The sequence below is a fragment of the Eleutherodactylus coqui genome, chromosome 3 (genome assembly GCF_035609145.1).
Source record: "Eleutherodactylus coqui strain aEleCoq1 chromosome 3, aEleCoq1.hap1, whole genome shotgun sequence".
Lineage (NCBI taxonomy): Eukaryota > Metazoa > Chordata > Amphibia > Anura > Eleutherodactylidae > Eleutherodactylus > Eleutherodactylus coqui.
This window is the reverse complement of record NC_089839.1, coordinates 287,326,075-287,470,253: the sequence shown is the minus strand read 5'-3', so window position 1 is coordinate 287,470,253 and position 144,179 is coordinate 287,326,075. Positions and strand designations below refer to the sequence as shown.

Here is a 144,179-nt window from a genome sequence, read left to right as displayed (position 1 = left end):
AACTTAAAACAGCAGCATATAAGGCTAACACATGTTGCTTATATTAACATTTCAAGCACTTCATTTAATGTTAAGTTTAACAAAGCCAGTATTCTTTACCCACAGATAAAGAAAGGTCCTTAATTACCCAAAAGGGCATTAAACTGCATTTTCTATAAAGATTCTTTATATTATCTCAGCAGCTTTCATTTTTGTCTTGTAAAGGAATACCTGAACCCAGACATGAAGCAAATGAGACAATTAGCACTTTCTTTCATAGGCGGTAAAAGCATCCTGCATTAATTTCAACTGCTATGCCGAACAGTTAAATAAATAAGGGAGAGGGAATGAAACCTCCACAGTGCCACGTATTGGAAGGCAGCATTCCTTCAAGCCAAAGTCAGACTTTTTATACAAGCCTTGTAACAATGACTGGGAATTAAAAAAAGCAAAGCCAGACTCCATGTACAGACAGCTGTTTCAGGGTGTTTGCCCTTCATCAGTGTACAGTAGGAGTTTGGCTTTGCTAGTGAGAAGCCTGGGACGGGTGCTATCTTTTCCCCTTACGGAGAGCACCTAGACGTTGAGTGAGGAGACTCAAAAGGCCATTCATGCTCCTCTGGGTAATATGCAAATAAGGGAGATGAAATAATACCTCCACAGTGCCACCTAATCGAAGGCAACATTCCTTCAATCCTTTTCATTCCCGTTCATTGTTGCACAGCTTGTATAAAAAGTCTGACTTTGACTTGAAGGAATGCTGCCTTCCAATAGGTGGCACTGTGGAGATTTCATTCCATCTCCCATATTTACATATTACCCAGAAGAGCGTGCATGGCCATTTGAGTCTCAGGTACTCACCGTCTAGGTGCTCTTCCTAAAAAGAAAAGATAGCGTTTCTGAACAATTAAATTTTGCATTAGCAGGATGGGGAAATATGACAAAAACACAGAGTGAGTAATGAATGAGAATAGTAAATTTACAGAATAGCTTGTCTTTGTAATTCATGAATGGGTGAGTGCTGCCTCTGATTGGCTGAGCGCAGGGATCAATCAGAGGCAGCTCTCAACTGTCATTCAATAACTGAGAGCTGCCTCTGATTGGTCACAGTGCTCAGCCAATCAGAGGCAGCGCATTCAGCAGGCGGGGATTTAAAATCCCCGCCTGCTGAATACTCCTCAGAATGGTGCAGGAGAAGAGCCGGCTGGATGCGGCTGAGCCCTGGCAGCTGAAGAAAGGTGAGTATTTATTATTTTTTTTATCACCATTTTTTCTTGTTTTTCAGGGAAGGGCTTATATTTAAAGACCTTCCCTGAAAAACAATTACAGGATGCTGGCAGCTGGATCCCCTACCACAGCTGTCATCTATGACAGCTGTGGTAGGGAATTCTTTATTCCCCGCAGGGATGAAGAATTTATTTGCTACATCTCTCACAGATGTGGCAGGTGCAGTAGGGAATTCTTTTTCCTTGTGGGGATGAAGGAAACATCTGCTGCATTACTCAAAAAATGTAGACTGCTTGTTATATAAGTCCCAATTATAGAAAAAAAACATATCAATCTTAAATAAATCTTGTAATTTGTATAACGTCAAATTATTCCGCAGCACTTTCAGGTAATTTTTTATTTATTACCCCCCACCAAGCTGGGTACTCATTTTACTGACCTTGAAAGGATGCAAGGCTGAGTCAACCTTGAGCTGGCTACCTGAACCCTGTGGGGATTGAACTTGCAAACTTCAGGCCATGAGCTTCAGGACTGCATTTCTGCTGCCTTAAAGGGGTTGTCTCGCGAAAGCAAGTGGGGTTATGCACTTCTGTATGGCCATATTAATGCACTTTGTAATATACATCGTGCATTAAATATGAGCCATACAGAAGTTATTCACTTACCTGCTCCGTTGCTAGCGTCCACGTCTCCATTGCTCCGTCTAATTCCGCTGTCTGCTTGCTTTTTTAGACACGCTTGCACAGAAGGGTCTTCTTCTTCTGGTTCGTCCGGGCACGAGCAGCGTTCTGGCTCCGCCCCCTTCTACGCGTCATCGCGCAGCTCCGCCCCATCACGTGTGCCGATTCCAGCCAATCAGGAGGCTGGAATCGGCAATGGAACGCACAGAGCCCATGGTGCACCATGGGAGAAGACCCGCGGTGCACCATGGGAGAAAACCGCAGTGCATCCTTGGGAAAAGAACCGGCGGTCATCTTTGGGAAACGTTTTATAAGTTGATGGAACACAAGAACTGTGAGTAGAAACCTGCTTTAAAAGCCATTTACACTGGTGCATAGTAATGTATGCTTAAGAAGGGGGACTGGGCAAAAAAAAAAAAACACTGTTGCCTCGAGACAACCCCTTTAACACTCTGCGCACTATTTAACTAAACTAATAACACAGAGATAGTTGTGCTGTTTATCACATTGATTAAACATCCACAGGGAGAAAAATAACTTCTATGTTAATGACTTCTTCAAGAACTAATTGGCAAAAGGAGTTGCAAGTAAGGAGATGAGATAGAATGTGTGGGTTTCACAGTTGCTTTGCCCATTAAATCAAGGCACACAAAACCCGGTTACTGTCAAACTATTTTTCCCAAGAGAGATTAGTTAGTGTGAATCATATCTCAATGCAAGCAACTTTCAGAAGGCCTCAAAAGAGATGCGTAAAGTGGGCAAAGTCTACAAAAGCATTGCTAAAGACCTGGTTGTACCTCAATTTAGAAATGATCTACCGATAGATAAAATTCAGTTGGTACTACCGGTATCATTACTACAAGCTATGGAAAGAATGGCTTCTAAGACGTGCGGCAAGGATACAAGTACATGCTAGTCAATATGGTTATGGTGAGCAAAAAAAAAACAAAAAAAACTCAAAGCTAGGATTTATTTATCCTCTTTTTATTTCTGTTCATTAAATGATAAAACGGAAGAACAAAATTTCCAAGTAGCCAACTTGTCTTTTCTCAGCCTTACACCATGTTACTATGACTGAAAATAACTAGATAAATAGAAAGAAAACATTTCTTATTTTTCATTCTTTTCTGTACGTCCAATGGAAGGTTTAACAACAAGACAGAAAAGATGTCTTGCTCACAAACAACGTCCTCTAGTCTGACAATAAAGAGACAGAACTACCAACCGTTGTAGCCTAATTATTAAATGAAGTCATCCATTCCAAGGGTATTCCGGTACAACCTGAGCTTTCTCTAATAGCTTCCATTCCAACGCTTTAATTTGCGATCAAGGTTACACGGCGGCGACGTTTCCATTAAGCGAACATATTCTGATGACCGCTCAATCAAGAAAATAATGTGACATGGTTCTTTATATTATGTGCTCCTCAGAGTATTAGGGGTGATGCATTAGAAATTTCTTCAACTAATGCATGAGCCCCAATTCAATTAAAATTCCACAACTGTGTGCCATTGTTGACAGAGATAGAATTCACTCAATGGTGACCTGAAAAATTCACATTAAGGTTTTCAAAGTCGTGCAGCCTATGATGTCTAAGGTAAGTTACATTTTTGGAACCATTGCTTAAGGGTCTTTAAGTACAATTGTGTTAGGTCCCGGTAAATATTTTCACATTTATTAAGCTTTTATAAGGAATAGCGAATCACAAATAAAAATAATGCTTTTTTCATTGACATTGATCCCTTTTTTAATGGGTGACATGTAAAAATACGTATAAAAAAATATTATTCCATCATATTAGCAAGCAGTGGCCAAAATGTATTAGATAATAAACAATAGGTGCATGTGTTTGAAATAAATTAAGTATTTTGTTCCAGCTTGAAACCAAAAGTTTCCAATTTAATATAAAGAAAAATCCTAAAACATACAAAAAAGTTGACAAATTAGGTGATTTTTTTTCCCATTGTATTCATTTTAACCTAATAGTATGATTACACAGAGATCAGTTAAGAATGGATTCACAGCACAGATCAGAGGCAAACTGACAAAATTACAAATCAGAAGTCAGAATATTCTTGCATTATACAACCAAGTCCATTTCCTATTCACTTCCGTGCAAATGGAAGAAAGCCCCGTGTCTACAACCCAATTTTCCTGTGGATGCTAGAGTTTTGGTGAAATATCTCGGGGGAATTTGTTATGGAATTTCAATGTCAGACCCCTAGGCTGTGTACTGAGGTGCTTCCACTTCAGCCCTATGTGTTGGAGGGGGTAGCGCTAGTGGAGGGAGCGTTATTGCCCATGTTCCCCTGCTCCTGTGTGGGCATTTATTGATAAACGATGCTGTGTGCCTGATTACACTACTATATATTGACACAGCCAATGGTTCTCGGTTTTAATATATATATATATATATATATATATATATATATATAAAGGTGAAAGCCATCACTGACAGACTGACTCACTGACTCACTGATTGACTGACTCACCACTAATTCTCTAACTTCCCGGTGTCGTACAAACATGAAGTTTTGCCTGACCATTCTTTAGGTGCTAAATAGGAAAAGTGAAGGGGTCACAACTTGATTATTCAATGCTAATTGCAAAAGTATTGGTACCCCTATTTAATTTACCTAATCTAATTCTCTAACTTCCCAGTGTCACAGAACCATGAAATTTGGCACGGCCATTCTTTAGGTCCTAAATATGAAAGGTAAAGGGGTCACGACTTGATTATTCAATGGTAAGTGCAAAAGTATTGGCGCCCCTATGTAATATACCTAATCTAATTCTCTAACTTCCCGGTGTCGTACCAACATGAAATTTGGCACAACCATTCTTTAGGTCCTGAATAAGAAGAGTAAAGGGGTCACAACTGGATAATTTAATGCTAAGTGCAAAAGTATTGGCATTCCTATGTAATGTAACTAATATAATTCTCGAACTTTCCGGTGTCGTACAAGCATGAAATTTGGCACGACCATTCTTTAGGTCCTAAATAGGAAAAGTAAACCTAGTCAGCTAGTCATTTAAATAGGCACTGTGAATTTTTATCAGCATCTAATAAAAGTTATATGTATGTTTTTCTTTTTTTTTTTGCTATATTGTCTCTATTACTACTTTCCCTAGCATACACAGTAGGCTGAATTAATTAGTATGTTTATTTTAGTTATACGTTGATATACGATATCCTAATATGCTGACTATAAAGTTGTGGTTAACTATGTTGAGCAAATTGCTTGTATTGATCACAAAGCTATTACCTTAACATCATAGTGCAATATAAGCATATGTATATTGTGTGCTATGTTAATTTTGTTATGTTTGGAAAAACTTTTCAATAAAAAGAAATATGATTTTAAAAAAAGTTATATTCTAGGTGACTCAATATCGGGTTGTTATTGGCTTACAACATAGTTTTTTTGTTTTTGATTACAAATTGAAAAGAAGACACAGCTCCACTGCTTGCCATTATCAAGAGAGGTTCAAAAAATGTAACATTAAAACTATGGCAACAAGGACAAAATATACTGCAAATTGCACTATTTTGTAGCAGACTATGTATTGTGTACATAACAACTATAAAAGAAAGCCAAGGGCTACAAAAATATGCAATACAATACAGTAGAACATTTTTTTTATTTTGAGTTAAGTATATGCTTAATGTGCAGAAAAAATTTAAAAGTTTAAAGTTTAAAAAGAGTTTTTTTTTAAAATATTTCTAATAAGAAAAAATTAAAAAGAAAACATAATAAAATCTTCTTGTAAATTACTTTTATAATTACTTTTCATGCAGCAAAAACACGCGTGAACACAGCCGTGTGCTTGTTGTCAATGGAGCCGCGGCTGCTGCCGGCGGCTCCATTGAAAACAATGCTCTGCCGCCCCCCTGCATTCTTTTTCAGGTAAGGATTTTACATATAAGCCCTTCCCTGAAAAAGAAACATTTTAGTAAAAAGCAAAACTTACCTCTCCGCCGCTGCCGTGACCCCCGCAGGCATGAAGAACACATCTGCCACATGCGGCAGATGTTTCCTTCACCCCTGCAAGTTAAAAGAATTCCCTGCTGCTACATTTGCCACATCTGTGGCAGACGCAGCAGAGGAATTCTTCAATTCTCTACCGCAGCTGTCACACATGACAGATGCAGTAGAGAATCCTACTGCCGGTATCCCCCTCAGGCCTTAGTCAGACGGGCGTTTTTTCGCGCGATTTGCGGATCGCATGACGGATGCGCATCCGCAAATCGCGTGACTGGTGCGCGCAAGTCGCCCGCAAATCGCCCGAAAACCTGCTCCTAGCCGCGTTTCATTAGAAACGGGCCGGAGCTGTCCAGCGCATTGCATTCAATGGAGGCGGCAATACAGCCGTCTCCATTGAAAGCAATGCGCTGCGGGCGAGCCCGGGATGAATTGTCGGTAAGGGCTTAAATATATAAGCCCTTACCTGCAATTCATCCTAAAATGTGTAAAAATTAAAAAAATTGTATACCCACCTTCTGCCGGCAGCCGGAGCTCCGCGCGGCCGTCCTGCAGTGGGTGTGAAGGGGGTGTGAGTCAGACCTGCCCCCTGATTGGCTCAGCGCTGAGCCAATCAGAGGCATGCCTCACTCACACCCATTCATGAATTCATGAATGGATGTGAGTCAGACCTGCCCCTGATTGGCTCAGCGCTGAGAGGCAGCAGTCACTCACCCATTCATGAATTCATGAATGGGTGTGTGAGTGTTTTCAGCCTCTGATTGGTCAGGGCTGTGACCAATCAGAGGCAGATCATTCAGCAGGCGGGGATTTTAAAGCCCCGCCGGCTGAATAGTGCCAAGAAGCAGTTCAGGAGAACTGACAGCGGCCGCGGCTGGACTCCGGCTGCAGCTGAAAGGTGAGTATACAATTTTTGTTTTATTTTAACACATTTTAGGATGAATTGCAGGGAAGGGCTTATATATTTATCCCCTTCCCGACAATTCACCCCGCGCACGCCGGCAGCCCATTGCTTTCAATGGAGCGGCTGTATTGCCGACTCCATTGAATTCAATGGGCAAACATCGTTCTTCTCTGTCACAGCTGTTACAGCTGTGGCAGAGAAGAATGATTTGTCTTCTATATGTTCTCAATGGGGTCGGCGCTGCTGCCGCCGGCCCCATTGAGCACATATACAGAAGAGAACAGGAATCGCAGATCGCAGATAGGTGCGATCTGCGATTTTTTGTTCTATAATTTATCGGACGAGCGCATAAAAAGCGCTCATGTGTCCGATACCATTGCAAAGCAATGGTTTTAAAAAATCGCCGGACGCATGCGCATGCGCAAATCGCGGCTAAAAACGCCCGTCTGACTAAGGCCTCAATGGCTTTTCAGGGAAGGGCTTCATAAGCCCTTCCATGAAAAGCCATTTAAAAAAGTGTATTTAAAAAAAAAGATCAATACTCACCTCCCTTCAGCTGCGACTTCTGCCACTGTCCCCGACTCTGTAGTACTGAGCTACCAGCAGGCGGGGATTTTAAATCCCCGGCTGCTGATAGCTCAGCAGCGCTACAGAGCCAGGGACAGCGGCAGAAGTCACCGCTGAGCCCCGGCAGCTGTCAATGGCTTTTCAGGGAAGGGCTTCATAAGCCCTTCCCTGAAAAGCAATTTAAAAGTAGTTTAAAAACAAAATTGAATACTCACCTGCAGCGGCTCAGCCGCGACTCCTGCCTCTGTCCTCAGATCTGTAGTACTAAGCTATCAGCAGCCAGGGATTTTAAATCCCCGGCTGCTGATAGCTCAGCAGCGCTACAGAGCCAGGGACAGTGGCAGAAGTCGCCGCTGAGCCCCGGCAACTGTCAATGGCTTTTCAGGGAAGGGCTTCATAAGCCCTTCCCTGAAAAGCCATTTAAAAGTAGTTTAAAAAAAAAATTGAATACTCACCTGCAGGGGCTCAGCCGCGACTCCTGTCACTGTCCTCGGCTCTGTAGTACTGAGCTATCAGCAGCCAGGGAATTAAAATCCCCGCCTGCTGGTAGCTCTGATTGTGATTGGCTGAAGCACTTCAGTCAATCACAATCAGAGCTACCAGCAGGCGGGGTTTTTAAAACCATGGCTGCTGATAGTTCAGAACTACAGAACCGGGGACAGCTGCAGAAGCTGCGGCTGAGCCCGGGCAGGTGAGTATTTTTTTTTGGACACTATTTTAAATGGCTTTTCAGGGAAGGGCTTATGAAGAATTGAAGAATTCCTCTGCATCTGCAGATGTAGCAACAGGAAATTCTTTTAACTAGCGGGGGTGAAGGAAACATCTGCCGCATGCGGCAGATGTGTTCTTCATGCCCACGGGGGTCACGGCAGCGACGAAGGGTCCTTTTTTTTTTTTTAATACTAAAATGTTTCTTTTTCTGGGAAGGGCTTATCTGTAAAGCTCTTCCCTGAAAAGAATGCAGGGGGCCGGCAGAGCATTGTCTTCAATGGAGCTGCCGGCAGCAGCCGCGGCTCCATTGAAAACAATGCATGCATTCCCAATGGTGCACGAATGTTCTATCTTTGCAGGCACGCACCTGCAAAGTACGGACATGTGAACGCACCATAGGGAATGCATTATTGTAAATGCAAGCGTGTCTTTGTGCATGCGTATGCACGCAGAAAAGCACACTCGTGTTAGCCCACCCTTATAGTGAGATTAGTGTCTGTAAGTTTATAGCCGGGTGCACACGATCAGGTCAAATTCCACATACAGGAGTCTACAGCGGAATCCAACCCTTTTCCCAGCTGGCATTGACTTCAATGAAAGCCGCTCATGCAGAATCTGCACAGAAATAGAGCGTGCTGCGAATTTTCCTCCATGAGTGGAAATTACAATTGAGTTCCGCTCATATAGAGGAAAAAGCGTTTTTACATAGCATGCTATGGGCGGTATGTGCTGCAGAATCCAGAGATGGACGCCCGCTATGGATTCCTCAATACAATTCTGCCCGTGTGCAGCCAGCCTATCTCATAGAATATTAGTATGTAGAGATGAGCGAGCACCAAAATGCTCGGGTGCTCGTTACTCGGGACGAAATTTTCGCGATGCTCGAGGGTTCGTTTCGAGTAACGAACCCCATTGAAGTCAATGGGCGACCCGAACATTTTTGTATATCGCCGATGCTGGCTAAGGTTTCCATTTGTGAAAATCGGGGCAATTCAAGAAAGTGATGGGAACGACACAGCAACGGATAGGGCAGGCGAGGGGCTACATGTTGGGCTGCATCTCAAGTTCCCAGGTCCCACTATTAAGCCACAATAGCGGCAAGAGTGCCCCCCCCCCTCCCAACAACTTTTACTTCTGAAAAGCCCTCATTAGCAATGCATACCTTAGCTAAGCACCACACTACCTCCAACAAAGCACAATCACTGCCTGCATGACACTCCGCTGCCACTTCTCCTGGGTTACATGCTGCCAACCCCCCCCTTCCCATACGACGCAGTGTCCACAGCGCACACCTAAGTGTCCCTGCGCAGCCTTCAGCTGCCCTCATGCCACACCACCCTCATGTCTATTTATAAGTGCGTCTGCCATGAGGAGGAACCGCAGGCACACACTGCAGAGGGTTGGCACGGCTAGGCAGCGACCCTCTTTAAAAGGGGCGGGGCGATAGCCCACAATGCTGTACAGAAGCAATAAGAAATATAATCCTGTGCCACCGCCATCAGGAGCTGCACACGTGGGCATAGCAATGGGGAACCTACGTGCCACACACTATTCATTCTGTCAAGGTGTCTGCATGCCCCAGTCAGACCGCGGTTTTTTATAAATAGTCACAGGCAGGTACAACTCCGCAATGGGAATTCCGTGTGCACCCACAGCATGGGTGGCTCCCTGGAACCCACCGGCTGTACATAAATGTATCCCATTGCAGTGCCCTGGACAGCAGAGCTAACGTCAGATTAAATGCAGGTGGGCTTTGGCCCACACTGCATGCCCCAACCTGACCGGGGATTTTAATTCATAGACACAGGCAGGTACAACTCCCTATTGTGAAGTCCCTGTGGACCGACAGCATGGGTGGGTGCCAGGAAGCCACCGGCGGTACATAAATATATTCCATTGCATTGCCCATCACAGCTGAGGTAATGTCATGTTTAATGCAGGTGGGCTTCGGCCCACACTGCATGCCCCAGTCAGACTGGGGTTCTTTAGAAGTGGACACATGCAGTTACAACTCCGTGTGGACCCACAGCATGGGTGACTCCCTGGAACCCACCGACGGTACATAAATATATCCCATTGCAGTGCCCAGCACAGCTGAGGTAATGTCATGTTTAATGCAGGTGGGCTTCGGCCCACACTGCATGCCCCAGTCAGACTGGGGTTCTTTAGAAGTGGACACATGCAGTTACAACTCCGTGTGGACCGACAGCATGGGTGGGTGCCAGGAAGCCACCGGCAGTACATAAATATATCCCATTGCAGTGCCCAGCACAGCTGATGTAACGTCAGCTTTAATGCAGGTGGACAAAAAATTAATTGGATTACACTGTAGGCGAGGGCCCCCAAAAATTGGTGTACCAACAGTACTAATGTACCTCAGAAAAATTGCCCATGCCCAACCAAGAGGGCAGGTGAAACCCATTAATCGCTTTGGTTAATGTGGCTTAATTTGTAACTAGGCCTGGAGGCAGCCCAGTTAAAATAAAAATTGGTTCAGGTGCAAGTTTCAACGCTTTAATGAGCATTGAAATGTATAAAAATTGTTTACAAAAATTATATGACTGAGCCTTGTGGGCCTAAGAAGAATTGCCCGTTCGGCGTGATTACGTCAGGTTTCAGGAGGAGGAGCAGGAGGAGGAGGATGAATATTATACACAGATTGATGAAGCTAAAAGGTCCACGTTTTTGATGGTGATAGAGAACAATGCTTCCATCCGCGGGTGCAGCCTACGTATTGTTTAGGTATCGCTGCTGTCCGCTGGTGGAGAAGAGAAGTCTGGGGAAATCCAGGCTTTGTTCATCTTGATGAGTGTAAGCCTGTCGGCACTGTCGGTTGACAGGCGGGTACGCTTATCCGTGATGATTCCCCCAGCCGCACTAAACACCCTCTCTGACAAGACGCTAGCCGCAGGACAAGCAAGCACCTCCAGGGCATACAGCACGAGTTCAGGCCACGTGTCCAGCTTCGACACCCAGTAGTTGTAGGGGGCAGAGGCGTCACGGAGGACGGTCGTGCGATCGGCTACGTACTCCCTCACCATCCTTTTACAGTGCTCCCGCCGACTCAGCCTTGACTGGGGAGCGGTGACACAGTCTTGCTGGGGAGCCAGAAAGCTGTCAAAGGCCTTAGAGAGTGTTCCCCTGCCTGTGCTGTACATGCTGCCTGATCTCTGCGCCTCCCCTGCTACCTGGCCCTCAGAACTGCGCCTTCGGCCACTAGCGCTGTCGGATGGGAATTTTACCATCAGTTTGTCCGCCAGGGTCCTGTGGTATAGCATCACTCTCGAACCCCTTTCCTCTTCAGGTATGAGATTGGAAAGGTTCTCCTTATACCGTGGGTCGAGCAGTGTGTACACCCAGTAATCCATAGTGGCCAGAATGCGTGTAACGCGAGGGTCACGAGAAAGGCATCCTAACATGAAGTCAGCCATGTGTGCCAGGGTACCTGTACGCAACACATGGCTGTCCTCACTAGGAAGATCACTTTCAGGATCCTCCTCCTCCTCCTCCTCCTCAGGCCATACACGCTGAAAGGATGACAGGCAAGCAGCATGGGTACCCTCTGCAGTGGGCCAAGCTGTCTCTTCCCCCTCCTCCTCATGCTCCTCCTCCTCCTCCTCCTCAACGCGCTGAGATATAGACAGGAGGGTGCTCTGACTATCCAGCGACATACTGTCTTCCCTCGCCTCTGTTTCCGAGCGCAAAGCGTCTGCCTTTATGCTTTGCAGGGAACTTCTCAAGAGGCATAGCAGAGGAATGGTGATGCTAATGATTGCAGCATTGCCGCTCACCATCTGGGTAGACTCCTCAAAGTTTCCAAGGACCTGGCAGATGTCTGCCAACCAGGCCCACTCTTCTGTAAAGAATTGAGGAGGCTGACTCCCACTGCGCCGCCCATGTTGGAGTTGGTATTCCACTATAGCTCTACGCTGCTCATAGAGCCTGGCCAACATGTGGAGCGTAGAGTTCAACCATGTGGGCACGTCGCCCAGCAGTCGGTGCACTGGCAGATGAAACCGATGTTGCAGGGTGCGCAGCGTGGCAACGTCCGTGTGGGACTTGCGGAAATGTGCGCAGAGCCGGCGCACCTTTCCGAGCAGGTCTGACAAGCGTGGGTAGCTTTTCAGAAAGCGCTGAACCACCAAATTAAAGACGTGGGCCAGGCATGGCACGTGCGTGAGGCTGCCGAGCTGCAGAGCCGCCACCAGGTTACGGCCGTTGTCACACACGACCATGCCCGGTTGGAGGCTCAGCGGCGCAAGCCAGCGGTCGGTCTGCTCTGTCAGACCCTGCAGCAGTTCGTGGGCCGTGTGCCTCTTCTCTCCTAAGCTGAGCAGTTTCAGCACGGCCTGCTGACGCTTGCCCACCGCTGTGCTGCCACGACGCGCGACACCGACTGCTGGCGACGTGCTGCTGCTGACACATCTTGATTGCGAGACAGAGGTTGCGTAGGAGGAGGAGGAGGAGGAGGAGGAGGGTGGTTTAGTGGAGGAAGCATACACTGCTGCAGATACCACCACCGAGCTGGGGCCCGCAATTCTGGGGGTGGGTAGGACGTGAGCGGTCCTAGGCTCTGACTCTGTCCCAGCCTCCACTAAATTCACCCAATGTGCCGTCAGGGAGATATAGTGGCCCTGCCCGCCTGTGCTAGTCCACGTGTCCGTTGTTAAGTGGACCTTGCCAGTAACCGCGTTGGTGAGGGCGCGTACAATGTTGCGGGAGACGTGGTCGTGCAGGGCTGGGACGGCACATCGGGAAAAGTAGTGGCGACTGGGAACTGAGTAGCGCGGGGTCGCCGCCGCCATCATACCTTTGAAAGCCTCCGTTTCCACAACCCTATACGGCAGCATCTCCAGGCTGATCAATTTGGCTATGTGCACATTTAACGCTTGAGCGTGCGGGTGCGTGGCGGCGTACTTGCGCTTGCGCTCCAACACTTGTGCTAGCGACGGCTGGACGGTGCGCTGAGAGACATTGGTGGATGGGGCCCGAGCACAGCGGAGGTGAGGGTGTGGGTGCAGGCCAGGAGACGGTAGTGCCTGTGTCCTGAGAGGGGGGTTGGATCTCAGTGGCAGGTTGGGGCACAGGGGGAGAGGCAGCGGTGCAAACCGGAGGCGGTGAACGGCCTTCGTCCCACCTTGTGGGGTGCTTGGCCATCATATGTCTGCGCATGCTGGTGGTGGTGAGGCTGGTGGTGGTGGCTCCCTGGCTGATCTTGGCGCGACAAAGGTTGCACACCACTGTTCGTCGGTCGTCTGCACTCTCAGTGAAAAACTGCCAGACCTTTGAGCACCTCGGCCTCTGCAGGGTGGCATGGCGCGAGGGTGCGCTTTGGGAAACAGTTGGTGGATTATTCGGTCTGGCCCTGCCTCTACCCCTGGCCACCGCACTGCCTCTTCCAACCTGCCCTGCTGCTCCACTTGCCTCCCCCTCTGAAGACCTGTCCTCAGTAGGCGTAGCAAGCCAGGTGAGGTCAGTCACCTCATCGTCCAGCTGCTCTTCCTCCGAATACTCTGTGCGCTCCTCCCTCGTACTTACTCCAATTACTACTACCTGAGTGATATACAACTGTGTCTCATCGTCATCGTCCTCCTCACCCACTGAAAGCTCTTGAGACAGTTGCCGGAAGTCCCCAGCCTCATCCCCCGGACCCGGGAACTTTCCAAAGGTTGGGCATCGGTCGCGACAAACTCCTCCAGTGGGAGAGGATTCGGAACCATTGCTGCCCATTCTGGGCAGGGGCCCGAGAACAGTTCCTGGGAGTCTGCCTGCTCCTCAGAATGTGTCATTGTAAGGGAGTGAGGAGGCTGGGAGGAAGGAGGAGCAGCAGCCAGAGGATTCAGAGTTTCAGCAGTGAACGGCGTAGAACTCTGGGTGGTCGATAGATTGCTGGATGCACTTTCTGCCATCCACGACAGGACCTGCTCACACTGCTCATTTTCTAATAAAGGTCTACCGCGTGGACCCATTAATTGTGAGATGAATGTGGGGACGCCAGAAACGTGCCTCTCTCCTAATCCCGCAGCAGTCGGCTGCGATACACCTGGATCAGGAGCTCGGCCTGTGCCCACACCCTGACGTGGGCCTCCGCGTCCTCGCCCGCGTCCACGTCCTCTAGGCCTACCCCTACCCCTCAGCATACTGTATTACCAGTAGTGCAGAAACAGAACGCTGTAATTAAATGTGCCGCTTATTGGCCTGTGGTTGGAGGCTGACTTCCCTTACGGAACGCACAACAGAGCCAGGAAACAATTTTGCGCACGCCTGTAGTGAGACGTAGGTGCGTATGACTGAGCTAGTGGAATTCACAGCGCAGAAGCAGTCAAGTGGCCAAAGGCCAGTAGTAGGCCTTAAGTATTTTGCTTCTATTTTTTTAAAATGCTGAGCTGATACAGCAGACAGATACTGTAGGCAGCGTATAATATTATGTATACTCTTTGGCGGGATGACGGCGATCATGTAACAGAGACAGCAGATCCAGGAAACAATTTTGCGGAAGCCTGCTGTAACGCTTAGCTGCGTATTAATTAGGACTACTACCCCCAGCAGATAGATACTGTAGGCAGCGTATAATATTATGTATACTGTTTCCCTCTGGCGGGATGACGGCGATCATGTAACAGAGACAGCAGATCCGGGAAACAATTTTACGCAAGCCTGCTGTAACGCTTAGCTGCGTATTAACTAGGACTACTACCCCCAGCAGATAGATACTGTAGGCAGCGTATAATATTATGTATACTCTTTCCCTTTGGCGGGATGACGGCGATCATGTAACAGAGACAGCAGATCCAGGAAACAATTTTGTGCAAGCCTGCTGTAACGCTTAGCTGCGTATTAATTAGGACTACTACCCCCAGCAGATAGATACTGTAGGCAGCGTATAATATTATGTATACTGTTTCCCTCTGCCGGGATGACGGCGATCATGTAACAGAGACAGCAGATCCAGGAAACAATTTTGCGCAAGCCTGCTGTAACGCTTAGCTGCGTATTAATTAGGACTACTACCCCCAGCAGATAGATACTGTAGGCAGCGTATAATATTATGTATACTGTTTCCCTCTGGCGGGATGACGGCGATCATGTAACAGAGACAGCAGATCCGGGAAACAATTTTGCGCAAGCCTGCTGTAACGCTTAGCTGCGTATTAATTAGGACTAGTACCCCCAGCAGATAGATACTGTAGGCAGCGTATAATATTATGTATACTGTTTCCCTCTGGCGGGATGACGGCGATCATGTAACAGAGACAGCAGATCCAGGAAACAATTTTGCGCAAGCCTGCTGTAACGCTTAGCTGCGTATTAATTACGACTACTATCCCCAGCAGATAGATACTGTAGGCAGCGTATAATATTATGTATACTCTTTCCCTCTGGCGGGATGATGGCGATCATGTAACAGAGACAGCAGATCCAGGAAACAATTTTGCGCAAGCCTGCTGTAACGCTTAGCTGCATATTAATTACGACTACTACCCCCAGCAGATAGATACTGTAGTCAGCGTATAATATTATGTATACTCTTTCCCTCTGGCGGGATGACGGCGATCATGTAACAGAGACAGCAGATCCAGGAAACAATTTTGCGCAAGCCTGCTGTAATGCTTAGCTGCGTATTAATTAGGACTACTACCCCCAGCAGATAGATACTGTAGGCAGCGTATAATATTATGTATACTTTTTCCCTCTGGCGGGATGACGGCGATCATGTAACAGAGACAGCAGATCCAGGAAACAATTTTGTGTAAGCCTGCTGTAACGCTTAGCTGCGTATTAATTAGGACTACTACCCCCAGCAGATAGATACTGTAGGCAGCGTATAATATTATGTATACTGTTTCCCTCTGGCGGGATGACAGCGATCATGTAACAGAGACAGCAGATCCAGGAAACAATTTTGCGCAAGCCTGCTGTAACGCTTAGCTGCGTATTAATTAGGACTAGTACCCCCAGCAGATAGATACTGTAGGCAGCGTATAATATTATGTATACTGTTTCCCTCTGGCGGGATGACGGCGATCATGTAACAGAGACAGCAGATCCAGGAAACAATTTTGCGCAAGCCTGCTGTAACGCTTAGCTGCGTATTAATTAGGACTACTACCCCCAGCAGATAGATACTATAGGCAGCGTATAATATTATGTATACTGTTTCCCTCTGGCGGGATGACGGCGATCATGTAACAGAGACAGCAGATCCAGGAAACAATTTTGCGCAAGCCTGCTGTAACGCTTAGCTGCGTATTAATTACGACTACTACCCCCAGCAGATAGATACTGTAGGCAGCGTATAATATTATGTATACTGTTTCCCTCTGGCGGGATGACGGCAATCATGTAACAGAGACAGCAGATCCAGGAAACAATTTTGCGCAAGCCTGCTGTAACGCTTAGCTGCGTATTAATTACGACTACTACCCCCAGCAGATAGATACTGTAGGCAGCGTATAATATTATGTATACTGTTTCCCTCTGGCGGGATGACGGCAATCATGTAACAGAGACAGCAGATCCAGGAAACAATTTTGCGCAAGCCTGCTGTAACGCTTAGCTGCGTATTAATTAGGACTACTACCCCCAGCAGATAGATACTGTAGGCAGCGTATAATATTATGTATACTGTTTCCCTCTGGCGGGATGACGGCGATCATGTAACAGAGACAGCAGATCCAGGAAACAATTTTGCGCAAGCCTGCTGTAACGCTTAGCTGCGTATTAATTAGGACTACTACCCCCAGCAGATAGATACTGTAGGCAGCGTATAATATTATGTATACTGTTTCCCTCTGGCGGGATGACGGCGATCATGTAACAGAGACAGCAGATCCAGGAAACAATTTTGCGCAAGCCTGCTCTAACGCTTAGCTGCGTATTAATTACGACTACTACCCCCAGCAGATAGATACTGTAGGCAGCGTATAATATTATGTATACTGTTTCCCTCTGGCGGGATGACAGCGATCATGTAACAGAGACAGCAGATCCAGGAAACAATTTTGCGCAAGCCTGCTGTAACGCTTAGCTGCGTATTAATTACGACTACTACCCCCAGCAGATAGATACTGTAGTCAGCGTATAATATTATGTATACTGTTTCCCTCTGGCGGGATGACGGCAATCATGTAACAGAGACAGCAGATCCGGGAAACAATTTTGCGCAAGCCTGCTGTAACGCTTAGCTGCGTATTAATTAGGACTACTACCCCCAGCAGATAGATACTGTAGGCAGCGTATAATATTATGTATACTCTTTCCCTCTGGCGGGATGACGGCGCTGATGTAACAGAGGCAGCAGATCCAGGAAACAATTTTGCACAAGCCTCCTGTAACGCTTAGCTGTGTATTAATTAGGACTACTACCCCCAGCAGACACGCAGTAAACTGAAGATGGTCACAGGCAGCCCAAATATAGTATTTTCCCCCAATTTTTTGGAAAAAGCCCACTGCCTATATAGCCTGAATATCTCTTTCCCTGCCTCACCAGTACTGGCCCTATACTCTGTACAATGACTGCAGACTGCGGACGCAATGCTCTGCACGACCGATATACAAAAAAAAAAAAAATGTGCAACACTGCTAAAAGCAGCCTCAACAGTACTGTACACGGTCAGATGTGGCCCTAAGAAGGACCGTTGGGGTTCTTGAAGCCTAAAATAACTCCTAACGCTCTCCCTATAGCAGCTCCGGCACCAGCAGCACTTTCCCTGATCTCTGTCAGAATGCATCTGTGGCGAGCCGCGGGAGGGGCCGATTTATATACTCGGGTGACACCTGATCTCGCCAGCCACTCACTGCAGGGGGGGTGGTATAGGGCTTGAACGTCGCAGGGGGAAGTTGTAATGCCTTCCCTGTCTTTCTATTGGCCAGAAAAGCGCGCTAACGTCTCAGAGATGAAAGTGAAAGTGACTCGAACATCGCGTAGTACTCGCCTCTAGTAACGAGCATCTTGAACACGCTAATACTCGAACGAGTATCAAGCTTACCTGTTTTGTAAGGTGCAACCCGTCTCTAGCAAGCAGTCCATCATATAGATAATTCACTCCATGGTCTAGGAATCCAAATCTTTGCTGATGGCACCATCAACGTAGCCAGTTGTTCACCTCTAGAATCCTGTTACATCTACTTATTCCATGGCCATCTACTGGGAGGATGAATGAGAAGACCACCGGTGCTTCTAGTTTCTTCATTTTCTTTCTGAGGTCTTCAAAGTCTCTGCAGATAGTTTTAAGGTCCTTTTTTGCAGTGTCATTTGTCCCTACATGTATTATTGGGAATGGCTAGTATCCTGTAGGACTGAAGAATCTTGACAGCCTATCAGACACATCTTTGATTTGTGCACCTGGGAGATAGCACACCTCTTGTGAGGTATCAGGTCTGCAGACAGCAGCCTCTCTTCCTCTCAGTAGTGAATCCCCCACAACCACCACTCTCCTTTTCTTCTTCCCAACAGCACTTTTTTTTCTCCATTCAAAAGGACTCTGTGCACTTACTGCACAGTTCTTTGTGGGTAGAGTTATTTAATGCTGTACCTCTTTCTCCTCTGCTCTATTCTTTGTGGGTAGAGTCATTTCTTGTTGTACCTCTTTCTCCTCTGTTCTGTTCTTTGTGGGTAGAGTCATTTCTTGTTGTACCTCTTTCTCCTCTGTTCTGTTCTTTGTGGGTACAGTCATTTCTTGCTGTACCTCTTTCTCCTTCTGCTTAGTAACCAGTTTCAGGTCCCCCTGCGTGAGAACCTGGTACCGGTTCCCGAGCAGTATGGGTGCTGTCTGACTCGTGATCCTCCTACTTCATTGGGTCACATGCTTCCATTCCTTTGCTTCTGCGGGTACACTGGACATTTCTTTTCCTTCAACATTTTGAAGACTTTCTTCTACTCTGTCAAGGAAATCCTCATCTTCCTTAATACGTTTCAATATAGCTATTCTCTCCTGGAGACTTCGCACCTTTTTCTCTAGTAGAGACACAAGTTTGCATTTCGGGCAGGTGAAGTTTAGCTTTTCCACTGGTAGGTCTGTAAACATATAGCATACGTTGCAGCTCACCAAATGGCTCCTCTCCTTTTCTATGTTGTTAGTTGATGTCTACTTCCAAACTTCTAAAAGTCAAGAATTTTAGTGAAAATATATAACCCGTAAAATACTACTTAGTGTACAACTTCATGCGCCGCTAGGCTGCTGCTCCAATCTCTGGTTTGGTGATGTCCTCCAAGCAGCTAGACCCGGCTAATCCCAGCAGTCTTCCCGCTTACACTGATTCTTTGCTCTTCCCAGAAAGCACAGGGAATATGCAAATGATCTTCCTGCAGAGTGACATATCTATCTATCTATCTATCTATCTATCTATCTATCTATCTATCTATCTATCTAATCTATCTATCTATCTATCTATTTTTCTTTGCTCTTCTCATATCTATCTATCTATCTATCTATCTATCTATCTATCTATCTATCTATCTATCTATCTATCTATCTATCTATCTATCTGAATGTTGAGTAGTGGATGGATTTACACCGATGAGAGTACGAGTATCCCGAGGAATTTGTGAGCAGGGCAACTTTCTGAATGCAGACCACTTTTATCTGTAGGGCTTCCAGGAGAAGGTTTTTGGTTCCAGAACTTTTCTCAGATCTTTGCCAATGTAAACCTTCCAAAGCCTTCTCCATCCCCAGGCAGAAAACAGATACAGTAGATGCCTCTGTGTTATTATCACCGCTCCTGCAGAGAAATGAATGAGTTCAAGCTGTCTGCTCCATTACTGGATCCGATTCCTCCGACACCTTTCAAAAAAAATACTGTAAATAAAGGTGTAGGGAAAGCATTAGTGGGACATTTACCTGGTGACTTACTATGCAGAAATACGGTAATTTGCAATCAGAGTTAGGTGCATTATCTGATATGTCATTTGACAACATATTCTATGATATTCTTTCCTTATGGAAAATATTCTGGTTTGGTTTATATCCCTAGTAATGTTACCAGGTCTTATTAAGGGTCAGATATTGATTCATAGGGCAGCTATCCAAAAGGTGGCACTAGAGAGACAGCGTCCTTCTGAATGAGAGCTTATTTACATACTCTTTTTCCCAAGGCGCATTGCCTGACCTATAAGACTCCCTATGTCAATGTAATTGGGAAATGAGGTAACCTGATAATTGTTGTAGTGTTTTTCTTATGATTATTATTGTCATATTTGTATTGTAGTACCTGCACTCATCTTTGTGTTTGTTTGAGTCCTCCTTTAAATTTAGAATCAGCAATAAGACTACCGGGATCTAAGTTCTCATGTGTGCCAATTTATTAACAATGATCATTGGAGAAAGAATAAGAGACATCAACTATGTGAGGTCACCACTGTGCTCTTTCTAATGAGCCCAGCCCAGTTTTAACTTTATTTTTAGTGTAAGAGCAGGACAAAATAAAGTATAATGTCCAGTCACAGTTAACCAATGCCCTAAGTTACACCTTATTGCTGCACTAACAAATCCTACAAAAGTCTAACACTGACGAATGAATAAATTATGTGACATGTTGCTTACATCACTTACACTGATAAGAGTGAAAGAATGCAGATACAATGACTAAATATGGTCTTCAAGAAACGCTGCTTCTACTACTTTCAAACTTTGCTATACATTAACCCTTAAATAACAAGGGTAACACAGAATACTTAATACTTTCATACATGTAAACTACTCTCTCTGTTATCTGCCACCTTTGGGCCAGGACTGATCAGCAGTTAGTCAGTCCCGCTGTCATTGTCAACAGAGCCTGAACCATACAGCATTGGTTGGTATTGCAGGTACAGCTCGTATTGAATTCAGTGCATTACCAACTCAGGCAGCTGCAATCTGGACAGAACTGTACGATTCCAAGTGGTTGACCACCGTTGATCAATAATTGATAACCTATTTAAAGGATAGAAGTCTCAGAAAATCCTTTTAAGTTACCACTAGTGTCACCTTAGTGACTACTGCGCAATCCTTGAGTAGTGCGCAGCAAGTTGATCAAAAGCTGCACATGAAACTAAACCTCTTATGGCCCATTTAGACACAACTAGAATCGCTCACAAATCGCTCAAAGACGTATTTTGAGTGATTCTTGTTGCGTCTAAATGCACTGACATTGTGCAGTTTTCATGCATGAGTCATTGATCGCTCACTTCAAGTTTTCTTGGATTGAGCGATCAGCTGTTATCAGTGCAGCCAGCTGTTGCTGCAGCCAGCTGTTGCTACAGCCAGCTGCGCTGATAAGATCCTCTGTGCCTGTGTCCTGCTATGAAATTACAGCAGGGCATGGGCTGTAAGAGTGCAGAACAATACAGCTGTTTGCTTATGCAAAACAGCTTTATTGTTCTATTAAAGTCCGCGGCTGTGTCCCACTCCTGGTGCATAACTGTATAGTAGCTACTTAGCTACTATAAGGTATGCAAAGATGATCGCTCAAAACTGTCGTTTGAGTGACTTTTGAGCAATCATCTGTCAGTGTAAATGGGGTCTTACATCCAGTCCAGACAAAGCTCTTTACTCCAGTATTTGAAAGGTTATCAACAGGTTTGCCATCCTGCCAAAACTAATTGGACACCTGGGCAAGAATCAAAAGTACTATTTATTTACATATGTTAATACTTAGCGGGACTCCTTTAACCATAATAACATCAGATAATCTCCATGGCATTGAAGGAGAAAAATTATGATTGAACGTCCCCTCTTCTGCTATATTATTATATTCTCAGTTTATAGACAAATGGTCAAATTCCAAGAGGGGAGGTAACTTACTTGCCGAGGGGTGTAGTAGGTATAGAAATGGCCAATAGAGGGCAGAAAGGTAGACTTACCCAAAGTGTCTGGCAAAGAAAGGGTGTGTTCTGCCCATTAATAATGAGACACCTGACTGGGTGTGTCTCCAGGAAAGAGAAAAGTTCCAAAGTTTCTGTGCTCTGGGTCCATTCTTTTGGTCCATGTGTTGGTCTACTGAGGTCTGGGAGAGATGCTCTGAGCCAAGAAGTTTGACAGGGAAGGGACGCCTCCTAGACTAACATCAGGTATGGTATGGACTATGGACATTGTTATGTTAGGGCACTAAGCTTGTAGCTAGTTAGGATTCAAGATCCTAGCAAAAAAAAATTAGGAAAAAACAATACATTAATTATTTTGTGGTCGGTGGAGGCCGAGGTCCAATGCCCTCCATGGGTCTGGGATGTCAACTCATCCCAGGCCCGGTCCTTCATAGGAAAATTACAGGAAAGTCCTGCATGAGAGCAATGAATCTGCCAATATCGAAAGCCATGGCTGATACCAGGGGCGTAACTAAAGGCTCAGGGGCCCTGATGCAAAACATGAGCTGGGGCCCCCCCTCTATCTGTATCTGTACCCGTACCCATACCTAAACCATGCTGCACAGAGACATAACTTGAAGCTTCTGGGCCCCAATGCAAAACCTGTAACAGGACCCCCAACTATAATGCTTTATTCATAGTACTGGGCTCCCTAAATGGAGAAGAGAGGCCTTATGGGCCCCCTAAGGCTCCTGGGCCTGGGTGCAACCGCATCCCCTGCACCCTCTATAGTTACGTCCCTGGCTGATACAATGGCCAATAGTGCAGACAGCAGTCCGGATGGGTGCGCTGCTCACTAGACTCTCTCCTGCATTGTATGCCCATAAATTCCTGCTTTCTTTTCTACCATTTGTTAACTGTTCTCCTAGCAACCTGCGTACGAATCCGCGTCCATCCGCAATGTAATTACGTACGCTCTGTGGATCGAACGCATCCATAGAGATTAGAGATGAGCGAACGTACTCGTTTAGGGCGATTTCGCAATCGAGCATCGCTTTTTTCGAGTAACTGACTACTTGGGCGAAAAGATTCGGGGGGCGCCGGGGGTGAGTGGGGGGTTGCAGAGGGGAGTGGGGGGGGGGAGAGAGCTCCCCCCTGTTCCCCACTGCTACCCCCCGCTCCACCACGCCGCCCCCCGGCACCCCCCGAATCTTTTCGCCCGAGTAGTCAGTTACTCGAAAAAAGTGGTGCTCGATTGCGAAATCGCCCTAAACGAGTACGTTCGCTCATCTCTAATAGAGATCAATGGAGCTCATACATGCGAAATCAGCGGTAAAATAGAGCGTGCTGCAATTTTTCATCCACTCGCAGAATCCGCAATGCCTGTTCGCAACCGTGAGCGAAACTTTGAAAGCCTATACCTTTCAATGCCCCTCGTATTACATTGTATCGTCCGCGCAGATGGCGATCGCGGAATCCACAATTCACGTTAAGTCAATTAGTCACATCGAAGGTGGAAATAAATCTGAAATGCTTCATCTTTGTCAGATTTTTTAACATGGCGTTTTAACAGGGGTGTGTAAACTTTTTATATCCCCCGTATATTCGTGAGTGATGCAATTCGCTTTTTAGCACCACTGGGAAGCAACATGGACCATCTGTGAATTTTAAAGCAATCATCTCCTTATGTACAATTTGTCCGGCCAAGTAGCGTCTTTAGTAACTTTCCTAGTTCTCATTTTCGAAAGGAAATCAGCGTGAAGTGTAAAAGGTTCCCTCTGGCTGCCGCTTCTCGTGACTCCCATACACCGCAGCAGAGGGATATACTGTATGATTGATGCAATCTCATGATCCCTATGAGGATGTGAGGACTTGTTGGCGCGGCTGCCTTCAAAAGGCCTTTTTCTTGCTTCTTCTCCACTAACTGCTATATGCGTGTAATATTTTCCATCAGGAAAGCATTAGGCGAATCCCAGAAAAATCAATCATTCTTTTTAAGTTTTAATGTGAAACAACTTTATTCTTGACGTTGAGTAAAAACTCCCGTCCTGTGCCCATACTCACAGCTTATACTTCAAAGTATTGAGCATTTGCTTAGAGAGAAGATTAACCCCTTTTGATATTACAATGAAGGAACCCCATTCCTTGGCTCTAAGCTTTGTCAATGGAGAGATGGGTTATTTATACAGGCGGAGTCAAAAAGACGCAAAAGCTCAATACTGGGGTCCTATATGGAAAACTCAATAGCCTACTTGAATAGAAAGGCATGGACGCACTATGCAATGGTATGGTGAACGGGCTCCTGGGGCTCCGGAATATGGATTTCAAATGTGTGTTGGAGCCCTGTTAGAGATAAAGAGTCAAACCCAATTGCAAAGCTGATGAGTAGCATGTGAGAAGCAGAAATCTGCGTTCCACATCTCTCTAAGTCCTGCTGGATGGCTACTAGGACTTAAGAAGGGAGGATTAAAGGGGTTCTCCAGTGAAATACTATTGATGACCTATCATCAGGACAGGTCATCAATAGTTGACTGCTGGGGTCCATTGCTCGGGACCCTGACCAATCAGCTGAGCAGCGCCGCAAATACACAGAGGTCAGAGCGGAAGCCTCCGCAACGACTTCCCATTTAGTGGCCGGCGCTTGTAACTGTAGGCATGACTCTTATTGAAATCAATGGGAGCCATGCCTGAAGTTACCAGCGCCAGCCACTACACAGAGGTTGACGCAGAGGCTTCCACTCCGACCTCTGTATTTATGGTGCGCCCGCTCAGCTGATCGGTCGGGGTCCCAAGCAATGGACCCCAGCCGTCAACTGTTGATGACCTGTCCTGATGATAGATCATCAACAGTATTTCACTGGAAAGCCCATTTAACATGAAGTATAGAGCCCATTGGTTTCAATTGGTTCATTCTCACTTTTTTTCATGCTTGGTTTTTCGCAGGCGCAAAAAAATAGGAGCTGACCTATTTTGTGCATGGAAGAGCCTATAGAGGTCTATGGTAGGTGCGTAAATACACACATCTGTCCTCACGTTCATGCATTAAACGAAGCGCATACTCATGATCACCAGCATCTGGTTATGCAAATTAGCCCTTTAAATCAGAGCGGAGTGATTACCCCGCTGGTGTGAATATGGTGCCTGAGCGAATACGGTTCCCTGAACAAAACAATTGCGCTGGAGTGAGCATATTACATTACATACTCGTATGTCGAAGCCCTGAGACTGATAACTTAGAAGAGAACCAATACACAGGCTATACATGGCTGAAAATATGTGCACCTCTGTTCTAATTAAAGTTAAAGCTCGGCTAATTGGTGATGAAAAAAAGACACCGTTTGTCGTTGACTTTGGCCAGAAAAACCACATTGCATCTTTCTCGCTGGGAGGTAAATATATTGCATTTTTGTGGCCGCGGTCTCTGACCATAAGTGGCCCTCACACTTCCACTGTATATTTTTAGTGACCGACAACCAGCTTGAGATGCAGCTTGTGGATTTGAAAGAAATTGAATGCGACGGCACAAAATAACCACTCGTTACGTACACAGCTTAACTGTTCTCGTAGCGAGGATTTGTTTATTTAGCCTTCACATACCGACTCCGAATATATCGGATATCTTCTGCAAAAGCTATTTTTGTTAAAACAGATTCAAGAAACGTTAAATAATTGTGTGCTCATACATTATCAAGGAAATATTGTCAACTTCCTAGAAGGGTTGTGCTGGCCAACAGAGTCCAAGGAGATCTTGTTGTGGGCGCTGACCCAATAATAAGCCAAAATGGTCAAGCAATAGACAAACCCAATTTGGAGCCAAGTTTGGTGCCAATTAGAGATGAGCGAGTATACTTGCTAAAGGCAATTGCTCGAGCGAGCATTGCCTTTAGCGAGTACCTGCCCGCTCGAGACAGTAGGTTCGGGTGCTGGTGCGGGGCAGCGGTGAGAAGCGGCAGTCAGCAGGAGGGAGCGGGGGGAAGAGAAGGAGAGAGAGATCTCCCCTCTGTTCTGCCCCGCTCTCCCCCGCAGCTCCCTGCCCGCCGCCGGCACCCGAACCTTTTGTCTAGAGCGGGCAGGTACTCGCTAAAGGCAATGCTCTCTCGAGCAATTGCCTTTAGCAAGTATACTCGCTCATCTCTAGTGCCAATATAACAATTGATGAAATGTTGAATATGCAATGATAACAGGGTTCACAATACAATTGAAGGTGGACATGTACATAGAATGGTGGAGTTGGAAGGGACCTCCAGGGTCCTCGGGTCCAACCCCCTGCTCACTGCAGGATTCACTAAATCCTCCCAGACAGATGTCTGTCCAGCCTTTGTTTGAAGACTTACATGAAGTAGAACTTACCACCTCCAGTGGCAACCTGTGCTATATAGATAGGGGGTTGGTCCTCAGAATTATTTTCTCCTGCATTTACTTTAAAGGATTTCTCTGCTTTTTGGATAGTTTTCAGAAATAACATATACTGTTATATATTGGCCTAGGATACTGATACATTACATCAGGACTTACCTTAGCCTTGTCATAAGCACCTGTGCAAGAGCAGCCTTGCAGTTACAATTGGCCGTTTGACGGTAACCATAAGGCTGATGTGACCCTTGGTAAAAATGAGTTTGACACCCCTGAACTATTTACTTTGGCTGCAGCGGTAACAGGGGTTATTTACCCACATGACTGCTACAGTCAGTACCAGGTCAGACAGTGATGCCATCAATGACATCTTGTAAAGCTGTCTAAGGACTTCTACATCACAAGTCCACATGGCAGGTTTATGAGATGTTACCAGACCTTCTGGCTGGTTGACATCACCCTTCAGATGCTGCGGTGCCGGAGTACAAAAGTGGTGGTCCATCAGCATGGTAAGTATATTATTTTTATATAGTTTTGGGCACTGGGGGGCACAACACTATAAAAAAAAACTTTAAAAAACCCTTTAAAGGGGTGAGAAACTGTAGCTGCGCTGAATATCTGTCAGGCAGGTGGATATGGATCTGCCTTGTAACATATGGGTTTGTCTGTGGGCTGTCTAAGGAGGCAGTAATTAGTCCTCACTTCAGGAATCCCAAGCCATTACTTGCAAAGATAGTCCCAATAGTGTGGCTGCTGATGCTGCACGGGACTGAGGCGTGGTACCTGTCGGTGTAAAGAGCTGTACACCAAGAGAAGTTTCAATGGTCAGGACTGGTGGCACAGTAGCCGTATTAAGGTCCAGGTAGAAGGCCAGGGTAGGCAGCAGGCAATAACAAAGTCTTGTATGCAGAACCAACGTCAAGGAGCACAGAAGTCAGAATGGTCAGGAACATAGACAAAGGTCATAACCGGAATACACAAACTAATAGGGGCTTTGTCACAATGGCTATGGAAGACGGATTAATTAGGCATCTTCCAGATGAGGAGGATGCCTAATATAGTGATACCTGGATGGGTATTGGTGGGGAACATGGGGGCAGGAATGTATGCACGCCCTATGGACAGACACCAAGGTGGCAGAGGAAGACAGAGCATGATGTGCTTTGCATGGACTGTAACAACACCCAACCATGGCCACAGCAACAGGGGAACAGGGAGAATGGTGGCGGTGTCCCATGACAAAAGACATAACAGAACATCATTGCAGTTAGTCAATCAAATGGCATTTGCAGTCTATCCTCAGACAACCTCTTGGAGTAGGTAGAGTTTGGAAAAGTTTTCGAATACAGTATATCTCCATGATAATACATTCTTTAGACCGTTCACATGCACCCTTTAAATCAACAACCTCCTTTGGCTCAATCCATTGTTACTATTAATAATACAGTATATGTAAGTCCATTACTCCAGTTTCATTCCAGAACTTCAAGGGCAGATCCTACTCAGTTTCATGTCTGTGATTTCCGAGACACAGACTGCAAGATTTGAGATGGAAAATGGCAGGTTTACTCGTTACCAGCTATAATCTATTGTTGAGCCTCCGGAGCAGATTCGAGGCACCTATCCAAGACAGATGGAAACCATCAATAAGAATACAATGATGACGGAGAGCGAGGAAAGTGAGAGTAGCATGTTTGATATACCCGATCCTTTCAAATCAAACATTTTAGTCATCTTGTTTGTTGTTTTAGCTGTTGGAGAGGAAGTAAAGTGACAAGTGAATCCAGAATGCTGAGGTACAATGGAAATGAATGACTCTTGAGGGCTCAAGTCCTTCTTATGCTTAATATGTGATTTCCTATAGGAGGACATGCTTAGGATTCCTGGTCTTGAAGTAAACAAATAACTATCAATTACATGTAGTCTACTCCAAGGTTTTTCCTCGGTAGAGTTGTGTTACAAAGGGCATTCTGCCCTTGATCAAGACCTTGACGGAGTCACAAAATGACTCTGTGCTTTATGCCATGGTGTCGGTGTGTTAATGAATTACAATAGATAATCTGCATCATAGCAAAAAAAACCCCAAGCAATTGCTCAAAGAGTAGATTTTACTGCAACCAGAATACAAAGTTACATAGGTATTAGAGATGAGCGAGCACCAAAATGCTCGGGTGCTCGTTACTCGAGTCGAACTTTCAGTGATGCTCGAGAGTTCGTTTCGAGTAACGAACCCCATTGAAGTCAATGGGCGACCCGAGCATTTTTGTATATGACTGGTGCTCCGCTAAGGTTTTCATTTGTGAAAATCTTAGCAAATCACCAAAGTCATGTAAAAAACACAGAAATGGATAGGGCAGGCGAGGAGCAACATGCAGGGCTGCATTTCGGGCTCCGAGGTCTCACTATTAAGCCACAATAGTGGCAAGAGTGAGACACCCCCCCCCCCCCCCGCACTGTCAGCATAAAGATCGTTCTCCTCTGCCACAGCTGTAACAGCTGTGGCAGAGAAGAACGATGTTAGCCCATTGAATTCAATGGAGCCGGCAATACAGCTGGCTCCATTGAAAGCAATAGGCTGCCGGCGAGCGCGGGATGAATTTTCGGAAAGGGCTTAAAAATATAAGCCCTTACCTGAAAATCATCCTAAAATGTGTAAAAGTAAAAAAAAAAAAAGTATACTCACCTTTCCGCTGCAGCCGGAGTTCAGCCGCGTCCGGCCGGCAGTTCTCCTGAACTGCTTTCTGTAGTATTCAGCAGGTGGGCATTTAAAATCCCCGCCTGCTGAATGAGCTGCCTCTGATTGGTCACAGCCTCACCAGTCAGAGGCAGCTCTCACTCACCCATTCATGAATTCATGAATGGGTGAGTGAGTGCTGCCTCTGATTGGCTCAGCGCAGGGACCAATCAGGGGCAGCTCTCAGCTGAATGACAGTATCAATAAAATACTGCACAAATACGCAGTGAATTCTCAGGTTTCCTATCCATTCACTGCATATTTGCGCTGGCCCATTCACTTCAATGGCCGTAATTTGCACCAAAATAGGTCATGCCACGTATTTTTGCATGCGATCGTACATCGGGCCAAAATATATGCTCATGTGAATAAACCCATTGAAATCAATGGGTTCTATTTATTGTGTACTCCTTGCGCAAAAATTGCGCACGTAATATCCTGCACAAATATGTGAATGAGCCCTTACTATACAATTACGTCCCTCTGAAGGCAACCATAACCTCGGTGAAAACGATTTTGATACCCCGGCCTTACGGTAAAGAAAGCGAAAACTAACTCCCAGTCATGTAGCGAAGCGTCTTATATAATATGAGATTTCCAGCGTTTATATCCTGCATTTTTGCTATTGATCGCTGTGTAACTTCAAGCTGATGTAGTCTGAAGGCATCCTGGGGAATTCGGATTGTGTTTATGTTACCTCCTTGATTTTCAGTATGAGATACACCATGCCAGCCCTCGTCACCGCGGCTGTCATCAGCACCTCCGTCTGTTCCTTCTTCTGCGCTTCGTCAGGCTCCGAACAGCAATCCAGCTTTCATGAACTCCCTGCTCCCCCCTCCTCTGCCTTTGTTAATGTGATATGTATTCATATGTCATTTGGATAATGGATATAGGATTCCAGGCTGCAAACCAGCCACTTAACTACCTGCGGTTATGAATAGACTGGAAAAAAAAGCAAAGTAAAACAATGTTTTTCTATAGTTAACGATTCATACGCTGTGTCATTGTAATTTCCCGAAATCAAACACATATGACATTACAATGATGCTTAATGTAAAAATAACATTTACGGGACCACCAGCCTGTTGTGGTGGAGGCGGCGATGATGTAGAGAGTGTGACTCACCCGCTGCAGGACTCTCCAGAGGAGACCCTGTTATTCTATAGTGGTTGCACCAACAATGGCCTCTTACTTCCAGCTCATTCTCACTTGTACATAAGGGTGGACGCTCACTGGCAATATATTCTCTCTTGCGCTGCGAGAGCACGAGAAAACTCTCACCTCGCAGCGCAAGAAAGACGCCGGTATAGGACCAGCATATCGCTAGTGTTTTCAATGGGGCCAGCGGCAGCAGCACTAGCCCCATTGAAAACATAGGGAGAATGCCGCGGACTTCTGCCACAGCTGTGACAGCTGTGGCAGGAGTTTCCTTCATCCCCTGCGGGGACCGCGGGGATGAAGGAATCCTCTGTGACAGCTGTGGCAGAAGTCCCCGGCATTCTAGCCCAATGGTTTCTGCCAAGCCCCGCGGAATGATTATCGGGGAAGGGCTTAAAATATAAGTCCTTCCCTGATAATATGCCAAAAGTGTGTAAAAATTTTTTAAAAAATTATAGTCACCTTTCCGCGCTCAGCCGCGTCCTCCTGGTGGCTCCTCGGAACTGCTATTAAGCTCTTTTAGCAGTCAGGGATTTAAAAATCCCTGACTCCTAAAAGGGCTGTGCAGATTGGCTGAGGGCTTATATTTCAAGCCCTTCCCCGATAATCATTCCGCGGGGCTTCGCAGAAACCATGGATGTTGGCCAAAAACGGCCATTTTCTGTGATTGTTTTTAATTCTTGATTTTCCCCTTCTGTGATGCATTTATATTAGTGTAGGGACCCACTACAATGCAAGGAACCGTGAAGTGGTTAGTGGGCTCATGTATCTTGGCCAACATCCAACCAATGCCTTGCATTTATTATCTATCATTCACATGCAGTGTGGCATTAAGACTCCAGGGGGAGCCCAGGGTGGCAGTACCAATGTGGTTCACTGATAGAAGTGCAGGGCATCTCGCCGAATTATCATGGCGTCATTAATAGGTTGCTGGTCTGCATGGTGAGCTACATATATCAGAATGGTCTGGCACCCTGTATCCACTATGTGTGGGAGTATACACCAAGCAGCCACCCCCCTCATTATCAGGAGGCAGTGTGAGTGGTTGTCTTATCGGTGCCTGCACATTGTTATTGGCTCCTCCATTTGGTAGTCAGCTGCCTGCCTACTTTGCAAGTGCGTGCCTGCAAAGATAAGACATGCGTGCACCATAGGGATTGCACCCATTGTTTTCAATGGAGCCGCGGCTGCTGCCGCATGCGGCAGATGTTTCCTTCATCCCCGCTAATGAAAAGAATTTCCTGCTGCTACATCTGCCACATCTGCGACAGATGCAGCAGAGGAATTCTTCTATTCCCTACCGCACACATGACAGCTGCGGTAGAGAATCCTGCTGCCGGCATCCCCGTCATTGGATTTCATGGAAGGGCTTTAAACATAAGCCCTTCCCTAAAAAATCCAAGAAAAGTAGTGTAAAAATTAAAAAAAAAAAACATACTCACCTGCCTTCACCTGCTGGGGCCCAGCCGCGACTTCTGCCGCTGTCCCCGGATCTGTAGTTCTGAGCTATCAGCAGCCAGGGATTTAAAATCCCCGCCTGCTGGTAGCTCTGATTGTGATTGGCTGAAGTGCTCACATTAAAAAATCACATTAAGGGCTGCTACGCTCTTGCATTTTTTCCAACACTGAGGTTTTTTTTAACGCAAATGTCAATGAGACTTTCTAATGTTAAAAACGCATCGCACAAAAATCGAAAAGCACCAACTTGTGATGCGTTTTTAACATTAGAAAGTCCTATTGACATTTGCGTTAAAAAAAAAAGCAGCGTTAAAAAAAACGCAAGTGGGTAGGAGTCCTAATTCTGCCATTGTTTTTTTTTTATATTATACAGCATTAATCATGCAGCATAAAAGACATGATGCATTTTTTCTGCGGGTCGGCACGATTATGATGATACCAATATTAGTACTTTTTTAAGTGTTTCCACTTTTGCAGAATGAAAGCCCCTTTTCATTTTGGAATCTCTTATTATTTTTTTTACATTGTTGCAATCAAAGTCCCGTAACGTTTTTATTTTTTCCATAGATGGAGCTCTGTGAGGGCTTGTTTTTTGTGTGACAAGTAGTAAATTTTATTGGTACCATTTTGGGGTAAATATGGTAGTTTTGATCACTTTTATTACATGTTTTTGGGAGGCTACATGAACAAAATAAGCATTTTGCCTCCATTTTTTTAGGGAGGGGGGCTTATGGTTTTTGCCGTGCAGCATAAATGGTGTGTTCAGTTATATTTTTTTTTGCATAGGTTGTTACAGATTCGATTATAGCAAATATGTGGGCTTTTTATTTTATTTATTTTTTTTACAAATGGGAACGCATGCAAAAAGGTTTGCTTTTTTATTAGTTTTTTTTTTTTTACACTACTACTTTTTTGTCCTTGTAGGGGACTTGAACTAAAAAGGCTATGATCGCTAAATGAAAGTGCACTGCAGTACTTCTGTACTGCAATGCAGTATTGCTCAAAATAGCAATCATAGACTATGGCAGGCCCAGAAACCAGTGTATTGTGTCTGGTTGCCATGGCAGAGAGACGATGACATCACAAAGGGAGCGTTCTCGCTATGCGAACGCTTTACATGCTGCGATGTACATTGATCGTGTCATGTGAGGGGCAGAAATCAATGTTCTCGCTAAATCTGATTCTTTTCATCTCATTTGCATGCCTTGCGAGAAAACGTTTAATGGAGATTATAGAGCATTTTCAGCACTGCTGCATTGTCTGGATGAGCACTGCTACCGCATTACAGGATTATAAAAACATGGTGACAGTTTCCCTTTAACCCTTTCCAATCCACTGTCTGACGTCTGAAGACATTATGATTTAAGGCTGTACAGCTCCGATGTTAGAAGACGCCCATCTGTGTTCTCTTACTGTATATTGCCAGCCTCTCTGCTGTCAGAGCTTATCCAACGTGTCACCTCATGCAGTACTGGCTTCAGCCAGCATATAGCGCCGTTGTATAACAGCTGAAAAAGAGTAAGCCCTCCTAGGAAAACCAGAGTACAAATTGGATAAGAAAGGGTTAAATGTATACCGCGCTATTGTAGATGATCTGTTGATGTCAGCATAGCTCTCTGCGAACATAGATACATTTTATAGGTAAAATGTATTTTTTCTAGCACCAGAGTACAGATGTAGCAAAGTTTAGCTTCATTGGGACATCTTTCTGCGACAAATCATCTTACCATAAGCCATTGAAAATCTATTGTTATTTTAATGCAGCAAATCCATGTTCTGTAAATAAAAAAGGAATACACATGATAACATATGTAGACACGGAGTATTCTGATCAATTTTACGGATGAGACTCACCCATTCAAGTCCATGGGGAGAGAAAAAACAGCACACATATACCATCCGTGGGCAGTCTGTGGGCTGTCCAGATGCAGCAAAAAAAATGGAGCTTGTGTTAGGGGGGGGGGGGGGGTTTAGCAGATGTGAAAAATACAAGGCATAGAGAGAAAAAATCTGACACAAGGACTGAATATGGAGGCCACATACATATAAAGTAATGTCCGTTTTTGCACCGATAGCACCAACTTTTTTTAATGCCAGTGTGTACTCAGCCCACGCAGACATTTATTTATGTAATGTCTCAGCGATTCCAGGACTGAGCCGTTCTTTCACTTCATTACTGCAGAATTTGGAAGAATATAAAAATTCACATGAGAAAAAAATGAGGACTATTTATGTCTTCGGAGTCCAGTATAAATCTACAACCTCTGTGCAAGCTATAGACAATAGAACGAAAAAGGTCTTCAACAATCCAAATAGACTTTAATGCTTTTGAACCGAAGTATGGTGAGTCAGGAAATGAAGAAGTCACCCAAACCGAGGTGAAATCCCTGTTATTAGAAGTATTAAGCGGGGAGCTGGATGCAGCGCAGTTTATCTGGCAGGGCATAAAAGTCAAGGATGTTCATCAGTGCCAGTAATGCAGACAGTAATTCTCCGGGTAAAAAGATCTTCATTCCACATCAGCTCCAGGAATGCAAACAGTGCGATGTAGACTCCGAAAGGTGCCACAAAATATTTACTCATCAGTAAAATAAGAAACCGCAAAGTGAAATAGAACTATAAAAAGTTTGCATTCCGGATTCTTCAGCTGTATAAAAAGTTATATTTGTCTGGGGTATTTATGTAGGTGGATGGTTGAGCAACAAGAATGTTAGGGGCTAAAAGGTCTTCCCCCAAATATTAGGGGGAACGGCAGTATCCAAGAGAGCTTTTCAGAGTTATTTATTAAAGAGGGATTGATGCTATAAGCCTGGTATATAAGAGGTGGTTATTCAGCAGCACTTTTGATACTAAAGTCAGCGAGGCAATCACTATGCAATGTCCATAGGTGAACGAGCCAAAAACCCAGATAGAAGGCAATATAAATGAGAGAGGGCAGCAGAGTTGGTGCAACAACGTTTCGACTCAATAGGAGTCTTTGTCAAGCTTGAAAAAGACTCCTATTGAGTCGAAACATTGTTGCTTTTTTTGCTGTGGGTATTTGCACCAACTCTGCTGCCCTCTCTCATTTATATTTGAAGCTATAACCCTGTGTTTAGAGACCTCAAGCTAGGAGAGTCTTTTATAGGGTGATTCTCGAGCTGCGGGTCATAGTGAAAATAGAAGTGGCCTTTAGGCCTTCTTCATGGGGGCGACAAAATAGCACGATTTTGTCACGTTGCATCAATGCTACAAATCGCATGTATGTGAAGCCCATGCTTTCCCATGGGTTAATTCACACATGCCATATTTTGTAGCATGTGACATCCCGACACAAAAACCTCGCAGGTCCTGCGATATGCACACGACTCGTGAGATTTTGTAGCCCATGTTTCGCTATGAAGCCTTCCTCTCTGTTGCACTGCACAAAAACGCAATTTTCGTGCAGCGAGAAGCAACTTTGACAGTAGGAAATCCTACTGTCAAAGCCATAATCTAAGCCCTGGCTGCAAGAAATAAGAAAAAAAAAAGTATACATCCCCTTAGAAGCGCAGTCCGGCTCCACTGCATCATCTCCCCAGGTCCTCGGCATGGGTCTTCTTTATCTCTTCTAGCCGGGGATTGAAAAATTCCTGCCCCCTAGAAGTGCTGCTTCTGATCGGCTGACGCTTAGCCATCACAGCCAGCGCTCGATGAACCAATGACAGCGATTCATCTAGCACTGGCTCTGATTGGCTGAGCGTCAGCCAATCACAGCCAGCGCTTCCAGGACGCGGGGATTTTTCAAACCCCGTCCGGAAGAGATGAAGGAGATCAGTGCCGGACAGTGTTTCTAAGTGATGTATACTTTTTAAAGAAAAAGTTATTGCAGCTAGGGCTTATTTTCGGGGTAGGGCTTATATTCGTGTGACTTTGTAGCACTACAAAATAGCAGTATCACCGCAAGAAACCACAGCGATATAGTAAGGAACAGCGATGCGATATCGCTGCAATTTTCTCGCGGCGGTGCTTACACAGCACGACTGCTAGGCACATAAGTGCCTGGCAGTCGTCCCACCAACTATTGCTCCTGTGTTTTTGTACAGGAGTGAGTTTCATTTAGAAAATGGCAGTGGAATTTATTAAAAATTACATATATAATAAAAACACTAAAAAAATGCCAATAATGCCAATAATGCTTTGGTGTACTTAGTATATCAAACCTTTTTCGGCAACCTATTGCATGCTATAGATGTTCTTTCTGTGTTAAACTGCGGCTCCCGATGTGACCTTAACATTACAAGGATATGTAAAGAGATATAGTTTCACAAATTACAATGCAGAGGCCCTTACACGTGAATTCAATACTGATGTGACACAGTCAAAGGCAGAAAACATAATGATACTGAGTGACTCACAGCTGATGTCCTTTGGACTCCTCCCTTTTCTTCTCCATTTGATCCAGACACTCATGACTTCTGCTAATTCTTATCTCTGTGTAGTTTGTGGCTTCATCAGCTTTGGCTCCTCTGGAAACAATAGCACCACATACTGTGTCACCTGAAAATGGCACTATTCATTGTGTCCATTGAAATAAATTAAAATACATTGAACCTCCAGAAGTAAATCACAATCTACTAGAGATGAGCGAACACCAAAATGCTCGGGTGCTCGTTATTCGAAACGAACTTCCCGCGATGTTCGAGGGTTCGTTTCGAATAACGAACCCCATTGAAGTCAATGGGCGACCGGAGCATTTTTGTATATCGCCAATGCTCGCTAAGGTTTTCATGTGTGAAAATCTGGGCAATTCAACAAAGTGATGGGAACGACACAGCAACGGATAGGGCAGGCGAGGGGCTACATGTTGGGCTGCATCTCAAGTTCACAGGTCCCACTATTAAGCCACAATACCGGCAAGAGTGCCCCCCCCCCCCTCCCAACAACTTTTACTTCTGAAAAGCCCTCATTAGCATGGCATACCTTTGCTAAGCACCACACTAGCTACAACAAAGCACAATCACTGCCTGGATGACACTCCGCTGCCACTTCTCCTGGGTTACATGCTGACCAACCGCCCCCCCTCCCCCCCACAGCGCACACCAAAGTGTCCCTGCGCAGCCTTTAGCTGCCCTCATGCCACACCACGCTCATGTCTATTTAGAAGTGCGTCTGCCATGAGGAGGAACCGCAGGCACACACTGCAGAGGGTTGGCACGGCTAGGCAGCGACCCTCTTTAAAAGGGGCTGGGCGATAGCCCACAATGCTGTACAGAAGCAATGAGAAATAGAATCCTGTGCCACCGCCATCAGGAGCTGCACACGTGGGCATAGCAATGGGGAACCTATGTGCCACACACTATTCATTCTGTCAAGGTGTCTGCATGCCCCAGTCAGACTGGTAATATGTACCTTAACAGTAACCGCATTGGTGGTAATGTGGTGGTGACTGCGGACCTAGTAGCGCGGTTTTATTTTGTTGGTTTTCGGAATGTGGCCAGGATTAAGTGGGCCGTGGCGGGGGGATGGTGGTGGTGCTCTCTTGTAGTGTCGGTAAAGGTGAAATTCTTGGACTGCCACCAGACGAACCAATGCAAAGGCATTTGCCAAGAATGTTTTCCCTGTTGGAGGAGGAGGGGGATGTTTTTGAGGCACTACGTGTCCTCTCCACGTGTCCGTGGTTATATGCACCTTAACAGTAACCGCGTTGGTGGGAAATGGCCTCGCCGCCATCATGTCTTTGGGAAGCCTCTGATTCCACACCCCAGAGACATACCATTAGCAGCGGTATAGGCAGAGCCCATAATTCGTAACATTTCAGCCGTAGCATTAGGACAGGCCCCACTAACATATCACTAGCAGCATTATAGGAGGAGCGCAGTCTTCGTTCCATGTCAGCAATAGTAGCACTCAAGACAGGCCCCAGTAACAATTCCGAAGCAGCAGTATAGCGGGAGCGCAGTCTTCGTTCCATGTCAGCAATAGTAGCACTCAAGACAGGCCCCAGTAACAATTCCGAAGCAGCAGTATAGCGGGAGCGCAGTCTTCGTTCCATGTCAGCAATAGTAGCACTCAAGACAGGCCCCAGTAACAATTCCGAAGCAGCAGTATAGCGGGAGCGCAGTCTTCGTTCCATGTCAGCAATAGTAGCACTCAAGACAGGCCCCAGTAACAATTCTGAAGCAGCAATATAGTGGGAGCGCAGTCTTAGTTCCATTTCAGTAGCCTTAGTATAGCCAAGGCCCAAGTTACATTTATGTAGCTAAAGTGTAGGCCAACCCCACACACACTTCTGTACCATGAGTGCAGGCGAAGAACATAGAAATTACTATGATTACACTGTAGGTGAGGGCCCCAAAAAATTGGTGTACCAACAGTACTAATGTACCTCAGTAAACATTGGCCATGCCCAACCAAGATGGCAGGTGAAACCCATTAATCGCTTTGGTTAATGTGGCTTAAGTGGTAACTAGGCCTGGAGGCAGCCCAGTTTAACGAAAAATTGGTTCAAGTTAAAGTTTCAACGCTTTTAAGAGCACTGAAACATATAAAAATTGTTTCGAAAAATTAGATGAGTGAGCCTTGTGGCCCTAAGAAAAATTGCCCGTTCAGCGTGATTACGTGAGGTTTCAGGAGGAGGAGCAGGAGGAGGAGGAGGAATATTAGACACAGATTGATGAAGCAGAAATGTCCCCGTTTTGGATGGTGAGAGAGAACGTAGCTTCCATCCGCGGGTGCAGCCTACGTAATGCTTACGTATCGCTGCTGTCCGCTGGTGGAGAAGAGAAGTCTGGGGAAATCCAGGCTTTGTTCATCTTGATGAGTGTTAGCCTGTCGGCACTGTCGGTTGACAGGCGGGTACGCTTATCTGTGATGATTCCCTAAGCCGCACTAAACACCCTCTCCGACAAGACGCTAGCCGCAGGACAAGCAAGCACCTCCAGGGCATACAGCGCTAGTTCAGGCCACGTGTCAAGCTTCGACACCCAGTAGTTGTAGGTGGCAGAGGCGTCACGGAGGACGGTCGTGCGATCGGCTACGTACTCCCTCACCATCCTTTTACAGTGCTCCCGCCGACTCAGCCTTGACTGGGGAGCGGTGACACAGTCTTGGTGGGGAGCCATAAAGCTGTCCAGGCCCTTAAAGACTGTTGCACTGCCTGGGAAGTACATGCTGCTCGATCTCCGCACCTCCCCTGCTACCTTGCCCTCGGTACTGCGCCTTCTGCCACTAGCGCTGTCGGCTGGGAATTTTACCATCAGCTTGTCCGCAAGGGTCCTGTGGTATAGCAACACTCTCGAACCCCTTTCCTCTTCGGGAATGAGAGTGGGCAGGTTCTCCTTATAGCGTGGGTCGAGCAGTGTGTACACCCAGTAATCCGTCGTGGCCAGAATGCGTGCAACGCGAGGGTCACGAGAAAGGCATCCTAACATGAAGTCAGCCATGTGTGCCAGGGTACCTGTACGCAACACATGGCTGTCTTCACTAGGAAGATCACTTTCAGGATCCTCCTCCTCCTCCTCAGGCCATACACGCTGAAAGGATGACAGGCAATCAGCCGGTGTACCGTCAGCAGCGGGCCAAGCTGTCTCTTCCCCCTCCTCCTCATCCTCCTCATGCTCCTCCTCCTCCTCCTGTACGTGCTGAGAAATAGACAGGAGGGTGCCCTGACTATCCAGCGGCATACTGTCTTCCACCGCCCCCGTTTCTGAGCGCAAAGCAGCTGCCTTTATGGTTTGCAGGGAATTTCTCAAGATGCATAGCAGAGGAATGGTGACGCTAATGATTGTAGCATCGCCGCTCACCACCTGGGTAGACTCCTCAAAATTACCAAGGACATGGCAGATGTCTGCCAACCAGGCCCACTCTTCTGAAAGGAATTGAGGAGGCTGACTCCCACTGCGCCGCCCATGTTGGAGTTGGTATTCGACTATAGCTCTACGCTGTTCATAGAGCCTGGCCAACATGTGGAGCGTAGAGTTCCACCGTGTGGGCACATCGCACAGCAGTCGGTGCACTGGCAGCTTAAAGTGATGTTGCAGGGTGCGCAGGGTGGCAGCGTCCGTGTGGGACTTCCGAAAATGTGCGCAGAGCCGGCGCGCCTTTACGAGCAGGTCTGACAAGCATGGGTAGCTTTTCAGAAAGCGCTGAACCACCAAATTAAAGACGTGGGCCAGGCATGGCACGTGCATGAGGCTGCCGAGCTGCAGAGCCGCCACCAGGTTACGGCCGTTGTCACACACGACCATGCCCGGTTGGAGGCTCAGCGGCGCAAGCCAGCGGTCGGTCTGCTGTGTCAGACCCTGCAGCAGTTCGTGGGCCGTGTGCCTCTTATCGCCTAAGCTGAGTAGTTTCAGCACGGCCTGCTGACGCTTGCCCACCGCTGTGCTGCCACACCGCGCGACACCGACTGCTGGCGACATGCTGCTGCTAACACATCTTGATTGCGAGACAGAGGAGGAGGAGGAGGGTGCTTTAGTGGAGGAAGCATACACCTCCGCAGATACCAGCACCGAGCTGGGGCCCGCAATTCTGGGGGTGGGTAGGACGTGAGCGGTCCCAGGCTCTGACTCTGTCCCAGCCTCCACTAAATTCACCCAACGTGCCGTCAGGGAGATGTAGTGGCCCTGCCCGCCTGTGCTTGTCCACGTGTCCGTTGTTAAGTGGACCGTGGCAGTAACCGCGTTGGTGAGGGCGCGTACAATGTTGCGGGAGACGTGGTCGTGCAGGGCTGGGACGGCACATCGGGAAAAGTAGTGGCGACTGGGAACTGAGTAGCGCGGGGCCGCCGCCTCCATGATACTTTTGAAGGACTCAGTTTCCACAACCCTATACGGCAGCATCTCAAGGCTGATGAATTTTGCTATGCGGACGGTTAACGTTTGAGCGTGCGGGTGCGTGGCGGCGTACTTGCGCTTGCGCTCCAACAGTTGCGCAAGCGACGGCTGGACGGTGCGCTGAACTACACTGCTGGATGGGGCCGAGGACAGCGGAGATGAGGGTGTGGGTGCAGGCCATGAGGCGGTAGTGCCTGTGTCCTGAGAGGGGGGTTGCATCTCAGTGGCAGGTTGGGGCACAGGGGGAGAGGCAGGGGTGCAAACCGGAGGCACTGAACGGCCTTCGTCCCACCTTGTGGGGTGCTTGGCCATCATATGTCTGCGCATGGTGGTGGTGGTCAGGCTGTTGGTGTTGGCTCCCCGGCTGAGCTTTGCGCGACAAAGGTTGCACACCACTGTTCGTCGGTCGTCAGGCGTCTCTGTGAAAAACTGCCAGACCTTAGAGCACCTCGGCCTCTGCAGGGTGGCATGGCGCGAGGGGGCGCTTTGGGAAACACTTGGTGGATTATTTGGTCTGGCCCTGCCTCTATCCCTGGCCACCGCACTGCCTCTTGCAACCTGCCCTGCTGATGCCCTTGACTCCCCCTCTGAAGACCTGTCCTCCTGAGTAAGCGTTGCACACCAGGTGGGGTCAGTCACCTCATCGTCCTGCTGCTCTTCCTCCGAATCCTCTGTGCGCTGCTCCCTCGGACTTACTGCCCTTACTACTACCTCACTGCAAGACAACTGTGTCTGTGTCTGTGTCATCGTCCTCCTCACCCACAGAAAGTTGTTGAGACAGTTGGCGGAAGTCCCCAGCCTCTTCCCCCGGACCCCGGGAACTTTCGAATGGTTGGGCATCAGTGACGATAAACTCCTCTGGTGGGAGAGGAACCGCTGCTGCCCAATCTAAGCAGGGGCCCGAGAACAGTTCCTGGGAGTGTTCCCGCTCCTGAGCAGGTGTCATTGTAGTGGAGTGAGGAGGCTGGGAGGAAGGAGGAGCAGCAGACAGAGGATTCGGATTTGCAGCAGTGGACGGCGCAGAACTGCGTGTTGACGATAGGTTGCTCGAAGCACTTTCTGCCATCCAGGACAGGACCTGCTCACACTGCTCATTTTCTAATAACCGTCTCCCGCGTGGACCCATTAATTGGGCGATGAATGTGGGGACGCCAGAAACGTGCCTCTCTCCTAATCGCGCAGCAGTCGGCTGCGACACACCTGGATCAGGAGCTCGGCCTGTGCCCACACCCTGACTTGGCCCTCCGCGTCCTCGGACGCGTCCACGTCCTCTAGGCCTACCCCTACCCCTCAGCATGCTGTATTACCAGTGATTTGATTTAAGCGGCAGGAAATAAATTGGCGCAAGACTGCAGGCCAAATATAATTTTTTCCCTTTTTTGAAAACAAAAGGCCCCACTGCCTCTAGTGAATGAATAATCTAAGTTTAATAACTGTGCTGTGTCCCTGCTAATGTGTCACAGAACGTGAGGGTAGCAGAGTTATTATAACTCTGGCAGAGCAGGTATTTTTTTCCCAATTAAGGAAAGCAAATGGCGAAGCCAGCAGTAAAACGTAGCTGGGTGCGTCTGATTTTTAAACGTTGCACACGCAGCCGACACGTACACACAGCCCTTAGGACGGACAGAGGCAGGACAAATAGTTTTTTTTTCAGTTTTTTTCCACCAAAAGGCAGCACTGCGTATATTCAATGAACATGAGAAGTTTAATAACTGTGCTGTGGCCCTGCTAATGTGTCACAGAACGTGAGGGTAGCAGAGTTATTATAACTCTGGCAGAGCAGGTATTTTTTTCCCAATTAAGGAAAGCAAATGGCGAAGCCAGCAGTAAAACGTAGCTGGGTGCGTCTGATTTTTAAACGTTGCACACGCAGCCGACACGTGTCCACAGCCCTTAGGATGGACAGAGGCAGGTCAAATAGAATTTTTTTCACTTGTTTTACAAGCAAAAGGCCGCACTGCGTATATTCAATGAATAATAACTGTGTTGTGGCCCTGCCTACACAATTCTTTCCCTGCAGTATCAATGGAGGGTGCAATGCTCTGCAGAGGCGATTTTGAGAAGAAAAAAAATATGCAGCACAGCTAACAGCAGCCTGGACAGTACTGCACACGGTTAAATATGGCCCTAGAAAGGACCGTTGAGGTTCTTGAAGGCTACACTCACTCCTAACACTCTCCCTGCCTATGCAACACTTCTGTCCCTAATGCCGGGTGCAACGCTCTGCAGAGGCGATTTTGAGAAAAAAAAAAAATTGCCACTGCTAACAGCAGCCAACACACAGCTATCAGTGGCCCTAATAAGGACCTTTGGGGGTCTTGAAGCCTACACTAACTACCAATTCTTTCCCTACAGCAGCTCCGGTACAAACAGCACTGTCCCTCATCTAACTCACAAGGCATCTGAGGCGAGCCGCGGGAGGGGCCGACTTTTATATTAGGCGGACACCTGATCTCCCCAGCCACTCACTGCAGGGGGGTGGTATAGGGCTTGAACGATGCAGGGGGAAGTTGTAATGCCTTCCCTGTCTTTCAATTGGCCAGAAAAGCGCGCTAACGTCTCAGAGAGGAAACTGAAAGTAACCAGAACACCGCATGGTGTTCGTTACGAATAACGAACATCCCGAACACCCTAATATCCGCACGGATATCAAGTTCGGACGAACACGTTCGCTCATCTCTACAATCTACATTTCAGTTTGTAGCCCAGTGCTTGGGACGATTATACTGAGGACAATCTGGACTACAGCCTAGATCTTCAGGGTCAGAAAGTTTTTGTCCCCATTATCTGGCTGCCAGCTGTATAACAGGGGCACAAAAGCCTGGCAGTAGTCAGCCCCATCGTGTTTTCCTCTATTTCCTAATGCCTTATGGATCAGATTTCCTAAACAAAAATTATATATGAAGAAAATGTTGGAGGATAATATCTGTTAAAGTAACCTATTTTCCTAGACTATATTGCATTCATTATCAATCCTCCATTGTCAAGTGATGATTTGTCTCCTTTGAAGTCAATCATCATAAAATCACAAGATCCAAAGCCCCCCCCCCCCCCCCCAAGCATTGCCAAGTCTTGAATATACAATACAAAAATAAAAAACAAAAGAAATAAACTCTCAACACTCTTCCCGACAACTTCTGGAAAAGGCTCCTTAGATGTGCCAAAATGACTGTCTTAAGTTACATCAAAGAGTCATATTGGCAGTAACCATTGCCACCCAGGTGAGCCCCGGTCCGAAGCTGGGATCAGTGTTGGCATAGAAGGGAATTAGAGATCACTAGGCTTCCTCAATATTGTTTCTGGCACCTACTTGAGAAACTTGCATTTCCACGGACTACGATTCTTCCTGGCAGATCATCCACCTTTGACTGGCAGATGGAAACATCACAGCCAAATAGTAGTTTACAAACTTCTCAATTCTCTAGACACAAGGATTAAAAATAGTTTGACAAATTGGAGTAAAACAGAATATTATGTATGGAAGGGGAAGGCTCCGCTGTTACACAAACACAGTAGCAACTACTGTACCCCCTGTCTTGTATAAAACCTAGCATACCATATGAGCTAAATCTATGCCAGTGCCATATGTAAATGGATGCATATGAGTAAAACCCATCAGAAGATCTACATGTATTCACGAAGCTGAGGTCAGAGATGTACTGACTACTCGAATCCCTACTGCATAGTCCATTTATTAAAGCAAACTGATCATTTTTAGGCTTTGCTTTCTCCTAGTGTTGCTTGTCATGTTTGGCCGAATGATAAAATTGGATCTATTTTCACAAAATCGGATTAGAAAAATCAGCTAGCCAGCAGTATTTCTAAGACCCCACCCCCAAAAGAATCTATATAATAATCTTCCGGCATGGTTAGCGCCGTTGCCTTGTAGCCCTCAGATCATAGGTTCAAATCATGCCAAGGACACAATCTATGTGGGTTTCTTCTTCTCATAACAATGATCATCGTTATTGGGGCTCACAGTCTACTTTCTCTCCATGCAGGTGTTTTTCTTGTCTAGATTTGAACCTAGGACCCCAGCACTGCAAGGCAACAGCACCAACCACTGGGATTCACCTTTCTCCAGTTCCTCCTCTTCCCTTCTCCTGTAGAAAATATATCTGCTAAAGGTCATTTTTATGAAGAAACCCACAAGCTCCATACAGAGATTGTTCTTGGCCAGATTTGAACCTGGGACCTGAGTGCTATAAGGCACAAGCGCTTACCGCTGAGCCACTGTGCTTTTCCAGCGGCTGTCTTTCCACTTCCTACTCTACTTTGGAAAATCTGCCCAAAATCTGCTACGTCTAAACACATCTTTATTGTTGCCTTGATCCCTTCTCAGCTTGACTACTGTAAAGCACTACTGATGGGTCTCCCCCTCACTAAACTCCCCCTCCCCAAACCATCCTGGATACAGAAGCCAGCCCAATCTTTCTGTCCAGTCACACACCAATGCCTCAACCCTATGCCAGTATTTGCACTGGTGCCTCTACCCTATGCCAGTCTCTACACTAATGCCTCCACCTTGTGCCAATGAAAGCATTGGTGCCTCTATCCTATGCCAGTCACTGCACTGATGCCTCTACCCTGTACTAGTCTCTACACTGATGCCTTCACCTTGTGCCAGTGAATGCATTAGTACCCTGTGCCAGTCACTACCCCAATGCCTCTATTCTGCGCCAGTCACTGCACTGGTTGCCCATCCACTATAGACTTCAATTTATACCCAACAATATCATCCATAACGTTCTCCACAGTGCTGCATCATCCTGTATCTTCTCACTCATGTCTACCACCCTACCTGTACTGCTAATCATCTTAGAGTAAATTCCTTCTTAATCGGAACCTACCACTACTGTTTTCAAGACTTTTCCCGAGCTGCACCAGTTCTCTGGAACGTGCTACCCCAGACAATCAGGTTAATCACCAATATCCGCAGTATATGGATGCAGCCTAAAACATCCATAAGTGCACCCTAAAACACATTTCTTTAGGGAGGCCTAGCGAACTCCTCGGTCTACCTTTACTCCATTTACCCCTCTTCTACATTCAGAACCTGATCCCTTCATTCCACAATACCCCACATCCCATACACCCTAATACACCTTATACCTGTACATACACGGATACCTTCTGGTGACGGCTCATACAGCTTCATGTATAGTACCAATTTATATAAGGCTGGATCATCGAACAGAAGAAGCACTTGTAGCTCTAGTGTCACCACTATTTCCTCATAAATTGGAAGCTCTTGTGTCTCTCATTTTTCCTCATAGAGTGTAAGCTCTTGTGTCACCCCTATTTCCACAGACTACAAGCTTTTATGTCACCCATACTTCCTCATAGACTGTAAGCTCTTGTGTCTACCGTTATTCCTTATAGACTGTAAGCTCTTCTGTCTCACCTATTTTCTCATAGATGTCAAGCTTTTATATCATCCCTATTTTCTCATAGACTGTAAGCTCTTGTGCCACTCCTATTTCCTATTAGATTGTAATGTAGATTTTTGTGCGATATCGCAGCATTAAAAAAACGCAAGTGTGTAGGAGCCCTAAGGGCAAAACTTGTCTGGAGTTTTTCAAAGTCCATGCAGATGTTGTCCTTGATGGGATTTAAAGCGATTCTCCAGATGGCTGAACTGCTTCTCTGACTACCTGATGCACGCTGTGTATAGTAAGCATCAATAGTCTAAGTCACTACGTGTTGCTGTGACCGTTCGGCACTGTCCATTTGGACAGCAATGGTTAATCAAAGCAGGTGTAATGTCTTAGACTTATGATGCAAACTAATATACAGTGTGTATCAGGTAGTCGGAGAAGCTAGCATGGCCATCTTAGTTTCTCCAGACCCTTAGGGCTGCATTATACCTAGGACCCCAGCACTGCAAGGCAGCAGTGCTAACCACTGAGCCACATTCATTGCAGAGAAGCCACCACCTCGCTTTAGGGACCTTCTGGAGGGCAAATTAGTAAACCTGATACTTACTCCCATATACTTTAACCTTCAACTGCGGATGTGGGGGTCTCACAGCCTCCTATATATTGTTGATTCGTTCCACCATAAAGAACTGAATGTTTACAATAACTTGTTTTTATTAATTTTCAGATTATAAATAATTTTAAAAAAACATGCAGAAATAATCAACTTTTATTTATATATTTTAGTAATGTTGCATAATAAAGAGCGGTGGAGTATGGGTTTCTTGGAAATCTAGAATCGGGAGGGCTATTTTGTGAAATATGGGTCCAGCACTCCCGACCTGACTATTCCACTAATCGCTCAACACTAAGTCTTCTCCAATCACTGGTGCTGAACCATTTTAGCGAACGCAATTCTAACTGTGCTAAGATATATTATAGCAGCCTGTATCTAAGACGCCATTGTCTCATGATACCCAATCTTTGACACTAGTTTGAGCACTAATGAAATGAATACGATCCATCAAATGAAGCGATCAGTAAAAATGCGTGAGCAATAAATAAGCAGCATGTTCAAATAACCCAAATAAATACACTAGAAGTAAAAGAAACAAAAAAAAGTCTGCAATGCATTGCACTAATAAAGCAAATTGTCAGAGTTTTTCTGCCATCTGCTGGTGACTTGGGTGTAAGACGTCACAGCACGGCTATAGTCAGTTCATACTGGAGCCTATTGTGTCTCGGGTGTTTTAGATGTTCAGCCTGATAGGTCAGAGTCGTGGGAGATGGACTCATTGCATATCAGAAACTAGCCCACTAAATGGCCTACTAATCTTCCAATAATAGGCCGATAGATCACCGCAACCGTCTCTAAATACTAGCCACGGTGGCTCACCTTTCAAAGTAACCGGAGTTCTGCAACTTGAAGGTTAACCGTATTGTTTCCTCAACTCCTTCTTATCTTGGGTAAATGCACAACAAATATATTTTGCAATGAACACTGCTTTATATACAGGTTATTACAAATGATCCTCCCGCTGGAGATCTCATGTGCTCCACCTTGCATGCGCCTGCGCTACACTGTGCATTAGGCGCAGGCGCTGTGTCTTGTTCCTGGTCTGACTGATGCCACGTGCATCCCAGGTTTCATCTTCCTTCAGGACGATGAACCCCCCCCCCCCCCCTTCCACCCCAATTCTTCCAATGAAGTCAGAAGTGAGCTCAATAGGCGACTACCAAACAAATGCATTGGTTGTGATGACCGTGAACTTCTTCCTTGGTCTTCACGTTCCCCGGACATTACGCATTGTAATTTTGTTCTTTGGGGGAGTGTTAGAGTCTACATGAACCCCCTTACCACCCACCATTCATGATCTACGGAATCCATTGCTCCATGAGGGTCCAGTGACAAAGGGGGCCACACTGATCATCTACGAGGTGAAAAACATTTTTGATGTTGTGCAACAAAACTTTTTGAGTTTCTTGTTTCCAATTATGTCAAATTTATGTATCTTAGTGTCAATAAGGCTGCCTGTACCTGGCCGGGTTGGATTCCGGATCCCGCACGGGGGCAGGGAAAAGCTATTTTACATAGCATGCTATAGCTGGATCCGGGGGCGGACGCTGGCCTCAGATTCCGCACTGCAAATACAGCCGTGTGCATTGGGCCTAAATATGAGTTATGAGTGTTTCAAATCAGGAAGATCATTAGTAATAACCCTGTATGTCCGCTTTGTATATCAATACAGACTAGTAACCACAAGCTCATGCAAGACAAAACCTCATCCAGGGTGTGGATATAGTCCAATAATGACTGATATCAAACCATACAGGATGATGAGAGTTCCCCACCTACGAGAGCGCACTGATAAGACCACTAAAAATTGGTACAGAACAGTGACATTTCACAGTTCCTCTACATCGTCCCCTTGGATATTATTGTACTTCTGACTGCAGTCTTCAACCCATCCAACTGGAATTCCTTTTAATTAGATGGAAAATTAGCCGAGGCAACTGTGTCAAAAATTAGGAAATTTGGTTCCCTTGAGGTGTTTCTTCAAATTAGTAAAAAGATGATAGTCCGAGGGGGCCAGGTGAATAAGAAGAGTGATCCAGTATCTCGAATCCCAGGTCAGACAGTTTCCTCTGGGCGACAGCCACTGTGTGAGACAAGACATTGACCTGCAAGAACACGGCACTTCGGTAAAGATTAAGCTTTCAAAAGATAGAACTTTCATTGATATGAAAACCAATGAAGATCATAAAGCCAAGGACTTATCACCAACTTGTATATGGACTTCGGCATGCTGAATGAACTCTCACCCGGGTCTGACAGCTATCATTATTGGGCTGTATGCACACCCCAGGGGAGGTTGGGCTTGTAGGCTCTTGCTGTTACTACAGTGATATATAAGGGCTCCTACCCACTGGCGATTTTTTTTCCTTTGCGTTTTGCGTTTTTTCTCAAGAGCAATTAGTTTTGAATGTGTTCCTGTCCACTGGCGGTTTTTTTTTCGGTCCGTTGCAATTTTTAACATAGGAACTGTCAGTTGCATATGTGTCCTTATTTTTCTCTTAATGCACCCATGAATGTCAATGGAAATTAACGGAAAAGGCGCGAAAAAGCCGCAAAAAACGCCGCGGAAAACGCGCCAAAAACGCGGAAAACGCTGCGTTTTTCACGCACGAAAATCGCAAACGCCAGTGGGTGGGCGCCCTAAAACAGCAATTTTCATTGCAAAATATGCTTGTCAAGCATTTATTGAAGAGGACGGCACACTTCAGAGCCAGTAAGAAGCAGATCAAGGACGTTTGTATGAAGGGGGTTGATGCACCCATTATTATTTTCTCGTTAGCAGGGAATTTTGCTCTAGGTATTAAATCAGCCACTTGGTTTTGCGTGTTTTTGGGATCCTCAGATTCCAGTATTTAGATCCCCACTAATCAAATGTATCAGGGATACTCAGCTAGTTTTATTAACCCCTTAACGCCACAGGACGTAAGGTTACGTCATGGCAGCGGGGTACTTAATGCCCCAGGATATAACCTTATGTCATGTGGATGGCGCAGGATCAAAAGCAGTGTAAAAAAAATAAGAATGTAAAAAAAATGATACAAAAAAGACTTTCCCTTATTAGGGCTCAGTCAGACGGGTGTTTCACCTTGTTGTCAATGGGGCCAGCCCCATTGATATTCAGAGAACATTGCGATCCTCTGCCATAGCTGTGACAATGCTGTCACAGTGTCCAGTGACAATGGGACTCCCCGTGGAGATGAATAAATCCTCTGCCACAGTTGTCACAGCTGTAGCAGAGGATCGCAATGTTCTCCCATTGAATTCAATGGAGCTGGCGCTACAGCCGGCTCCATTGAAAGTGAAGGGCTGCCAGCAAGCCTTACAGTGATTTTCGGGGAAGGGCTTTAAATATAAGCCCTTCCCTGAAAATCATTCCTAAAATGTGTGAAAAATAAAAAAATATATATATACTCACCTCTCTACAGCTGCCGCTGCTCAGGCGCATCCAGCTGGGTCTTCTCCTGAACTGGTATGAAGTACTTTCAGCAGGCAGGGATTTAAAATCCCCGCCTGCTAAAAGGGCTGCCTCTGATTGGCTGAGCACTGTGACCAATCAGAGGCAGATTCCTGCTAAAAAAAATAATAAAAGTTTTATAATATAGCATATTTATCCAAAAGTCGCACCAATAAAATCTACAGTTTGCCACTAGAGTGATTTTCGAGTACTTCAGTACTCGGGTGAAAAGATTCGCGGGTCGCCGGGGGGCGGGGGGAGGCGTGGTGGAGTGGGGGTAGCAGCGCGGAACAGGTGGGAGCTCTCTCTCTCTCCCTCTCCCCCCCACTCCCCTCTGAAACCCCCCGCTAACCCACAGCGCGCCCGAGTACTTTTCACCCGAGTAGTGAAGTACTCGAAAATCGCGGTGCTCGATTGCGAAATCGGCCTTACTGAGTACGTTCGCTCATCTCTATTTGCCACGCAAAAAAAGCCCTTATACGGCCGTATCAACGGAAAGTTATGGCTTTTGAAAAGTGAAGATGAAAATCCCCCAAAAATCATTGCATCCTTATACCCAAAATAGGCCGTGTCCTTAAGAGGTTAAAAGTCTGCTCACCTGGGTCTGCAGTCAGAACTGAACACTAGCAATACGGATATCATCTTGTGAGGCTGTTTTCACATCAAGTCTTCAGTGTACATTTACCGTATGCATCACGAAAGGCGCATTAGAGCACCCCAAATAAGCACATACACTGAGGGGCCACATTATTAGAATCATAGAATGGTAGAGTTGGAAGGGACCTCCAGGGTCATCGGGTCCAACCCCCTGCTCAGTGCAGGATCACTAAATCATCCCAGACAGATGTCTGTGCAGCCTTTGTTTGAACACTTCCATTGAGGGAGAACTCACCACCTCCTTTCGGAACCTGTTCCACTCATTGATCACCCTCACTGAGACTCACATCTAGCAGCACGTTGGACCACCGATATTAGAGGAGCCAGTATGTGCAAGGAAAATAGTCCCCACACCATTACTCCACCTCCACCATCCTGCTGAACCACTGACATCTAACAGGAAGGGTTCATCAATTCATGCTGCTTGCATGAAATTCTGACCCTCTCCCTATCAGCATGGAGCAACAGAAGTCTGGATTCATCTGACCAGGCGATGTTTTTCCGCTGCTCAGTGATACAATTGTTGCCTGCTGGAGTCTCGTCTTTCTATGACTCTTAGGGTAAATACCCACTTGTGTTTTTCTTGCGCTTTTTCATGCGATATCGCTGCGTTTTTTTAACGCGATTGTCAATGGGACTTTCTAATGTTAAAGACATATCCCAAGTTTGTGATGTGCTATTTTTGTGCAATGTGTTTTTAACATTAGAAAGTCCCATTGACAATCGTGTTAAAAAAAACGCAGCGATATCGCAGCATTAAACGCAAGTGGGTGTGAGCCCTTAGACACAACGATGCTGGAACTGTTTGCCTGCTCTTATAGCCCATCCATGTTAAGGAATGGCAAGTTGTGCTTTCAGACATATTAGTTGGAAACAACAATGTGATCGCACTGCCTGCATAGTTCGGCACAAACAAAGTGACCAAGGCAGAGGAAGACAGTACCATAGGAGCGTAATGGAGGTGAGTTTAATGTTTTATTTTATTGTCAGGGCATACTGGAGCCTTATTTATTGTTCAAGGGGCACAGTGAGGGCCAGTAAATAACTCAGTTGCCCCAGTGAGGCCTTATTCACTGCTCAAGAGACAAAATGGGGCCTATAAATAACTTTGTAAGCACAGTGGAGCCTTATTCATTGCTCAAGGGGCACAGTGGGTGCCTATAAATGAATTAGGGGCCTACAAGTGATGCAAGGGGTACAGTAGGACTTATAAATGATTTGGGCAGAGGGGGCCTATAAATCACTAAGAGAACACAGTGGGGTATGTCATGATCCGGTACTGGACTGGAGTCACTTTTTGTAACCGCCACTGGCAGAAAATATGGTCACAGGGGCAGCCAGAGCCTGGTACACAAGATGACAATGCAGCACAGAGGATTCAAGCAGGACATAGTCAGTAGGAATAGCTGAGGTCTGGTACACGAGATGACAATCTATTGAGGAAGGCAGGGTGGTAGAGAGATAGCTTGGTTCGAGGCACGAGGCATAATTAACATGCAAGGAGGGGAGGACCCAGGGCAGGTTTATATGGTATCCCTAATCAAGGCAGGGTGGAGCCAATTCAGGAGCTAGCTAAGCAGGAACAAGGATTTGGAACAGATTCAGCAGGGGAGCTGTTCAGCAGGCTGAATGGCTGAATAGGAAGGATTACTCCTTTGAGTGCAGGAGGTTCCAGGTTTGAGTCTTGATATGTATATATATATATATATAGAAGCACAGACAGACCTATAAATTACTAAGAGCACACAGAGGAGGCTAATATTTACTAAGGGGACCTATATATTGCCACATTATCGCTTAAAAGGGGTCTCACAGTCAAGTCACCCCCCCCCCCCAAGCCTAGGCACCCAGCTGGCATGCAATCTTGATACATTTCCACAACATTTGAAAAAGTTCTGCTTGAGAAAGATATCATAAAACTTAAACTAGGACAACTAGAAGTATTTTATAATGCTATTCCAAGATGCTGCTTGTAACCAACCTCTTGTACATTATGATTTCTTACACTTAAGTAGCGATTATCATTGTATTCATGCAGCCTTCACATGAAGGATTGAGTATTCATACAATGACACTGGAGACCCGCAGGTCCTGGAACTCTATGGGTAGAACACTTTATACACAATGGCGCACACAATGCAACAGGTAAACATATAAACTGTTCTGAGTGCTAATTATCATGTAGAATTACATTGAGTACGGGAGGGGGGGAATAGAGATGAATAAGCGGGTTTAGTGTCAACTTGCTAACAATGAGACTGAAGATGAGTTATCTGAATAGTCCGGGTTTCTAAGAGGTTTTCAGAGGGAGAAGAATCTTAAGTGGTTTTGATTTTCTCAGCTTCCCTGCATTCTATTCTGAACAGCTCTCTCACCCCGCTCAGCTACATAATATGGGGTCCATCGGGGGGCACTTCAGTGATATAAGAAGTTTAGCAGGTGTGCTCAATAGTCTGGGGAGAGTGTCCTTGGAAGGAAACACTAGACTTGTTTGAAGGAGCTGGTACAGTTGTGGTTCATAGTACCAAGAGTCTCTTAAAGGAAACTTGTCTCAATGAAAATTCAAACTGACCTGACCACCTCATATTATAAAGCTGGAGGAGCTGAGCAGATTGATATATAGTTTTGTAGGAAAAGATTAAATATATTTTGTATTTCATTGATCTAAATTCTGCTCATTTTGGGTTTAGGAGTCCAGTGGGCGGTCCTAATCAGAGACAACTATCTCTTACAGGAAAGACTGTCAATTACTGAATAAAACCGCCCACTAGAATAGGATTAGATTTAGGCCAATAAGTTGTGATGGCCCAGAGGTTCCTGTAGGATAGCCACACAGCCATAAGTCCGGGAGTATCTAGCTATGTGCTCCTCCAGAGACATGAAAGGTATTGTACTGCAGGGAGATCCTGTCTTTCCCACTTCTTCAGGGCTTAAGCTAAATCTGCCCGGTAACAGCTTGCTCCGGATTGGCTGCTGCCATAGAAAATTCTCATTGGTATAGGGGAAAGGAGAAGATTCAAGCATGGAAAAGTGAGCAGGGCAAAGCAGAATGGGAGAAGTTGAGGAAAAGTGTGGGAATGGAGAGAGGAAGTGAAGGAAGAGTTAGAGAGTGAGGCAGAGAGTTGTCATCGGAAAGTAGAAGGACACGAAGCTACAAGGATGAGTGCAGAGTGGAGGAAATAGAACTAGTAACTGTCTACACAGCACTGAGTTGTACGAGCCCCTGTAATTGTAAAGTCAGGGAAATACCAGAAGCCCCAGAGGCCCTATCACAGTACTCCATTATCTGCTAGAGACAATCCTTTGGAAAGCAACCCCCAGATAACTAGGACTAGTGGGATTCCTCTTTTGAGTAACCTTAAACAGCGAAACAGAGTGAGAGAGAATGTTGAAGAGAAACCTCTTGTGTTATTCATGTGTTCAATGCAAGGCAAGTCTGCACCACTGTGAACTGGACTAGTTACATTTGTTTCTACGAAGTGCTTATTAAACTGTGTGCCTTGGGTTTGCAACACAGCTACATGGACTCGTCTCATTTATTTCATCACCATCAATTGGAGTTCACCCCAAAAGGTACTGGCGTCACGCAACAACACAGCTAAATGAACTGTTAAAGTTATTGCACACGACCGAGCTAGGCCCCTTTGCTGCCATTGTCAGGAGAGATCGCAGAGCCACCTGTGACATCCATCTTGCTTACCCGTGGTCTCCCTCACATTGGCCTTTCCAAGTCTCAGACGCTGCAAAGTGAAAAGTTATACTGAATCTTTTCCCACAAATCAATCTGCTCTGCTCCTCCTGCTTTATACACAGTCCCTGTAGGATGGACTGCACTTTCAGTGTGGCAGGTTTCCCTTTAAGGGGGACTACTCACTAGCGTTTTTTTTTCGCTGCGATTTCGCTTCGTTTTTTTCCCAGATGCCTATGGAACCTCCTAATGTTAAAAACGCAACGCGACGCAACGCAACTTTGCGTTTTTAACATTAGAAAGTCCCATTGACAATTGGAAGAAAAAAATGAAGCAAATTCGCTGCGGAAAAAAAACGCTAGTGGGTACCCTAAAGTGGTTCTTTTTTGGAGAAAAATGCTTTTAGCATGCAGCCACCATGGCAATCTACATAATAAGGAGGAGGGAAGACACGGGACCCACGCTCTTGAGATCAGTGGGGGTCTCAGTGGTGAGACCCCCACCGATCTGCAAGTTATTTCCTATCCTATGAATGGGGAAAACCTAAAATTCTGATACAACCTCTTCAACCGTGAACAATGCTAGCTAAAACATGGTACAAGTGGAGGAGGAATCAGTATACAGCAACCTTAGGATTACTAAGTACTAAGGTTTAGAATTACTAATTACTAATCTGCCATTGCCTCTTCGGCCCCCAGTCATCAAGGCCCCTTTAATAACCTCCTCTTCCTTGGCGCTGCTTTCCCAGCATAGGTACAATGCTCTGGTCACCACCTGCAATTGGTGCCGCCACGTGTTCTGCTGCGTCTATTAAGCCTCTACTTTACACTGCAGCTACATATTTATTCACAGTGATCTGCAGGAACTGTGAGCTGGGGCAGGCTCAGTTCTGCATTACCTACTATGGAGGGGGCAAACCCACTAGTGACCTGCAGGACCTTGTACGTAAGAATTGCACAATAACTTACAGAATGAAAATGGTGAATTGGTTAAGAATGATGTTGAGAAGGCTGAACTATTTTGTATCTATTTTCTCTCTGAAAGTAGATGTAACATCAGCTGATCTTCCCTGTGCTATTGAATATGTCGAGGGTTAATTTGTTCAAACAGACTGGTCAGTTATGTTGTCGGTTCCAAATTGACCTAAGCAGGAGGAGCGCTCCTTGAGAGTCAAAGTACTGGCCATACACATGGTATATGGTGAAGTAATGAACTCTGAGTGTTTATTGGCATAGTCTCAGTTTATATAGAAGATCGCCCACGCAGGGATGCGACCTCTGGTAATACAAGGAATAACCTCATGATAAACTCATGACTTCTATATCTGACAATAAACCTATGACATAATCATTCAATAAACTTTGACATTCAGGCTTGATATATGACTTTTAAGAAATAGCTGATTTCACATGACTTTTAGACGAGTACATTAGTAAATATAGAGAAAGAGCTGACCACTTCTTTTGCGGTTAGGCTAGGTCTTACTACATCCCGAGACATCTGGCCTTAGAACTTCCTGATTCCACTTAGATCAGACGTACTTCCTTAAAGAGTCTTGACTTCTGTTACACATACAATATACTGCTAAAATATTCATTTTGCTAAAATAGATTGATAAGCATATATACGGTACTCATTTTTGATAAGCGACATATATTAATTTCTTTACAGCCCCTCTTGGCCCTTATCATTCCCCCATTTTGGACATCAGGAAGACACACACAGGAATGACAATTATGGGGAATTTTGAGGCTGAGTTGATCCAGAGGAAGGCGAAAACCCTTTTAGGAAAAAGCCAATTATCCTTGTATAAAAAAGGGAAAAATTCCTTCCTGACCCCAAATATGGCGATCGGAACAAGTCCCAAGATCACAGCCGACATTTGACTTTTTAAAATGTATTATTGTTTTCATGAATCTAAACAAATCTCTTATCATTTATGTGAAACATAAAGTGTATGTTTGACCGCATCACAATGGAACAATATTCATATACATTAAGAAAGGTATTTTCCTGAATAACATGGCTCTCTTCCACATCACTATCGTTATGCACTATTGAATATATATCGCGAAGTGTCTTTATTGGAGTGGGGATAGACAGTAAGCAAGTCCGTAAAATATCTTCCCCACTCCGAAGGTTGGGCATGCACATGTGGGAAATATTCAGTACGTCTTTTGCAAAGTATTCCCACATGTTGGGGTGTCCTTCCGCCCAAACAGTCCATCTTCTTCTTACATCGACAGTTGATGAGGAATTGTCCCGAAAAGAGAGTAGTCCAAGAAAACAAAGGGTAAATAATACACCTATCCAGACTATCAATGCTGGTGTCCAGGTTGCCATCCTCCTCCCCCACCCTGGGTTGGGCTTACTCTCCACCCCCCTCGTGGTGCTGAGGCGTTGGAACTTTCTTGCAGTGTGAGGCATGGATCCAAGTGGGTTTGCCTTCTAGCTTGACCGAGGTGGGAGTGGTTAACAGCACTTGGTATGGTCCGTCAAAGCGAGGTTCCAAAGTCTTTCTGACGTGTCTCTTTACCACCACCCAATCTCCGGGATTCAGAGAGTGGGATCCTTCCAAACTATCAGGGTCTGGAATAGAAGAGAAGACTAGGTCGTGTGTTATTTTTAGCTTTTGGCATAAGTCCTGCACAAAGGAAGTAACTTTATCATGACCCAGGGATAGAGCTTGGGGGTGATACAGTCCTAACCTGGGCACGGAGCCAAAGAGAATCTCATAAGGAGACAGTCCTGTTTTCCTATTTGGCGTGGTCCGTACTGAGTAGAGTGCCAGAGGTAGGCACTCGGGCCAAGGTTTTCCTGTTTCAACCATGGCTTTCTGTATCTTAAGTTTGAGGGTGCCATTGAGTCTTTCTACTTTTCCGGAGCTCTGCGGATGATAGGGGGTGTGAAAGGCCTGCTCTACTCCTAAGGCGGACATGACTTCCTTCATTACCTCACCAGTGAAGTGAGTACCACGGTCGCTCTCAATGGTCTCTGGTACCCCAAATCTGCACACTAACTCTGACACAAGTTTTTTTGCAGTGGCCTGGGCAGTGGCCTTCGTGACCGGGTAGGCCTCGGGCCACGCGGAAAAGAGGTCAACGCATACCAGGACATACTCATACCTTCCTGACCTGGGCAGCTGGATGTAATCTATCTGTAGTCTCTGGAAGGGGTACAAAGGTCGCGGAGTGCACTTCCGAGGGGTCTTTACTACTTGACCGGGGTTGTGTAGTGCACAGATTTCACAAGCCTTGACGTATGCCTTTGCCATCCTGTCAAATCCCGGAGCGTACCACATTTTCTCCACCAGGGCTACCATGGCATTACGAGAAGCGTGCACCTTTCCATGAGCCAAAAGGGCCATACTAGGATAGGCAGCCGCAGGTAAACACATACGGGAACCCATCATCCAACCTTCATTTCCTTTTACTGCCCCTGCACTTGCCCAGCGCTCCTGCTCTTGCCCTGAGGGGAGTAGGTCCACCTCCTTCTGTGGTGGGACAGAGAGGGTCTGGTCCTCGGCAGGGGGATCAGGATCCTCCTCCGCTGGGCAGGACCTGGTCTGAACTCTGCACACGGGTGCCCTCCAGTCCAGCAGGGCTGCAGCCTTTGCTGCTCCGTCTGCCTTCTCGTTGCCTCTGCTTTCCAAGGAGTCCCCTTGGGTGTGTGCCTTTACCTTTATTATGGCTACCTGCTTCGGGAGCATGATAGCTGACATTAAACTACTTACTGCCTCACCATTCTTTATCGGTCTGCCTTGAGCTGTTAGGAAGCTCCGCGCGCGCCAAATCGGCCCATAGTCATGCGCAACGCCAAACGCGTACCTGGAGTCCGTGTAGATATTAGCAGTGACTCCCCGGGCTAACTTGCAGGCCTCGGTCAGAGCGCACAGCTCCGCTTCCTGTGCTGACATATGTGGGGGCAAGGCGCGGCCTATCAGTACTTCATTCATTGATACTACAGCAAACCCTGTCACAAATCTGCCCATCTCATTCTGGTATCGTGATCCATCCACAAACATTTCAAGGTGGGGGTTCAGGAGAGGCTTATCTGTGACATGAGCAAATCCAGCTGTCTCCTGCTCCATCAGAGCAGCACAGTCATGCTGGTGCTCGGCGTCAAAAGCTTCCTCTTCGCCTAGGGAATTGACAAAAAGTTGATCCCCTGTGCTTACTCCCCCTTTTGAATCAGTGTCACCTAATGGCAGTAAGGTGGCCGGATTCAAAGTTGTGCAACGTTGAAATGAGACATTGGATGAAGAGTGTACTGCAAGTTCCATTTTGACCTGTCTAGCAAGAGAAAGATGTCTACGGCTCACCTGTGTCAGAATTCCATGTACGTCATGGGGCGTGAGGACCACAAGAGGGTAGTCTAGGACCACCTCAGAAGCTTTCTCAAGTAGTGCTTGTACAGCCAGAACTGCTCTTACACAGGAGGGTGAACCCCTGGCTACTGCATCAAGATGTGCACTGTAGTATGCTACAGGGCGCTTTTTGTCACCATGCTCTTGTGTGAGGACGGCAGTAGCATGTCCCGCCATCTCAGTCACGAACATCTGGAAGGGTTTATCATAGTCTGGCAGACCCAGTGCTGGAGCACTGGTAATCTGTATTTTCAGCTGATGGAAAGCTGACTCGGCTTCCGGAGACAAAGCAAATGGCTTAGAACTCAGGCAGTCGTACAGAGGCTGCATGGTCATGGAGGCAGAGCGAATCCACGGCCGACAATATGAAACTAACCCCAGAAATGTCCGCAACTGAGCATGGGAGGTAGGGAGTGGCATGTCCTCCACCACCTTGGTACGTTCTGGCGTGAGGTGTTTTGTACCAGGACCTAGGCAGTGACCAAGAAACACAACATGAGATTTGCAAAACTGTAATTTGTCTTTACTGGCTTTACACCCGCTGTCTGCAAGAAAACAAAGGAGGCTGAGTGAAGCCGCAACACAGGTGGGTCTGTCCGGTGCACAGAGTAGGAGATCATCAACATACTGAAGCAGGGCCACACCTGGTGGGACCGTCCATGCATCAAGTACAAGCCTCATACATCGGGTGAATTGATTTGGGCTGTTTTGTGCCCCTTGTGGTAGAACAGTCCAGCAGTACTGTTTTCCTCGGAACGTGAAGGCGAACAGGTACTGGCAATCGGGGTGGATCGGGACGGACATAAATGCATTGGCTAAATCGATCAGAGTGTACCAACAGGTTCCGGATGGTATGGTGGACAACAGAGTGTAAGGGTTGGGGACTAAAGGTGTTTCTAGGATGGTCACCTTATTGATTTCTCTTAGATCGTGAACCATCCGGTAGGTATCAGGTTCGCCTTTCTTCCCTTTCTTTTTAACTGGGAAGAGTGGCGTGTTAGCGGGTGAGACGCAAGGTTTTAAAGCATTCAAGGCACATAACTCTGTAATAGTGGAGGCTATTGCGTCTTCCTGTGCCATGGCTAGGGGATATTGGCGGATCATGGGGGCTTTTTCCCCATCTTTGAGATATACCATGACTGGGGGTACGTGGAGATGGCCCAAGTCTGTCTTCCCTTTTTGCCCAAAGGGTCTCTGGCACTGCTGAGAGAACCTGTGTATCTTCTGGGGTCAACACATATACAGTACAAGAAGGAGGCGGAGTGACCAAGTCTGCTGCCATGAGACAGAATACTTGGTGGTCGGCCGCAGAGGTACTGACATGAGCCTCACCGGAAGGATGGAGCTGAATACAGCACCCCAGGGGTCCCATCACATCGGTTCCCATGATGCAATCCCCAGCGGGTGACACCAGGAAGCGAGTGAGGACTCGTGACCCTTGAAAGGAGACTTCTATGGGCTCGGTCTCACGCATGGGTGTTGGTTCACCGGACACTCCAACAGCTATGGCTATGGAGTCTGAGAGGGGAATACTAAGGTCATTGACTTGTGAGGTACTGACACATGATTTAGTAGCCCCTGTGTCAATTAAAAAGGGCACCTCCTTCCCCTGGATCTTTAGAGGCTGAAAAATTTGTGGCCCACGTGCGTCAGTAACTATAAGGGACACGGGGGAAGGAGTGCCAGACCTTCATTGGTAATTGGTATACCCGTTGTTTCCCTGTGGGCGGGATGATGTGGTATTGGCCGTACTTCCCTGTTGCCCCCTTTCGTCTGACAAGTTCTGTCTAGGGCGTTTAGGGGCTCTACAATTACGGGCCAAGTGTCCAGTCTTCCCGCAGTTATAACACTTACGGGTCTCCCGCCTGGGGTCGTTAAGTCGGACTGTGTCCCCCTCCATGGTGTAATGTTTAACCATAACACTCTTTGCGTGGTTTTCTGTGTCCATGACAAATCCTACAGCTTTCTTATATAGATCACGCGGTCTGGCCTGTCGCCAATCGGGGGTACATGCTTTAACGCGTTCAGACAGGCGCTTATCTATTCCTTGCATAAAGGCTTCACAAAAAGCAGCATTACGTATTGCTTTTGGACAATCATATAAACCCAGATCTCTGCCAACTTCCTCTAAACGGCCAAAGTAACATTCAATAGACTCGCCCTTGTTCTGTCTACACTGGGTTAGGGCTGTACGTCTCTCTTGGGCTTTATCCTTAAACCAGGTTTTAACCTTGTCAACATATTGAGTACCACTAGGTAATGTCTGGGGGTCATCTGGGCGATCTTCAAGACCACAAAATTGAGCAATACTATTGTAAAGGCCCAGAGGACATTTTACATTCATAAGACATTCCATGTCTGTCCAAGTGGCAGAGTAGTTTTTCTGTATGACTTCCAACTTTCTATGGAAAGCTGCTGGCTCTGTCTGGGGATCGGGCAGTTGCTGACACAGTGCCATCTGGTCTGTGGCGCTCCAGGGTCGCCATGTAGTGACTGTAGACCCGGGAGTTGGTCTATGTGCGTCCGTAGGTCTGTCATTAGAAGACGATGGTCTGTCGGTGTCCTCTTGTCTGACCGTGCCCAATGGTGGACTCGGTCTGTTTGGTTCTCTATAATGGGTAGTGGAGGTTGTAACTGGGAACAAGGGAACCGGTTGTCTACACTGATCCCTGCGACGTGGAGTCCCACATACTGTACAGAGTTCTTTAAAACAGGCATTCTGTTGACCACAACGTGGACAATCCCAAGCCGGACCTCTATTTACTTCAGGGCCTGGGGATCCTGATTGAGGGCTGTAGGGAGGTGTATCCATCTGGGCAGTAGCCTGTGGATACGTAGGAGGCAAGGGTGGCAAATTGGGATACAGAGAATTAAAGGGATTATTTGGAGACATTGGTGGAACGGCCGGGACGACAGGAGAGACTAATGGAACCGTAGGGGTTTCCATGGGAACGTCTATTGGTGGCCGGGGCATAGGACAATAAACTAAAATGCCCTTGCCTCGGGATTCGGAGTCCCAGTGTTCGTCTTCTGCTGTTTTAGAGCAGTCCAGAATAGCCTTCATGCCTTTTTCCAAACCCTTATTTCTTATTTCCTTTCTATGCTTATCCTCATATTGTGACCAAAATTCATAATTGAATGTTCCCGCCTTCTTAAGGCCTATACGTTTGTAAACTTTATAGGCTTGTCTGCAAATGTCCTCCCCTTCTCTATCTTTAATTATCTCAATAGGAGTCTGATATATCTTAGATTGTTCAGACCCCATCTTGACCACTTCCGACTATTCTTCACTAAGTATACAGGACGTATATTTCACACAGTAAACTAAGATAATCACTGAGACTATCTGGGAACACACAGTTCCCTGTCCCGGAATAGATTTACAGAACTAAAACGTGGTCAACTTCAAACACTAGGATTCAGGGGAGACCAGACTTCGCCTCTTAGGGAACTTTTAGTAATATTATAACAGATCCAGAGTAAGAATATGACTGCCAGAAATGAGACTATAACAATAACAATTATTTCAATCTCCAATACAGACAACATGACTCTTTAAGTCCCAATGAGTGAGTTCTTCCGTCTAGGACAGTTAAATGAACTTATTCACTCTAAAATATGGACGGGGCAGAAAATATAGGAAACAGGCAACAACATACCTCTAGTCCGTTAGAGACACACAGATCAAAAGAATCCAGACTGTATAATAGTAAGATAAGCTCTTACCTCTACACCGGTGTTTTAGTCTGGAGTCTCCGGATCCAATATCCACGTCAACGGGCCAGGAGTTTGTTTCAGTCTACTGGTTGCGATGTCCCGTAAAGGTAAGCCCCGCCCCCTAGTTGGACGCCAAGAACTGTCGAGGGTTAATTTGTTCAAACAGACTGGTCAGTTATGTTGTCGGTTCCAAATTGACCTAAGCAGGAGGAGCGCTCCTTGAGAGTCAAAGTACTGGCCATACACATGGTATATGGTGAAGTAATGAACTCTGAGTGTTTATTGGCATAGTCTCAGTTTATATAGAAGATCGCCCACGCAGGGATGCGACCTCTGGTAATACAAGGAATAACCTCATGATAAACTCATGACTTCTATACCTGACAATAAACCTATGACATAATCATTCAATAAACTTTGACATTCAGGCTTGATATATGACTTTTAAGAAATAGCTGATTTCACATGACTTTTAGACGAGTACATTAGTAAATATAGAGAAAGAGCTGACCACTTCTTTTGCGGTTAGGCTAGGTCTTACTACATCCCGAGACATCTGGCCTTAGAACTTCCTGATTCCACTTAGATCAGACGTACTTCCTTAAAGAGTCTTGACTTCTGTTACACATACAATATACTGCTAAAATATTCATTTTGCTAAAATAGATTGATAAGCATATATACGGTACTCATTTTTGATAAGCGACATATATTAATTTCTTTACAGCCCCTCTTGGCCCTTATCAAATACAAGAATGCAGGCTATCTATAAACAGACAGATGGTGAGGGAAAACTTAGCTAACTTAAATGCATTCAAGACTCAAGGTCCAGATGAATTACATCGTAGAATATTAACAAAAGCAGCGGAGGTAATTGCTAAACCTCTCGTCGTAATCTTTAAAAATTCCTGGAGAACAAGAGAAGTCCCAGAAGATTGGAAAATGGCAAATGTTGTCCCTATCTTTAAAAAAGGGAAGACGGTGGATCCAGGAAACTACAGGCCTGTGAGCCTGACGTCTATACCAGGAAAGATCTTTGAACAAACTATTAAACAGCATGTATGCAAGTACTTGGATAAAAAAAGAGCAATTACCCAGAGCCAGCATGGATTTGTAACAAACAAGTCATGCCAGACAAATTTAATTTCCTTCTATGACAGTATCACCGACTTGGTTGATCAGGGAAATGCGGTGGATATAGTATATCTTGACTTTAGAAAAGCATTTGACAAAGTATCTCCCACCATTCTTATAGAAAAAATGACCAAATATGGGATTGACAAGGCAACTGTTAGGTGGATTCACAACTGCCTGAGTGATCATACTCAAAAAATGGTCATAAATGGCTGCACATCCAAGTGGAAGAATGCATCAAGTGGGGTACCACAAGGCTCTGTCCTAGGCCCAGTGGTGTTCAACATTTTTATAAATGATCTGGAGGAGGGAATTGATGGGAAACTGACCAATTTGCCAAGGACACAGAGCTAGGAGGGATAGCTAACACCAGGGAAGAGAGAGAGAGTATTTAAAAAGATCCAGACAACCTTGCACAGTGTGCAGCGACTAACAGAACAGTATTTAGCAAGGAGAAATGCAAAGTCCTACATCTGGGTAAGAAAACTGAAAAAAGCACACGCAGAATGGGAGGAATTGAGCTAAGCAGCAACACATGTGAAAAAGACTTGGGTATACTAATAGATCACAGACTGAACATGAGTCAACAGTGTGATGCAGCAGCCAAAAAGGCAAACACAATTCTGGGATGTATTAAGAGAAGCATAGAGTCTAGATCACGTGAGGTCATTATCCCCCTCTACTTTACTTTAGTCAGACCTCATCTGGAATTCTGTGTCCAGTTCTGGGCATCCCCACTTTAAAAAAGACATAGACAAACAGGAGCAAGTTCAGAGAAGAGTTACCAAGATGGCGAGCGGTCTGCAAATCATGTCCTACGAGAAACGGTTAAAGGATCTGGCATTGTTTAGCTTGCAAAAAAGAAGGCTGAGAGGAGACTTAATAGCTGTCTACAAATATCTGAAGGGCTGTCACAGTGCAGAGGGATCAGCCCTATTCTCATCTGTACAAGAAAAGACTAGAAGCAATGGGATGAAACTGAAAGGGAGGAGACACAGATTAGATATTAGAAAAAACTTTCTGACAGTGAGGGTAATCAATGAGTGGAACAGGTTACCACAGGAGGTGGTGATTTCTCCCTCAATGGAAGTGTTCAAACAAAGGTTGGACAACTATCTGTCTGGGATGAATTAGTGATCCTGCACTGAGCAGGGGTTTGGACCCGATGACCCTGGAGGTTTCTTCCAACTCTACCATTCTATGATTCTATAAACTCTTCTTAACGTGGCAGTACTCAAAATATCGATCGCAACCCCAAAGCATCATTTCTCGCCGGCAGATGCATCATCTTCATTTCCCTCTGACAGCAGCAAGGCACATGACCTTTCAGATAACTTTCCAGCATCTCTTGACTGCCGCCTAACCGTTACATGTATCATCCTCAGCTGTAGGTCCCGACCTCTTACACTCCGTAGGAGCAGCGTTCTTTCAAACAGAACACAGCACTTCATAGATGTAATTTCTACAGAGGTCGTCACACAATAATTGCATCGCAATCCCAGCATCATATCCGACTCGCAAATATTCTGTCCTCACCAAGTGCCTTGCTGCGCCATTACGCATCGCATTATGTGATCGTTCTCTGTAAGAGAAACCAAGTAATCTTGTAGATATGATACCTTTTATTGTCTAACAAAAATCCATGATGTTATAGTGAGCTTTCAAACCTCTTAGGGTTCTTCCTCAGGCTTAATGGAATAGATCCAAAGAGGCATGCATATCTATATAAAGTATATAAAGGTGAAAGCCCTAACTGCCTGACTTTAGGAACCCAAAGGCCTTCCCTCCCTAGTGCAGATCCATAAGTCATAAATACCTACATAAAGGGTTATGGCTGTCCTTAGCTACATGCGCATATGGGGTCACCTAGGGCAATAACATGCAGACATTGCCCTCCTTAGGTCCATACAGCCAGATGATTTCTCTCCATGTGGCAGCATCTTGTGGAGCTACATAAATCTTCCACCTCCTGGATCAGTCTCCTCCCCTCTCATGTTCCAAGGCACGGCTTTTAGCCTATCAGCACCTTTACAACACGATTGTTTAGTTCTGCTAATGTATTTACGCTATGAGCTTGGTTCTGGTGTTATATTTATGTTATGAGCTTGGTTCTAGTATTGTTTCTATGTATTGAGCTTGGTTCCTGAACTATTTATGTTGTGAGGTCAGTTTTGGTGCTGCATTTAGGTTCTGAGCTTGGTTCTGGCACCATATTTAGCCACTGAAATCTCCTGTCTGTGGGCATGTTGCTGTCTTGCTACTTTCTGCACAAGCAGAATACATATAGAGTGTTTACCAATACAAAAAAATCTATCGGTTTTATCTTATGACAAAAGGGGCAACATATCGATCTCCATTTGTAAATACCGTGTTTCCTCGAAAATAGGTCCTACCCCGATAATAAGACCTACCTCGGTTTTGGGGGGAGTCTTGAAATATAAGGCCTTCCCTGAAAATAAGACCTAGCTAACCTGCATTAAAAAAAATCAATACTCACCTGGTCTGCGGCGTCCCGATGGTCTCCGGCGGTGTTGCGGCAAAGTGCACTGTCCTCCACATCTGCCATCTCAGCTTCTGTCTAGTGACGGAGCTTTGAATACCCTGCCTCCAGCAAAGCGAGCGCTGTGATTGGCTAATCGAGCACCAGCAGCCAATCATAGCCAGCGCTTGATGAGCCAATCACAGCCACTCAGTGAATGACATCGGCATATCTGTCTTCATTTGATTATAGCGTAGTTCTTCTGGAGAGTGGAGTAGTGCACAGATTCTTATCACCCAATACCAAAGGTGATGGAACCAATTGAAGCTGACCCCCTCACAAGATATTTAACAGATCAGTAATAGTCATTATTTATTTTAGCCCTTTTTGCTGATTTCTTTTTAACGGGATTGTCCAATTGTAAACTATTGATTGGCAGCAGTCTGTTATCTGGGACCCCCGCTGATCAGCTCTGTCCCAGGCTGGCATGCTTGTGTGCTGAGCTGATTTCTGCAGGAAGCAGACAGCTCTGTTCTTACTGCAGTGGTCAGGCATGGTATTGCAGGCAGAGTTCCCATTCATTTCAATGAGAACTAAACCAGCAGTACAAAGCCAGGCCATTGCTATAGGAATGGAGCTGTCTGCCTTCTGCAGAAATTAGCTCAGTACACAAGCGAATATCTATTCAGTGGGGGTTCCTGGCTGCGGAATCCCACCAATCTACTATTGATGACCTATTCTGACAATAGACCATGAATAGTTTACAACTGGACAACCCCTCTAAATCATGGACAATCCCTATTCCACATCTGGTGTTCCATTTTCTGCTCTTGCACACATTGGAATATCTATTCACCAAAGTGATGATAACCTTGAAAATTGCAGAAAAATACAACATTTCTCTATTGATAACCTGCAAAGTATTTTGGATGTGAACAGGTAATTGCATTGCATGTATGACTGTGTTAGTAGGTGTTCGGGGGCTCGCAGCTGATTGCATTGGTGACCCCTCTGGCAGTAAAGGGACTATAGCATTTTACATCCAGTCTCTCAGTCTCAGCACAATCTGCACAAAGTTTTATATGACTTTCAAATACAGGATGTCTTAAAGAGGCGGCAGACTTGTTGGCTCTGAATGTAAGGTGTGCTAGGAAATACAGATTTTTGTGTAGCCTTATAATAAACCAGAAGAGAAGAATGATATACACTAAACAGCCACTTTATTAGAGACCCCCCATCTAGTAACACATTGGATCTCCTTTGACTTTCAGAACTGCAGCAATTCATCATGGCGTTGATTCTACTAGATGGTGAAATCATTCTACAGGAACATCGGCCCCAGCGGACCGGAAGCTGCTTGTAGTTGCTGCAGATTAGATGGAGGTACTGACAATGTTCTGAGCAGCTGACAGGAAGGGGTCATCGATTCATCTGGATTTATCTATCCAGGCAATGCTTTTCTGCTGCTCACGATGCAATTTTTGCAGTCTTAGCTCCGCCCCATCCCGCCACTTCCATTGCAAACAGTGATGAGGGGCGGAGAGGGGGCGGGAGCTTCCTCCTTCCCCTCAGAAAGGGACACTGTATATCGGCCGGGCATGATATACGGACGTGTGAATAAGCCATAAGGACCAGACACTTTTTAGGGTTTTTTACCCATGTGGAGGTTTTACTGCCCTATTTTTTTTTATTTAGCTATCAAAATTATTTTTGCTGTGTTTTTTTTACCCGTGACTTGTAGGGCGATTTTTTGGAATATCTTTTTCACTGACTTTTTTTGTGTTTTTTAGTTTTATTGGGGGTAAAAAACGAAAAAAAATGATTTTTTTTTAACATTTCTAGTTTTTTTTAAATTAGTATATTTACGCTAAAATAAAGCACGGGAATGAGTCCCTCATTTTGCTTTGGACATTTTGATATATAATATCTATGGTTTTGGATTACAGGGCGCATACGGCGATGGTTTTGGTTGGCGTCGGCTTCGGGTTATTTTCTTTCTTATGTATATATTATTTCATTCTGTAATTTGTTTTACTGATGAAGGTAATTATGTTTTTTACTATCTATGCCCCCCATGATGTCATGTAAGACCCCTGGGAGACATTCACGTTTTTTTTTTCATTTGGCATTTTTCCACTGTAGTTGGGGCATCTATAGGAGCCCCATTTACAGGGCAAAACATTCCCTGTAGGGACATTAGTCACTGGCAGAGCTGGTTAGGGTCTAGTACCACCCTGCAGCTTTGCTATAGCAGGAAATCCCCTGCAGCTTTGCTATAGCAGGAAATCCCCGCAGTCACATGACTTTGATGGTTCTTAGACAGTATTATGTATGCTACTAGTTTTAAAATTGTTTGTGAAGTTTCCTTTTGGTTTTGTACGAAATTAGACCAAACTGAACTTTTTGCCAAAATTCAGTAAACCAGCCATACTGAACTTTTGCAAAATTCGCTAATACACTAATACATTTGCAATTCTGCTTCCCACATAAAGATCTGGAGATTTTGCTACTTTAGAAAAGCTCTCTTCAGTTTAATTTGCAGTTTTGCAAGTTTCATCTGTGTTGACGGGGATATTCAAGTGTAACTACACAAGAGGGAACCATATGGTAATTGTATCAAATCACTGCTCGGTATTATGCCACACTGAATAGCCCAGATGCATTATGTTCATTTCCGAATGGCGCCAGTGTTTTACCAGCCGTCACAAAGCCTTAATAATCTCAATTCGCATTAATCCAGTTACACTATTTCAATTATTCCTTCTAACAAAGAAAATGAATTCTCTGTGAATATAAAATAAATGCAAGGAAGAGACAAGAGAATAAGTGGCTAATGCATCCCAGATTGATCTGCATTAGATTACGTATTGGCATCATGCAGTGACTGATGGGGAGTCGCTCGCCCGTCACTGACAATCGTCTTTCCAATTTTGGGAAAATAAAAATGTAATCATATAAAGCTAGATAAAAAGTAAAATAAACACCTATCCTGATATCAAAGAGATATTCCTATCTTAGTCATTTATGGTCATGTCATATCTATATGCAGAGACAGAGAGAGAGAGAGAGAGAGCAATAGAGAGACAGAGTGAGAGAGCGATAGAGACAGAGAGAGACAGTGAGATAAAGAGTGATAGAAACACAGAGAAAGCGATAGACAGAGAGAGAGAGTGATAGACAGAAAGAGAAAGATAGAAAGTGAAACAGAGAGCAATAGAGAGACAGACGGAGTAATAGAGAGACAGACAGAGTGATAGACAGACAGAGAGGGAGCAATAGAGAGATAGACAGGCAGTGATAGAGAAACAGACAGAGGGAGCAATAGAGAGGTAGACAGAAAGAGCAAAAGAGAAACAGAAAGAGAGAGAGAGCAATAGACAGACAGAGAGAGCGATAGAGAGACAGACAGAGTGATAGAGAGACAGATAGTGATAGAGAGACAGGCAGAGAGAGCAATAAAAAGACAGAGAGAGAGCAATAGAGAAACAGAAAGAGAGAGAGCAGTAGAGAAGGAGAGAGCAATAGACAGACAGAGAGAGCGATAGAGAGACAAATAGAGAGACAGAGCAATAGACAGACAGAGAAATAGAGAGAGAGACAGAGAGAGCGATAGACAGACAGAGAGAGAGAGCAATAGAAAGACCCAGAGAAATCAATAGAGAGAGAGGGAGAGCAATAGAGAGAGAGCTAGAGATGGACAGAGAGGGACAGACAGACAGAAAAAGACAGAAAGAGAACAAAAGAGACAGACAGTGAGATAAAGAGTGATAGAAACACAGAGAAAGCGATAGAGAGAGAGAGTGATAGACAGAAAGCTACAAAAATTAAGACAGACAGAGAGCAAAAGAGAGACAGACAGAGTAATAGAGAGACAGACAGAGTGATAGACAGACAGAGAGGGAGCAATAGAGAGATGGACAGACAGTGATAGAGAAACAGACAGAGGGAGCAATAGAGAGGTAGACAGAAAGAGCAAAAGAGAAACAGAAAGAGAGAGAGAGCAATAGACAGACAGAGAGAGCGATAGAGAGACAGAGTGATAAAGAGACAGACAGTGATAGAGAGACAGACAGAGAGAGCAATAAAGAGACAGACAGAGAGAGCAAAAGAGAAACAGAAAGAGAGAGAGCAATAGACAGACAGAGAGAGCGATAGAGAGACAGACAGAGTGATAGAGAGACAGACAGTGATAGAGAGACAGGCAGAGAGAGCAATAAAGAGATAGACAGAGAGCGCAATAGAGAAACAGAAAGAGAGAGAGCAGTAGAGAAGGAGAGAGCAATAGACAGACAGAGAGAGCGATAGAGAGACAAATAGAGAGACAGAGCAATAGACAGACAGAGAAATAGAGAGAGAGATACACAGAGAGAGCGATAGACAGACAGAGAGAGGGATCAATAGAAAGACCCAGAGAAATCAATAGAGAGAGAGGGAGAGCAATAGAGAGAGAACTAGAGATGGACAGAGAGGGACAGACAGATAGAAAAAGACAGAAAGAAAACAAAAGAGACAGACAGTGAGATAAAGAGTGATAGAAACACAGAGAAAGTGATAGACAGAGAGAGAGAGTGATAGACAGAAAGAGAAAGATAGAAAGTGGGACAGACAGAGAGCAATAGAGAGACAGACATAGTGATAGACAGACAGAGAGGGAGCAATAGAGAGATAGACAGACAGTGATAGAGAAACAGACAGAGGGAGCAATAGAGAGGTAGACAGAAAGAGCAAAAGAGAAACAGAAAGAGACAGAGAGCAATAGACAGACAGAGAGAGCGATAGAGAGACAGACAGAGTGATAGAGAGACAGAGAGAGCAATAGAGAAACAGAAAGAGAAAGAGCAGTAGAGAAGGAGAGAGCAATAGACAGACAGAGAGAGTGATAGAGAGACAAATAGAGAGACAGAGCAATAGACAGACAGAGAAATAGAGAGAGAGAGTGATAGACAGAGAGAGCGATAGACAGACAGAGAGAGGGAGCAATAGAAAGACCCAGAGAAATCAATAGCGAGAGAGGGAGAGCAATAGAGAGAGAGGTAGAGATGGACAGAGAGGGACAGACAGACAGAAAAAGACAGAAAGAGAACAAAAGAGATAGACAGAGAGACAGAAAGAGAGAGAGATAGACAGAGAAACAGACAGATAGAGAGACAGACGACGAAGGAGACAGAGAGAGAGGTACAGAGAGACAGACAATAAGAGAGGCAGACAAACAGAGAGAAAGAGACAGACAGAAAGACAGAAAGAAAGACAGAGAGAGAGAAAGACAGACAGAGAAAGGCAGACAATAGAGAGAGACCTGTAGGCTTTTTATATTAGATATCTGCTTCAAATACAAAGTGACACCAAATAATCACCTAACCGAGCAGATTTAGAGGTAAACAACCACTATTTTTGAACTATATTTTTTGTTCGCATAGCAGTCATCGGGTCAATCTAGTAATAATAATAACAATGTTTGCCGCAATCAATCTGTGTCATTAACGGCTGCCTTCAGTTAAATATTGACAGCATTTCTTCTTATCTGCCATTTTTATAAAGTATGCTTCAAGAATGCGCTGCTTATGTCACTAGATCATATAATGATGGATGACTTTTATAACTCCATGACTCCACTACAGATCAATCACCCTGGATAACCTAAAAAACAACCTAACCCGCTGTATTCCATAATGCCACTGATTGGCTGGAACTTTCAATTGCGTGGGTCTCTGGGAGTTGTAGTTTATATCAGTGTTCTGAAAAGACACTTGGCGTCTACTAAGACTGCAACTTCCAGAGACCGGCACAAGTGAAAGTTTGACGCGGTTCCAGCCAATCAGCGGCATTATGGAATACAGCGGGTTAGGTTGTGCTGTTGGTTATCCAGTGTTATGACGTGTGATTGATCTGTAGCGGAGTCATGGAGTAATAAAAGTCATACATTATATGATAGTGGCACGCAGGCTGCACACAACTCCCTTTACATGAAAGTGATTCATATGGAAATAATTGCCTTAGTTTTTGTCGGTTTTGAATTTCACTGATTGTTTTCAGACGGATTGTCAAAAACCGAGGTATCACTACAAATTTTTATTGTAGTTACTATGTAAAATGTAGTTACTAGATGAAAAAAAATCAACAAAGCAAACACAGAACGCCCCCCTACTGCCCCCTTTATATTCTAACGCCCACCTGTCACCTTTTCGTTCCACCGTCCACATGAGAAATAAAAACGCCCCCCCCCCCCCCCCAAGGGGCAATAACGCCCATGTTGAGAACCACTGATCGAGAGTGCAGAATTTCCTCCGCAACAAACTCATCCTGGCCCTGAACCTTCACAGGAGGGGGATGTGGCTGATGTCTTCCCACAAAGGTATTTTCATGAAAAGGCTTTAGCAGGGATGCATGAAAGATGGGGTGAATCCTCAGGCTGCCCGGGAGCTTCAGCCACAATGTCATCTGGCTGAACCTAAAGACACATGTACCCTCTTCCAAACTTGGGCAAAAATGAATGGGACTTGGGCTAGCGATTTTTTCGTAGAGGGTTAAATCCTCTCGCTCTGTACTGATTTTTAACTGGGAACCACAGGTCCTCCAGGAGAGTGTCACTGTGTGAGGCCATCGCCAGTTTTTGTAGTAGCAGGTGTGTCCGGTCCATCCAGTAGCTAAGTTGAATAGCTTGGTAGTAGTCCTGGACGTTTGGCAAGTCCATCCCCCCCTCTGACCTCCTTCTCGTCATCAAGCTATATGCAAGTCTGGGTCTTTTTTGTCTCCATACATAACCCGTAAATAGCGTTTTAAGCTATTTGAAAAAACAGAGTGGGAGGTGAATTGGAATCATACGCAGTCTGTATATAATTATAGAGAGTACGTACGATTTTAGAATATTTTTCCTCCCAAACCATGAGAGGCACAGAAGATCGTATGAGCGCAGGAGGGATTTTATTTGGGGAATTAAAGGTTGGAAGTTGTATAGGTGTAAATCCTCCGTTCTTTTGGTGAGCTTTATTCCCAAGTAATCTACCGCCGTCTCAGACCATGTGAAGGGCGAACTGGATTTCAACAGTGTACTTTGTGTTTTCGGGATTGAAATGTTGAGTATTGTAGATTTGGCGAAGTTTACCTTGAAGTTTGAAAGAGAACTAAAGTCTCTTAAGATTGAGGTGAGTCTGGGGAGACTCCTCTCTGGTTTGGTGATTACAAACATTATGTCGTCTGCAAATGCGGCAGTTGACCGTGTGTGAGTATACGCCCAGACCTCTAATGACCGGGTCTTGCCTTACCCATTGGAGGAGGGGTTCTATAGTGAGAATGAAGAGTGTGGGGGAGAGAGGACAGCCCTGGCGTGTCCCATTTCGAATGTCAAATGGTGGCGAGAGCGCTTCATTGATTTTAAGTCTTGCGTGTGGCTTCGAATAAAGAGAAAATATAGCTGAGATGAGGGCAGGAGGGAAATTAAACCTATGAAGTACTGTATCCATGAAGATCCAGTTCACCCTATCAAATGCCTCTTCAGCGTCGGTGCTAACAAAGGCTATTGGTATTTTACGAGTTTGGGCATATTTCGCGGCATAGAGTAATCTCAAACAGTTTCCCCTTCCCTCTCTGCCTCTGACGAAGCCTGCTCAATTTGGAAATAGCAAGATAGAGGACATTCAAAATCAAGCTCACAAGGTTCCAGAAGACATCCTGACAGTTCTAGCCCCCAGCAACTTCCTCTCTTTTTTACAAGTAGCACATGTCAAAAAGATACTAAAGGACTTTTTGACTAAATTTACATCTACCAGGCCTAAAACAAGTTTTGAGAATACCCCGAAAGCAAACACACCCAACTCCAAGAAAATCTCTATCATAAGAAAGAGCTTTATAGCCCCCCCCCCCCCCCCCACCCATATTCACTAAACCTTCTTAATTTCTTGGGAGAGGGAGCTGGGGACCTCTTTGTCGACGGCGGACACTAAACTAATTCTTGGTCTGGCCTACGGCCTGTCCCCTTGTGTTCTCATGCAAGAAAGCCACTATAAATTACTAGTCAGGTGGTATAAAACCCCCCAATGGCTACACAATTATAAACTTGCTCCTCACAACAGATGCTGGAGATGCGACGCCGAAATAGGGTCCTTCCTACACATTTGGTGGGAGTGCTCGAACATCACTGCGTACTGGAAGGAGGTGGAAAAAGATCTGAGGGTTCTCTCCCCTGGACTAACAATTACACCAGACATGGTATTCTTATGGAAACTATCTGCACACTTCCAGCCCTGTAAAAACAAGTTAATAGCTCATTTATTAGATGCTGCTAAAGCATTAATACCACTAAATTGGCTTCAGCAAACCCCACCATCCCCAAACCACTGGAGAGAAAAAGCTGATATGATTTGCAACCTAGAAGAGCTAACGAGTTGGGCAAGGGGCTCCCATGAGGAATTCATCCTGACTTGCTACCCCTGGAGAGATATGAGAAGAGAAATCAGTGATCGGCACCAGCCGACCCCTGGCTTGATCTGAGGAGGCCAGGAGAAGGCCGCCTCCTCTACCGCACCCCCCCTTTTTCCCCACCAGACGAGGGCAGATGCAGCCACCAGATGACTATAGACACTAGGGAGTGGACGGACCTCGGGTGTTGAACGTGGATGTATTACTAATTCCAAACGAGTAACATCGAAGAGTAGAAGGTAGGAGAAAGAGTGACCTTTATGGAGCTAACATGCAGCTCCGCTCCCCCAACCCACCCTCATCCTCCCCCTCCCCCCCTTCTTATCTCCCAGATCTGTCCTTAATACCCACCCCTTCATCTTATCATTTCATCTTTACTCACACTTAACCATTATTTTACTATGTTTCACAAGCTATGTTATACAGTAGCTCAGGCATTTATGTGATGTTATTGAGAGTTGGTTTTCTAAGGGCCCCACCCTCCGACACATTGACAAGAGCGGACTGACTAACAGTGGAGAGATTCTCCCTGAGACATTAATTGCACACCAACAAACCCCCTGGCCAGGGAGATGTCCACATCTGTTCCGGGCACCCGTTGCTGGGAACACATGGGAATTAGCGAGCTCTGATGATCAGCGTGAGGTGGATCGGGACATACTCCGCCAGATACTTGGTATATGTTGTTAAAAATTTTTTTATTTTTTCCATGCAATATAATATGCCAATTGGTGTGTGTTAAAAAATCTGAAAAATGTTAATAAAAATCTGATTTAAAAAAAAAAATTAATGGGACTGGAGAGTAGTCAGGAGGAAGCTGTAGGTCATCAGCAGGTAGTCACGTTTGTAGTACAATAGATGTGGCAGAAAGCATAGTCAGGTGGAAGCCAGTGGTAGTCTTTGCTGAAATAGCGAAGGAGCAGGTAACGTGGAGCTTAAATGTTGCTGTGAAGCAGAATTATCAGGTAAGAAGGGAGTGGCAAGGTCAGACTTTTATAGAGAGTCCCAATTGGCAGCAGGGTGGTGTCAGGGCAGAGAGGTAGGAACTAGATCAGGAGAAATACAGAACAAGGCTAGGCTTCAGCAAAGGAACTGTCCAAGTCTTGGATAGCCTACTGGAGAGAGCTGCTGACTGGAATGCAGGAGGTGCGGGTTTGAGTCCTGACAATAATACTGGGGTATACAACCCATATAAACCACCATGAAGGGATCAAATAATATGCAGTATCAAAATAATAGTCCCTTAAAGAGCCCACAAAATACTACACTTCAATTGACAAATATTGTGAGCTCCACCCTACACTCTTATTTAGTACTGGGTAGTTTCAGTTTCCTCCTGCCTTTTCTTTGTCCTTCTCCCCATTATTCCCTCTCCCTGTACTTCACCCCACTGTTTCCTCTCCATCCTGCTAGTTCTTTTCCTTTTATTCATTATTCACTTTCCATCTTGCCCTTTCTTGTCCCTCAACATATTATCCCTTCTTCCTCTTGCATGCTCCTTGCCCTTTACCATTGTCCATTCTCCATCCTGCTTCCTCCTTGTATTTCACCCCATTATCTTCTCTCCACCTTGTCCTCTCTTTGTCCTTCTCCCGATTATCTTTTCTCCAATCTATCTTCATGCCCACCTTTTGTCATTCTCCCCATTACGACTTGTATTTTCTCTACATCCTGCCTTCTCCTTGTCCTTCACCTTATCTCCTCTCCTTTCTAATCTGCTTTCTCATTGCCCTTCACCCCATTATCTGCTTTTACTGCCTTTTCCTTGTCCTTCTCTCCCTTATCTTTTTTCCAGCCTGTCTTCTCCTTGTCCTTCATGCTACTACCTTTTCTCTATTCTGGCTTCTCCTGGAACTTTATCCCACTGTCTTCTCTCTATTATGCCCGCTCCTATTTCTTCAACTTGTTATTTCCTCTCCATCTTCCTTTTCATTCTCCTTCTCTCCACTATCTTTTCTTCATTCTGCTTGCCCCTCACAGTTTTTCCACTGTATTTTCTCCTTCCTGTTTGCACCTAATCCTTCATCCTATTATCTCTTCTCCTTCCTGCCTTCTCATTGTCCTTCATCCAGCTATTTTCTCTGTATCCTACTAATTAACTATAATACATCCATCTAATCCTATAAAGTCTGCTTTTTATTCTTCCAACCGATCCTTTCACTTCTAGAAATCAATATTCTTCCCATTCACTTCTAGCTCATGTACAATAATTTCCCTTTCAGTTAGTTTATCTATTCTTTACACATATAGGGTAGCCCTAAAAGGGCCTTTGGGTCTATGAGAGAGGCTTTTAGAGGCCCTCAGATGGCAGAATGTGGATGGAACCAGGAAGATTTCCTTGATGTGAGCCTGGCACACATTGCCCACTTATGGTATAATGACATTATTATAGCAGTTTGGCCAGTTCTACAAATTCATGCATTGCCTGCTGTAGGTAATAGAGTTTAATGTGGAAACTGCTCGACTTCCTGGCTTTCAATCCAGCAACAAACATGCACTCTCTAGTCATAAATTCAATCACATCGCCCCGCAACACTGGAGCATTGTCGATAAGGTGTCGGCCATGATTCCCTCCCCTAAGAGAGTGGTGCATATCACCAACTGGAAACTTCAGACCAGCTCTAGATGTTCTGCTGATTCTAGTTTTGGCTTTGCTCTTCCCTCTCCGGTCTCCCCCAGCCTAGCAGTATGTGGTGCCCAAGGGTGTTTAAAAGAATCGGAACAGCTGAGCAGGCCATGCTACACTGTTCATGTGCCTTACATTCACTTCTGTGGAACTTACAGAAATGAAGTAGCACGACCCACTTGCCTGTTTTCGTACTTCCAGTCACCTTAGCCACTGGATATGGGTTTTGCCATCTCCACCATGATTGGTGAAATGGGAATATCCCTTTAACCAGGAGAGGGGGAGGCCATCATTTTAATACCTCTGGCCCCTTCAATCCTGGCTCATGTACAGTAATTTCCCTTTCAGTTAGTTTATCTACTCTTTACACATATGGGGTGGCCCTGAAAGGGTCTTTGAGTCTATGAGAGAGGCTTTTAAATGTCCTCAGATGGCAAAATCTGGACAAAACAGGAAAGACTTCCTTGATGAGAGCTTAGCACATAGCGCACCTCTGTTGTATGTTGACATGTTTTAGCAGTTCATCCAGTTCTACATATGCACGCCTTGCATGCTTTAGGTGATGGGGTTTAATGCAGAGCCTGTTCTATCGCTGGGCTTCCAACTCAGCGGTGAACATGATCTCTCTAGTCTTAAATTCCATCACATTACCCAAGGACACTAGAGCATTAGTGCTGAAGGGTTGGCCATGATTCCGTCTCTTAAGAAAGTGGCGTCTACGGCCAACTGAGAACTTCAGACCAGCTCTAAATGCTCAGCTACTTCTGATTTTGGCTTACTCTGTGCAAAAACAACCCAGAATGAACTGGACAACTGGTGGATGTCACTATATATACCCAGTGCTGCTCTCTAATTGGTGGAAATCCATGTCCAGCGTTGTGTATGACAATCAAAATGGCTATTATTACCTCATGGGTGTTTCTGTTTGGTTATGGGCAGGGCCCTTTTATGATTGTTGGAAATCCATGCCCTGCTTTATGACTTCAGTCAGAATAACTATTATTATCTCGTGGTACTTGGTTTTTTGGGGCGGGGCCCTTCTCTGATTGGTGGAAATTCAGCAACTTTATTACATCAACATTAGAATATTCCATCATTGGCTCCTCAGTTAATCCAAAGGGTCAGTAATGACTGGGTTGATCAGGGAAACGCGGTGGATATAGTATATCTTGACTTTAGTAAAGCATTTGACAAAGTATCTCATACCATACTTATTGAAAAAATGACTAAATATGGGATTGACAAGGCAACTGTTAGGTGGATTCACAACTGGCTGAGTGATTGTACTCAAAGAGTGGTCATAAATGGCTGCACATCCAAGTGGAAGAATGTATCAAATGGGGTACCACAAGGCTTTCTCCTAGGCCCAGTGTTGTTCAACATTTTTATAAATAATCTAGAGGAGGTAATTGATGGGAAACTGATCAAATTTGCAAACGACACAAAGCTAGGAGGGATAGTTAATACCAGGGAAGAGAGAGAGAGTATTCAAAAAGATCTAGAGAAGCTTGAAAAGTGGGCAGCGACTAAAAGAACGGTTTTAATAAGGAGAAATGCAAAGTCCTACAGCTGGGTAAGAAAAATGAAAAAAGCACATACAGAATGGGAGGAATTGGGGTAAGCAGCAGCACATGTGAAAAAGACTTGGGTATACTAATAGATCACAGACTGAACATGAGTCAACAATGTGATGCAGCAGTCAAAAAGGCAAACACAATTCTGGGAAGTATTAAGAGAAGCATACAGTCTAGATTATGTGAGGTAATTATTCCCCTCTACTCTTCCTTGAGGGTGATCGATGAGTGGAACAGGTTACCACAGGAGGTGGTGAGTTCTCCTTCAATGGAAATATTCAAAGAAAGGCTGGACAAATATCTAACTGAGATGATTTAGTGAATCCTGCACTGTGCAGGGGGTTGGACCAGAGTGACCTTGGAGGTCCCTTCTAACTCTACCATTCTAGGATTGTATCATTCTAGGTCTAACTGTAATGTGCGATCAAACACTCAGAGTAGAATACAGTGAACTCTGGGAGTCAGTCAGATTATATTTTCTAACTATCATGGATTCAGCAGGACAGTCCTAGGTTTTTGGGTCTGTCCAGCTGTCCTAGGAGGCAGTTGACATGTTCCGCAGAGGTGATTTGAATGGAGTAAAATATCAAAGAGCCTATACTCACCTCTTTCGCTTCCCGTGTCAATGTGGTCCTCCGCTCACTTCCTTTTAGTGCGCTAACATACCACCTGTGTTAGCCCATGCTAAGGCCTGAGATTGACTGCTGCAATCACCTGAAGTGATTGGGGGACGAAGAGGTTTCAGGCTGTATTATTTTTTTTCATTGTATAAAAGGGGGCATTATTACTGGGGGAGAGGGCAGTACTATGTAGGGGCAGTATTACTTGGGGGTATGCAGAAAATGTATTACTGAGGGAAGTCATTATTACTGAGCTCCAGCAGGTAGGGCCATTATTCCCTAAGGGGGCATTACTATGTAGGGGTAGCCCATTAGTACTCTGTGATTGCGTCACAATGGGTTAACAGAAGTTGTTTCCCCTCTGAATAATCACTTGAAAAAGCGATTTTTGGTGATGTTCCTTCCATGTACATGGAGTCACCGACAAGGCACTGAGTAAAAAATCGCTAAGTTTCCGATAGTCGCTTCCTTTAATCTCATCGAAACAAAGCAACTAGTGAGGGATTTCTTGCTCAGTGAAAACGTCAGTCGATCAATCTTTCAATTGAATGGAGGTGAGCGGCCAGAAGTGATCACCGTCACGCTCCACCTCCATTCACTGAACTACTTTCCCTACTGGGTGAAAGCACAGGTGCGATAGTCGTTGGGATGACTATTGGACACTTATGTGCCTGACAGTTGTCACATGTACAGGTACCTTTTAGATGTCATTCTCCGCATTGAACATGATATGTAAATAGTTATATGGCCACAATTGAAGCTCTCTTCATTCTCGGCCATTGTGTATGGGTATTGGCTGCTAATGGGCTCCAGTAGAGAGGGAGCCCAGCCCAGGATGCCTGATTCAATATGAAACTTTGCTGGATTCTTTGAAAACAGACGGAAAAAATAGTGCAACAAGCCAAGTTATTTTTTATGGTGAGAAGATGGGCACTTTGTTGCAATGTGGTTCATCATATAATGGATCTGGTACTGCCATTATTTTTAACGTTCGTATATTGGAACCGAAAAATTAAAATATGATTGCGGATGTAAATATAGCTTAAAGGGGTTGTCCCGCGAAAGCAAGTGGGGTTAAGAACTTCTGTATGTATATTACTTTGTAATATACATCGTGCATTAAATATTGGCCATACAGAAGTTATACACTTACCCCCTCCGGTGTTGGCGTCCCCGTCTTCATGGCACCGACCGAAGCCTTCTTCTGCCTGGATTAGACGCGCTTGCGCAGTCTGCCCTCTTCTATCCCACTCCGGCGTACTCGCGCCACACAGGTCTTCTGAGCACGCCAGAGCAGGACAGAAGAGGGCAGACCTTCGCAAGCGCGTCTAATCCAGGCAGAAGGAGGCTTCGGTCGGCGCCATGGAGACGGGGACGCCAACACTGGAGGGGGTAAGTATATAACTTCTGTATGGCCAATATTTAATGCACGATGTATATTACAAAGTGCATTAATATGGCCATACAGAAGTTCTTAACCCCACTTGCTTTCGCGGGACAACCCCTTTAAGCCAGTTTTGCACGAGTGTACAGGTGTCTTTATACATTTCTAATAAAGACAAGTATCCTAGCCCAACTACAGGTCTACAGTTATAAATCTCGGCTCATTCTGGTCTTAGGAGTCCAGTGGGCGGTGCAAATTAGTGATTGACAATAATCTCTATATATACACCACATTCAGCCAGGATGAACAGCTTGAGGCACCAAACTGTTAGCCAAGTTCTAGTGTGGAGTATCTTGATACATGTCCACACCCTATGCAAAAAATCTTCCTGAGGAAAATTACACATATGTCAGTTAGAAGAATTTTATTACATTATTGCAATACTCTGCTTGTAACCAACCACTTGTACGTTGTACTTTCTTACACTTGAGCAGCCGCTATTATCGCATTCATACTTATTGATAATGCTGTATGGCACATGTATTCTTCATGCAGCCTTCACATGAAGGATTGAGTATTCATACAATGACACTGGAGACCCGCAGGTCCTGGAACTCTATGGGTAGAACACTTTATACACAATGGCGCACACAATGCAACAGGTAAACATATAAACTGTTCTGAGTGCTAATTATCATGTAGAATTACACTGAGTACGGGAGGGGGGAGTAGAGATGAATAAGCGGGTTTAGTGTCAACTTGCTAACAATGAGACTGAAGATGAGTTATCTGAATAGTCCGGGTTTCTAAGAGGTTTTCAGAGGAAGAAGAATCTTAAGTGGTTTTGATTTTCTCAGCTTCCCTGCATTCTATTCTGAACAGCTCTCTCACCCCGCTCAGCTACATAATATGGGGTCTATCGGGGGGCACTTCAGTGGTATAAGACATTTAGCAGCTGTGCTCACTAGTCTGGGGAGATTGTCCTTGGAAGGAAACACTAGACCTGTTTGAAGAAGCTGGTACAGTTGTGGTTCATAGTACCAAGAGTCTACAGATTTAAATAGTACCAACCACAGGTCTACAGATTTAAATAGTACCAACCACAGGTCTACAGATTTAAATAGTACCAACCACAGGTCTACAGATTTAAATAGTACCAACCACAGGTCTACAGATTTAAATCTCAGCTCATTCTGGTCTTAGGAGTCCAGTGGGCGGTCCAAATCAGTGATTGACAACTCTCTCTCAGCATTCTCACCCCACTCAGCTACATAATATGGGGTCTATCGGTGGGGGACTTCAGTGGTATAAGAAGTTTGGTAGCTATGTTCAATAGTTCGGGGAGATAGTCCTTGGAAGGAAACACTAGACCTGTTTGAAGGAGCTGGTGCAGTTGTAGTTCATAGTACCAAAAGTCTCTTAAAGGAAACTTGTCTTACTGAAAATTCAAACTGACCTGCCGACGTGATGTTATAAAGCTGGAGGAGCTGAGCAGATTGATATTTTATATATATATATATATATATATATATATATATATATATATATTGCATTATCAGAGATAACCCCTTAAGATTTCAGCTAAAACAGGAATCAGCTGATTTCAGCTCTTGCCACCCCAAGGAGGTTTGATGCTGGAAACTTTGGCTTGTCATTGGCCGCTGATGTGAAAAGCTAATATTACTTGGCGGTCATTCACATAAGTGTCTATCCATGAGTTTGTCAGAGCAGGAGCCACTCATCTCAAGCCATATACTGCCAAGGTTAATGATTCGCTGCAGAAGTCATGTGTGTATATGGCTGCAGCCAATGTAAACAAGGGATCAATGGAGAGGTTGGAGTGGTAGCACTGGACTGGCTAGGGATTTGAGTGGTTATGATATAATTGGCTATGTTTAACTATTTTCTGCCCTCTGTGATTTTTTTTCTGTAAACCAGAAAAGCCCCTTCCTCTGGATAGGTCATCAGTAGTTGACGAATGGGGATCCGTCATTTTGGACCCTGTCGAACAGCTGATTGTCCGGCCCATTGACCTCCAAAAAAAATTAATGAAAGTTATGTAACATGTTGTATGTCACAATTGTAGCAATAAAAACTGTCTCACTACGCAAAAAACAAGCCCTTATGTGGCAATGTCGATGAAAAAAAGTATGCCTATTGACAAATGAGATGAAAATCCAGAAACAATTGTTACACAGCCGGAGTTTGATGAGCCAATCACAGCCATTCAGTGGTGCCATTTACTGAATGGCTGTAATTGGCTCATCCAGCAGCGGCTGTGATTGGCTGCCAGCACTGGGTTAGCCAATCACAGCGCTCGCTTTGCTGGAGGCGGGGTATTCAAAGCCTCGTCACCAGCAGAAGAGCAAAGCGGCAAAGAGCTTTTGTTTAGCATAAGTCGACTCAGATCTCTAGTACCATATAAGATTAAATCCCTGTCCAGGGTGTAGGTAAAATGGACTAATCGGACTGTGATATGCTTAGCATAATGGCGCCATAGTTTGGGGAAAAGCAAGGCTTTGCTTTAGGGTTAATGTGTTGTATGGATTATGGTGTTATGTAAAGTATTGTACATAAAGTGTAATGTACCTGATGTGATGTAATAGGGTGTAATGCATATGAAGTGTATGAAGTGTTTATGACGAAGAATCAGCCTTGGCTGTAGTGCAATGCTTGGAATGGCGAAGATATGGAAGAGCAAAGGCATCAGCATTGCAACAAAGATCCGAATAATCCATGCAAGAATAATTTTCCCAATAACTACACATGCATGTGAAAGCTGGAGACTCAAGAAAGAAAGGACAGAAGAAGGATCTAAGCCTTTGAGCTGTGGTGCAGGCGGCGTATGCTGCCCATGCCATGGACAGAGATGGTCACAAATAAGGCAATCCTAGATCAAAAGTATCACTAGAAAGCAAAATCACCAAACAACGGCTTTCATACTTTGGTCACGTCATGTGAGCTAATTCTCTGGAAACAATATTAATGCTCGGCGCAGTCAGTGGGTCCAGAAGAAGAGGACGCCAAAGAACATGCTGGCTAGACACAATCAAGGTTGACACAAACATGACTGTGAAAAATCTGAAGAAGCGGCCAAAGATGGGGAAGCATGGCGTATGCTAATGCACGAAGTGACCGAAAGTCAGCAATGACTGAACAGATAGATCGGCAAGTGTAATGGTGGAGTAAAGTACAGGCCAGAGCAACGGTATGCATTAGCGTGAAGCTAATGTGATTTAAGAGTTTTGATATTGAAGGGTGGTTTCAAGTCACAAAACCACAGAAGAATTTGGGAATATAAATTGATAACAACCTTTGACATGCTGAATACTGGGTTAAATTATTCCCCAGGATTTATGCGTGAATGAGAGGTGTGAGACATTTATTGCACAGATAAGACCCCCATCAACAGTAATTCAGGGACCATAAACTTTCACTCCCTTATCAGTGTTTAGCTAAAAATGTTTGTGCACCTCTTGTAGCATTTCTAGCCTGCCCGACCTCCCCCCCCCCCCCAACAGTAATTTAGGGACCATAAAACTTTCACTCCGCTATCAGTGCCTAGACAAAAAAAGTTTGTTTGCTGTTGCAGAATTCCTTTTAAGTGCGAACCAATCACATCCATATCTGTGCCTTGTCATAAGTATGTATGTTATAAGTGTGTATAAATATCCATGCCTCTTCAGATCCAATCCATAAGCCTGAAGAAGAACCCTGCGTTGGTTCGGAAGCTCGCTATTATTACATCATGTATTTTTGTTAGCCATTAAAAGGTATCATATCTACAAGATTACTTGGTTTCTCTTGCTGAGAACAATCACATTTTTAAGAAATATGTAACGTGGTAGAGAAATCACTAGTATGATAAAGGTGATGATGACATGACAACCTCGGGAGACGTGGATGATGTCTAAGACATGTGACGGGTTCAGCAGTTAAGGAACGCTGATCCAACGGGGCATTTGAGGTCGGAGCATACGGCCACATTGATAATGATATAATTAGCGGTATTGCCACATTAATGACAAGTGACAAAAGATACTTACAGTTATGTGAAGTAGTGATGAAATCACCATGTGCCTTACTGCTACCAGGAGGAACCAATGAAGCATCGATGTAAATGCCGGCAAGAGATGCTACGTAATGAAAACATTTATTTACTGTTGCTTTATTTACTGTCGTTTTAAGGGCTTATGCTACAAGTTTACTACATAATGTTAAACGTACATGAACCCTCCAATGATGATTGATGCGTTTATTATGCAACTGCTCAAAAAAAATCCTGAACCTTTGTCGCATCACCATTCACGACTGGTTATACACCAGAAGCATTGAGTATTACTGGGGTATGGATATTAATTCCCTCAGTTGAGTCTTGAACTCCCTTATCTTTACCATATTAACACAACCCACATGTGAAGGCTCCCCACCTAGTAAATGTTACTAGATTATGTGTTTTGCTACCAGTGAAACGGTCAGGACCTCCTACATTTGGTCGCTGATTATTAAAATACTAACGACCACCTGTCTGTCCGTGAGTGAGTAAGTTACATGCTCCACCCCTGATCACATGGCAGTGATGTCATCACAAGTCCTTCATCCCTAGTAAGGGATTTACATACTCTGCCCCTGATCACATTTTTCACCCCCTTCCTGCTGACCCTTTTTTCCCTCTTTACCCCTTTATTCGCTTTTTTCATCTTCCCTCTTACTAATTTCCATTCATTATTGTCTGAAATATCCATTGTCCACTTTTTGCTTTGTTTTCCGCTGCGTTTGCTACCTTTAGACTCTATTATCTTGTGCGAGGCTATTTAGTAGATATTCCTTATTTGCAAAAAATTCTATTGCTTTGTGGTAGAGGACAGGTGGAAGGAAATATGACTGCAGAATCAGACTACATAGAGCTTGTTTGTAGTCTGTAACCATGGAGACTTTTAGGTCTTTAAAGAAGTTGTAGATATGAAACAGTTTTTCATTCAAACTATTTGTAAAGTGGGTTAGTTGGTATTTTGGATGCGCTAAAGTGCTAAAACAATATTGCAAAGGTAAACCTTCCCTTTAAGAACAGTAGAAAGTTCCTAATTAGAGATGAGCGAACGTACTCGGTAAGGGTGATTTCGCAATCGAGCACCGCGATTTTAGAGTACTTCACTACTCGGGTGAAAAGTACTCGGGTGCGCTGTGGGTGAGCGGGGGGTTGCAGCGGGGAGTGGGGGGGAGAGGGAGAGAGAGAGAGGGCTCCACCCTGTTCCCCGCTGCTACCTCCACTCCGCTGCGCCTCCCCCTGCCCCCCGGCGACCCCGAGTACTTTTCACCCGAGTAGTGAAGTACTCGAAAATCGCGGTGCTCGATTGCGAAATCGCCCTTACCGAGTACGTTCGCTCATCTCTATCCCTAATCTTTCAGTTGGCTGTCCTCACTTTTTATATCTAGGTTTATATACAGTATATCACCTATGAACATTGATATATTAACACATTTTTGGTCAGAGATCACAATCCAAGCAAGTTTTCAATAGTAAGTCCTATGCTCAATATTCATTACCCGATGTACACTACAATACATCTCCTCTCTGCCAATTTGGCACATAGAACCTCATTAACTGGTTTGGTGAAATTCCATCTGAGTTTCAATAAGTGATGCAGTCACTAGATACATGTATAAAAAATAGGTGTTGTTCATTAATCTACCTGCAAAACTTGTCTGTAACCCCGGTAGCTGGAAATATGCCCTAAGTGCTGCAATACTAAAGTCAATATCCACGGGACTATCTGCTATACTCTGAAGATCAGCAGATGGAGAACTATAAGAGAAGCTCGCCAGGTGATTTTTTTCTTAATGGCATGTATGGCTATATTCATGTGTAGACTTGTAATATACTTTGCATATACATGTCAGCAGGGGCGTAACTATAGGGGGTGCAGGGGATGCGGTTGCACCTGGGCCCAGGAGCCTTGGGGGGCCATAAGGCCTCTCTTCTCCATATTGGGAGCCCAGTACTATGAGTAAAGCATTATAGTTGGGGGCCCTGTTACAGATTTTGCATCGGGGTCCGGGAGCTTCAAGTTACACCTCTGCATGTCAGATTACATACATGGTAATTGCAATGTCTGATATTTGACAAGTCTTGGTTTACTTTTGATGACACTACGATAAGATATTGGATATTTGCAGACACAGTATTGATGATCAGAATCACCCCCATTATATGTTGAAAAACTCTTTGCCACTAGTGCACCCTGGGGAATGGCGGGAGGAAGAGTTTTCTGGTAGCCCCTCTACTGGTCCCCAGTATCAATTGTATCTGCATTTTAATATTTTAGTGACAAAGAGAAGATAAACTGTGGAATCACAAGAATTAAAAACGGGGATAATAATTATATTAAAGCGACCCTCCAGTCCTGGACAAACAAAGATGTCTGAACTGCTTTTCTGACTACCTTATGTACACTGTGCACTAGTATGCATCGGTGGTCTAACACACTACATGCTGCTCTTACTGGTCAATGCTGCTCATGTGGACAGCACTGGTGCCTCAAAGCAGATTTACCATCTTAAACTAATGCTGTATACTAGTGAACAGGTGACCCCTGATGGAGGTAAGGGGCTCTCCTGGTTCCTTGCTTTGTGTCTGGCCTTTCCAACCACATATGGGGAAGCAAATAACGAGTCTGTCTCAGTCTCCACAGTTGACTGAATTGCTAATAGGGTCATCGTATGTTTGTCAGCCATCGTGAAAAGTAGTGATATAAGTAAGGTACTTCCCTTCTACATTCCCTCCCTCTTAAATCTTGTCAGTCCTCTGGAAAGGCACAAATATCTTAAATGTTACAAACCTAAAACATACAACAGCAATAATCATATCAAAGGTAAAATGTACTACCCTGTCTGTCTTCCCTATTATTCACATAAGTGTCCTGGGGGTTGATCCCATTACGTGCCCCTTGGCTATGCTGTTGGCTTACTACATATGCTGGGGAGGAATAGGCATGTGCACCTTCTTCTCTATCCTCCTCAGAGAAAGCATCAGCTAAAAATACAGAAGGTGTTGGAGATGGCGCCTACTAAGCCTTTGACCACAGGCATTGAGGGTCATCCACGCAGGTCAATTCGAATTTTGGATCATCCAGACAACCAACTATAGCTGTCCAAACTCCTCTCAGACCTGTCACTCAGGTATAAATCACTCTTTGACCCAGGAACAATTTGTCGGACCATGAAGATTCATGCAGGTCCCATACAGATATCAAACAGACACACACTCAGCTATGTTGTTCCTTATCCTGAACAAATCCATCAAAGTAGGTGATCACACCAGCACTCCTGTTTAGGCCCTCCACCTCAGGGAGGCAATTTTTTGGTACCCGTCGGAGACAGTTTTCTTGTGCTTCCTGTTCATGTTGATACTCCTGGTAAGCCCGGGAACGTTGTCTTTCTTTTTCTTTCTCCATGGCCTTGAAAGAGTCTTCAGCAGAGGACCGGTTGATCTTGCTGGTGACTACGCGACTTGAACAGGTGACGCTTGATTGAGGTAAAGGGCTCCCATGATTCCTTGCTTCTTGATCGACTATCTGAACCAAATATAGGGAAGCAATTACCAAGTCCATCTTAATCTGAACCATTGATGAAGTTACTGTTGGCTGACAAAGCAATGATGACCCCGTCATGGGAAGTAGCAATATAAGGCTCTAATGTCCAGGCTCAATGATTAAAGTTGAATAAAACGATACTTCCAGATGCCATCCACCCCAGAGTTCATAATGAACTCCAATCTATGATTGAGACAGCTCTAACTAATTTGTTTACCAGTCCCTTCTAACAGGTGATGTTCCTGATGATTGGAGAATGGCCAGGATTGTACCCATCAATAAGACGGGTAATAGAGAAGAATCCACAACTACAGACCAGTTAGTTTGACATCTATAGTAGTTAAACTAATAAAAACACTCCTTTACAAACCAACAACTTGTTGGACCCTAAATAGTATGGTTTTACTGAGGGCAGATCATGTCAAACCAATCTCATTAATTTTTTTGATTATATCACAAAAGTGGTAGACGAAGGTCGTGCTATGGATATCACCTATCTGGATATCAGTGAAACCTTTGATACAGTTCCACATAAAGAGTTTATAGATATGTTATTGAATTTTGGACTTATTCCTTTGATAGTCTGGGTGGATTTGCAGTTGGTTGAAAGACGGATAAGAATGTTGTTGTTAATGGAGTGTATTCTGAACAGCGACAAGTTACAAGTGGTGACCACAAGGGTCAGTCTTGGGTCCTGTTCTTTTTAATATGTTCATAAGTGACGTAGGAGAAGGTCTAATAGATAGGTAGGTTTGTCTGTTTGCTGATGACACAAAAGTGTACGATAGGGTGGAAACTCATGGTGGTGTCCTGAACATGGAGGAAGATTTAGCCTTACTAAATAAATGGTGAAGACAATGGAAACTGCAATTCAATCCTTCCAAAAATAAGGTCATACACCAGGGAAGAAGAAATCCTCGGACTGAGTATCGTATCAGCTGTTCTCTGTTATCCAGGACTTCATAAGAGAAGAGATTACGGGTTATAGTTTATGACAGCTTCACAATGAGTCCAGAGTGCGATCAAGCAGCAAAAAAGCAAGGAGGATGCTCGGCTGCATAGCAAGAGGAATAACCAGTAGAAAGAGGGAGATTGTGATCCTGTCGTATAGAAGTCTGGTAAGACCACATCTAGAATATTGTGTTCAGTTCTGTAAGTCCTGTAGATCTCATCTACACAAAGACATCAATAAAATAGAACACGTCCAATAAGAGGCTACAGATATAGTGGAAGTTCTCAAGAACAAAACTTATCAGGAAAGACTTAAAGCCTGGAGGAAAGAAGAAGGGGGACATGTTGGAAACCTTTATATATGTTACAGGAGGAGAGAAGGGAGAGGAGGACATGATGGAAACCTTTATATATGTTTCAGGATGAGAGAAGGGAGAGGCAGGACATGATGGATACCTTTATATATGTAACAGGAGGAGAGAAGGGAGAGGAGGACATGATGGAAACCTTTATATATGTTACAGGAGGAGAGAAGGGAGAGGAGGACATGATGGAAACCTTTATATATGTTTCAGGATGAGAGAAGGGAGAGGCAGGACATGATGGATACCTTTATATATGTAACAGGAGGAGAGAAGGGAGAGGAGGACATGATGGAAACCTTTATATATGTTACAGGAGGAGAGAAGGGAGAGGAGGGACATGATGGAAACCTTTATATATGTTACAGGAGGGGAGAAGGGAGAGGCAGGGCATGATGGAAACCTTTATATATGTTACAGGAGGAGAGAAGGGAGAGGGGGGACATGATGGATACCTTTATACGTGTAACAGGAGGAGAGAAGGGGGAGGCGGGACATGATGGAAACCTTTATATATGTAACAGGAGGAGAGAAGGGGGAGGTGGGACATGATGGAAACCTTTATATATGTAACAGGAGGAGAGAAGGGGGAGGCGGGACATGATGAAAACCGTTATATATACTACAGGTATAAATAAAACTCAGGAAGGAAGGTCCTGAGTCTGTGGCTAGAAGATGGTGCAGCCATGCTGGAATATACAGAGGTGAGTGTTTTGTTTTATTGCGGGGGTAATAAATACAGGGGCAGAGTGAAACCTCCTCCCAGGAAATGGTGAAATTGTGTATTTTCTTCCCATTTCACCCCACCTAGAAGTTTTTTAAAGTTTACCAATATGTTACATGGTATCTTAAATAGTTCCATTTGCAAATACAACTCATCCCACAAAAACAAGCCCTCCTGTAGCTATGTCACTGGAGAAATAAAGTTTTATTTTTGTTGTTCTTTTTAGGCCTTAGTCAGACGGGCGTTTTTTCATGAATGGGTGTGAGTCAGACCTGCCTCTGATTGGCTCAGCGCTGAGCCAATCAGGGGGCAGGTCTGACTCACACCCCCTTCACACCCACTGCAGGCCGTCCGTGCGGAACTCCGGCTGCCGGGAGCAGGTGAGTATATATATTTTTTTTATTTTAACACTTTTCTGGATGAATTGCAGGGAAGGGCTTATATATTTAAGCCTTTCCCCGACAATTCATCCCGCGCACGCCGGCAGCCCATTGCTTTCAATGGAGCCGGCTGTATTGCCGGCTCCATTGAATTCAATGGGCAAACATCGTTCTTCTCTGCCACAGCTGTTACACCTGTGGCAGAGAAGAATGATTTGTCTTCTATATGTTCTCAATGGGGTCGGCGCTGCTGCCGCCGGCCCCATTGAGCGCATATAGAGAAGAGAACAGGAATCACAGATCGCAGATAGGTGTGATCTGCGATTTTTGTTCTATAATTTATCGGACGAGCGCATAAAAAGCACTCATGTGTCTGATACCATTGCAAAGCAATGGTTTTAAAAAATCGCCGGACGCATGCGCAAATCGCGCGAAAAAACGCCCGTCTGACTAAGGGCGCCTACCCACTTGCGTTGCCGATTTTCGCGCGTGAAAAACACGGTGTTTTCGCGCATTTTTTGAGCGTTTTTTGCAGCCCTCCATTGACAATCATGGGTGCATTAAGAGAAAAATAAGGAGACATATGCAACTGACAGTTCCTATGTGAAAAAACCCCACCAAACGGAAAAAAAAAACCCAGATGGACAAGAACACATTCTATACTAATTGCTCTTGAGAAAAAACGCAAAACATCACAGGAAAAAAATCACAAGTGGGTAGGCGCCCTAAGGCCTTAAAGTGTAGGGGAGACATGCAAAAAAACAAAAAAGGGGAAGGGAATAAATCTAGTAGTGTTACAAATGTTATTGTTGACGGCTTAAACACTAATAAATGATCTAGTCTAGCAATCATTACCACAGTCAGGTCCAGGCGATTTCACACATCCTGCTGATTCATGGACATTATTTAACTAAATCACACCTGCTGGTGTCCAGAGTAGAGAAATATAGAGGTACTTTGGTGGAGGGTTCCCAATTAGTGGTCTATTTACCATATACCTGAGCTAGACATATCCCCAGGATTGCACCTATGACACCTTGTGCATATACTGTGGATATTTTCCGCTGCAAAGATTGCCTGAAATCCAATCGAAATCCATAAAATCTTTGCAGCAGATAGTGCTTGCAACGATCTGTACTTTGGATTTGTACTGTACTGTAATCTGGCACTTATGCACAAGGACTTTAACATTGTGAAGTGGGGTTGTCCTCATGACAACTGCATGAGTAGTGTTATCCAGACTGTACAGTCTTCTCTTTGGCTGCTCAGAGGCTGTTTTGCTTTGGAGAATTACTGTAAGGCTGGGTTCACACGGGGCGTATTCCCGCCGGAAATCCCGCAGTTTGGCCGCAGCAAAAACCGCGAGATTTCCGCCGGGAGAACCGCCACGGAAAAACCCACGGCGGCAATAAAAAAAAATAGACATGCTGCATATTCTGAAACCGTGTCTGCGGCCGCCGCAGCCGCGGTTCCAGCCTGGCTTACCGCAGCGGATTGGCCGTTCTGTGTGGACGAGATTTCTCAGACATGGCTGGCTAATCCCGAGATTAGCGGCTGCAGGCAGATTTGCCGTGGCGGAATGTCCGCGGCAAATCCGCCCTGTGTGAACCCAACCTTAGCGGTCCGTAACATACCTAAAACCAACCTGGTACAGTATATTTAGCAAGCTCACACCCCTTTCTCAGTTGTACCCACTCAGGGCTACTAAGTCACTAGATTTCCACCCATCCTCCCTCTGGCAATCCAGGCTGATTTTTTTTTTACAAAAAGTGGTAAAATTTAGGACATTAAAAAAATTGAAAAGTAATCTTTCCATTTGGGAACATTGGGGTTTTCCGAGTTGTGTAAAGGCCTCTCACTGGGTTCCCCATGCTGTAAAATATAAAATAAAAAATCAGCTGATACCTACCTTGTCCGTTCGCCTCTGTCAGCTCAAAGTCTTCCTGCTGGCATCATCTGTACAGGCTGCAGTCAGCCTGAAACGTCTTCTAGCAAGCTGCAGCAGCCAATGATAGCGCTTAGTGATGATTGCCGAGTGCTGTCATTGGCTGCAGCAGCAGGTTCACGGGACATCACAGGCAGCTTGTAAACAAACACCGCGTAGACCAAAGCCAGAGGTACGGACCGGGAACGGAGCGCAGTGAGCATCAGCTGATTTGTATTTTACAGCATGGGAGACTTGGAGAGGTGTTTATATTACTCGGAAAACCCCTTTAAGGGTTCATTGCACCCCTCAAGTTCATATCTAGCATCGACAAGAATAGATTTAAGATCAAGTAGAAAAATGTTGCGCAAACACTTGTTTAGTCCGTGATCGTGGTTTAATCTAGGTTCAATTTGATCCAGCAATTTTGGTGGATCAAACTTGTTGATCTAAGTTTGGCTGGCGAAATCCAAGATGGTGGACTAGGCTGATAGTCTTTCCTGGGTGATGACATTATACCCATGTTTGCTGTTGGTAGCAGCTATGTTTCTACTATTACTATGAACGCTGGGAAGATACCCTGACAACAGTCACCAATCACCTTTGCGCAAAACGTTTCTTCTAAGTTCAACCTTTGATCGGAAATTCGTCCCGTCTAAATGGGCCTTAAGTGCTCCACAGATTGTCAACAATTAGTGTCAAGCATACAGTAATGGGCTGCTGTATACTTTATATGCCAAATCAATAATTGTTAGGCAGTTGTTAGCAGGTTGATAAACTCGGTTAGTCATTAACAGCTGGTTAGTAATCAATGTTTAGATAAGTAAAGCCTCATCTAAAAAAACAATGCATTCATCACTTCGCCAGGAGCCATGGACAATGCCACCGAGGCCCCATCTACTGGTTTCCAACCTGGCACATTCGAGGTTCCTGATATCGTTGTCGTTGTCATTTATTTTGTGCTTGTCCTTGCAGTTGGAATATGGGTAAGTCCATAAGTATTAGCATCTTGTCTTATTGTTTAGGTTGACTTTGTTAGTCCAATCTATTGCTCTTTTAAGAGGACAATGACCTCCTTCGTAGGAGAATTATATGTTTGATGGAGTAGAGCTGATATGATCAAAAGTGAGATAATTGGTCATTGACTCATTGGCTTTTTTAAGATCACTCAAAGTAGTTGCAACTTGCAATTAGTCACATGTTGCTCAACGTGACCCATACATTCATTCATTGTCCATTAGTGCAAATGCAAATTCTGATATCTTGAACCAAGTATTTGTCCATTTTGGCATATGAAAGTTAATGCAGCTTCGCTATATGAAAGACACCAACCCTTTCACAATAATTGGGGCTTCCCTCTATAAAAATTAGACTGGTGACCCCCAAAGGGCAGCATAAAATCAAGTGACAAGTTTTCCGTGGATCAGTTTCAGTGTAAATCCACAGTAGATGGAAAATTTAACGATCTGGGCAATTTCCAACGAGGCCTGGTCATCGGTACTAGACTAGCCGGGACCGTAATTTCACTGCCAACCTTGTGACACTTTGTAACGGTGTGGAGAGTATATCAGGAATGGAGCAATTGAGGGAAAACATCCAACGAACAGGAGTACAGTGGATGGAAACAACTATTTGCCTAAAGGGGTGAAAGGAGGATGTCAAGAATCATTCTGATCAACAGGCAGTGCAAAGTTTAGCAAATTGCAGCTGGACACAATACTGATGCTCCAATTAACATGTCCAAATGCAGAACTTGTCTTTACTTAGTGTAGTGGCCCAGTACATGTTTCCTGGTCCACTCCATAAATATCATACATGTAATGTCTTGTCTTGATGCCTGGTTCAAAATGTCTTGTCATTCTGTTATCTGTTATGTGTATTGCACAGCTGCAGTACCTAATGGGTTAATGCCTGCAAAGTATGAGCTGACTGTCTGTAATGTATCAATTCTATCCTGTCACGTGGTGTGAGAGAGGTTATAAAAGTGAGTGATACAGAGCGGAAAAGGGGTTCCATGTCTTTAGGAGTGGTAGTCGGGAGGTCCAGGTGCATGGGGGCACCTTCAGCCCTCATGCACTGAAGCATGGAAGAGGAGGAGAGGTTTTCCTTTGTGTATGCTATTGTGAAGAGAGAGTGATTTCCACCGAAGAACAGCAAGAGCCGGCGTGAGTGAGTGCATAACAAGGCCCAGTGCAGAGGTACTATATATCTTGTCTTTTCGCACGCGGCTGTCTGAAGTCTGGATCACCATGTAGAGGTACACCCTTTGTCTGTCATGCACTGGTTGATCTGAAGTCTGGATCACGATTTGGAGGTACTACTGTCAAGTCCATTGAATTGCCTGCACTGTTATTACGTTCAAGTGTGCCTTGTATTGCTGAAGTTTTTTAGTAAAGTTATTTCCAGGCCCTGACCGTTCCCAGGGACCTGAGCTACTTAAGACTGTCTGTGCCTTATTTATTTTCCCCACCAATGTTTATGCCTGGGGATACCATAACAGTTGCGTCTTGCGTGGCATTCCCTACTCCTGTTATCCTTTTTATTGGGCATCCCCATGCCGGGGGTGTCCAGAAGTGGCCCCGCGCTGCCCTGGCTATGTGGAAGGAGCTTGGTAAATGCCACAGTAACAAATCAACACCTTACTCTCCCAGCTCCTCAGCGTATGCAATGTGTCCAGGGTCACCCAACGGAACGCTGCATTGGCACGGATAGGATATACCAGCAGACTAATTCTGAAGGCCAAAGAAGGTCCAACATGCTACTAGATAGGGGTCTAATAAATCAACAAACCATGTATGTATTTACATCTCCGGCAGATAATAAGTATCGGCTGCCAGGCCAAGGATGCTGAATCAGCTTGAGTATCATAATAGTGATTACAGCCTTCATCTAGCCTTCCGTTATATGTTTTGCTTAATTTATATGAAATTGATTAGAGTTTGGAAGAAAATTTGGAGGTGGACCTGGGAGACAATCAGTGGATTCCAAGACTTTTTTGTAAAACAGCGCCTCATTTGTCCATGGACTGTGTCTGAGTTTGGAACTCATTCTCTATTCTGGTCCTTTAAAAGCTCTTTAATGTTCAATGTCCATTATGAATATTCTCCTACCTGCACAAAGTCCTCTGGCATACTATGGCAGTAGGGGACCAATTTTAGTTACTGACATATTAAAACAGCATTTACTTCTTGTGCAATTAGTGGGATTTGTACTGTGGATGTACATTGCAATTACAATATATAATTCTAAATATGTTTTTTTTGTTTTAAAGAATTCAATATCTGCTGACTCAGCTGTTCAGTCAATCGTTATATGCAATACAAAGGTCAAAAGGAAGGATTCATAACAGAAAGCACACATGAGTATGGGAATTACTTAGTATATGAGTCTATGATGGAATAATCCTTCACTATTGAAATGATAGTTACACTATAAATCACTAGACAACCTTTTAACAGGCCTTACAACAAGATTAGGGACATAAGCCAAGCCAAAATGCCCTTGTACATACAGCTGCATTGTGGTTATTGCTCCTCATTAGTGTACAGTAGAGTTCTGGCTGAGTTCAGCTAGTATTTCCTTCCATTCATCCTGAAAACGTCTGGCAAGTTCTCTCAAAAAAGATGGACCCTATTCATACTTCCTGTTCAGTAGGTTCAGGTGGGGACTTTGTGCAGACCTGTCTAATCATGGGACATCCATATACTTAAACCAACATAAACAGCGTTGGATTTGTGACAAGGCGCGTTGTCTTGTAGGAAGTATGGCCGACCATTCCCAGAGTATTACCACAGTGATGGCAGCATATTATTGACTAAAATTTCAAGGTACACCTCCATGTTCATGGTTCTTGTCACTACAACTAACAGACAGACACCATAATGGAACCTCCGCTGTACTTAACTGTTGGCACAACACATTCAGGCAAAAGGTGTTCCCCAGACTCCTCCACACTTGGGTACATCCATCTAATGTGCCGATGGAGTAGTGTGATTCATCACTCCATGGAACGTTCTTCCATTGCTCAACTATCCAATGACAAAGCTCCTTGCACCATTGTAGACGTCTAGAGCTGATGCATCTTCTTTGAGAGAACTCGCCTGATGTTTGCAGGATGAATGGAGGGAAATACCAGCTGAAGTGTATCGAACATTAATAAAATGTATGTCACGGAGCAGAGAGTATCCATTGCCAGAGGAGCCCCAAGAAGTATTAACATATGTAAATAGATATTACTTTTGATTCTTGCTCAGATGTCCCATTACTTTTGGTAGGCTAGTGTAACTCCCTACACCCTTGTGGTGCTCTGCACTGGAAGAAACATTCCCCTCTTGGACTCACTTTTATGTGAATGTATAAAACATAGACCTCTAACATATAGTATGCTAACCGATTTTCCATTTTTTACAGTCCTCTATCCGTGCCAGTCGGGGAACAGTAGGAGGCTATTTCCTAGCTGGAAGAACAATGACCTGGTGGCCTGTAAGGACTAATACATTATATTGGCTTATACTACTAAAAAGCAACAACAGTCTGTAGTTATGTCCATGTTTCTTTTGCTGCAATGAATCTTTTCTCAGCCGAATCACTTCTCCTGTCACCCAGGCTTCTTATATTGCAAGTAGTATTTCTTTCTGTACAATAACTCTACAGCTCGTATTAAGTCTGTTTTCCCACAAGCATATTTTTCACAATTCCATCTGTATATGTCTGCAATACAGATCTAATATTAAGTTATGACCATATTCACATGAGCATATTGTGGGAATCAGGCAGCTAGTATTCAATTCCCCTGCAGTGCCCCCACAGGAGAAATGAAGAATTACACAGTTCTCTCTGAAACCCTCACTGTACTGTCTATGCTAGATGCTCTAAAGCAAGAGGTTTGCTTTGTAGTCATTCTTCAATCCATCCGATAGGTGAGGGCTCACATGGCTAATAGATCAGATTTTGTTAGAATGCCGATTGTTTTATTATAAATACTTTCAAGATATAAAAGAGGGTTTTATATCACGCGGATATATTCCGGATTGTTCCTAGCATGGTGGTTACTATAGTGTGTTTGGAACAAGGATGTTATAAATCCAACATTTTCATGTAGCAGGTGCTGCCAGTTACTAGACAATGTATTACTATTCTTCTTGGCGTTCTTCCCCTCTAAGGGTTCGTCCACATTAGCGTTGGAGATTCAGTTCGGAACTTCTGTCACTGATTTCCACTAGAAAACAGGACAAAATAGCAAGCAGCCCCATTTTGTCCTGTAAATGCCGGCAAAATGCTGGACTGCTTAACAGGAACCGAACAGACCGTATTATAGTCATTATATGTATTTGCGCTATAGACGAGGCTCTTTTTGCTCCCAGTTCAGAGATTGGTGGGCATTGGGGATAACACACAGGGAGCAGCCTCGGTTGTGGGGCTCCACAGGACCCGGGTGTTACAGGAGCGGATGGGCCTGGGCAAAGGCCCAAACATAAGCGTTACCCATGATGGGGACATATAGAGAAGTTGTGATGGGCTTTCAATGTTTAATAATGGAATCAAACAAGATACGGGTTTCTCTGACCAGCGCCATGGTTCACAGCATGAAGGCTGCGTAAGTTGGAGTTGGCGTTCTTTCAGTCTGTCCTTTCAGACTCAGCATATTTCTTCAAGATGCCTCTCCCTCAGAGTTTTTGGTGCCCCTATGATTCTGTAGAACTCCAGCAGGTAGTCCCGCGGCTCGCTACCTGTGCAGATGTCTTTTCTACTCTCCTTCTCTTGGCACTTTCCTCTCTTTTACCACAGGGGTTGCGTTAAAAATATTTTTTTCTGTGGAAGTAATATGAATGATGATTATGGTCTAAATTGGAAATCTCTGTAGTCTGCTGGCCACTTTACTGTATTCAGGATCAGCAAAGGGCATAATATAATGGGGCGTTGTAGTGGCCCAGTGGGTCCTACAGAACACTCACAGCACACATGTCCAGTCACACCTGTCTATGTGCTGTCCATGGAGGCCTTCTACAAATAGTGAGTCATAGCTACCCAGTGAATTCAAAGGCAGGATTAGCCTTCCAGCCACTTGTCCCTCTGCTTCATATACACTTCACTAAAATCTAAGTCAACCCTTCATCTAAAGCAGCTAGTGGGGAAATTGTTTTACAAATAAATCCACAGGAAAAGGAAAAGAGAGAGTGTTGAAGTTGGGTCCTAATTAGGGATGAGCGAGCATACTCGGAAAAGCACTACTCGCTCGAGTAATTTGCTTTATCCGAGTATCGCTGTGCTCGTCCCTGAAGATTCGGGTGCCGCTGCGGCTGACAGGTGAGTCGCAGCGGGGAGCAGGGGAGAGCGGGCGGGAGAGAGGGAGAGAAAGATCTCCCCTCCGTTCCTCCCCGCTCTCCCATGCAGCTCCCCGCTCCGTGCCGGCACCCGAATCTTCAGGGACAAGCACAGCGATACTCGGATAAAGCAAATTACTCGAGCGAGTAGTGCTTTTCCGAGTATGCTCGCTCATCCCTAGTCCTAATCAAATCAATATTACTGTATTTCTCACTGTGTTTAATTGCCTACTTAGTGCTGCATCTTTGTGTACCTGTTGCAAATACTTTTACGGAGAACTGTGAATTCAATTTGTATTTCAAATATCAAAGTTAGTAAATCTGTACACTCTCAGATTTCTAAACTATTGCTGGACTCTGTTATTTCTTCGACTTACCATGCCGAGGGTCTGGTTGGAGTGTTGGTGTCACCGTGACAAAAACTAGGCCTTTCGGCTATATATGCTACAGTAAATTCTTTGGAACCAGTACAGCGTCACAGGTTGTGATTATCATGGCACCCAGAACTTTCATCCTTGATCCCACTCTCAGTGCCCAAATCTACGGAAATATAAATGCGCAGGATATAGCTACATTTCCTAGACAATTGAATTTGCAGTTGTATTTCAGCACTATATTGTGCAACATAAGGTAGGGTGAGTGTAGATAGATAGCCCTGCACAGGACACCACCCAACTTAAGGTCTGTGCTGACTGTAATGCCCAAAACATCAAATATCATGTCAGTGCCTCTCTGTCTAGTGCTGCAGTTTAGCCCCATTAATTTGAATTAGCTGAAACAGCAGTACTAGGCACAGCCACATGGGATTCTCGCTTTCACGTGATCACTCATAGTAAAATAGTATGTAAGGCTAAAAAAAGACATATGTCCATCCAGTTCAGCCTATTTTCCCCCCGAATGTTGAACTCAAGAAAGACAAAAAAAAAACAACAAGGTAGAAGCCAATTTTTACCATTTAAGGGGAAAAAATTCCTTCTCGCCTCCAATCTGGCAATCAAATAGTCTCTGGATTACCAACCCTTCAATTGATACCCAGTCTCAAAATACTGAAAATGTTGTCAGTGGATGAAAGCTTTGAAATCCAGCATCTATTAGGATGCATGGACCAATATTTGTACAGAAGTTTGCACTTAGCGAATCAAAGGGAAACTATGTTGAATTGGATAACCCATTGGTAGAGACATCCAGCAAGCTAACCAATCATTCCCTTTCAAGTTAGAAAAATAGGGTATCTCTAGATCAATGCAAATCCTGTAAATACCTGTAATACTGTCCTTATTCTTGCAGATTGGTGCATCCTTAATGTCCAGCAATGTTGGCAGCGGTCTCTTTGTTGGGATGGCAGGATCGGGAGCTGCAGGAGGTTTGGCAGTCGGAGGTTTTGAATGGAATGTAAGAAAATATTACTCAACGTGGAACTGTAATGCCAATGGAAAGAAAGTTTTTTGAACAGAAGAGTTGAGCTTCTTCTTCTTCTTCTTGAGGTTGTACCAGAATCACCTATACCTGGGCTAAATGATAAAATCCTGATAGGTGGGGTTCTCCCTTGCTGAGACCCAATCTCAAGAATGGGGATCCCATGTCTCCCCTCCTCTTAACTGGGGAGTTACTGCAGTGAGGAGATTGAATGGAGTGGTGCGCATGAGAGGTGCTGCAATAATCATTTTCAATGGGACTACCGGAGATAGTAGAGTACAAGATCTTGGCAATTTCTGTCGCCCCCACCATCAAAATGAATTAAGCAGTGGCGGCACATTTACGGCCAATGCTGTGTTCAATTTGGCATCACTACAAGGAGGGTGGGAAGCGGTCCCACAGTGACAGGAAGAGGGAGGATAAGGGACCCTATTTTGTGGATCTGTGGGGGTATAATCAGTGAGACCCCCACCAGTCAGACCTTTATAAACAAACCTATTGATAAGTGATGAAAGGTGATTCTGGTACAACTCCTTTAAAGAAGATTTTCACCCAAGGCATGCAATTGGTCACAAATCAGGAAATCCGACGTTATGGCAGCTGTCAGTTTGGTAATCATGTCTCTTTTATTTACAGATATTGGAATCTATCAGTCTAGTTGTAGCAGCCATTTTTGCATAAGTAACAACAAGAAGTGCATCCATATAAGTTGTCACCTTAGAATTAGACTGTCAGTGTTACGGCAAAAAAACAATATGGCCGTGTAGGGGTGTAGGGACGACAGAGTGTACCCTTGTGAATGACGTCATATGATCCATGACGTCATATGATCCATGACGTCATATGACAAAGGAATTAAATGACAGAGCCCACACAGTTATAGGTTCAGCAAAGAATTCCCACCTGATAGAAATCAGGCATCTTTATTTATAACCCCCTTACATTGGGGTGTCACAACATCATTCGACAATTAACTATGCAAGTTTATTGGTTAGTTTTCAATCCAACATTTTGATTGGTTACTTCTTAGACATTACATGGCATTCATTGAATACATTATGATTCTTCATTTGCATTTCTTACAGAAAATATAGAACTGCAAACAGCTGTATTGTTCTGCACACTTACAGCCCATGCACTGCTGTGAATTCACAGCAGGACACAGGCACAGAGAATCTTATCAGTGCAGCCAGCACTGATACCAGATGGTTGCGCTGATAGCAGCTGAACGCTCAATTCAAGAAAACTTGAAGTGAGCGATCAATGACTCGTGCACAAAAACTGCACAATGTCAGCGCATTTAGACACAACGAGAATCGCTCAAAAGACGGCTTTGAGCGATTTTTGAACGATTCTTGTTGTGTCTAAATGGACCATAAGATATTTTGTCAATGGCAGCTCTACTGTCCCTCCCAGGAATACTTAGGCACAGCCCGGCCCAGCGGCACACAGTGGTAAAAAATACCATAAATGATGATAACCGTTATGACTAGAATTTTCTTGTGACGCCAGTGCCTCTTAGGGAAATGAACAATCCAAAATCAAATAAAAGAGTCCTTAATCAAAGTGTAGTTTAAACCAGAGGCACACAGTTTTTATTACACATTTCTAGCTTTGATTTTCCAAGCACAAACTGCAACAGTCTTAGGTACAATACCTCTGCTACATGTCTCCGTGTGCAATCTCTGACACACTTGCATTAGACAAACACTCCTTCCCCAAAATGCAGTCGCCATCAGTCTCAGTTATTTGATGGGGATTTCTTGGGAGAGCGTTCCTGACACAAAGGGGAAAACATGAACAGTGTTTTGATACTTATTAAGCCCCTTCCTTGTTTACCTAGCGGCATTTGTAGGGCAGACTCTCATGCGAGACTTGTCTTCCGACTTGAAGCAGCGGAGTGGGTCCTGTCCCTCAACTCACTAGTTAAGCAGGGGAGTGTGTGTCATTCACCGACGACTCCTTCTCCCGGAACTGATTCTGACTTCAGGTCCCCGGAGGAGTTGCCTCACATGGGTAAAAGAGATGAGCCTTGGCTTAACCCAGACAGAAGCGTCAGAGCCTCAGCCTCCTTGGGCACATGTCCTCCTCCACCAACTACATTTTTTCCTCTCTTGTCTCTAACTGCCTGTCCCTACCCCTGACCTATACCCTGACCAATCACGCCACACAGAGCAGGTTAGGGTGACAGGTATACAGACACCACCAAAGTGAGGTGATACCAACACAAGACATAGCACCACACACATGACAAAAGACCAACAACCATATAAACACACACACAAAGACAATCCACATGAGGTAGACAAGCAAGTGTTAGAGGGACCCTAACTCTAGGTCACTACACTCAAGATGGTGCCTGGTAGGCATCACATAGGGGACTGCACTGCAGGAAAGTGAGTGCAAAACACAGAGGAAGCCTGAGTGTGACAGGCAATTAGGTGATTGGACAGGGATGGAGGAATGTGAAAGGCTTTTTAATGTCAAAATGATAACCAATATGGCGTCACTTACTGTTGTCACTTTAAAAATGGCTGCCGCAACACAAAGCACAGAAGCAAATATATCTAAGTAACTACAACATATTTACCAAACTTTGGCTTTTGTTTAACTTCGGACTTATTAATATATTGCTGCATTCACGCAAAAAGTTTAAAAAGTTAATAGTTCTTGAATGCCGTGAAGATAAATCCCCAAATATTGCATCATCCTGAAGAGTTTAAATCTGTTATTTCCACAATGGTGGAACTGTAAATTGTAAATACTGTAGGATTTGACTGTAGGCTTTGAGAAACCACCACTCCCATCTAACTTATTGCATTTACTATCTTGAGTAAGATCTACGAGGCCAATCGACAACCAATCACAAAGCCAGAATAATGATGGAGAAGACGTCTTAAAGAGAAATAATAGAACATTCAAAGTGATTTGTGAAGAGTGTATCAGCCAATGAAACTCTCCATTCTTATCATTTTATACAAGGCAGCTTGGGTGCTGGTTGCTCTTGGATGGATCTTTGTGCCGGTATATCTTGCCTCTGGAGTCGTCACTATGCCAGAGTACTTAGAAAAACGATTCGGTGGTCAACGGATTCGAACTTACATGTCTGTCCTATCACTCATCCTATACGTCTTCACTAAAATATCGGTAAGTGTAATACTAACCCCCTTTCATTTTATATTAAAATGATCAGATTTCCCCTCCTTTCCGGATCGCTCCCTCATAGATACCTCTTTCTGTATATGAGAACAGACAGAATGTCCGATTCTAGTTGTAGTCTTGGTGATTGCCTTTTTTATATTCTCCTTTTTTTGTATTGCAGTACTGATAAAAACTTATGTCAGATTTTCAGTGACAGAGATGCATGAGTGATCTATGGAGTCCAGCCATTCTTGAAATTGTTGATAGTAGAGATGAGCGAGTGTACTCGCTAAGGGCAAATACTCGAGCGAGTAGTGCCTTTTGCGAGTACCTGCCCGCTTGTCTCAAAAGATTCGGGTGCCGGCGGGGGGCGGGGAGCAGCGAGGGAGAGCGGGGAGGAAAGGGGGGGGAGATCTCTCTCTCCCTCCCGCTCCCCCCTGCTCACTCCCACAACTCACCACTCACCCCCGCCGGCACCCGAATCTTTTGAGATGAGCGGGAAGGTACTCGCAAAAGGTAATACTCGCTCGAGTATTTGCCCTTAGCGAGTACGCTTGCTCATCTCTACTAGTTAGAGATCATGGGCTTCATCAATGTGATCTGCTCACTAAGATCTAAAATAGTGTTGCATCTGCATTAGATTAGTTTGATTGTTTTCACTCTGGAAATTACTAATCTGCACAGCAACTGTAGTCAAAAAAATTAATAGGGGATTTTTAATTAAGATTACGGTATTTGCAAATTGTTTAATTTAATTAAGACAAAAATATAGGTTGTATGGGTGAACATTTCCTTTAACTATACATTACTAAGCTTCATGATAATTTTCAAAGTGCTGACTGTATTCATCACAAAAATATTTATTCGTGTTGGAATTAAAACTCATAAAGAAAGAATTTTTTTAAAAAGTCCCTGGAAATCAGCCATGCCCGCTCATCTGCCTCATATCCAGTGTCTAGATCTAAGGCAACGGGCTGCAGCGGGAGCCTCCCCCCATTGTTCTGTCTCCAGTAGGGGACATAAACTGGTGTAACTATAGGGGATGCAGGGGATGCGGTTGCCCCTAGGCCCAGGAGCCTTAAGGGCCCATAAGGCCTCTCTTCCCTATATAGGGAGCCCAGTACCATGAATAAAGCATTATAGTTGAGGGCGCTGTTACATGTTTTGCATTGGGGCCCAGGAGCTTCAAGTTATGCCTCTGTCTTAAGGGGTTAAGAGAAGTTGGGGGGCCCCAAGATAAAAGATAAACCTTTGTTCCCGGGCCCATGAACCTTTAGCTATCCCCCTGGGGACAGACAATATTAAGCACCGCCCCTTGACTAAGCTCCCCACCATAAAATGTATCACTGTTATAGTATGTAATCTATAAAAGAATCTAACTTATTTTATGCTTTGATTGAGTTTAATAACGGGATTGATGATAACATTCTTATTTCTTTTCTTGTTTCAGACTGATATTTATTCTGGTGCTCTCTTCATCCAGGTCTCTCTGGGTTGGAACATTTACCTGTCCACAGTGATATTACTGATAGTCACAGCAGTCTACACCGTTGCTGGTAACTACCTTAATAATGCATCCTGTATATCACTGCTGCGTGGATGGTGGGACAATGACTTTTGTTTAATAAGGAAACGGGTGGGGTTAACAAAATCGATAGTGTATATTTAAAGAGGAACTGGCACCTCTATTGACATGTCTAAGAAAATATGCATTTCTTATAAAATCACTGATTTTCTTAGAATTCCACATTGTGCTGTTCCTTTGTTATGCCTTCTGGAAACATATAATTAAATTGACAAGTGAGCCAAAAAATTATGTGGTCAAGTTTAAAGGCTGGTTTAAACACAACGATTATCACTCAAAAATCTTTTAAGCGATAATCGTTAAGTTCTTACAGCGCAAGGTGATCGCTCAAACGTTGAGCGATCACCTTGCGCTTCGAGCGGAGGATGCAGAAGACAAGCGGGGTGTCCCTGCTTGTCTTCTGCATCCAGCTGTTCCCCGCTAGGAGTGCGCAATTGTTATACAGCCGAGCGCTCAAGCGGCGTATGGAGAACACAGAGAAGACGTATAGACATGCCTTCTAGCCATCTCATTTTTTCCTGGCTTGTTCAGCATAAAGAATCTAACTGATGACAGATTGTATGCAAATGTGCTCCAAAATGGGCGGCCCTAGAAGGTTTTGTGGGTGCTCATGGGTGGATCAAGGGTTGTGATTAAAATGTTCCATAAATGGTTGGATTCACATGTTGAGAGGTATCTTACAGAAAGTCACCTATAGTTATTAATAAAGCAGTGCACTTGGACTAGAGAATATGACATGCTACTGTTTGTACAACAAGACCTAATGGGGAGGATTTCTCAAGGGGTGTGCACCGGTTTTCGGTCTTCAAAAAAATCGAAAATTTTTAAGTACGTTTTTAGAAACATTTGTGACTTGCTGCTGCTTTACGCTTTTCAGTTCACTTTTCCAAACCCGAAAGAAAAGTAGATGTGCTTTTTTGTGGTTTAAGCTTTTTAGACATATTTGAGAGTTAGGACTTTTTAAAAAGTCGTACAATTTGTCACCATCGCACTGTAGTAGCTAGCTGGCATAAAAGGTTATTCCACATCTCTAAACATTTCTGTAATATACATGCATTAATACATTTGTTGCTTTACCACTGTAAATCCCATTTGAAGTGGCTGCCAATAGAGCTCACCCTTCCAGCTTCTCTGCAATCCACTATCTGTTGTTAGGTACAGGGCTTCCTTAGTAACAAGGACACAATTATGTTTTCATAGCAACAGTGGGAGGGGCTATTTTTACAGGCAGCTTCCGTAGGCTTACAGGATGCAGGCTGACAGATCTGCAGACAGAGTGATAATGATCTCCACAGTTTCTGCCTCTCCTGCTGTTACCATGTGTGGGTGTGTGTCTGTGTTTGTGTATGCACACGCTACACACAGACACACTGTAGTGGATTTAATAACAATTTGGCAAGAATGTCTCTTAAAATACTGCCTCCCTGCTGACTGGACCAGAGACAGTTCAATACACATGGGAAATAAGGGTAAGGAAGTTCAGGACAGTAAACTTTTGGCAGAATGCTAGCTTTGCCACACTCCTCCTGCATGAAAGTGGATTGCAAACAGAAGAGCAACAGAAATATGGGGAAGACCACCTGAAAATCAGAACTAACAGACACAAAACAGTGTGCAAACAACAGCAAAGGAGAGGGTTAGAAAACTTGTTGAAAACTTTAAAGATGCAACTAATTTATCACCAGCATGTGACTCTGTAGTAAATCTGTCACAAATAATGGCAATATGGCTTCCAGAAAACGGGACCCCTCATAATAAATTCCCCTTATATGTGTTTGTTATTTAGTGTCTCCTTAAATTATTTGTCCAAGCAGCCGCAGTGTTCAGCTTACATTCCCATCACAATGGTTGGACAAAGTGCATTTGTGTGATTGCGCCATGATAACAGGAAGTTGGCTCTTGGCAGGTTGTCTGTTTATCTTAAGGAGACACTAAATAACAAACACACATACGGGAATTTAAAAACAGACAACCTGTCAAGAGCCAACTTCCTGTTATCATGGCGTAATCACACAAATGCACTTTATCCAACCATTGTGATAGGAATGTAAGCTGAACACCGCGGCTACTTTGACAAATCGTCTTTTGTATATGACTGAGAAGAATTTCTCCAGCGGTCGCTGCTTCAGCAAAGAAGTTATCAAGAAATAGGCTGAAAACTATTTATCAAGTACTTGACTGCATAGGCGTCAACGCAATCCTACATTAATGCATATGTACTATAAAGATATTTTATTGAATTTAATAACACAGAATGTTGGAACTAAAATACTGTACAATAGACATAGAGATTCACCAATTACCTAGTGCAGTGGTGGCGTACCTATGGCACGCATGCCAGAGGCGGTACGCAGAGCCCTCCCTGCTGGCACACTCACCGGCAGCTGCTTATCACGCACCGTGGCTCCCCTGCCAGTATTCACTCAGCGGCGCTGACCCCAATTGCACACTGTGACGTTAGTGTGCACCCGGGATCCTCCTTCCTCCCCTCACATCTCCTTCTTGGTTCCGCGAGAGCAGAGGGTCTAGATGCACACAGTGACGTCACAGTGGGCCATTGGGATCAGCGCCGCTAGCAGCGCTGAGCAGAGGAGCAGCGGCACTTCGACGAAGAGGAGGGGTTAAGTATATGGGTCTCAGGGGGGCACTACAACAGCCTTGTCCTTTTTATAACGATGGAGGTAAAATCATACGTTGTGATAAGCCCTACTCTCTGACGTGTTGGCACTTTGCGATAAATAAGTGGGTTTTGGGTTGCAATTCGGGCACTCGGTCTCTAAAAGGTTCGCCATCACTTATCTAGTGTATGCTCTCATTAACTGCTACCTAGGCTACTTTAAAATCCTTCTCTATGGCCTCCTTCCATCCTCAACACTGCTGTCCGACTAATCCACCTCTCGCCCCGTTACTACACTGATTTTCCATTCTGCCAGTCCCTTCAATAGCTGCCACTGTCCAGAGAATCCAATTCAAGATAGTATCAATGACATTGGGTTGGTACTGCAGGCTGAGTTCCATTAAAGTGATTACTACTCTGCCTGCAATACCAACCTGGGCCACTGTGCAATGTATGGCACTGTCTGTTTCTTGCAGCAAAACAGCTAAAAATGGGACACCCCTTTTAAGAACCCAAATAACTGCATTTTTTTCTTCCCAGTACTGTAATAGCAATACTTTTCTAGGCATTTGAATATGAAGCAGAGGATTTTAGGGTCTGTACCAAAAATCTGCCCGCCCTGTTGAAAATGTGTCAGTTTTGATATAGTAGTTAATGAAGGTGAAATGTCTTTTGTTGTATGGAATAGGTGGACTGGCTGCCGTTATCTACACTGACACCGTGCAAACCGTCATCATGGTGGTGGGAGCCTTTATCCTCATGTTTATATGTAAGTGCATTAAATGTTTGTATTGTTCAAAGTACACTAACTAAAAAAATGGATTAATTGACCCTAAAAGTCAATGTCCGCCTTGAAACGCCATTTTGTTTTCATAATCTAAATAAGTACCTGATCCAGAGCCTCAAATAATAATAATAATCTTTATTTGTATAGCGCCAACTTATTCCGCAGCGCTTTCAAGCATGAGATGAATGAAACAATACAATTACAATGTGAGGTTCAATCCGTTTGAAACAAATGGGGTGGGGGAGGTACAAGAGGTACAAGGGGGGGAGCGAGGCATGGAGAACACAGGCAGTAGGGGATTTCATGTGTAAATCAGTTATTAGAAAGCAGACAGGGTGGCATGGTAAGGAGGTGCAGGGGTAGAGATAGTGTGGGATAGGCAGGGTGGAAGGTGTGGGGAGCCATAGGGAGGGGCGGGAGACTAGGTCAGGGGATTTTGTATGCTTCCCTGAAGAGGTGCGTTTTTAAGGCACGTCTAAAATTTTGTGAATCAGGAATTGTCCGAATGCCTTGGGGTAGAGCGTTCCAGAGGATGGGTGCTGCTCTGGTAAAGTCCTGTAGGCGAGCATATGAGGTTCATATTACAGGGATGTTTAGTCTGAGTGTATTAGACGACCGGAGTGAGCGGGCTAGGTGGTGTACGGACAGGAGACAGGCGATGTATGGTGGCGCGGCGCCATGCAGAGCTTAGCGGGTGAGCTTGAGGAGTTTAAATTTAGTTCTGCAGTGGATGGGCAGCCAATGCAGTGACTGGCATAGTGCAGAGGTGTCCGAGTAATGGCTGGATAGAAAAATGAGCCTAGCTGCCACATTTAGTATGGATTGGAGTGGAGCGAGTCTGGTGTGGGGGACGCCGATGAGTAGCGAGTTGCAGTAGTCAAGTCGGAAGTGGATGAGGGCAACCACGAGTGTCTTTAGGATGTCCGTGGTGAGGAACGGCTAGATTTTAGCAATATTTGTGAGGTGCATGTGGCATGTTTGGGCCGGAGAATGGATGTGTGGGGTAAAGGAGAGGTCAGAGTCCAGTGTGACCCCAAGGCAGCGGGCATGCTGTCTGGGGGTTATGATGGTGCAAGATGGTGGAAATGTTGAGGGGAGGTTGGTTGGAAAGCGGAAAGATGAGGGAGTCAGTTTTAGAGAGGTTAAGTTTGAGAAAAAGGGAGGACATAGTATTAGAGACAGCGGACAGACAGTCGGTGATATTTTGAAGGAATAGTTCTGAGATCTCACAAGAAGAGGTGTATAGTTGCATGTCTTCAGCGTCGAGATGGTTTTGGAGGCCGAATTTGTGGATGGTTTGTCCAATTGGGGCTGTATAGATAGAGAAGAGAAGGGGACCAAGGACCGAGCCCTGGGGGACCCCAACAGCGAGAGGAAGTGAAGAGGAGATAAGCCAGCAAAGGAGACACTGTAAGAGAGGTTAGAGAGGTAGGAGGAGAACCAGGAGAGAGCAGTGTCCTTTAGACCAATAGAGCGGAGCATAGTGAGGAGGTCATGGTCGACAGTGTCAAATGCAGCAGACAGGTCAAGGAGGATTAGTAGGGAGTAGTCACCTCTCAACTTTGCCGTCATCCGGTCATTTGATACTTTTGTGAGGGCAGTTTTGGTTGAGTGTAGAGAGCGGAAACCAGGCTGGAGGGGGTCAACGAGTGAGTTGTCAGAGAGAAAGGTTGTGAGGTGGGAGTAGACCAGGCATTCTAGTAATTTGGAGATGAAGGGAAGGTTTGAGACGGGTCAGTAGTTGGCAGCATCATTCGGGTCCTGGGTTGGTTTTTTAAGCAGAGGGGATATGATGGAGTGTTAAAATGAGGAGGAGAAAATGCCAGAGGTTAGGAAGAGGTAGCAGATTGTGATCAGGTGAGTAATGAGAGCTGGGGAAAGGGACCGGAGGAGGTGAGAGGGTCGCTAGCGCAGGTGGTGGGGCGAGCAGCAGAAACCAGCCTGGAGACTTCTTCCACTGTCATTGGTTCTAACGTAGAAAGTGAGTAAGTGCTGGAGGCAGTGCTGAGGAGACTGGGATCGAGGCTAGCCATGCAGTTTTCAGAGATTTCTTTTCAGATATTGTTGATTTTTTCTTTGAAATAGGCAGCTAGTTCCTCAGCAGTCAGATCCGTCACGGGTGCCTGTTTTTTGAGGCTGAGGAGGGAGTAGAAGGTCTCGAAGAGTAGTTGGGGTTGTGGGATAGTGAGGAGACAAGGGAGGTGAAATAAACTTGTTTGACATAGTGAAGGGCTCGGTTATAAGTTTTAAGCATGAATTTGAAGTGGAGGAAGTCTGCGGGCATTTTCTCCATAGCCGCTCGGCACACCTAGAGCACTGCCGGATGAAGCGCGTTTGGGACGTGAGCCAAGGTTGCTGTGGTCTGCAGTTGACGTCATGGGTCATGGGCAGTGCTGCTTCATCCAGGGCATGGCTGAGGGTGGCGTGGTAATATTCGGCTTCCAGGTTAGGGCAGGGGAGGAGAGAGATAGGGGACAGGGAGGACTGAATGGTCTACGTGAACTGTTGGCCCATCCAAGTTAAACTTCAAAGTATGTTTATTCTGAAAAGCTGCTGCGTTCCACAATAAGACATACATGGCCCCAGAGTACTTACCTGTTGAAGGTGCATGCTGCCTGTGGTCCGAGCAGGATGAACCTTGTGACAGGTTCCCCGGTTACAATGGAGGGTGTAGAGTAACACATGACTGCAAGTTCAGACTACACAGGGTTTGTTTGTAGTCTGTAACCATGAAGATACATTCATTTGCATATGAGCTGTATACCGAAAACTGTAGGGTATCTTTAATAAAGTTTATCTGCAAAGTTGCCTCAATTTTTATTTTAAGTACATTTGCGTAATAAAGATTTGGTTTACACACCCTGTAAATAATAACCAATTCCTTTTATATTTACCATGATTTTGTAGCGCTTGATAAAGTTGGCTGGTACACAGGACTGGAGGAAAAATACATGGTAGCCATCCCAAAAGTAATTGTTCCCAACACAACATGTCACCTGCCCCGTAGCGATGCCTTCCACATGCTTCGTGATCCAATCACTGGAGACCTGCCCTGGCCCGGTCTTATATTTGGTTTGACCATATTGGCCACTTGGGTTTGGTGTACTGACCAGGTGAGTGAAAAACACGCGACTCCTCAAAAACCGTAATGATGGAAAGAAAAGTAAACCTTCCTGTGGATGGTTCAGGCTCAGAAGTGGATGACAGATGAGCTTCTGCTGCAACAGTGGGGATCAATTAGAACAGTGATCTCCGCTGTTAACCCCCTACATGCCACTGTCAATGTACATTGCAACACGTAAAGGGTGTGGAGAGCCAATGTGGCAACCGAACACCCTACATTGATGTTCAGGCCTGCCATGGCCTATAATTGCTATTGTAAGTGATAGGGCATTGCAATACAGAAGTACTGCAATGCATTATCATAGCAATCACAGCTAGAGATAAGCGAGCATGCTTAGATAAAGCAGTTACTCGTGTGAGCATCGCTCTTCTAAAACAACTGCTTGCTTGATACCCCCAGCCGCCCTCCGCTCACCCCTGCCGCCCCCCGAGCCTGCTCGGACCAGTAAGCAGTTACTCGAGAAGAGCGATGCTCACTCGAGTAACTGCTCTATCCGAGCGTGCTCGCTCATCTCTAATCATAGCTTTTATGGTTCAAGTCCCTTACAGGGACATAAAAAATTTAAGAAAAAAATTAAAATAGTGTAAAAAAAAAAGTTACAATAAGAGCTTTTACCCACTAACGTGTTTTCTACTGCAAATGTCAATGGGACGTTCTAATGTTAAAAGCACATCGCACAAAAATCGCGAAAGCGCAAACTTGCGATTTTTGTGCAATGCGATTTCAACATTAGAAAGTCCCATTGACATTTGCAGTAAAAAAAAACGCAGCGATATCGCAGCGTTAAAAACACGTTAGTGGGTAAAAGCCCTAAAGCCCCTTTTTTGCACACTTTCACCAGTTTGTATTTAAAAAATTCCACATATTTGGTATCATTGTGGGTGCATTCACATGAGCGTGTGCATATGCGTACACTGGTGTGCACAAAACCAGGCACCGACGTACGTGCACAAACACGCGTGAATGCAGGTCTGTGCAGCATCGCTTTGAATGGGGCCGCGGCTGCTGCCAGCGGCCCCATTGAAAGCAATGGTCTGCCGGCAACCGTTGCAGTGATTTTCAGGGAAGGGCTTGAAATATAAGCCCTTCCCTGAAAATTAGCCATGGTTTGTGTTAAAAAAAAAAAATATATATATATATATATTTTTTTTTTTTTTAACCTCTCTGGTGCTGCTGTGTAAATATTCCACAGCTGGGGCAAAGGATTTCTTTATCTCCACGGGGAGTTGCGCAAAATACAAGCCCTCGCAGAGCTCCATCCATTAAAAATAAAAAGGTTATGGGGTTTTGAATGCAATGACGTAGGAACAATTAAAGTTTCCAAAAACAGTGTTTTTTTATGCAATAAATAAGTTTAGTAACATTGCATTAGTACCAACTTGCCCAAAAAATGTATTATGTCATTTATGCTGTATGATTAATGCTGTAAAGAAAAAAGAAGAAAAAAATGGCAAAATTAAGGTGTTTTTTCTCCCCTCCAAAAAAAAGTAATAAAAGTTTTATCATACATGCACCCAAGAACGGTACCAATAAAAACTACAATTTACTCACAAAAAGCAAGCCTTTATATGGCCACGCCGACGGAAAAATAAAAACTTTTGAAAAGTGGAGATGAAAATCCCCCAAAAATCGTTGTGCCTTATGGGCCAAAATAGGCCAGGTCACTAAAGGGTTAATCATGATCAAAAAGGTTTTATATCAGTAACTGAATAGTAAAGTACAAGTGCAATAAAGATCCGGCAGCCTGACATAGGAGAACTACTAATAAAGTACATAAAAAAAGAATAGAGACTGGGATGGCAGCAGCGCCACGATGTACTTTTTGTACTGACCTTTTCAAGGTCATTTGGGGTTGTTCTCTTATGTCAGGCTGCGGGATCTTTATTGCACTTGTACTTTACTATTCAGTCACTTACATAATGCCCTTTTGATCATTAATTGTGATGTGGCTTCATAATAAAGTATTGTATGTATATTATTCTTTTTTTATACTCTAGTTGATATATTACTGTGTGCCCTGGTATATTTATAAGTTGTAACTAATATGATATAGGAAAACCTTTGTATTGTGTTCTAAGATCTCTGGGGTGCGTCTGCTGACAAGCTTGTTAATGGTGTCCAATAGCATCATGCAGAATTTTGAATGCAGCTCTGGAGTATAATACAGGATGTAACTTGATCAGTAAATATATACACTCATCATCGTCAAAAAAAAATCCTCCTCCTAAGAGGAGTTGTTGGAATGGAATTAACCTGTCTCTGTGTGACGGTAATGTTGATATAAGTAAGTGATTACAATATCAGAGCAAAGGGATCATTTATTGCAGAAAACTAACCCTTTGTAGGGAGGTTCTAGTACCCTGTTGTACCGCCTCTGGCTTGGATACAAGATGTGATACGGGTGGGCATGGAAGCTGTAGTACCCTGTTGTACCACCTCTAGCTTGGATACAAGATGTGATACAGGCGGGCATGGAGGCTCTAGTACCCTGTTGTACCACCTCTAGCTTGGATACAAGATGTGATACGAGTGGGCATGGAGGCTCTAGTGCCCTGTTGTACCACCTCTAGCTTGCATACAAGATGTGATATGGGCAGGCATGGAGGCTCTAGAACCCTGTTGTACCGCCTTTAGCTTGGATACAAGATGTGATACAGATGGGCATGGAGGCTCTAGTACCCTGTTGTACCACCTTTAGCTTGGATACAAGATGTGATACAGATGGGCATGGAGGCTCTAGTACCCTGCTGGACCGCCTCTAGCTTGGATGTCAGATGTGTTGCGGGCAGGCATAGAGGCATACAGGTTGTTTATGGTATCCTGGGACAAATCTGTCCACATTTGCTGTAACTGAGACTCTAAATCGTGCAAACTTGTAGGCTGTCGAAGTTGGCATCCCAGATGGTCCCCTACGTGTTCTATTGTATAGAGAATTAGCGACCAGACAGCCATGGAAGTGTGACAATGTTGTGGGGACATTCCTGTGGCCCCCTTGTGTGTGCGGCCGAGCATTATCCTGCTGGAAGCCTCTTGGAAGCTGCCATGAGAGGAACACATGTGGCTGCAGGATGTTCTGAACATATCGCTGAGCTGTCATTGTACCTCATACTACCACTAGGGGTGACCGACTGTCGTTTGCAATGGCCCCCTAGACCATCACACCATCAGGGGGCAGTGTGCCACTCCACAGCAAAGGCAGGATTGAGGCGCTCACCCCGAGGTCTCCAGACACAAACATGGCTGTAGTCAGTGCCCAAACCATTCAGTTTCGTCATCCATGACACCACTGCAAACAGAGGTGACAGTGGGTATCAAAGGCAGAATACGTCATGGGCACTGCTAGACCAAATGTTCTTCAGCCAGTGCTTAGAAATGGCTCTGACAGACACAGGGGTGTAACGATGGTGCCACCTGTCTCTGGATGGAGGACAATGAAACAGTTAGAGCTGATCATGTTTGTCAGGAGATCAGACAATCTTCTCTAATCGTGTTCTGTCGATGGCGTCCTGAGTCCAGTCAACTTGTGTGCGTTCCTTAACGCATCCACTGGTCCCAACACCTAACAGTCTGGTCATGGTGGCCCCCTTTCAGACTTTGTTAACTGGGTAAAATCTCCTCTCTGCATCGTAGAGGCATCTAGTGGTCAACAAGCTCCACACAAGCCAATCCTCTTCCATACAGGGCAGATGTCAGCTGTCTGTGATAGCCAACACCCGCCCACAACAGCCACGATCAGTGCTATCACTGATCGTGGCTGTTAACCCTCTAATTGCCACTGTCATTTCTCAGAGCAGCATTAAAATGCCTTGATCGTTATGCAACATCCGAAGAGCGGGTCTCGGCCTAGGAGACGGCGAGGATTAGAGTATGGCCTTATCACGGTAGCACTACCATCTCCTACCCAGAGGGTAACCGGAGAACAAGTCCTGGGTTGAGGGCAGGCTATTAAATGGGGGTTTCTACTTACTTGGTACTGTGGTTATTACAGCTGATGGCACTGTTACTACCTCCGCAGTGAAACTGCAGATGTAGTAAAGTCCACACACACGGGTAGTAGTGAAAAAACACCATTGACGGGAATGGTCAGCAACTGGAACTTTGCTTGAAACAACTTGCATAAGTAACAGGACGGTAGATGAAAGCAGCCATAGCAAACACACCAGTGCAGGCAGAATTAACGATGAGGACAGGGAGGCAGACACAGGATGACACCGGGCCCACAGTCCAAGTTATCTGTGTAGTACCACTCCTGGAAAAGATAATACGTAGGAAAACACGAACTCTCCACCGGTCACTCACACGACTTGTAGGACTTGTACTTTGCATGGCAGACTTTGCAATTCAGGCACATTTCAGCGTAGGGGTCCTAGAGAAAAACTTCTAGGCCATCTCTCTGCTTCTTCCATCTTCACCACATGCAGATGGAAGGTACCTGTATGTGGGCAGCACTCCAACAGAACATTTCTGCTGCCTCAGACCCCAGACTAGACTCAAGGAAAAAGACAAAAAACCCAATCATCCACCTTACAAACACATATATGAAACATGGTCACATGACTTACAAAAGATACATTTACAGACATGACCCAGGCAGTAACCCATTCAGTGCTGCAGCTGGGCAATACACTTCATATTCATGCAACAAAAAACGTACTAACAATATACACAAGCACTACATAGATCAACCAGAACCGTTCAGAAACTTCCATTCATGAATTTCTGTACACTACAGTTGTTCGAGGGTCCCAAATGGCCCCCCTGCATTGTGATTGTAGGGTGCCATTCCGTAACCATGGCAGTCAGGGGCATTCTGAAGGCCTCCAAGGCTGCCAGGATTAAATGCCTATGAAAGCATGCCTGTGGCACATCTTCATAGACTATCCATTCGCAGTATTATGTAATACTGTGATATTACATTATACTGTATAAGTAATGAAACAATCACAAGCTTAAAGGGCTTGTCTCGCGATGACAAGTTAAGTTAAACACTTCTGTATGGCCTTATACATGCACTTTGTAATATACATCGTGCATGAAATATGTGCCATACAGAAGTTATATACTCACCTTCCTTGCGCTGGCGTCCCCATCTCCATGGTGCCGTCTAATTTCACCGTCTAATCGCCCGATTAGACGCGCTTGCGCAGAAGGGTCTTCTCCCTTCTGGTCGGTCCGGGCACGAGTAGTGTTCTGGCTCCGCCCCCTTCTACGCGTCATCGCGTAGCTCCGCCCCATCACGTGTGCCGATTCCAGCCAATCAGGAGGCTGGAATCGGCAATGGAACGCACAGAGCCCACGGTGCACCATGGCAGAAGACCCGCGGTGCATCGTGGGTGAAGATCCCGGCGGCCATCTTGGAGGAAAAGAAGGAAGAAGTTGCAGAGAGGGGATTCAGGTAAGTAAAATGTTTTTTTTTTATTTCAACACATCCCTTACCCATGTTAAAATACATAAGAGAATATTTGGTGTCACTGACATGTCCCTAATTAATTAAGTAATTGATCCATTACATCCTGCATTGTATGATCAGCCATATTCCAACCTTCTCTGTCTTGAGTCAAAACACTTCCAGTTGCCTCAAATTTTTTCACCAGCGTTTGAATCTAAGATTTGTCAGTAACTTCCTTTATCATACTTATTCCAAAATGTCCTTTGACATGGTTTAAACGAACCCTTCTGCCAGTAGTGGTTCAACTGAGTATGTTTGTGGCGCAATGAGTCACAATAGAAATAGGGGAAGATTTATGAAACAGTCGAAAAGAAAAACTTTTTAGTTGCCCATAGTAACCAATCACAGCTCAGCTCTCATAGTGCTCTTGGAAAACAAAAACTACTCTGTGGCTGGTTGCTATGGGCAAGAAAAAAGTTTTTCTTTGAGACAGTTTCATAAACCTGTTCCATCATTTTCATCCAGGTTAATCTTAATAGAGAATCAGATAGAACTTACAAAGTTACTGAGGAAAGTTTGGGCTTCCTAGCGAGAGATTCACCCTGTATATCAATCATACTATTAAAGGGAATATTTTGACAATGGATAGAATGACATGGGATCTCAATGGAAATTTGGTTGGGGTGTTACAGATGGATGTTTGGGGCAGGTGAACAGTATAGGTCATCCATAAATAAAGCTGTGTCTTCATGATACATATGATCTATCCTCCTTCACTAGGAGTGTCTATAGATCAGTCCTGTTCAGAGATAAAAACTTACCTGATACAGTCCAGGTCCAGTGGTGATGGTACCTCCACTTCCAGTCTGATTCCAACATTCGGGCACATGGCATGGATTCTTCCTCCACCCTCTCGTTGTTGGTGATGTCATCATCAATGCTGGCTGACTGGCTCATTTCAATAACTAAGCCGGCCCCCTTCTCTGTCTCCACATTAAGGGCCTTTTACACGGGCCGATAAATTGATCAGATTCTTGCCTCCAATGGGAACCTGAATGACTATTCTTTAGTGTAAATGCCCCGACTGAACGACGAATGAGAATTTGCATGCAGAAACCGTACGACGGATTGGCCTGTGTAAACAGGCAGTTGCTCACTCACTTATGAATGACTGCCTGTTTACTGTGAATTGAGGCGAGTGGCCAGATGTGTAAAAGTGCAGGAATAATTATCGCTGGGACAACCTGAAGAACCATTATTATCGGCATCTGACCCGACAGGTCTTCCCATGTAAAAGGGCCCTTAGACGTGATAGAGAAGGAGGCTGCATTAGTTATTGATATGAGCTAAACATTAAAGGGTTAACCCTCTTCAATGACATCACTGACAATGAAAGAGGGGAGGAAAAATCTGTATCACGTGATTTAGTATTGGAAGTGAAGGTGTTGGCACCACTTAACCCGGACTCGATGGGATACGTTTTTCCCGATCCTAACCCCTTTAACTTAGTAATATAGGACCAGGCCTTATGATGGATGAAAAGAACACCACAATTGGGCATAACACAGCACATCCTTTACAGGACAGATCCTTATCCATGTCTATGCAACATCTCTTCCAGGTAATTGTTCAGAGGTCTCTATCAGCCAAGAACTTATCCCATGCTAAAGGGGGCTCAGTCATTGGAGGATACTTGAAAATCCTTCCTATGTTCTTTGTGGTAATACCGGGAATGATCAGCAGGGCATTATATCCAGGTGAGGTTACTACCCTGTTTCCCTGAAAATAAGACATACACTGAAAATAAGACATAGCATGATTTTCCAAAATTTTTGAGGATGCAAAATGATTTTTCAGGCTTTTTGAGAATGTTTGAAATATAAGCCCTACTCCAAAATTAAGCCCTGCTAACAGTTAATTAAAAAAAAGTCAATTGAAATAGTGTCCAGGCAGCTATACGTGTACAAAAGTTAAACCTTTTTGAACATAAATTAATATATAAGACACTGTCTTATTTTCGGGGAAACACGGTATCCATTATATTAAAACCTTATTCAGTTGTTGTACTGTTATTTCTCTTGTTTTTTTTTTTTTTTGCAGAAACAGTGCCATTCTTATTAATAGGTTATGTCAGGTATTGCAGCTGATCCCTGTTCAAGTGCTTTTAGCTGATCTGCAATACCAGACACAGCACATGGACAGAAGTGGTGCTATTTCTGTGAAGCAAAATAGCCTTTTTCTTATCTTGTACAACCCATCTGAGTCTAGAAGGTGGGCTAGTACTCTAGTGGCCTTAGGTTAGACGGCACCCTGTACGGAATTGTTTTGGCGCCTCCCCATCATAAGAAATAAATTATATATATTGCGCTGAGAGGCAGGTTTCCTATATTCTGCTTGTGCAGAAAGCAGCAAGATATTAGCACACCCCAACTAGTATAATTCAGTGAATAAATATGGTGCCAGAACAAAGTTCATAAACATAAATACAGCACTAGAACCAAGCTCATGAACATAAATACAGCAGCAGAACTAAGCAAACTTTTTGGGGAAGGTCTGATGGGCTAACAATGACCGTGGACTTTAGAGGGAAGGATAAAGACCCAGGAAGAGGAGTTTAATGTACTTCCACAGGATGCTCCTGCTTGGAGGAAGATCATCTTGTCGAGCAGACTAAAGGGAGGCAATCACTCCCAGCCTACATCCGCCTAGTGCCCTTCCCCTTTAAGGTGACAGCCCATGGTTGCATATAGCTAAGGCCAGCCATGCTGATACTGTATACTGATGCTGTACATGGAAAATCCGACGTACTGCAGAATGGCTAATAATGGCTTATAAAAGCACTAACCCAGTTCACTAACTTTCCTAAATGTTCTTTGCAGATGAGATTGGTTGTGTTGATCCTGAAGAATGCCGGAGAGCCTGTGACATTGCTGTGAGCTGCTCCAATACTGCATATCCCAAGCTGGTAATTACACTCATGCCAGTTGGTGAGATGTCACTTCTTTATCTACTTTACGGGGGAAAGAGTTTAAATTAGAATATTCTCTATGGCAGTGTTCCCCAACTCCAGTCCTCGGGGACCCCAACAGGTCATGTTTACAGGATTTCCTCAGTGTTGCACAGGTGATGTCATTACTGTCAGTGCCTCAGACATTGCCACAGGTGTACTCATCATAGGATATCCTGAAAACATGACCTGTTGGTGGTCCCCGAGGACTGGAGTTGGGGACCCCTGCTCTATGGGACAAAATGGGCAAAATGTATCAAAACTGTAGAGAAGTTCTGTATATATCTGAGGAAGGACATGGAAAATAAGATTTAAAGGGGTTCTCTTATAAAGCCAATCCCAGTCCATATGCTGCATTAAGGCACATGAACATCATGAAATGGGGTCTACAACTTGGGATCCCCCTTAACGAGCCAGAGTGGTGTAAGAGCCGCTCTCGCTCTAACATGGCGGTCTATTCTTTCAGCTAAATCTCTAGCAATTGTTTGTTTCTAGTGACAGGATACTTTTTTTTTTACTAATTTTGGTGACTTTTACTAGATGTTGATCATTGTGGCTACCTAGAATCTACTAGAAAACCTTGAAAACTTAGTTTTTTGGTAGCTTAAAGAGCCAGTTGCACTAAATCCGGGGTTTTCTCAACCATATATTTGGTCACAGAAAATAGATGTGTTATTTTTGGAAAAGCCCCCTTGTTCAGTTGACATTTTACTGTGCATGAACTTCTTTTACAAATTGTTAGATTTGAAGGGCTTAGGCACATGGCGGGGGTGTATGGCAGTGACCATGAGCCGGTATGGCTGGGTATGCAGTGTCATGGCCTCTGTGTGCTGCTGTGTGAACACCACTTTTATGTACAGTGATACTATATTTCCTTAACACTAGAACTGCTGGGCTTTTTTACCGCATTGTCTTGGAGCTGATGAAGGAGTCATAAATGACCCCATGGCGGTTCTAGCATTTACAGTGATGCTTCCAAGGATCCAACAAAACATACCGTAATTCTTTTTCCGGCAGTAGGATGTACAGAACTGTCATATGACCATGTGTGTGTTTTCTAAGTCACAGGACAAGAACTGTAATATGGCCACGATGTGCATGCAGTGCTGGCCTTACATGGCACACCTTGTGGAATTCTTTTTATTCCCCCCCCACCCAGTCATAAGGAAAAAAAACATATGCATTGAGCTGATAGGCAATCTGCCTGTATTCTGCCTGTGCAGAAAGCAACAAGATAGCAGCATAAACACACAAGAACAGCTCAGTGACTATATACGGTGCCAGAACCAAGCTCATAACAAAAATGTAGCACCACAAACAAACGCATAACATAAATACAGCACTAGAACCAAGCTCATAGCATATAACGGAAGCAAGCTGGTAACATAAAAGCAGCACAAACATCAGTTGTCAGAACTGACGACTCTCGGGGCCTCTGTGCCCACACTACCGGTCCTACCACCCGGGTTGCAGGAGTGCGGCGCAGGGGAGCCCCGGTTCTAGTGATCTCCCCTGGCCGCTGTAGATCTGGTCACCGCCGGGTTGCTAGGGACGCAACGCATGCTGCCTCGCGCCGCGTCCCAATTTCCATGACTACCAGGCGTGCTTCCTTGGTATCCGTCTGTTCAGCAAGGCTGGGGGCGGTGTTCCCAGCATCTCCTAGATTGGGCTTTGCTGCTGTCAGGCTCCCCGCCCCAATCAGCTGCTGGGGCGGGAGTTCTGACAGCATTTAAATGTGTGTGTTTCCTTCTAGCATTGCCAGTGTTGGTTTGGTCTGCCAGCTGCACCCGCGTATTGTTTGACTCCTGTTGTGACCCCGGCTTTCTGACTTTCTGCTTTTTGGACTTGACTTCATTTTTGCCTCACCCCTTTGTATCGCGTACCCTCCTATTGCCGACCCGGATAGTCTGACCATTCTACTGTTTGTTTGTCTCCAGTGTCTGTTTGTCTTTCCTGTGTCCTGCTTCCCTAGTGAGTGTAGGGACCGCCGCCCAGTTGTCGCCCTGGGGGTTAGCCCAGGGGGGCAAGTAGGCAGGGACAGGGGTTGCGGGTTATCTCAGGGACTTCCATTATCCCGGACCCTGCCCAGACATCAGTATTTAAATACAATACGAGAACCAAGCTTATAAAATAAATACATCACTAGAGCCAAACTCAGTGCATAAATACAACCCCAGAACCAAGTTCATAACATAAATACAGCACCACAAACAAGCTCAAAGTATAAATACTGCAGTAGAACTAAGCTCATAACATAAAGCAGAACCAAACTCATAACATAAATGCAGCACAAACCAACCTCAGTACATAGATACAATACCAGTACCAAGCTTATAACATAAATATAGTATCAGAACTAAGCAATTGTGTTGTGGGGGCGCTGATGAATTGATAGCGGCGCCTCATAACATCTGAAGGAAGGATACAGAGCTAGGAGGAGAATTCATATAGCTTCACATCTGCAAGGTGCTCCCCTACAAGCTGATGTCCAGCGCACTGTGCGACCACATGTATTGTAGCTAAAGCCGGCCATGTGTGCATGGGTCCTAAGACTCAGGACAGGACTTTACACCTGAAGTTACTAATTGGGATAATTCCTTGCGTTACTGAGTTGGTAGCCACGTAGTTACTCTCGTCAATCCAGGTACAATGTCTCCTCCAGTCACCAAGTACATCCCCCATTATATTGTATTATGCCCGTTGTACTGTTCGTCGGCTACAGCACATCAGACCATACAGTGTTGTCAATATCTGTGAGTCAATTCTCATCACTTTCTTTCCTTCCTCCAGGATTGAAGGGCTTAATGATAGCAGTAATTATGGCGGCTCTTATGAGTTCTCTCACGTCTATCTTCAATAGTGCAAGTACTATATTTACCCTCGATATCTGGTTACGGATACGCAAGAACGCTAAGGAACAAGAGATTATGATTGTCGGCAGGTACAGTACGGACATTCTGGATTTTGGTAAATACAAGGAAAGTAATACAATGGCTTGGTGACTGGTTTGTAATGGACGAATGAAGGAAAAAAGGGACAGATGGAAGCCAAAATTAGTGCTCGTCTTCCAAGACAACAAGCCTAAATTCAATGGGTTGAGGTTGGTGGGATTCTGTCAGATTTCTAAACTGGCCAAGGCACCGGAGGAAAAGAAGAGGCAAGAACAAGATGGGTCAGGTTGTCAATAGGTTGTTGGAGACTATTATCAAAACTATGCAGAATTAGACATCAATAATGACCCTTTGACTCTAGAGCAGTGTTTTGAGCGCAGGTCTGGGAACCTGCATTAAAATCAATGGCAGCGTTGTACCGCGGTTAGCATGGTGCTTGGGACGCCGGACTAATCGCGGTAAAAAGCGGTGTGTGTGAGAGCGGCCTTATACTTTATCCTGTGGACTAGTCAGTATCTTTGAGCAATCCCTGTAAGTCCTATTAGGGTCCGTTATGGATATTCTGTAATGTTCCATCCCTATAAAACCCCATAAACATCTGATCCATGTTTTCCTTCACAGAGTCTTCATCGTCATACTTGTGGTCATCAGTATTTTATGGATCCCCATAATTCAAGCAGCCAATAGCGGCCTCCTCTTTGACTATATGCAGTCTGTCACCAGCTACCTCTCTCCGCCCGTCACCTCTATATTCGTTCTGGCAATTTTTGTCAAGAGAGTCAATGAACCAGTAAGTACAGTACAGAATAAAATGTAAGACAAAGGAAAAGCACAACATGTGTGTTAAATGTTAAAAAGATATATATATATATAAGATGGCACCCTTGTGTGGAAAAGGAATACAATATATATATATATTGCGCAGTCTGCCTGCATTCGGCTTGCGCATATAGGTGCAGCATACCCCTTACCAGAAGACCATACTGTACCAGAATCAAGCTTTGAGTCATAACATAAATAGAGCACCAGATCAAGCTCCGTTATATAGATTCAATACCAGAATCAAGCTCATAACATAAATACAGCACGGAATCCAATTCAGTACACTGATACAGTATCAGAATCCAATTGAGAATATAGATATAGCCACAGACCCAAGCTCATAGTATAAGTAAAATAGCATAAGTAATGGATTGTGTTGTGGGGCATCGAAGGGCTAATAACTAACAGAGGGTTGGGAACAGAGCAAGGAGGAGGATGATTCATATAGCTCCACAACTCCACAAGATGTTGCTGTACAGAGGAACAAGATCTTCTGGTCATGCGGATCTAAGGGGAACGATCACCCCAGCCAATATCTAATATTGTCTCAGTGTTTTCCTGCTCCATGGTGTAATGCAACCAGTAAGTGTGTCTTCTAGAGAGTTTCTAAGGTATGGATTGTATATATATTCAATGACCAAAACTAAGCATCTTGTATCTATTGACAGGGTGCATTCTGGGGTCTGCTTATCGGCCTGGTGGTGGGGTTGATACGAATGATTATGGATTTTGTATATACAGCGCCAAACTGTGGGGAGGAGGACACAAGACCTTCAGTGCTGAAGAACGTCCACTACTTGTATTTTGCAATCCTTCTGTTTGGATTGACCTCGATCATCTGCATTGTGATCAGCTTGTGCACAAAAGCCATCCCTGATGAGGAGGTAAGCATGCAGTGGGGTCTTTTGAGTCTTTACACCTTAGAAATAAGGTAAAGGTGATACTGCAGTGTCTGAAGAGTGGGCCCACAGCCAAGGAGATGGTGGGGTAGATAACAATTTCTGTCATGGTGGCTCTACCATCTCCTCCCCTGGGGGTAACTTGGGACCTGTCCAAGTTACTGCTAGGGAAGGTTACAGGGAAAGGGTAACTAGCAGTTACCTTATAGTTCTTTGTCATTCGTGACGCCACCATTCCTTCCTCTGCAGTGAACCTTGAGAAGGGAAATAAAGTATTCCATGCACAGGGATAACTTTCTGAGCAAACCGGGAACGGTTAGTCTGCTCCAGGCTAACTAACTAGCATTCCACCTTGCAACCATATATATGAAACAGTCACATGACATAAAACAAGATACATTTCTCAAACATAACCCAGACGTTAACCCATTCAGTGCTGCAGAATTGCAATATACATATAATGCATACAGCATAGAAGACACTGACAATACGATTGCACAGTACAAACACTTAACATTATGGAAGAGGCCTGTTAACTCAAGACTAGAGATGAGCGAGAACCCAAATGCTCGGGTCCACGTTATTCGAGTCGAGCTTTTCGTAAAATTCGAGAGCTCTACTCGAGTAACGAACCCCATTGACTATAATGAGAGACTCGAGCATTTTTGTATGTGGGACGCCGGGTCCCGAGCTTTTTTTTTCTTGGTTCGTGTTCTCGTTCTCTCTCTCTCTCTCTCTCTCCCTTGCCTGCCAGACAAATTTGCCAATGACGCGCACTGTGTCGCGGAGGGGCCAAAACAGGCACGTCACAGCAAGGAGGAGCCAAAAACTGGGGTGGGGGTCGAACACGGTTTGATGCTCATTTGAGTAACGAGCACCATCGAGTACGCTAAAACTCGAACGAGCATCAAGCTCGGGAGAGTATGTTCGCTCAACTCTAGTCAGGACCACTACACAATACTTTGTGAATCATTACAAATGTCAAAATATGTTCTACCTAATGGGGTTATTCCATGAGGCCAACCCTTGTCCATATACCCCATTAGGGACCCCCACTATGAGCCTATAACACTATAACACACTCGAGAAGTCCATGTATTACACAATGAACATGAATTTCGATGGCGATCTCTAAGACCACATTTTCCCTACAAGGCCAACTGAAGGAAGAAGCAGCTAACAATAAATCATCCCAGTAAAATCCACAAAGCAAATATTGGCGGTTTATAGTAAAATGATTTACTACGACACCCCCTTTAGAATCATAATTTTATGTAATAACTTGCTGATGAGCCTCTGTTGGGCTTGGTCTTTTATGCAAAAATCTGTCTGAACAAGTGGAAATTGTAAAGCATGAAAGAGGGGACATTACATGATTAGTCATGATGACCTAATAGAACATTGAAATGTTGGTGCACCATAGACTGAGCAATGCACATTTTTACATTTGTCATTCTGACTGAATGCTTTAGTGGGGTTTTACCAAGATTTTAACTTTTCCCTATTCACAGGATAGGGGATAGCTTGCTAATCGATGGGGGTCTCACCACTGTTCGAGAATAGGGGTCCTGTGTTCCCCATCTTCTACACTTCAGGGTTACTGTACCCACCGCAGTGAAGAAGAGACTGAATGGAGTTTCGGTTGTGCAAGCATGCTGACGCTCTAGTCACTTTCAATGGCACTGCTGAGATATCTTAGTACTAAGGTATTTCCGTCAGCACCTTTGAAATGAATGGAGCGCTGACTGCGCATGCTCAGCCAGTGCTTCATTCAATTTGACGTCACTGCGGGGAAGAAGCCACTCACCCAGTATAGGGCAGAAGAGGACAGACGTTCAGTGGTGAGACCCCCACCCATCAGTTATTCCCTTTGCTGTAAATAGGGGATGAGTTGAAATATTGGCTCAACTACTTTAAGATTGAATCATGTAATGATCAACACCAGGATTTTGGGTCAACAAGGGACTTCACAGTGGCTCTTCCTCTTAAGACAATCTTCACTGTAGGACATTTCTTGAGAAAAGTTCCTTAACTATCACATCTCAAAGTTACACAACTTGCTCAGTTTTTAAAGTCAGAGATGTTGCCATGGACTATTAAAATGTTAACGTCTTTGCGCTCTTTTTATTTGCTCCTAGCTTGGTCGTATGACTTGGTGGACGCGAAAAAGATCTGAACAAACGCTTTCTCAGAAAGTTGAAATGGATCTTCCAAAGGACATTGATACAATATCTACAACTATTCCACCTATTGAGAAGCAGCCAGGTGAAGGAGATTTGTCTCTGTAATCTTTGGGTTTGGGGACGTCCACCGAACCGCCAGTGACGTCTATGACAAGATGGGAGATTCAAAATTTAAGTACATTATAAAACAGATTATTGTGTAATCCATGGGTAGAATGAAAGATATCTGGGATATCTGCCATTAATAGTCATAGACCCTTTATCTACACCTGTAGGCATAATATATTTAAATTGTACTTCGGAGAATTTATCACTTACTTTTTTGCTTGTATACCCTGACCTTAAACTTTATAGGCTATAGACAACCTTGGGAGGCATTTTTTACATGTAAGTCCATATATTAGGGGTTGACAATGAATTTTTGCCATTGGGTTTCATTAACAATTTTGCACTGTTTGTCTTCTGCAGCTTCTACTTATCACTGTATATAGAAACTGCAGGCTAAGTCAGTCATTGTGGGTTTATGGGGAGTTGTTACACTAGATTTTTATATATATATATATGTATATATATATATATATATATATATATACACACACATACATACACTTACCTGTCCCCCACTGCCGTGTCCCCCGCGGGGATGAAGAAAACATCTGCCAGATGACAGCTGCAGTAGAGGATCCAGCTGCCGGCACCCAGTAGTATAAACATTTTTAAAAAACACATACTCACCTTTCTCAGCCGCGTCCTGTCTGCCCTGTCTGGCAGCAATTAAAATCACAGGCAGCTCTCGCTGAATGAATGACAGACGAGAGCTGCCTGTGATTAGCTGAGCACCTCAGCCAATCAGAAGCAGCTCTTTCAGCAGGCGGGGATTTTAATTCCCCGGCTGATGACGGAACTTCATTGCAGAGCCGGGGACAGCGCAGAGAGGACGCAGCTGAGCCCTGACAGCTAAAGAAAGGTGAGTATGTTTTTTTTTTTCTGTTTACACTACTTTGGCTTGTTTTTCAGCGAAGGGCTTATATTTAAAGCCCTTCCCTGAAAAACAATTAATGGGTGCCGGCAGCTGGATCCTCTACAGATGACAGCTGCGGTAGGGAATTATTTATTCCCCGCGGGGATGAAGAACTCCTTTGCTGCATCTGTTACATCTGTGACAGATGCAGCAGGGAATTCTTTATTCCTCGCAGGGATGAAGAAAACAGCCGCGGCTCCATTGAAGGCAATGCGCGCACCTGCATACACGCTTGTTTTTGCGCGTACAGGGGTGCGCACATATGCACGCACCTATGTATGCACAAACACACACTCATGTGAAGCCACCCTTAGACCTGATTTTATAGGAACCCAGCTGTATTACGGCATGCGGTCTTCCTTTGCATGTTGCCTTTTTCCTAAAACTTAATGTCCTGTTTCTACCTGCAGAAGGAAGTTCAATGCCCCAAGATAGCTGCTCTGTGCAGGAGGAGACAGCAAGCTGCAAAAGTAAGTACAGGGATTGTTCATCCTACAGCCTTGTACTTTATCATTTCAGGAGTTCAAAATATAAAGTACATTCTGAAACTTCATGCAAATTTCAATATTAACCCCTTAAGGACGCGTCTTTTTTATTTATTTTTTTTAATTTTTTGATTTTTCCTACCCACTTTCAAAAAGCTGTTTTATTTATTCACCAACGTCGCTGTCTGAGGGCTTGTTTTTTTTCAGGACGAGTTGTATTTTTTAATGGTGCTATGTAATGTACCAAATAATGTACTGAAAAAACTTCTAAGTGGAGTGAAATGGAAAAAAAAACAATTCTGCCATCTTTGTGGGTGTGCTTGCTGTGTTGCACACACTGCAAGAATAGCATGATAACTTTATTCTTTGGGTCAGTACAATACTACGATACCAAATTTGTATAGTTTTTTCTTTGCTGCACTAAAAAAACTTAAATGTTTGGAAAAAAATAAAATTATTTTCCGCCACCATCTTCTGACAGCCGTTAACATTTTTATTTTTCCACCGACATAGTTGTGTGAGGGCTTGTTTTTTTTCCACTGGACATCATGTAGCTTACATTTGTCATTTGAAGTACTTAAGGCTTTCTGATCGCTTTTTTAATACATTTCTTGTTGGAGACGGCGTTGTGTAATTTTTTTTCTGACTTTTTTTTATTCTTTATTTAGATTTTTTTATTATAAATATGGCAAATGTTTTTTTTTTTCACTTTTATTGTCTTATTTTTTTAACGAATTAATAAATTTCAAAACTTATTTTTACATTTCCTTTTAGCCCCCATAGGGAATATGAACTTGCGATGCTTTGAACGCTCCTGCAATAGGATCTAATAACATAGTATTACATTATACAGTGATCTTACAGGCAGTCTAGAAAACCATGCCACGGGCATAGCTTCATAGGCAATCTGCAATGGCAGCCCTGCACAGGTTGCACATAGCTTAGACGGGTCCTGTGTACATGTTCCCCATTAATCATTGTAATTATTGCTGTTATCTTTGTACATACCGAAGAGATGACAAAAAACATCTCTTAGGTTATTTATGATTCATCCATAAGTAATAGATCCTAGTAGAGATGAGCGAGTATACCCGCTAAGGCTAACTACTCAAGCGAGTAGTGCCTTAGCCGAGTATTCTCCCGCTCGTCTCTAAAGATTCAGGGGGGGGCGGGGAGCAGCGGGGGAGAGCGGGGAGGAACGGAGGGGAGATCTCTCTCTCTTCTCTCTCCCCCCCGCTCCCCGACGCAACTCATCTGTCACCCGCGCCGGCAGCCAAATCTTTACAGACAAGCGGGAGGATACTCGGCTAAGGCACTACTCACTCGAGTAGTTAGCCTTAGCGAGTATACTCACTCATCTCTAGATCCTAGTGGTAAGTGTTTGGCTCCACAATCATCTCCAAATGGGTTGCCTACTGCTGGAGTCCATCATTATGATGTTAGAGTCTAGGACTAGTTTTGAGCGAACCCTGTTTCAGGTTGAACTCTGCTAAGAGCTCAGTTCAGTGCGAACTTGAACCTTGGGTGGTTTGTCTTGGCCAAATCAACTCAAATTCTTCTTGTTTTTCCTTCTTCTTCGTTCTATTAAAGCAAAGGGAAAATAAGAAAATGAAAGAAAAAGAAGGAGGAAGAAGAAGGAAAAAGAAGCAGGAAGAAGGAAATATCTTTTTTCTTTTTCTTTTTCCTCCATTTCCTTCTTCTTTTCCTTCTTCTTCTTTTTCCTTCTTGTTTTTTCTTCCTTTTCTTTTTTTTCTTTCTTCTTCTTCATTAACTTTGCCTTAAAAGCAGTTCAGTAGTACTTAGATACATTCTATTTTATGGGTCTGAGACAATGTTATTCATCTGCTTGAGGGGCATTGGTGAAGTTCCTGTTCGATTAGAACTGAACCAAACTTTTTGCCTAAATTCAACAAACCAGCTGAAACCGAACTTTTAAAAAGCTCGCTCATCCCTATCGGTGGCAACCAAGGGATTTCCTGGTACCCCAGTGGGCCATTCTGAACTGGGTTGGCATTTTGTTGAATCTGTAAATGTTGTTCAACTCTAACATTTCTTAAATACTAAAGAACAATCTTTTACCCCGGTGATTTATCTAATAATTGTATGTAAAATATATTGTGTGGGTTGATTAGATTTTTCTATTGATGGTGTCGTTTTTTTAGAAAATAGGGTGAGGAGGGGCTCAAAGACGCAAAATAAAAATGGTGGCGGTGCAAAATGAGCATAGACATGGTTTGCCATGAAGAAACATTCCAACACATCCTGATACCTAATGACCATTGTCTACTGTTTTCTTACAGCTAAAACATATCCTTGGTGGAAAAGGTTGTTTTTCTGGTTTTGTGGTATATCCACACAGCCTGAGGCCAAAATATCGAAAGAAGAAGAACTGAAGTTGAAAATAAAGATGACTAGTATTGAAGAGAAACCATTCTGGAGGGCCGTGTGCAACATCAATGCCATCATTCTCCTCGCTATCAACGTTTTCCTTTGGGGTTACTTTGGATAATCTACAATGAGCAAGAAGAACTTTCTAAAGTTTATGGCCAGAGTTTGAACAGGCATCAATGTTGAACATTACGACCAGAGTTCTCATCTCAAGCCTCCTACTCCTACCTCATCCTACTTGTACCTGAGGTAGCCATAACAGATTGTGCTACACATGCAGCTCTCTTACTTCATCTCCATTTCTATTCTTATGGATCCGTGGTAGTTTTTTCCCTGTCCATGAGGATGTTGCTTGATGCATTGTTTTGTGTCTGGTTTATATATCTGCATAAATTGTTTGCATCCTGCTTGTTAGGGGATAATGTAGGCAGCTGCATGTATCATGGGGCACTTACTCAATGTGTTATGCACAGTATTGCTTTATATGTGTTTCTATGGTGCATAAATAAAGACATTGGGGCTAATTCACTATTATAAATAGGACCGTTTTCTGGTGCACTGTCTGGCACATAACTGTCTTACATGCTTGCACTACATTAATCATGTATTTTTAGGCACTTTTAGACAGCTTTTCCAACTTGTCCAATAAAGCGCATGGCACAAATTGTGCCAAATTGCTGCAAATTGTGTCGAAATTTGGGCACAATTTTTTTGGCATAAACTAAGCCAACTAATAAGTGGTCTAAATTTGGATGATAGATTTATCATTCAGGGGGCAATAGAGCTCAAAATTCAGATCGCTAAGCAGTGGAAAAACATCACCTGGTCGGATGAGTCCAGATTTCTGTTGCACCGTGCTGATGGGAGGTCAGAATTTAGCACAAACAGCAGCAAAAATTCTAAGACTGTTTTCTCTACTGCATACTGTCCCCAATACACTCCACATTTATCATTGTTATATCAGGATAAGATTTTATAGAATTTACTCAAAGATGAAACCCACTATGTGACTACAAAATCCTTGTCTTTAGGTAATTTACTATCCCTTAGTTTATTTTCATCTTCTCATTTGCCTTCTACATAACTAAAGTACAAAGGTTGCTACAGGTGTGGTCACAGCCGCTGTGGCACATGCAAGTATATCAATCTCCTAAGGACCAAGCACCGTAAATTTATGGCGCTTGATCCTGAGCTTTAATTATGGCCAATAGTAAAAATACAGCGTGGGAATAAAACTCTTGCAATGTAGCAGGATCAGGACGGGTCCTCAGCTGTTCCTCACAGCTGAAGAAGAAGGCAGAATAGGTTTTTAATTGCTTCTGCCTTCTCCCTTACAGGCTACATAGCGCTTAATAAGCGCTATAATATAGTGAAGAGGGAAAGTGGAACTGTTACTTCCACTATTCGACCCTGGGATCACGTGACTGCCGGGTGCCCCCAGCCGAGGCAGAGCTACAGGGTCCTAGCAGACCCCTGACCAGCTCTGTTAGTTTTCACCTGTAATTGGGGCTCCTATGGATGCCCCAGCTACAGTGGAAAGTGTGAAATAATTTTTTTTTTAAAAAGACTATGTAAATGTCCCCCAGACATCTTATAAGACATCATGCGGGAAATGGAACTTGGTTATAAAAAACCCTGTGCTCATAGGATTCCTCAATAGTACTATTAAAAAATACTCTGTAGATACTCCCCTGTATAATGGTCACTTACTTTGAAGGAAGGGGATATGGTACCACAGAAGCCTCCTCCTATTGCAGACACTTCTAGTGATAATCCAAATGGCCAATGATGCCAGGCTATACACTCCTTTATTCAGCAGACAAAAGTATAACCTATACCGGCTACGCGTTTCGGGGCATATTTTTTACAAGCCAAACAGTAATTTTAAAAATGTGCAATTATATAGTTTATTACCTATTTCTGTTCCCTATGCATCCTCCGCTCATCTCGGGAAAGAAGGGGACGGTCTGGCACATGCGAGACTTTGTGACGTCATCACGCCTACCTGTCATTGCGTACTGCATCACCGGACAGCTCTGGTGCATCTATGCGTTCCAACTTAGTCCCAAGTGTATTTCATTCTTAGTTAAAGCTCTCAGACGCCATGGGGGGGAAATAGGTTCTCCTGCTGTGTAATAACTAGATTTATTTATTAAAATACAATACCCAGTGATCTTTACCTCATTTATATAGTATAGAGTTCATACATATCTAGATTCATTAAAGTATATTTATTGCTCATCTCTCTAGATGTTCATATTAATAAATATATATAAATAAGTTACAGAGAGAGAGAGAGAACGAGAACGAGAACAAGAGAGAGAGAGAGAGAACGAGAACACGAGAGAGAGAGAGAACACGAGAGAGAGAAAGAGAGAACATGAGAGAGAGAGAGAACACAAGAGAGAGAAAGAGAGAGAGCACACGAGAGAGAGAGAGAGAACACAAGAGAGAGAAAGAGAGAGAGCACACGAGAGAGAGAGAGAGAGAGAGAGAGAGAACACCCACCACCGATGCCAACTGAAACCGTTGCCATATGCGCCCCATTATCCGAGACTAGGCAAATTATATATCAAAATTCCCGAAACAAAATGAGGAACGCATTCCTGTTCTTTATTTTAGCAGGAATATACTAATTTAAAACAAAAACTATACATCTTTTTAAAAATGTGTTTTTTTAGCCTTTTACCCCAAATTAAACTAAAAAACGGGCAAAAACAGTCAGTGAAAAAAAGATTAAAAAAAATAGACCTATACGACATTGAAAAAAATGCATCAAAAATGATTGTGATAAAATATCGGGACATCTCTTGGGAGCCTCCCCTGCTACAACATGTAATCAGTCTGGTATGTCTTTACTAGAGTTGAGTGAACGTACTCTTCTGAGCTTGATGCTCGTTCGAGCGAGCATCACGCCGTGTTCGACCCCAGCCCAGTTTTGGCCCCTCCCCGCCGCTGACATGTCAGATTTGACCCCTCCCTGCTGGGGTGCTGCGCACGTCAATGGTAGTTTGTGGCTGGCTTGGTGGACGGGAGAGAGAGAGAACACAGGAGAAAAAAAAAAAGCTCGGCAACCGGCGGGTCCCATACAAATATGCTCGAGTCTCCCATTGAAGTCAATGGGGTTAGTTACTCGAATAGAGCTCTCGAATTTTATGAAAAGCTCGACTTAAATAACGAGCACCAGAGCATTTTGGTGCTCGCTCATCTCGTGTCTTTACATTTTGCACATCACCATGGCAACACAAGTTCACTTTATTTGACATTGAAAAGTTTAATTGACCAGTGCGAGGAGGAGACTTTCAAGAAAAAGCTTCTGGGCCAAGAAGCGTCCTGGATCATGGAGATGTGATCTGATTTATTTCTATTGACTTCATAAGATCGTTTGCATAGATTGCTCTTCTTGCAAAATCTGACAAGGACTTCTAGTCCACTCCATATTTTTTGGTGTATAATTTAAGGTCTGGCTTCCATTTGATGTATGCTGTTATCATGAGCTTCGTGCTTTTGCCGTTGATGTTATGCGCACCCCATTGCTTTTAACATGATTTAATAAATGTTTACTACTTTTACTACTTGAAGCTGCAGATGTACTTCTGCTTTGCGTAGGGTTGCCACCTTTGTCACGAAAAAATACCGGCCATGGTTTTAAAAGGGGGCGTGGCTTAGGGGTGTGGCTTATCGCAGGGTTTTTTTTTCTCCTTCTGATGCGCAAAAAGTACAGTGCGCGAGCACAACTTTTTTCCTGGACGAACAGCACATGCCTTGCGTGTGCAAAAAGTACAGGACGAACAGTATTATTTTTTTTTTCCACCCGCATTGGCGTATTTTACTGGACTTTTTGCACACTCAAGGCATGTGCATTAACGCCCACCGAAAAAAACAAACAAACACCGATACTCCCAGACATTGGAATGACTTAGGCCAAGCTCACACGGGCGTATAATTAGCACGTATTACATGTGCTCCACTACACAGTAATTCGCAGTCAAATACATTGCCTTACTCCGTTTTGCTCCGACCCGCGGTGGACTGCGCACATGAGATACGCTGTCAAGCGCAGTGTAATATCACTGCTGTACGCAGCGACAGGCTGTGTCACTGCCGGCTACACAGTGGTGAGACACACAGCGTCTTATGCTTACAGCCGTGTCAGCCCGGCCTTAATTCTAATGAATTCAGGATGTCTTCTTTTTCCTGCGCAGTGCTTCATGTCTCTCCTAGCATTTTTCATTCATGCATCCCATTCTCTTTTACACGCAGGAAAAACAGAACATGCTGTGTTTTTTTGTTTTGTTCTTTGGCGCTACTGAAACATGAGAGAAAAAACGCTTATGTGAACGAACCCATCCATGTGTTCCAGTCACTACGCATCGCATGTACAAATACACCAGTGTGCATCCGAGCTTCAAAGTCAGTCAACTGCGCTCATACGCGTGCGAATCTGGCCTCAATGCCATTTTTTTGTGGTAAACTTCTCACATTTAGCGCCATTAACCCCTGCCGCGGTCCCAGCACCGACCAGACACCAAGCCTTAGGAATCGGAAACCCAAAGCCCATCCAAAACCCCTGCTGACATTTTGTAGTTGCAGTCATCTGCAAGCAGTTTATGAGGCGGGCCCCATGTCTGCCGCCTGACCCGTGGTTGCATTCAGGCTCTTTTATGTGTCCCAGCAGCCATATTGACTGCAGCCTTCTTACCTTTCTCTCTCTGTCCCACCAGACTCACCCCCGTACAGCCACCGTCCGAGTCCCGACGAGTCCCACCACTCCTGCAGTCGGAGTCCTGCCACGCACGGGCCAGGCTGGTGATTTACTGGTCGGATGGCAACCCTAGCTTTGTGTCAATTGCTCGGGAACTGGTGCGGTGTATTTTTTGTCCATGGTTACAATGCTAACATTGCCTGTCAGCACGGCATTGTGGATGGTGAGCTGATGCTACTTTTTTTTATGAATCAATGACCCCTTCCTGTCGGCTGCTCAGAACATGTCACTACCACCATCTAACTTGTGGCAACTGCAATAAGCTTCCAGTAAGTGCCAGAATGAGGCTAGGGCCGTGGGTGAAGGCCCACATGGGGTTTGTAGGGAGAAATGGGTGTTTACGGGGAGGGCCAATGGGTGAAGCATTGGTTGGTTAAGGCTAGGGGACTGGAAAGTGGGAAAGACAGGAGAAGCTTGGGAAGAGGAGAGGTACTCACCAGCCAGGTCTGCCATGAATGCTGTCCTGGAGCAGCCCCGCACTGCTGCGGGCATACATGGCTAGTAGTGGCTTCAGCCGCAGGTTGCAGGTGTCCTGCATGGCTGTCGCTTCCAGTCTTGTGCAGGAGAGGTGGCTGCAGAGAGCGAGGAAACCGATATGCCTCAGCCTGGACAGGGCGCCTCAGGCCCAGCGGTGTCTACAGAGCCCCATTAGGGACCTTCCAGGCAGGGTCTTCCCCTATACTCCTACCAAAGGGGAAAGTTGGCCTGGGAGGAATCCGAGGAGACAGCTGAACTCAGGCGTGGTTGGTAAGCCCTGTTCTGAGTTGGGGGTGGGGCCTATCGCTCATCAGGAAAAAGATGGATTCAGCCCAGCTATAAGTTCCCCTTACGAGGTCCTGGTCGAGAAACATTCTAGTCGGCCGGTAGAGCAGATAGAAGAAGAGGTCATGCAGCAGTTTAGTCGGCGGCCTAGTGGGTCTGCCAAAACAGGCATCAGGCAGCTGGCCATTTAGCACAAAGGAGAGCTCATTCATCAAAAGAAGGGGTTAGAGCATCTCCAGGAGCTTCCTCATCGCGGATAGTCCAAATACCGGAAGATTTGCCAGATCCAAAAGATAAGGATATGGCAATATCTCAACAAGATTGTCAGGATTCCATGGTAACGGCTGGTCGGCCCACAGCTATGCAGTCTGGTGAGTATGTGTCAATGTTGTGTATAGGGGAAAAGCATCAGAGTCAAGTGTTAAGAGGGGTGGGGAGGATCTGAGGGAGCTTTTGGGAAGCGGTAGAGAGCTGTTGACTCATTATGACATGGGAACCGGGTTTTGTTTCTGAGGTTACCCCTCTCCAGGTAGGGGTGAAATAAGAGAATTATGACAGATTTTGGGGCTCCAAGGACCTCTCCTCGTAGCATATAATGTTATTAATAATGCTATTAATATTTTCTTAAAAGACAGAATTATTTATGTTTAATGTTGTTCATAATAAAGTGGCTTTATCCAAAATAAATACTTGTCTGGGTCTTCTATTAGTAAGAGGGTTAAGGGGCTGGTGGTGGGAGGTTTTGTGGGAGGAGAGAATAAGTGAGTTTATTAGCAGAGCACAACTTTGCAATACCCAGGTCAAGTCCACATGGGCCAATATTTCTGTAGAACAATTTTAACACCTAGTGGAATCTATGCCACAATGAATTGCTGTGGTAGGCTGAAAGCCAAAGGAGGTCCAAAAGAGTACTAGATGGGGGTCTCTAATAAGGTCACCATTCAGTTTATGTAATCATTCTCTTGGAATTTACTGTTAGGGCGCCCACCCACTGGCGTTTTTTTTCCCTGCGAAATTCGCAGCATTTTTTTCTCTGCAGGGGTCTATGGGACTTGTAATGTTAAAATCGCGATCGCGCAAAATCGCGATTTCGCGGTAAATTGCGATTTTGCGCGATCGCGATTTTAACATTACAAGTCCCATAGACCCCTGCAGAGAAAAAAATGCTGCGAATTTCGCAGGGAAAAAAAACGCCAGTGGGTGGGCGCCCTTAGGGACCTTTCACATGGGCCGGAATATTCTACAATAGTGTTGTTGAATAGGCTGAATTCCACATCAAAATCCGCACATTGCGGAATATTCCGGCCCATATGAAAGATCCCTAAAGCTAAACAAAATCTGTATTTCCTAGCACATCTTACATTCAGAGCCAACAATTCTGCCGCCTCTTTAAGACATCCTGTATTTAAAAGTCATATAAAACTTTGTGCAGATTGTGCTGAGACTGAGAGACTGGACGTAAAATGCTATTGTCCCTTTACTGCCAGAGGGGTCACCAATGCAATCAGCTGCAAGCCCCCGAACACCTACTAACACAGTCATACATGCAATGCAATTACCTGTTCACATCCAAAATACTTTGCAGGTTATTACTAGAGAAATTTTGTATTTTTCTGTTATTTTTCAAGGTTATCGTCACTTTTGTGAATGGCCATTCCAATCTGTGCAAGAGCAGAAGACTGAACACCAGATGTGGATAAGCTAAAGAGGTTTCTGGCATTTTAAAAAATGAGCAAACAGCAATAATGTGATAAAATGAAAAAAATGGCCACTACTCACCTGTGAAATCCCTTACGGCTCCAGCACCGCTGCTCCGGCGGTCCCCACTAGTCATTGCTTACTTTGCTGCAGTGATGATGCGCCGTACATCCAGGGGACCGCTGCAGTCAATCACTTTTCTCAGCAGAGATGTTTGCATGTATGCCATGAGATGCTGAGGTCAGGGAATGAAGGGAACCACCAGAGCGCCAGTACTGCAGAGCGGGGGTATTTACTTCATGACAATCCCTTTCATTTTCACGAGGTTTCATAGACTATGCACTACAACTTAATACAGCAGGGTAATAGTACTTTTGATAGAAGCATGATAAGGCTTTGTTAGGGGCCATTAACCCCTTAACGACCAGCCTATAGTGCTTCTACGTCCTGCCCAAGTGGGCTTTATTCTCTGAGGACGTAAAAACATGCGTCCTGCAGAGAATAAAGCCCCGTGGGCTATGGACGTGACAGCTCCATGCTGTCGGTGCCCGCAGGTAGCCGACAGCATGGAGCTGTCATCCTGGGCTGCAGGCAGTCCCCCCTGGCATTGAGATCGGCGCTATCCAGTGGATAGCACCGATCGCAATAAAGTGTAAAAAAAAGTAAATAAAGTTAAATATTCAGCTGCCCTGATGGATCAGATCCATCAGGGCAGCTGAAATTACTCACCCAGGTTCCCCGATGTCTGCCGCGGAGAAAGAGTCCTCCGGGACCCGGCGCGGATCTTCTGCGCATGCGCGCCAGACGAATGACGTCACGCATGTGCGCAGAAGAATGGGAACCCCGGGGAGTTTAAAATCTCCTGGTTCCCGGCTCCTGAAGGTATCCGGGAACCAGGAGATATCCCCGGGGACCGCGGCGAGCGGTCCCCGGACCCGCGATCGCCGCTATCCAGTGGATAGCGGCGATCGCGAAAAAGTTTTTAAAAAAGTAAAAATCAGCTTAATTTCACCTCCCCTCATAGACCGGATCCATGATGGGAGGTGAAAATACTCACCCCCGGTCCTCAGCGGCGTCCCGGTCTTCCGGGACCTGAGTCCTCTTCAGCGCAAGCGCGCCCGATGATTGACATTGGGCGCGTGCATAGAGGGGCTCAGGCCCCGGGAAATTTAAAATTCCTCTGCTCCTGGCTGCCATGTGTAGCCAGGAGCAGAGGGATGTCACAAGGGACATGATCACTGTTATGCAATGGATGACAGTGATCATGTAAAGTAAAAAAAAGTGTAAAAAAGTAATTTAAAAAAGTGTAAAAAAGTTTTAAAAAAAGTTTAAAAAGTAAAAAAAAGTTTAAAACGCGGACCTTACACAGCTTCTGCGCACGCGGTCATCGCCAAAGCGGCAGACGCATGCGCAAAAGCCGTGGATTGCCAGGATAACTTAAAATCTCCCTGCTCTTGGTTAAAAAACTTAGCCAAGAGCCTGGAGATTTCACGGGGGGGGGGGGGCCGCCGTTCCTGATCACGTGTTCGCCGTTATCCATTGGATAACGGTGGTCACGTAAAAGTTTAAAAAAAAAAGGTTAGTTTCATCTCCCCTCACCGATGCGATCGGTGAGAGGAGATGAAACTTTTTACCGGAGGCCTCCATATTTGCACCCCGGCGCCATCTTCCTCCGTGAACTTTCCCGGATTCTGTACATGCGACTGCTGGCAAAATACCGGACACATGCGCAGGAGTCGGGGAGCCCAGGAAACTTAAAATCTCCTTGCCCTCGGTGACCAACGGTCGCTGAGAGCTTGGAGCAGTGACGGGTGGCCTCATTGAGCAGTCCCAGGTCACGTGATAAAAAGGTAGCGATCTACCTTAGGTCGGTCTCACATGACCGGATACGAATTACGGATTCCGCATGCGTCTGATCCGCGGTAATACGCAGATCAATCGCATTGGATTACACAATTCAGCTCACATTAGTGGGTTGGAATTTCGTAATCCACTCGCAGAAAAGAGAACGCAGCAGGTTCTATTTTACTGTGGATATCCGCAACATAGAGCCCATTGTGCTCCATGGTCGTGGATATACCCGCAGCCCATACGCAACTACCTCGTATACAGGCTGCTGGTACCCGCGTCATCGCTAAGCGACGGTGCGGAAAACACAAACAAAAAAAAGTACTGCGCATGACCGCCTGTGTGAGTAGGCAGTTATGCGCAGTACATTACGCGGCCGTAAGCAGGGTCGCAGCCGGGCTCACAGCTGGGATCCGCTGCGGGCCTCCGCAAGCAGATTCCGCCTACGGCTGCGTGAGCCTGGCGTTACTCAGACCGCTACCTGTAATCAATAATTTACAAGAAGCCCCGGGAACGCTCGCCTTCAAGTTCCAGGAGCAGCTTGTTGAGCGCCTTCTGTGTGAGACCGCCGCACTGCAGCAAGATTACAAAGCCTCACAGAGCGCCCTATTTTTACACCCCATCCCCGCCGCTGAGGTCACAAAATACCCCCAAGCGAGAGAGGAGGGGGGATACCCGGTTTTCTTGCCCCATGTACCTATCCCAACCAGCCTCCGTAATTACCCGTCTTCGGACATAAAATGCGGGTTATATTATTACTTTTATCTAATATTTAGGGAATGCCAAAAAATGGGGATGACGGGGGTGTTATTTTTAGGAAGTCAATTTTTTTTCCGTATAAGTGGGCAATGGGGCCTTGAATTTATTCAGTTGTACCCTGATATCCAGCAGGCATTCCCTCCATTATGGGCCTAGCCATGTGTCCTGTAAGTAGTTTAGGGCCACAATGGGTATATTTCTGAACACGGGACAAACGGAGGTATCCATTTTGGGGTGAATGTCTTCATTCCTATGTAGACTGTACAAAAAAAAGAGTTTTTAAATTGACAAAATTGCCAAAAAAATGAAAATAGTAATTATTTTCTTCTGCTTTGCTTAGATTCAGTCAAATACTGTGGGGTCAAAATACGCAGTACACCCCTAGATGAATTTGTTAAGGGGTCTAATTTTCAAAATGGGGTCATTTGTGGGGGTTCTTTAGCGTTTTGGCCGCTCAATGTCTCTACAAGTGGGCAAGGGGGCCTGGAATTTATTCAGTTGTACCCTGAAATCCAACGGGTGCTCCTTCCATTATAGGCCTAGCCATGTTTCCTTTAAGTAGATTAGGGCCACAACGGGTATGTTTCTGAACACGGGACAAACAGAGGTACCCATTTTGGGGTGAACGTCTTCATTCCTATGTACACTGTACAAAAAAAACAGTTTTTAAATTGACAAAATTGCCAAAAAAATGAAAATTGTAATTTTTTCCTTCTGCTTGGCTTAGTTTCATTCAAAAACTGTGAAGTCAAAAAAGTCATCGTACCCCTATATAAATTCGATAAGGGGTCTACTTTTCAAAATGGGGTCACTTGTGGGGGTTCTAAATCGTTTTGGTCACTCAAGGGCTCTACAAGTGGGCAATGGGGACTAAATCTCCTTCAAGCAAAATTTCTCTTCCGAAAGCCACCGGTTGCTCCTTTCATTTTGGGCCCCATTGTGCATACAGACGTAATACTAGGGCCACAATGGGTATATTTCTGAACACGGGACAAACGGGGGTACCTATTTTGGGGTGAACGTCTTCATTCCTATGTACACTGTACAAAAAAAACAGTTTTTAAATTGACAAAATTGCAAAAAAAATGAAAATCGTAATTTTTTCCTTCTGCTTGGCTTAGATTCATTCAAAAACTGTGAAGTCAAAAAAGTCATCGTACCCCTAGATAAATTCGATAAGGGGTCTACTTTTCAAAATGGGGTCACTTGTGGATGTTCTCCATCGTTTTGGTCACTCAAGGGCTCTACAAGTGGGCAATGGGGACTAAATCTCATTCAAGCAAAATTTCTGTTCCGAAAGCCACCGGTTGCTCCTTTCATTTTGGGCCCCATTGTGCAAACAGACTTAATACTAGGGCCACAATGCTTATATTTCTGAACACGGGACAAACGGGGATACCCATTTCGGGGTGAATGTCTTCATTCCTATGTACACTGTACAAAAAAACTGTTTTTAAATTGACACAATTGCCAAAAAAATGAAAATCATAATTTTTTCCTTCTTCTTGGCTTAGATTCATTCAAAAACTGTGAAGTCAGAAAAGTCATCGTACCCCTAGATAAGTATAAAAGGTAGAAATGCGCCACAAGGTTTTTCAGAAGATTGCACTCCACTGGGGTTCCGCGAGTACCCGATCCGCGTGTTTAGCCGGAGAGCTGCAGGACATTAATAAGGGTTCCCTGGTACAGGGAAGCCCTCACAAAGAAATGTATAATACACTATGTTAGAAAAATATATGTCACCGCGCTGCAAGGTACTTAGTATTATATGAAGAACGCTTTTCCTTTAGCAGTAGGCTTAAAGGGAAGCGGTAGCATAAGAAAGACACTTACTGGGGAGGAGGGGGGTGTGTGGGAACAGAAACCCCCTCCTTGAAGTGTAGACTCCAATCACAGAAGATGGTACACGCCGGTGTACTAGATAAATCCAAGGTTCTTTATTGGTGATAAGGCAACGCGTTTCGGTGTCACAATGACACCTTTCTCAAGCCATAAAATACCTATAGGTATTTTATGGCTTGAGAAAGGTGTCATTGTGACACCGAAACGCGTTGCCTTATCACTAGAGATGAGCGAACGCGTTCGTCCGAGCTTGATATTCGTGCGAATATTAGGGTGTTCGGGATGTTCGTTATTCGTAACGAACACCATGCGGTGTTCTGGTTACTTTCACTTCCTTCCCTGAGACGTTAGCGCGCTTTTCTGGCCAATTGAAAGACAGGGAAGGCATTACAACTTCCCCCTGCAACGTTTAAGCCCTATACCACCCCCCTGCTGTGAGTGGCTGGCGAGATCAGGTGTTCGCCTAATATAAAAGTCGGCCCCTCCCGCGGCTCGCCTCAGATGCGGTGTGAGTTAGATGAGGGACAGTGCTGTTTATACCGGAGCTGCTGTAGGGAAAGAATTGGTAGTTAGTGTAGGCTTCAAGACCCCCCAAAGGTCCTTATTAGGGCCACTGATAGCTGTGTGTTGGCTGCTGTTAGCAGTGGGATTTTTTTTTTTCTCAAAATCGCCTCTGCAGACCGTTGCACCTGGCATTAGGGACAGAAGTGCTGCATAGGCAGGGAGAGTGTTAGGAGTGAGTGTAGCCTTCAAGAACCTCAACGGTCCTTTCTAGGGCCATATTTATCCGTGTGCAGTACTGTCCAGGCTGCTGTTGGCTGTGCTGCCTTTTTTTTGGGCTTCTCAAAATCGCCTCTGCAGAGCATTCCACCCTCCATTGATACTGCAGGGAAAGAATTGTATAGGCAGGGCGACAACACAGTTATTATTCATAGAATATACGCAGTGCTGCCTTTTGGTGGGAAAAAACTGAAAACAAATCTATTTGTCCAGCCTCTGTCCGTCCTAACGCCTGTGGACACGTGTGAGCTGCGTGAAGAACAGTGCTAAATCATACGCACCCAGCTACGCTTTACTGCTGGCTTCGCCATTTGCTTTCCTTAATTGGGAAAAAAAATTCCTGCTCTGCCAGAGTTATAATAACTCTGCTACCCTCACGTTCTGTGACACATAAGCAGGGACACAGCACAGTTATTAAACTTCTCATGTTCATTGAATATACGCAGTGCTGCCTTTTGGTGGGAAAAAACTGAAAACAAATCTATTTGTCCAGCCTCTGTCCGTCCTTACGGGCGGTGGAGACGTGTGAGCTGCGTGAAGAACAGTGCTAAATCATACGCACCCAGCTACGCTTTACTGCTGGCTTCGCCATTTGCTTTCCTTAATTGGGAAAAAAAATTCCTGCTCTGCCAGAGTTATAATAACTCTGCTACCCTCACGTTCTGTGACACATAAGCAGGGACACAGCACAGTTATTAAACTTCTCATGTTCATTGAATATACGCAGTGCTGCCTTTTGGTGGGAAAAAACTGAAAACAAATCTATTTGTCCAGCCTCTGTCCGTCCTTACGGGCGGTGGAGACGTGTGAGCTGCGTGAAGAACATTGCTAAATCATACGCACCCAGCTACGCTTTACTGCTGGCTTCGCCATTTGCTTTCCTTAATTGGGAAAAAAAATTCCTGCTCTGCCAGAGTTATAATAACTCTGCTACCCTCACGTTCTGTGACACATAAGCAGGGACACAGCACAGTTATTAAACTTCTCATGTTCATTGAATATACGCAGTGCTGCCTTTTGGTGGGAAAAAACTGAAAACAAATCTATTTGTCCAGCCTCTGTCCGTCCTTACGGGCGGTGGAGACGTGTGAGCTGCGTGAAGAACAGTGCTAAATCATACGCACCCAGCTACGCTTTACTGCTGGCTTCGCCATTTGCTTTCCTTAATTGGGAAAAAAAATTCCTGCTCTGCCAGAGTTATAATAACTCTGCTACCCTCACGTTCTGTGACACATAAGCAGGGACACAGCACAGTTATTAAACTTCTCATGTTCATT

General features: G+C 44.7%; 1 protein-coding gene across 3 annotated transcripts; it reads left to right on the top strand.

The window, feature by feature from the left end:
* The first annotated feature begins 86,143 nt into the window (after positions 1 to 86,143).
* On the top strand, positions 86,144 to 131,180 carry SLC5A9 (solute carrier family 5 member 9). 3 transcript variants are annotated; one of them, XM_066594770.1, is made up of 16 exons: positions 86,144 to 86,263; positions 93,238 to 93,356; positions 96,781 to 96,852; positions 99,981 to 100,085; positions 103,092 to 103,256; positions 104,701 to 104,806; positions 108,141 to 108,221; positions 111,147 to 111,352; positions 118,374 to 118,509; positions 119,632 to 119,739; positions 122,550 to 122,700; positions 123,272 to 123,440; positions 124,141 to 124,356; positions 126,510 to 126,636; positions 127,986 to 128,045; positions 130,361 to 131,180. In XM_066594770.1, exons 1-16 carry the CDS (start codon positions 86,236 to 86,238, stop codon positions 130,567 to 130,569), a joined length of 2,058 nt encoding a protein of 685 aa, XP_066450867.1. In that variant the 5' UTR covers positions 86,144 to 86,235; the 3' UTR covers positions 130,570 to 131,180. The 3 variants fall into 3 exon arrangements, with proteins under 3 accessions (XP_066450867.1, XP_066450869.1, XP_066450868.1); XM_066594772.1 differs by lacking the exon at positions 93,238 to 93,356 and having other exon boundaries at positions 86,158 to 86,285; XM_066594771.1 differs by lacking the exon at positions 93,238 to 93,356 and having other exon boundaries at positions 86,209 to 86,263.
* Positions 131,181 to 144,179: the final 12,999 nt, after the last annotated feature.

Excerpts from the sequence above, each read along its gene's own strand:
- SLC5A9 (XM_066594770.1), top strand. The coding sequence starts at position 86,236 with ATGGAGAACTATAAGAGAAGCTCGCCAG. Across the intron at positions 103,257-104,700 it reads ACGTCTTCACTAAAATATCG|ACTGATATTTATTCTGGTGC; the intron begins GTAAGTGTAATA and ends TTCTTGTTTCAG. Across the intron at positions 118,510-119,631 it reads CAGCAGGGCATTATATCCAG|ATGAGATTGGTTGTGTTGAT; the intron begins GTGAGGTTACTA and ends TGTTCTTTGCAG.